The sequence below is a fragment of the Anas platyrhynchos genome, chromosome Z, assembly GCF_047663525.1.
Source record: "Anas platyrhynchos isolate ZD024472 breed Pekin duck chromosome Z, IASCAAS_PekinDuck_T2T, whole genome shotgun sequence".
Lineage (NCBI taxonomy): Eukaryota > Metazoa > Chordata > Aves > Anseriformes > Anatidae > Anas > Anas platyrhynchos.
The window spans coordinates 44644466-44788644 of record NC_092621.1 but is presented as its reverse complement, the minus strand read 5'-3'; the positions used below and the strand labels follow the sequence as shown (position 1 = coordinate 44788644).

At 41.3% G+C, this 144179-nt stretch overlaps 1 protein-coding gene and 1 long non-coding RNA gene across 3 annotated transcripts in view; one reads left to right on the top strand and one right to left on the bottom strand.

Annotated features, from left to right (window-relative positions):
- LOC119714566 (uncharacterized) overlaps positions 1 to 7841 on the top strand; it is a 9312-nt gene extending 1471 nt beyond the window's left edge. The window contains exons 1-2 of the long non-coding RNA XR_005261897.2: positions 1 to 4560; positions 4999 to 7841. The exon at positions 1 to 4560 is cut by the window's left edge and continues 1471 nt beyond it. This is a non-coding gene — a long non-coding RNA (uncharacterized lncRNA). The remainder of the gene's footprint in view (positions 4561 to 4998) is intronic.
- A 16306-nt stretch (positions 7842 to 24147) lies between these two features.
- On the bottom strand, positions 24148 to 113336 carry DAPK1 (death associated protein kinase 1). Of its 2 annotated transcripts, XM_038170257.2 has the most exons (26): positions 113214 to 113336; positions 112898 to 113052; positions 75442 to 75663; positions 62678 to 62816; positions 60134 to 60263; positions 59812 to 59860; positions 59655 to 59681; positions 59086 to 59238; positions 58889 to 58934; positions 57210 to 57299; positions 55893 to 55985; positions 52668 to 52787; positions 51396 to 51494; positions 50454 to 50552; positions 49198 to 49296; positions 47410 to 47607; positions 46142 to 46339; positions 43197 to 43295; positions 39133 to 39210; positions 36482 to 36704; positions 33979 to 34167; positions 32008 to 32205; positions 29624 to 29759; positions 28383 to 28503; positions 26907 to 27095; positions 24148 to 26555 (listed from the first exon to the last, which is right to left on the bottom strand). In XM_038170257.2, exons 2-26 carry the CDS (start codon positions 112957 to 112959, stop codon positions 25323 to 25325), a joined length of 4290 nt encoding a protein of 1429 aa, XP_038026185.1. In that variant the 5' UTR covers positions 112960 to 113052; positions 113214 to 113336; the 3' UTR covers positions 24148 to 25322. The 2 variants fall into 2 exon arrangements, with proteins under 2 accessions (XP_038026185.1, XP_071886946.1); XM_072030845.1 differs by lacking the exons at positions 112898 to 113052; positions 113214 to 113336 and adding an exon at positions 103601 to 103647.
- Positions 113337 to 144179: the final 30843 nt, after the last annotated feature.

The following is a 144179-nucleotide window of genomic DNA, read 5'->3' as shown; positions in this document are numbered from 1 at the left end:
TACCATGCCATCAGCTAGCATGAGATCCCACAGCGTACGTGCTGTACTCTGCTGCCTGTCCTTGTGAATACTCTCTGTGCATGTACACACACACACACACACACACACAGACACACACACAAATGCCTGATACCATTTTCTCTTTGGAGATAAGTTCACACACTGAGCTTATTTAGCTACCTTATAGAGGGAAATATCAACAGAGAATTTCTTGAAATTCTTGAAGGTAACAGGAATACTTTCACCTTCAGTGCGTGAAATTTCAGCTTGCTCTGAGTCGTTACTATTGTGTGGACATATCAGTTCCCCAGGTATTTTCATAGGACTTCCAGCTACTTTCCCTATGTTTTTCTTTGCCATTTCCTCAACAGACAAACTCTTTATCTGTGTGTATGATTTCTGCTCCTCCCCAATCTATTCTTACTTTAATTATTGTACATTGGTGAAGATTCTGCCTCTGTACCATCAGTACTCCCCAGGCCATCTTACCTAAACTATTTATTCAACCCAGCAGCACACTTACTCATCGTGGCTACTCATTAGATGAATCTTGAGGTACCAAATCTCTCTGACCCCTGCTGCGTAGCAAAGATCCAGGAAGCCTGGGAGCCCAGGTACAGAAGCATAAGCATTTGTAGGGGAAATCAGCATGGCAACAATTGTGATCACCCACAACCGGGCCATCACAAGAGTGACATTCAGAAACTTGTGATGGGAAGCTGGCCTTGGACCGTCTCCAACTCCTGTGCAAACAACTGCTGTCTGAGAGTTGTCCTCAATGTGAGGACCGACTGCTGCACTAGCCACACTGCGGAGACTGCTGACAACCTAAATGAAAGTAAAAATGCCGTATTATACAGTTAATACATGGTCTTACTGCCAGCACTGCTTGCTACTAGGCAGTAGAAGGTGCTGTCCCAATGCTGTACCTCTGCTCTTTTCTGTACACCACGATCTGTTCACATACCAAATGGCATCATTGTGGTGTTCTGGTGAAGTGACCAGAGGTCCACTGGCAGCGTTCAGAGGCAGAAATCATTTCCATCAAACTCTGCTACTTCCTGACACCCTGCTGCAGTCACACCAGCCACAGCAGTCTTTGCTCTATTGAAAACACCTCTGTGGGGACTACTAACCATGTGAGGGTCTTGTGTGCAAAGCACTCCTCTCAGGTTGGCAGAGAGAAGGGCCGAATGTGGGACTTCCTTCAGTTCATCTCTGTAAAGCCTGCAGGAAAGCCGTGCCATTCTGGTCTATAAATATCCGTGCTAATTGCAGTAGTCACACTGCTTTCCACAATAACCTAACTATCAAAACTTTAAAGGAAGAAGACCCTTGTCCATTAATTTAAACCTCTCCTTTCTGGAAGGTAACTTTCCAAATTACTCTGAAAATAACAGCTTTTGAGGAACTCTGTATATGCAAAACTTCAAAGACCTGCCACTCTTCTGAGAGGCAAGAATAACACTTTTTGATAACTGGTCATGCTTGCATTGTGACAGCCTCAGAATTGCCACCCACCCTGTAGCTATCTGGCTCCATCAGTTATCAGGTGACAGAGGCTATGTATATCTTAATGGACACGAGAACTTGCATAGTGGGCTGTTACCTCTGCAGTTGGAAGGGTGGACGGAGCACTGATCTCTGGGGAAACATCAACGTGAAACTCAGCTGCCCCTGCACATCCCTGGTGTGCAGCACCACCCTCTCCCTCTAGAGAGACTCAGGTTATTTGAACTCAGAATTTCTGAAAATTGTTCTGCGCTTTTAAGCCCCTTCTCATCTTCATTTTCTTGGTCCAAATGTGAAGAGGTGTGGGCCAACCTGTATCTGCCAGGAAAAAAAAGATCCAGACATCCAAAAAGAAAAAACTCCTTGGTAATGGTAGCTGGTTTGCACAGCTGCAGCAGGTTGACAATGTGTCAAAAACATTTGTGCGATGCAAATATAATAAGCTATGTTGTGCTTAAATGTGGCAAGCGTGTGCACTCAAGCAACTCCGTGGAGCAGCTATCTCAAAGTGCACCATGATCCTTCCTGAAGTAAGAAAATGAGTGGGTTGTTTGGATGTCATTTATCCAAACTGCAAAGAAAGGACATTTAATTTAGACAAACATTGATTTTTTAAGTTTTTTTTTTTTTGCGTGTGTGTTAATATGAAGACTAGATTTGGATCTTTATTCCTGGAATACATAAAGCTGAATTGGCTTACTTAAAAAGCTATGACCGTGAACATGTTTATTTATACCAGGTTAAGTCCCTCTGGCAAATGCAAATTATTGCGTTTCACTGCTAGCATTCACTGTCCAACTTCTGTTAGATCATACCAAGAATGGGGTACCTAACCATTTTCTAGTCACATATATACTTCTGCTCAACAAAATATTGATCCAGTTTAAAGAAACACAAGAACATTTCAAAGAACACTGCACTGATTTTAAATGCCAGTGGCTGGTTTATGTGTAAGAAATGCCAGAGATGCATTTGTGTGAAACAAAACAAAACATCAAACATCAAAAAAAAAAAAAAAAGTTCAAATTTCTTTTCAGCAACATAATCAAGTTTTGCTTGCATTTTACAGTAAAGACTCTTCTTGCAGAAAACGAGTACAGTAAATTTCCAACACCAAAGCGATTGTTTCAGAAAGTTAGGAGGCTGTCAAAAGACTATTGTGGAACAGATATTTCTGTGCCATCTAAAGAATTGCTTCAGACTTCAGCATGCATTTTTAATGCTAGGTTTAGAAATTGCAGGTTGGTGGTGTTTTGTTTGTTTGTTTTTACCTCATTTGATTTGGACGTGACTGGACTGCTAAAAAGACTACCAAAAAAGCCTGGATAGTTTCTCTTCTTCCTTGCAGCTCCATGAAGATTAGCCAACCTTTCTCCCTCGCAAGGGCATTCCTCAACAAAGATCTGAGGTCGCTTTGGAGCTTATAATGACCCTTTGGCATTAAATGCGCTAGTAAGCACTCACTTAATCTTTGTTTTGGGTTACTTACTCCCAGGTAAGAAATCAGAATCAAGCTGTGCTTCAGCCGGAGCACCCATAATGAAGTTAGTTGCATCATTATTAGGTTAGACAAGGAAGCAGCGCCTACTTCCAGGCAACACAGACAGGGTTCTGCCAGCTTTCTGACGACCTCGGCGATGGCTGGGGAGCAGCGACACAGTCCTCCTAAAACACCTTTTTGTTTTCAGCGGTCTTGTGATCTCGCAAGAGCCATCATTTCCTCACCCCAGCGGCAGATAAGAAACTGCATTCCAGCTTCCCCGCTGGCCCACAAGGCAAAGGCGGCTTCATTTACATCTCAATATCTCACCTGGTCACAGGAACTGGGGGCTGATGCAAGGGATTGCTTGCCTTGCAAGAAGGACGGGAGACGAGGGGGAAGGGGAAAAGGGGGGTGTCTATTTTGGCCAGTTCTTCAGGGCTGGGGTTTCTCAAAAGTAGTATTATTTTCCTGCGAGGTTTTCTGCTGAAATTTTCTGTTATATTTGTATGAGTGGAAAAGAAAAAAAAAAAAGGTTTTGGTTTCTTTTTTTTTTTTTTTTCTACCTTAACTTGTATTTTTTTTAGAGAGCCTAAATTCTGAATCATACGTGAAGGCAGCTCTGAGTCTTTGACCATGGTGTAACTCATGCACTTTAAAGTGCAAACGTCAGTGAGACTGATTCCTCAGCCTGCACTCAACATCTTCTCTCAATTTCTGGCAGATAGTCATTTCTGAGCTTTGGGAGGTTTATGATTCTAAAAGCTAGCTGGGGGAAATAGTAGGAGGATGTGAGGAAGTATCGTATTAAATTGCTGATGTTGAACTTCACAGACAGAAAATAATTTCCATGTTGTATTGACGTTTCTCTAAAATGTAAAGGACTTTGGTGTTCTTTCTGTCTTGTACTATAAAGAATATCTTTTCAAATTTCACACAAGTGCAAGACTTTCTTATTTTTTTTATTATTACTATTATTATTATTTTTTATTATTATTGTAACAGTCTGGAAGTTTCAAATCCAGTCTGTGTTGTTAATTTCCTTTGACCAAGGCCAATTTTTTACTCCCATCTCTACTCTGGAGATCACAGTGAGGGGCATTTTAACAGAATTGCAGGAGGGCTTTGGGGAGTATTTCATATACTGCTTGCTATCTGAAATCACATTTGAATTTAAACAAAAAGAGAGCCAATGTTTCTGTTTTGAAACGGAAGCAGCGATAAAGTTCAGAGAAGTATAAATCTTTAAGTGCTTGAGTGCAAAGTTTGTGCTTCAGCAAGCTGTTGCAAACAGTTGCAGGGCATGAAAGAAAATCTGTTTGTCTGTCTCCTGTTGTTCTTGGAGCAGTGGTGTCTAAAGGGCAAGCTGACATGCTGGAAAGCATTTCCCATGATAAGGATAGAGACTGTGAGTGATGTGAGGAATTATTTTTAAACTTAGAAGTTACAGGCTGGATTTCATTAACAGATCATGTGAGGGAAGGTTAAACAAAACCTGCTTACAGAAGAGGAGAGAGGCAACTGAAACAATCAAATGCTGGCTTAAAGTTTGTTTTCCTCACAATCAGGTAAGAGGAAAAAGAAATGCATGCATGTGCTTTTTGGGTAAGAACAGAGGTGACTCACAAATGTTGTTATTTCCCCGTTACAAATGGGAGGACTGAGGCAAAACCAAGCGGTGCCTCTCTGTTGCAGCCAGAGTAATCAAATGAATGACCCATGGATAGTTCACCGTAGGCTTTTCAGTACGGGGTTTTGCCAAGGTGATCAATAATATTTTCCCTCTTCTGGTAATAAAAATAGATGCACAGACTAGCTCATTTAGGGATTGCAAACATGCAGTATAAATCAGTGCAACATGCATTGCCTTGCCTGACACTGAGGTTCAGTTGAAGCAAGCTCAGCCCATTGAACACCAGGATGCTGATAATTGCTGTCAAATTTACACAGTCATTTCAAATATTTTAATCACTGCTTTTGTAATCACTCTTTAATCACTGTGCCAGATGTCTTTTGTAGGACTATACGAGGTCTTTTGTAGGACCTTTCTGGTCACCAAGTACCTGCTGGATTAGAATCTCCTCACTATCAGTTCAGCAGAATCTCTTCTGACCTCTCCCTCTTTGATCATTCTCAACCAGCGGCGCATCCTAAATGTACACCCTGAAGCTTCAGCACAGCACTGCCGAAGGAGAAGGACTTCTGCACTGGTTCCTCATGGAGCTCTGGAAGTGAGCGAGCTCAGGGGGACACTCACCTGGATGCGAGATGAAGCTGAAAGGGTTTTACAATAGTTTAGTTAGTGGCCAGCATGAAACAAGATTTTTTACAAAGCTATTCCACATTACAGTAATATCTTGATGACTCCGTGCAAGGCCGTAGCATGGCCTCTGCAGAGCTGCGAGCTGAATGCTGCTCCTCTGACTCGTCTCATAAGCAGCTATTAGTTTGTGCAATTTCCTCTTGCTCCATATGGGAACATCCACGGGGATTTTACTAGACATTACCCTCAGGCTTGCAGAAAAGCACAGTGAATGGCTGACATAGTATTCATACAATCACATCTCGTCCCTGTCACCATTGTCTTCCTCTTCTCTCAAAGGAGGTGGTTCCCTGGTTTGTGGTCACGCAATGCTAGAAAAGTGGGCTGCCACGGGGTGTTTGCTGTGATGCCTTTGGCCACATACATCTGTGCTGTACTGTTACCCAGCTGCCTAAAACCTGATCTTGCTCAAATCTGCATTTCACCATTCGCGTGCCGGTGTCTTTTACTAGCGGGTCTCTCCCTCCACAGGCGGTATAGCTGGAAGTCAGGGACTTGGGTATCAGCCAAGTAGGCTGTTTTACACACTGGCTTGCAGCAAACTCATTACCCACAATACCCATGATTTGATGCAAAAACCTGACCTTTGCCCATGGCTGGTAAGAGGGTTTGTCCCGATGCCACGTGCCCAGGGTGGGTCCTGCCCCCTGCCCCTGACAGCAGTCCCCCATTAGCATGCCGTGCAGACAGCTGAGCACACACTGCAATCCAAACACAGCGCCGGCCCTTTCCTCTCCCCTGGTTAATTTTGTTAAGGATTTTGTGTTTGACTAAATAATTGACTGTTCAAAACACAGGCTGTGTGTAAGGAACACCGGTCGGGGCTCCTCCCTTTGGCCAGCCTCGCTGCGGGGGCACCAGAGCCACCGTGTGACACATGTCCCCTCCATGCTGAGGGAATTAGTTCTCCTGGCTGCTCCACCACCACCTCTCTGCTCACAGGCTTCCTCTGCCACAGATTGTCGTGGAATTGTCCACAGGCCCTTAGCCCTGGCACTCACGTCCTGATCCCAGTGCTCTCACAGCCTGGCTGAAAAACATTAACCCCAAACGCCTGCATGGAGACAGACAGCAAGGATGGAATGAAAGAACAAAAGGACAGTTCAAAATATTCAGCACACTGTACAACATATTCAGTCCAGAATTTACCTATAAAGTCTTATTTTGTGACTACTTTTATTATATGTACTGTGGTAAATATTAATGCTAAACTAGATTATTATTATTATTATTATTATTATTATTATTATTATTATTATTATTATTATTATTATTATTATTATCATTATTATTATTATTATTATTATTATTCCCTAGCAAGAAGAGTGTTTCTGTAATTATTTTTTTTGTGTGTTTTTGGCACAAAAATGTATCCTTATACATAGCAAAGAACATGTTTTGCATATTGTTCAATGCACTGAATTTGTAACATCCTAAAACCATTCACAGAATATACATGAAAATTATGAAAAACAAAGGTAAACGATTAATGTAAGAGCGCACTTTAGTAACATTCTGCATTTAGTTTACTAATGATAATTTAAACTAAAATGGTCCTCCGCAACAGCATTGAAATTTTCTCCCCTCAAAACAGTCATTGAAACTAAACCTACTGGGTGCTCTGATCAAGTACCAGGGTTAGAATTGTTTGATCTGACTAGAAAGATTTCTCATTCCACACTTTTTTTTTCCTTCCCCTCCTTTACTGCTCAAGCAGGGGTGGCAAAATCGGGCTGAGCCTGGCCCATTCTTCCTCCTGGGTCTGGCTACATTCGACAGCTGCAGGTGAAGCACTGCCTGGCACCCAACAGTCACACCTTCAACACCACACCAGCTTATAAAAACCTACCAGACAAAGCCTGGCCAGCACAGACTGTTGTTACAGAGCAGCTGAGGCAGCTCATCCCAGGCGAATGGCTAGCTGTCTGCGCCTGTTTGCCAGTTTGCGGGAGAGGGCAGGCCCGTGTGCCCAGGCTGCAGCCGGCCCTTATGTCCTTCTGCCCCACGAGAAGCCGGCGTCCTTGGCTTCTTCTGCCAAGTGGCTTCACCTCCTCTGTCCGTGACTTCACCTCGAGTGGCAGAGGTGGTGTACTGACTGCTCCTTGGGCTGCGGTGGGTACATGAAGACGAGCAAAGGCAGCGTTGCCAAAATCGGGTGATAGCTGGCAGAAGCAGTGTATGAGGGGTTTCTTAACATGGCCCTGGCTTTTTGTCTTCCACCCATCAGGCCGATGCAGATTCTTTATGTTACTCCCTTATGCCTCAACATCTACAAAGCAAAAATGAGCAGGAATAAGCTTTTCCTCCCTCCTGCCCCCAGCCCTTATCAGCATGGCCACTCACTGTGAAGCTGGGTTTCACAGAGCACGGGCCCAGCCTTATCACCATCCTTTGAGAGAAGCAGAGGGTAACAGCCACCCTAGATACTGTGTTAACGCACACATTGTATGTTTGCAGCTCAGCCTTGATTGAAGACAATCAGAACAAAATAAGAAAGAGACAATAAAATACCTCACTGTGATGATATCATGCCTAAATATTTTGCGTTGATTGAATGCTTTCATTTCCTGTGAGTGTTAACTTATGATTCTTTGTTAATTAAGTAGGGAGAAGGGGATCAATCCTGAAAATAATTTGGTACTGCTCTCTCTGTAAGATCTCCACACAACTATTAAGATGCCTTCCTACAAATTTTCCTACCTAAAGCCTCACTGCAGAGTCAGAGACAAATTGCTGGGGCTGATGAACCAGCATACATGACACTGCAGGGCTGCCTAAACTTTGGGGATGAAAATGAAAGCCAAATATTAAGCTGATTTTTATTTTTTTTAAGGTAAAATGTTAATACTGTCTTTGAAGAAAGTCTGGAACCATTTGTTTCATGCAAAACACTGGAAAGATAAGAAGAATTCCTTAGCTCAGTTCAGAATTCGTCAACCCAGACGTAATTCTGCATCCTGAATTGAGTAAGAATTGGAGGAGGAAACAGCAGAAAGGAAATATCCAGGTCTGCTGAGACCTTTGCTGAGCTGCTGCTGTTCTCCTCCTCAAGCAGAGAAGCTGTGGAGGATGCTGGCTGCGTGTTCTCCCATACTATCCCAGCAAAGGGATGTTCATATCAACCCATGCGCAGGATGCAGTGCTCTTTTTTCTGGTAAGACTCTACAGATAGAGGGACGTGGGTGACTCTTTATAAATACTTAACAGGTAGGATATATAATAAAAGCACAGTTTTGTCCTCAAGTCCCTGGACAACCTTCTCGTCACCTTCAGTTGTGCACTTGCAGTCACATACCTGCATAACTAGCTTGCTTTCCTGCTGCTTTCCCCGTTTCAGTTGTTCCTCCCTCCCACCTGGTCTGGGAACAACCAGGGTTACCTCACCTTACTCAAACAGTCTTGAAGTTACTAACCCAACTGTTTTTCTCACTAAGTTGAGAAAGGGCATACCACAATGCAGGGGCTTCTTATAAATAGAGGGTGTGAGCAGAAATTCAGCATAACCAGCTTTTTCCATTTTCCTGTTTTGGAAGGACAAAAGAATACTCAGTTTCATGTGAATCATAGTGAAGTGCACAACACCTTAATCCTGCATCTTTACGTAGGCTGAGCTCAAAGAACGTCAGAAAGAGTTTCATAGGTAGTCAACGCAAAATAAACCAAATAAACCACGAGACTCACACTTGTCCTGCTTGTGCTCGATCATCAGTATATTCTGTTGTTTTTAACCCTGTTCTCCTAAGAACATGAGAGACCTAGGGGATCTCGTCAGCCGTGTGTTGGTTTCCCTCCTCCTGCATCTGCTGAGCACATTGGCTGCTGTGAATCAGCTGTGAAAGGGAGCAGAAATCTCCAACTTGTCCCAAGGGTGAGAAGAAAACCAAAAGAGCGCCTTTGCTGAGGGAACGCCAGGCACTGTGCAGCTGTCACTAGACAGTGCTCGGCAGCTGCCAGTGCTCACTGACACGGCACATACGGCTCCTGCAACACAGCTTCTCCTCGCCCAGTGCAACTGGAAAGGGCTACAGAGAGGAAAGGATTGCAGTGTCATTGGGATGAACAGGAGACAGAAGAGAGAACCAAAGATACGGAATCACTTTTTTTCTTCCATCCATGTTGCTCAGCGGTCTCCGCAGCGGGTTTTCCCATTTACTTGCACAAGGTCTTATAGCTGCCTCTTTACCACTACTGCAGACAGACAGACTCCTGAAAAAAATGAGTCATAACTATGAAGAGCAAGAGGGAGCATATGACTACCTGAACTCCTTCTGTAAAGAAACTGGAGTCCATCGGAGCAAAAGAGCAATGCCGTATCGATGGCTCGGAACACCAAGCCTTTGCAGTGCAAGCAGGTAGTCTGCAGACAAAGGAGGAGGGGAAAGCAGTCTGAGTTTTGCTTTTGTGTTTGGCTGATTTTGATTATGTGAAGTCTGCTGGGGTATGTGAAATCACTGTACAGATTGAGCTCTCTGTGACTGCCAAGTATGATGTGTCAATGTACTTATCAGTAGCAGAAACCAATAATGATAATGATATCAATGATTTTTTTTTTTTTTTTTTAACCAAACATCTTAGAAAAGCAGTTAGACTGAAGTAGTCAGCACTAAAGACCATCATATTGGATGAAGAATCCATTACTTAATAAAAGTTTTAAAAATAGGGCACTTTCCTGTTTCTATAGATGGCACTTCTAAAACACTTGGCAGGAACCTCCAGCCATCCCAGCTCTGAAGGCAGTGAAAACCGTGCCCTGTAAGGTTATCCACAGAGGTGATTTCCTATAATTCTGCAAACTCATTCACATGAATAAACTATATTCAAGCCTTTAAATGTTTGCAAGGTCAAGCACTAAACACCTAAGCTATCTGCTTCAGTGGGATGGAGGAATTAGTCCTTTCTAGTCAGGAAATAGCTGATAACACTAAGTCTTTTATCCACTTATAATGCAGCGTCTCAATATTTTTCAGCACTGCTGCACTAAATTTTGTGAAAACTATAAAATAAAAAAATGATTACAGCCAGGTTAAGGGTACACATATGCAGTCCTACTGAAGAAAATGTGTTTTCTTCACAGTATATAAAGTAAGACAGTATTTATCAGAGGTCTAAAGGGAGAGTAACCTGACATTTCTGTTGTGGAAACAGCTAGCAAGATAAATTAACAACTTTCTAAGAGTTGTGTAAGTACATTGTATGCTATGGAGGCCCAGTGGGATTGCTGAGAAGAAATTTTTGCCCTAACACAAAGCTGCCATTAAGCTCATGCAGCCATTTTTGCAGGTGCTATGCTCCTTGCAGAGTATGAGGATCATTACATTTTGTATGAGCCTGCACAGGTGTTGCAGCAATATTTCATAGTTATATACAACCTCTGTCCAAGGAGCGCAAGCTGAAGGCTTGAATAAAGTGAATTGGTGGTGGTGGTGCTGCTGCTCTTTCTGCACGACTTGTTTCATGCTGGGGGCGTGCTTTTCATACTTTTCCAGACCCTTTTTTTTTTTTTTTTTTTTTTTTCTCAGAGGTTATTAACACACACATGGGGAAGAGAAGGCTCTGAGGATCATTAGCTGAGCATTTTCTTTAGGCAGAGGTGATGAGGTAATGCCAGCCACAGATGAGTTAAGTGGTTGCTCACTTGTACATGGAAACTAGAAGGCTGAGGGCAGGGGATCAATACTTCTGTTTTACATAGCCCTTGTTATGGCCTTTTTTTACTTGTCTTTAAGCCTTGCCTTACATGCTTTCTTCTCTTACAGCCTCTGTAAAGTTTTCTGTGGTCACTTGAAGAACTTAATTTCTTCTGAGCTTCCTCAGGCTGGAATAATTTTATTTATTTATTTATTTATTTATTTATTTATTTATTTATTTATTTATTTATTCCTCTTTGACTAAGTAAGTCATCCCCAGTGCTGTAAACGTTCCTTCCATCTTTTGCTATCCTCTTCCTCAGGTTGTTTCTCCTGTTAGAAAAGCTCAGCTCTCTATCTGTGTGGAGAAGGTAACAGGAAGGACAGCGTAAGCCAGGAGATGGTGGGCAGGACAGCTTCAGCCAGAGAGCTGGACAAAGAAAGACAGCGTGTTTTCTCTTTGAAAGACAAAACAGCTTCGAGGCTCTGCTTGCAGAAATGGCAGGTGCTTAGAGACACTCTTGTCCAGCCAAGCATTTACAGAGATGTGTGAGCACGTTGAGTAGGGCCCTGCTAGTGTGGTGACTTCAGATGGTCGTGTCCACACATGACATGTTCAGCTTGCAGCTATAGCAGTCAAATGTTTTGCCAGTAGCTTGGGTCGGCATAGTCCTATTTTCCCATTAAATAGGTCACAACATAGTTTTTTGGTTTGTGCTCCTGTTTACCACATTCTTACCCTGGCTGACAGATAGCCTGAAGGCACGATGTTGCAAACGGGCAGTGGGGTGGACACAGGCCCTCTGATGACAGATATTTCCCTCTTGCTCTGGGGTGGCCACAGTGAAGTTTTAAGAAATATTTCCCTCTTGCTCTGGCACAGAGGTGCTGCAACAATGCCCTCTGTCCTTCCACGGTGGACAGAAGGTGGGAGGAGAGGGGCCAGGGCACGCTGTGCCCTGCGGTGTGGTGACTGCAGTGCTGTGCCCCAAGGAAGAGGCTGCAGCCCCTGCAGGGGTGCGCTCCACACCTCTGGAGGCCTCCCCTTGTTTTGCCAGGAAGCATACCGGCCGCACAGGAAATCGGGTGTAATAGATATGTGGTTGTGTTGCGAAAAAACAAGACCACATGAAATCACCACGTTTGTTTATCCTCCAAAATGGTCAGGAGAGAGGCCCCTCGACCTTTTCCAGAGGTGAATTGAACAGACTGTGCGTCCACGGGTGACAGGGGCCAAAGGAGAGACTGTCCCTCTCACCTCCCAAAGGCAGGTGTGCTGATCGGAGCTGAGGAAGGGCCGTAAAGCAGCCAAACAAAGGAGGAGTGTTGCAACACCCATTTTGAAATGAACCTGTTTGTGACGAGCGGTGACTCTGGCAATATGTATGCAATGATTCATACCAAAGTGCAGCACCTGCAGTTTTAGTCCGGATGACTTTTAGGACAGAAGCAGCAGCAAATGCACTTCTAATGTTTCGGGAACAAGAAGATGAGCATCGGGGTGGCCCCGGGTCTGCTGTTAACTTACTGCGGGGCACGTGAGTGGCGGCAGGGCCATCCCTCCATGGCAAGGTGCAGCTGCCTCGTGACCGGTGACAAAGAGGGGTCCACGAGGCTGTCTCTCTCTCAGTATCTCCTCTCTCTTTCATGTGGTAATTGCAATTGCAAGGGACTCCTACCTGGCATGCATTAGACCACGTGAGGGCTCTTGGATATTGCCCTCAGAGAGTCCCTTGCACCACCTCCTGCTTCCCCAGGGTGACAAGGCATTTCTTATCTCTGTCTGTGCTGGGACAGCGTCTGCTGCTGTCTGAGGGCCCTGGGCACTCGTCGGCAGCCTCCTGACAGCAGTCTGTGCTGGCAGACGCACACATTATTCCCTCAGTGCAGCTGATAAGCAAACTGCCAGAGCCAGGAGGTCAGCGGTGGTCGCTGCTGTGCCTGGGGACAGCTTGGGTGTCTGCTCCCAGAAACCAACCCAGTTCCAGTGGGCTGCCAGGCCAGCAGCAGGCGGTAACACGGGGGGGACACTCACCACTCCTCTGGGGCAGGCTGACGGCAGACACTTGACAGAAAGGTGTGGAGGCTTCAGGCTATGGGATCTGCAGAGTCCAGGAGGCCTTCTCTCCCTGTCCCGTGCTAAGTACCTGGGTGGTGACAATGCCTGCTTTACCACCTGTCTTACCCAGTGAAACTGAGGTCAGGAAAGGAAGCGTCTGCAGGCTGCTTCCTCCAGGAAGATCTTCGCTCCCAACAAAATCTGTAATATAGATACTTCTGCACTCAGTCTTCAAGGGTGTTTAGTGCAAATTTATTTATTTATTTATTTTCCGACAAGTGCTTAAAATACTTTAAAGTACAATCACAATCTTTTTTTTTTTTTTTTTTTTTTTTCTGTACTTAGCTTCTGGAGCTGATTTTGAATAGTCTAAACAAAACACCCTTAAACTCTCAAGGAAAAAAATACAAAAGAGAAAAATAAACAAACAACCAAACAAAAAAACCCTACCAGTTTGTTCAGAAAAAAATGCCATTCCAAATGCCTGGGATAACTGCTTGCTGTGGGGAGATGCCTTGCTGAGATTTTGCACTTCTCACCTGACTAAGTTTTGTTGTGAAAGAATTTCTGTTTCTTTTCGTTTCCATGTCAGATAAGGAAGATAAACTTCTATCATCTAAGCCAATGCAGAATGTATCTCAGACCCTTTTTTTTTTTTTTTTTTAACCACTGGCAATGTGAAGGCTGTACCTTTGCACTTTGGAAATGGCTGTGAAAATGGGTGTTACCTGCACCTGAAGCAATGCAAGTTCCCATGTCTGTCTCAAGCTTAACAGCTTTACCCCACAGCCCAGCCCAATGCTTCCTCCTTATTTATTTTGATGCTACATTTGCCTTATAAGTGAAGAGGAAAATAATTTGCAAGTACAGACTCCCAAAGCTATACTAATTTTTTGTGCGTTTATTTCTTTCCCCCCCATACAGCAGTGTAAATAAAAGACTGAACCTAAAGGTGAATAAAAATCACAACCATATTTGTGTACTCCCTATTACTACAAGTACCTAAGGACACGGTGACTCTGGAAGTTGTGCATCGCTTCCCATTCATGTGCAGTGTGACCAACCCAATCTTCGGGGCCAGTGCCCATGCAGAGAGCATCGTGGGGTGAGGGGAGTCCACTGCATCAGCAGCACGTCTGCAGCAGGTGCTGTTACACAAGAAACATCTTCTTCCCTGCAAGCAAGACCAGGGGCAAAAGGAGAGGTACTGCATCCTTTAGAGTCAACATCGCCCAGTCAGAGAATAGCTCACCCTCACCTGCAGTTACAGGTTAGCTCTGATACTGGGAGTCTGGTACCTAGCTGCAATACTTGGGGAACCTACTGTCCAAAACCCACCCTGACCCATGGTCACAGAAGACCTGGTGCTGGATGCCAAGTTGTTTTCTGCTCCATCTCTTGGGGTGGTATCTTCTTGAGAAGGCAAATCCTGGAGCACAACCCCTGGACATAGCTCATGCTGTGTATCTGCCTCCTCTTGGCATCCCCAGACACTATGAGGGTAAACGATGGAGGCATTATATGAACACTTATCTTCTGAAGCAGGGTCCTAGAGCATCCTTAAAATACCAGACAAAGAGCTTTCCAATTCACTTGCAAAACCAGTAAGTTTTTATTTTAAATTAATGCTTTCCTAGGCTGAGTGATCTAGACTTGGGTCACGAGCACAGTGGTGCCATTTGGTATGCAAGAAATGGAAGATTGATACTTGCTTTGTAGCAGTTCTTTGATCTTTCAAATTCAATTTGCTCATTATGTTGGCTTAAGAAGAATCATTTGTAAATCTGCTGCATAGCTGTAAAATCATTTTTCCTCCTTCTTATCTGACTAAATAGAAAGCAACAAATCCAAATGCCAACAGACTAAATATGGCTGCTGGGGATGATAAAAGAGATGAAGGGAGTCAGATGGCCAGACAGGTTTTACTCAAAAAGGTTTAATGGGACGGTAGCAACATACTTCTCTGTGTTCTGCATCTCCATCCACACTTCCAGGTAGCCTCCCTCACCCTGGCATTTGCTTTGTTGCAGCATTTAAAGCCCAGGTGCTGTTGAGCTGGGATGGGTTGCCCAGGGAAGTGGTGGAGTCACCATCCCTGGGGGTGTTTAAGGAAAGGTTGGACGTGATGCTTAGGGACACGGTTTAGTGGGTGATATTGGTGGTAGGGGGGTGGTTGGACCAGATGATCTTGGAGGTCTTTTCCAGCCTTACTGATTACATGATTCTATGACAGTTTGGCCCACATCTCCGTGTCTTTGATGGTGCTTTGTGATTGTGCTGTGAGCAGAAGCAATGATCCTCCTCAGGCATACAGCTCCTTCTGTCCCGAGACTTCATGTGGCTGTAGGAAGGCGGCAGGGTGGTGCTGCCACCACCTTGACCACCAGGGTGGGCTGGGTTGGGGGTGTGCTCTGCCAGGTTAGAGATCCCGTGTGTTCAGAGAGCTGCGTTACGTGTCCTTCTCTGCCAGGGGACTCTGACATCTGGCCAGGGTTTTATCAGAGCCTGCGGAAACGCTGCTAGGTTAAACAACACTGACGTCCAGCCCTCACGGGGCTGTTCCAGTTTGGGCAGTGAGGTGGGTAAAATTGTCTTTCGAGGCAGAACAGAAACTCCTTCTGGGTGTGGTTTCCCAAGGAGCTGGGCTTGATCCGAACCAGCACTGCTGCTGAGAGCAGGCAGCCTGGCCCTTCCCCTCACCTGCAGCTCCTTCCTGCTCCGTCAGGCCAAAGCCTGCGGGGCCAGCTGTCTGGGCACTAGTGCACGCCCCACAGACGGCACCGTGGCAGAGAGGACAGGGCTTTGCCCTCAGCAACACGGCTTTGGGTTATCTCAAGGTACCTGGGGGAACATGCCCTCAAATCTTACAGCGTCCAGACCCGAGCGCTGACCTGAGGTATGGAGGAGTTCAGAGCAGCTGGCACCAAATTCGCCACCCTGCATGTACAAATCCTCTGTTTCTCTCTCTGCATTGCTTTGGAAATATTCTGGATCAGAATAAAGATAGAAACAAGAAGAAAACAAAAGTCAGAAGCACAGGCGTTGCTGCAGTAGGGCAGCTGACCCTCTGAGCGTGGTTGCAACACCTGCATGCACGAACTGCCCTGCAAACAACAGGCGCCAGCCCTGGGCAGATTTGCTGGTCGGTTGCCAGCAGTCTCCTGACCAAAAAGCAAGAACTGAGGCTTCACATGGTGGCTGTTGGCCAGCAGAGCACCTGCTCCTTTCTCTCTGCCCCACACACGTAGCCGGGCCAGCTGCCGAATGCTTGGCGTTGTGTACTGTTTTCCCCCTGCCCTGCACAGTGCTTCTTTTCCTGGAGCGCCTGGGTGCAGCACAGCAGGACACTGGCCGGGGTGGTGCAATAGGGCTCCCTCTTGCAGCCCTCATGGCCAGGACTGGGTGTACGGGGCTCTCCAGGAACCCATATGAGAGCACAGGTTGTGCTTAGACTGCCCTGTTTTGCTTCTCTGGTGCAAACACCTTCTGCTTGCCAATGCTGCCTTTCCAAGCCCCTGGCTGCGTTATAGCCTCTCGGTGGGTAATGCAGAGGGTTTGCTCCTGCTGCCATCCGAATCTCCCTCTGCTCCCTGCAGAAAGCGGTGTAGACATTTCACAAAGGTGAGTGCCTCCAATGTGCTTGCTAATCTGGCTATTTCAACACTTAATTATAACTGTATCCCTGCTCCCCACAGTGTTTTATTTACGCAGCTTCTCAGAGCTGGTCATCACAGAGAGGCTTCAGGCAGCAGAGGTTAGGAGGAGCATTAGTTGGCTTCCCGGATTTGAAACAGTCCCTGAAGGTGGTGCCCCAATGGACTAACAGTTGGAAGGAAGGACTGCAGCTATTTGTGATACAGCTGAAACCAGACAGCTTGTGAAATCTGTTCCACTTGCAAGAACACCAACCTTTTTGTGACCCTAGGCTCTAATTTCAGTCCTCAGTGTCTGAACACTGCACCTTTGATCAGCAGCTACTAGTACTTAACATCTCCAATCATTTGGCAAGGCAGAGAAGCCACTGTTTCCCTTATTTTTCCTGTTCCCTTTCTAATTCCATCATCAGCCCCCTTTGATATCATCAACAGAAGTGACCTGAGATGACAGAGAGTGCTCATTATGGTCCCTCTCCCTCACAGGAGGCTTACACCACAGCTCTCGCCTCTCCACTGGGGTGCTCAGGACAGCCCCGTGGCCAGGCCAGCTCCTGTGCCTCTCCCCAGCAGGGATGATAGTGCTGCTTCCACCATGGTGCTGGGGAGCAGAAGGAAAGGACATGGCAAGAATCTGAGCCTGGCTCCATCGTTGCACCACGGCTGTAATGTGATTTGGACAACACTCCTCATCAACAGTTTGATTCAAACACCAACAAGAGGAAGGACATCCTCACAATTAAGCATGTGTCAGATGAAAACTAAGCGGCAGAGGCAGTTTAATAATCGAGCACCACACCCTGCCTGATGGAGACAGAGAGAGTCAAGAAATCACGGTTGTTGGCAGTGCTAATGGAGGCTTTGTCTGAAATACAGGAACGTGGGCCTACACTGCATGTCTCTTGCTGGGACTTGTCAAGCACTGATAGTGCCCCAGAGCCACAAATGATAACCATGCCTGTGGGGAGACACAAGTGCCTTCTGGTTACTCTGTCAACCTAGCAGTGGTCCAACATAGAGAAGCTTTTGCTGGGTAAATGCAATTGCTACCAAGCAGGCGAGAGAGAAGTCAGGCTTGTGCTTGGAGAGGCAGTGCTCTTGGATAATGTTTCCAATGAGCAGTTCCAGCCCAGTTTTTTAATAGTCACGTTTCATTGTACACCACTGACCACTTCTACTACAAACTTTCTAGACTTTGTCACATTTCCTAGGATCAAAAAAGACAATTGACTTTACTTGTCAGATTTTTTTTCTGAAACTGGAATTTGCAGAAAGAGAATGAAAACAGCTTGTTGTTGAAACTGAAAGGCCTTGCTTGCACCTGATCTTTCAGCTTCTCAAAATTGTCATTAGTACTGTTTGCACACTTTACTTTTTGAGGCCCAGCTCAGCTGGATAAACACGCGGAGCTGCAGACAGATAACAGGAGTAAAAAATAGCCAGAGAAATGTAAGCCCTTGGATAAGACTAATGCTGGATCTGCAGATCAGTTCTCCTAAGCTAGAAATTGAAATCTTGGCTTCAGCCTAAGCAAAGTGCAGGTCTGGGCCTGGATGCTAGCAGCAGGGGTGAAGTGGGATGAGCAGCCTTTGCAGGTGTGCTGAGGTGTAGGAGGAACCCCAGGCTTTACTCATGCTGAGTACACGTGGATCCACGGGTCTTCCAATACCAGTCAGGGCAGGTGGCCCTCATCCATGTCTGCCCCTAATGCACAGGCACGTGGAAGCTGTGACTATACAGAGATAGCAAGGACTACAGGCTTCAGGTTGATGGGAGGTTAAAGGAGGTTCTTATATCGGGTTTTGACACTGATTCTGGTAGTGACAGAATCAGTTTGCATATTACTTCTCTTACTAGTCAGAGTAATGTTTGGAGGTAGTCTCTATTAGCAGCTTCCACAAGCAGAAAATTGCTGCCAAAGTTTATGGTTCTCCTCTGGGGAAAACTTTTATTTCAGAGATTTCATTGAAACCACATCCTAGAAACAATAACTGGAGACGGAGATGATAAAAGCCTGCCGAAAACTTTCTCGTGCAGACGTCTGCTGCCACCCTGCCACAGACCACGTCTTGCAGCAGGCAGGCAGCGCCCTTTGCAGCAGCAGAGCTTCAAGCAGAAAGATGGGCCTGGGAGGGGAGCGGTGGAACCAGTGCTCTAGCATGAGGACCAGACACTAAGAAACTGAACATCCTTAGTGGAGCTCAACGTGTAAAACAAGCCAGAATTTCTCCTCATCACTTAAGCCTTTCTTTAGTGGCTTAGACTTTCAGCAGAGCTGTCTTAGCCACAGTGGTAATAAACAAGATAATCTGGACTACGTATTGCTGAATCACTGATGGGGAAATGATTCCTCTGCTAACACTGCTTGACTTTTCCCCACGCTTGGAAAAACGCTGTCCCTGTTCTGCTATGCACAAATGAGCATAGGTCCCTGGGGAGCGAATGGCAAACAGGCAGGTAGCGTGGTGGCTTTGCATTTGTTGTTACGCCTGCTCCGTATGCCCAAACCCAAGCCATCAGGTGAGGTTCATTTTCCTTAGAAGGCAGCAACCACCACTTTGCAGAACACCCCTGAGCCAGGTTATAAGGCTGGGATAAGAAGGTCATACGCCAGACCTGGGAATCCTCCTCCTGACAGCAACAATTCTAAGCTGTGGGCCTTAATTCAGTTCCTGAAGCATACATTAAGACTGTGTTAATCCATGAGTTTAAACATTGCACAGCTCCTTTCTGAGCCTCTGTTAGCAGACTGCTGCTGCAGGTCACTGCCTCAAGCTTCTTCTGCAATCCTTATTGCTACTTGACTGCCAGACCTAACAGCTGCAAGCAGTATTTCCTTCTGACTGTGAGCAACCAAGGAAATTTAGCCTATCCTATCTGGTACTAATTTGGCTACGGTGACTCATCGTCTTCCATGATCTCCAGGCTAATTGCTACAACGTCCTCCAGCCACCAACGTGATCCCTGGGGTTCTCTGGAAAACTTTGATCCAAAGTGCTCTGGTTGTAGGGAGTGGTGTTTTGACTCCTTATTTATAAACAAATCAAATAATCTAATCCTAGCTGTCAAATAGGTGGGATTACCTCCAAAGTAATCTCTTTCCTACCCCAGGAATGATGAAATCATCCACACAATGGGTTTGGGAATGAAGGAGCTAATTCTGTCCTGGAGCTCACCTGGGCTTGGCACTGGCTTTCGTGTGCACTGACTACATTGCCTTCAGCACAACATTCAAGACCTGTGCCCTCAGTTTTCCACAGTGATGAAAGCTTTGGCCTCAGTGGTAGCCGACTGCACTCAGCACTTTGCAGAGTAAATTTTTTTTTTTCCTCATTTGCAACCAATAAAAAGTCAGAATCTGAAAAAACAAACAAACAAAATATATGCCAGTGCTGCCAAGTTGTAGGGCTTTGAAGGCAAATTTAGGGATAGCAGGACTTGTCAATATTCCAAAGGTCCCAGCAGGTGACCTCTCTCCCTGCACTCACTTTGCTTATCTGACCCACTCTGCTAGGTGCATTTCGGCTGGTAAACTGTCCTGCAGGGGGGATGCCCTTCTGAGACTTACTCACCCCTAGGAAGCCACAGACTGCAATGATGAAAGTATCCTTCCTCGTGGCCAGGCTAAACCAGCAGATTTTGCAATGGAAGGGGCAGCCGAAGAAAGGAAGCACACGGTGAGTCAGAGGGTCACACACGCAGCCCTCTGACAGCCTCAGCACGGGCTGACACGACAGCCTGCCCTGCTTTCCTGGGCTCTGCTGAGAAAAGTGCAGCCCCGTGCACCACACGCCAGTCAGTGCCTCATGCCAGCCCTTACTCACGCATGCAAACGCTGCAGAAACGCAGCAGAAGCCTCTCCCAGCCTTCCTTTCTGCTTGGAGATGCGAGTGCCTGTTAGCTGCATGGATGTCCTATGTTCATGCCAACAGGTCCCAGGTCCCGCAGCTCAGTCCCGATGTGCCCCGTCTCAGCACAGGGCGGTGATTTTGCAGGCACATCCAGCCAGCACAGCAGCACGGCTGCGTTTTCAAGAATGATCTCTAAATATGCATGGTTTGGGTCTGGACCTCACCCAGGGCAGTCTGCTGGTGCAGAAGTGCTAAGCCATTTTGGTTAATGCAGGATTGAACCAGGTCCAGCTGAGGCACTCTTCCAGCCTTGAGTCAGCGTTTGCTATTTGTCCACTGTTCCAGTAAAGCTGGTTATGGTAAACGGTGCCACCGTACAGTCTTCTGTCTGTAGCTCAGCTGACTTCTGCAGACCTGAATTCATACATGCAAAGTCTGAGTGTCTTTGCTATAAACATTTAAACACTTTGGAAACCAGAAGTACCTGAGAATTGCTAAAATCTTATTTTCTTCCTTTTTATTTATTTATTTATTTATTAATTATTATTATTATTATTATTATTATTATTATTATTAATAATAATTATTATTATTAATTATTTAATTAATTTAATTATTTAATTAATTTAATTATTAATTATTAATTATTATTATTAATTATTATTATTATTTATAATTATTATTATTATTATTATTATTAATAATAATAATAATAATAATAATAATAATTTATTTTTTTATTACCTTGCTTTCCAAGACAGGAAAACTGAGACATAAGTGAATCTGTGGTCCTGTTTATTTATTTCTATATTTATTTATTTTTTAACAAGCATAGTTCAAAGCCAAATAGAAATAGATTTTAGTACTGTACGTAGTGCATTCAACCAACCTTCAAAGAGGACCATGCACTGCTCTGACTGCTCCGACCTGAAGAGAGGTTTCAGCACACAGCATGCTTTATTTAATTCTTTTGAAGGTTCAGCTTGGGCATTGCTCTTCCATTTCATTTGCAAAGCTGAATCAAAGAATGGCTTGGATTAGAAAGGACTTTAAAGATCATCTGATTCTCTCTGCCATGGGCAGGGACACCTCCCACCAGCCCAGGCTGCCCAAAGCCCCATCCAGCCTGGCCTTGAGCACCTCCAGGGATGGGGCATCCACAGCTTCTCTGGGCAGCCTGTGCCAGGGCCTCACCACCCTCTGAGTGAAGAATTTCCTCCTCACATCTAAACTAAAGCTCCCCTCTTCTAGTTTAAAACCATTCCCCCTTGTCCTGTCATTGTCTGCCCATTCTGCCCGTGTAAAAAGTCATTCTCCATCTTTTTTATATCCGCTTTAAGTATTGAAAGGCTGCAGTGAGGTCATCCTGGAGCCATCTTTTCTGCAGACTGAACAACCCCAGCTCTCAGCCGTTCTTCAAAGGAGAGGTGCTCCAGCCCTCTCTCTGATCAACTTTGTAGCCCTGCTCTGGACTTGCTCTAACAGCCCCACAACATTCTTGTGCTGGGGACCCCAGAGCTGAATGCAGGACTCCAGGTGGGGCCTCCCAAGGGCAGAGCAGAGGGGCACAATCCCCTCCCTCCACCTGCTGCCCACCCCTCTGTTGGTGCAGCCAATGATGCAGTTCGTCTTCTGGGCTGCAGGCACGCACTGCTGGCTCATGTGGAGCCTTTCATCCACCAGAACCCCCAAGTCCTTCTCTGCAGGGCTGCTCTCAGTGAGTTCTTCTCCCAGTCTGTACTCATGTCTGGGATTGCCCCCCCCCTCAGTCCATCTCTCTCCGATGTGGAGATCAGAACATCATGTGGGACTCTGACACGGAAACAGTGACATGGTTCGTATCGAGGAATCTGTTTTCAGCAATGGTACAACACAGCTTCTTTGGTGCAGAAAGGCTGCAGGGCACCAGCAAGGAACTTCTGCCAAGGCTGGGAAACACAGCCAGCACAGGATTTGGGCCTGGCATTGGCTCCAGCACGGGGAGCTGTAACAGCTTCACAGCTGCTCTGGGGAAGACCTGGCCATGTAGGGAGCAGGGTTCTGGCTCCTTGCTGAGCCTCCTGGCTCTGTCAGTCTCTGACATGAAGAGTTGCTAAATCCCCATAGTTTCATAACTCTTTCTCAATCATTTGAATCACAAGGATCCTGAAACCTGTGGCTGTCTGTGGTTTACATCCTCTTAAGGCGAGAAGAATAATTTATACCCACCTCCACCCAAGGATGCCCTTCTTGTCCCATCCTCAGGGATTTGCTTGCAGCCATTGATCTCTCCTGGCTTTCCAAATGCACCAGTTCGGTCAGCAGCAGAACTCCACAGGGTCTAAAACTATTTCCTAGCATGACCAGCAGCAATATGAAACACTTCCCTACCCTATGTGTGCATGGTGCTGCACACCTGGGAAAAGAGACTCTACTTGGAAAAAATGATCTGCACCAAAATGCTCACTTCCTGCACACCCTGCTTTGAAAATTTCTTCCGAATTTGAGTTCAGACGTCAGTAATAAACATTTCTGAACTGCAAGATCAGCTGTGTCTTGGCCTTGAGCAATTGTGTTGCAAGCTTGAGTTTGTCTCGTTATTGATTTTGTTGACAAAATGAACATTGGCACTAACCTCTGCATCATCAGCTTGCGTCTCAGCAGCTCTGCTCTGAAGCTACGAAGCACAAGGAACAGCGTTTTGATGGTTAGTGTCCAACCCCACCCGTTTTCCTGGCAGAAGCTGTGTTTGTGGTTGGCACAGTCAAACAATTTATATTTACAGATAAACTTTTTAATCATCGAAGACTGCCACTGCCCCCGTTTCTAGAGTGAGTCAGGGCCAGTGCGTTTAAAATGCAGCTCTAAAAATTGTGGTGTGAAGCTCTGTAGCACTGACCAAACAGGGAATCAATAAAACTGAAACAACTGAAGAGCACGTGGGATTCCCTTTGGTATCACTTTGCTAACGTTCTTCTGTCAAAATCATCATTTAGGATGAATATGATTTTTTTTTTTAAATGAATTTCGGTAATACAACACATGATTTATAGGAACACAAGCCGAGTTATCCTATGACTGTGATTCACTTTCCTGAACCTATTACCATAAGAACTGTAAATGATGCAATAGGCATTTACTGCCAACTAAAGATCCATGGCGCAGCATCCACTAAGTAATTTATACTCCCCGGGCTGCATTTTACTGTAAATGGAAGCAGAGGATTGTCAAGAACATACTGCTAGGGAGGGGAAAAAACAAACAAACAAACAAAAAAAACCACTACTGCACCAAAATTCCCAAGTCAGTCATTGATCTTCCATGTGCTTAAAGCAACCGGAGAGGTAGGCAGGGTAAGAGCTACCTGGTACCTTGGTAAGACTCACTTCTGCTGTTTTGGTTTTCATTCTCAAAAAACACAAAGGAAAAAGTGACGTAGCAACCCATTTTGGCTTGCTGTTTGTCAAATGAGCATAAACCTACTCACAGCAGAGGGGCCACCTAATAAAATATAAACAAATACTCTCACTGAACATTGAGAAAAGCCCTGAAGCAAAACAGGTGGTGCCCAGAACTTCAGAAGCCAGGCAATGCCTCTGCGGGACTGCGACTGTGAAGAAAAGAGAATTTTTGGTTCCTTTCAGGTACAGAATACAAATGAAAGAGATGAAACAAGCAACAGTTTATTGGTAAAAAAATCCTTTAAAATTTTACTACATTGTAAGTTTAAGGAAAAAATAGTATTAATATATATACATACAATATATATACACAAACACACATTGCACCATTACATGCTTTTTAGAACAGAGAATGTATCATATCCCCTCATATCAATTTTAAAGTTCTCACTGCAGGAAATCTTGCATCCTTTTTGTTTTTATCCCCATTAAAGTTTTCAAGTACAGGAAGTAAGTAACTTGGGATCTAACAGTAGAAAACCATTTGTTATACACAAATTACAACTGACAGCTATACAATATTATTCTGCGGCATCTAACACATGTAGTATGTTCTTTTTGAACTCGATATGAAGTTTTACCTGAGGTGCATGGAAATAATGAAGCATGATAATTGGCAAGTTTTAGAGATTTTCACATTATGATCTGACTGTAATTGAAGTTGATTAGGCATCACACATCTGTACCCACAGGATTGGCACAAGAAAGCTCTGCATGAGTCATCACCAAAGTCTTAAAAATGCAGGGAAAATTAAAAGGCAAGCACCACTTGCAATGATAAGCATGCAGACAATTTAAGTGAAACAGAGGTAGCATGTTCTTGTAACTCCAGCAGGGTCATTCAAATCAACGGCACCCCCCTTCTGCAAAAGGCACTCACTTTTTCAGCTATAAACAATGTGGTGTTATATTCAGGCAGAAAGATAAGAAGTGTAGGTGGATTTCTCTCCTTACAAATATTAAAAAGTATTAAGCAGAGGACAACATGAGAAGAAAAAAATGGGTATAAGAAATACACATTTCTGGTAATATGTGCTATTCCTCTCCCCTTTCCTTTTACAGGGAGAATAGAAGTATTTTATAAAACAGTTGCAGCACTAAGAAGTTGAAAGACTTTCCAGTTAAAATGGCAGTATTAAGCAGCACATTATTTATCTGTAATAATCTTACAACACCAGAAGTACGCCAGCCTTTTCAACAGATCAAATAAAAAGCAACAATTCACAGTTAGAAGTAGAAAGTTTAAGCACAAAAAGGTGGTGCTGAAGAAGGATAAAGATCCTTTGATGTAAAACCTCATAACTGACAGTATACAGAAGCTCTTGCACTTTTATCTTTCCTGGAGTTTGAAAAGATGTCTATGCAAAACACTTGTTCTTACCGTGACACCACAGAGCTAATCGAATTATAAGACGTGCCACTGTTGCAACTTGAAGCATAAGCCTCTTGACCATTAGCATCTAAATTTATTTTGAATACAGAAGACGCCTTCAGTAAAAAATCTGCTGCATCCCTGCGACCTAATTCCCTCAGCTTAGACATTAGGATACCTACAGTGCTCTCGGGAGCATTACTCCACTCCTGCAGCAGGGCATGGACTGGGCTTGACATGAAGTCATTTTGTGTTCCATTATTGGTATTGTATTTTGCAACAAGATCAGGGAGGCCCAGGTTCATGGCCAGAAGGCACCAATCTTTGCCCATGGGATCAGGTGGATCCAAAAGCCGACTTAGTTTTCTCCTGGTAAGCAGATTCAGATCTGAAACATGAATGTCCATTCCTAGGCTTCCCTGGGAGTAGACATCAAGACATCCAAAACACAGTATACTGCTAAAGCTCTCTTTATATCCCCCCATGGTGTTAGTGAGAGACGTCTCCTTTTGACTCTGTGCACGGAAGAAGTCTCTAGGCTGGTAGACCATTACTGGCTCATGATGTTCCCTCAGCTGCTGAGGACTAAGGTAGTATTTTACAGTCAGAAGGCCTGGTAAGGTTGTGGCCATTAAGTTATCAATGGTGCTGCAAACGGAATCCAGAAGTAAACAGCATTTGATCTTCTCTGTTTCCAGTCCTCTAACTTGAACCTCTATGCCCTGACCATGGTTGACTAGCAGCACTAAAAGCTCAGCTCCACGATTCATAATCTTCGACCCATTTACCCACAGACGTATATCGGCATCTCCCTCTGTGCTTTGTTGATGAATCCACCTGCAGAGATTTACCTGAACTTTATGAAAAATTCCACAAGGAAATGGGGTAAGATGTTCCACAGGAACGATTCTGACACCACCATAGATCAGTACTTCCTCCTCCTCATCTGTCCAAGACCTGTGGAGATTGTCAGTCTTGATGAGAGCAGGAATATCAACCATTGTTCCACTGCTAAGGTCCCTTGCACAGATATCCATGGCATCCAAGATTTGTATCAGTTCTTCCACATCACTATCTGTTACCAGACGCTGGATGTCTTCTATAGTGTATCGACCTCTATAGTGATGGAGAGCTTTTGGGTTCTCCACTGACAGGATTTTTCCAAGGACATTTGAACAGAGCCAGCGAGGATCCAGAAGCACAACATCTTGGACTGTTTCACTCTGCATGATGTTAATCTGTTTATAAATAGGAAAGCTATTGTTTATATCTTACGAAGTATAAGACAATACCACCCCACCTACTGTTTTTCATAACCTTTAACTAACACTTCTAACAGAAGAAAAACAACCAACATTTGATTTTTTTGCAAGTATTCAACGCAAAGAATGGATTTTGCTCTATTGCCACAAGACAATAATGATAACAAAAAGCATTAGTAACCAGTCTCTACTTCTTTTGATGTCTTAAAAGGAAGAGTAGAAACAAGTTACTATAGACATTTGCTTAAATCCCATTAAGCAATATTCTACCAGAGCAGTACCTTGATAGTATGGATACACAATTTAGATAAAAAAAAAAACACTCACTTCTCCTATGCTATGCAACTGCTGTGCAATATGCCGTAGGTCATCTTCACTTGCTAGGGGATTAAGCTGCTCCTGTACGTCGTATACAAATTGCTGCAAGGACATCAGCTGGTTGGGTCCATTCATTTTTCTCCATGAAGGCAGTGTAGAGATTATTTTTTCACACAGGTGAGTCATTGGTGGACAAGTCTTAAAAAAAGCAGAGAAAACACCCACTTGTAACTACTGTGCTGAGAACAGTCTTTTTTTTTCTTCTCTAAATAGAGGCTGTGGTGTGTGTGTTCTAATACATAAATGACACACATGCACATCTGAGGAGTCCCCTTGTGATGGATTGTTACTCTTCCATCTGGTATGTACATGTGAGAAGATCAACCTTGTCTTAAAGTACAATTCCAGAAACAGATGGGCATTTATTTAAAATCTGTACTCACCACTATTTGTTCTGGACTAATTCGTTCAACAGGTGAGAAGCAGAGTATCAGTACTAGATTAGAAGTACAGATGACACATTTATCTATTGACTGTTTTGGACATTACTAATGCTTTCATCCCTGCAATCTCAAGCCACAGCACCCAATGCATATGCAAAGCTCCCCAAATTTCATCTAGTGGAAACTGCTACAGAAAAGTTTTGTCAAAGAAGAAAATCTTATTGAGAACCAAGAGATCACTGGGAACATAAAATAATCCAAATTTCACATAAAAAAAACCCTCAATCTGCAGAGTGAACTCAGGAATACAGTAACTGTTGCTTCACTTTTTTTAAACACCTATCAGAAGCCGCTAGAAAATGTCTTGTTGGCATTACACAATTAAGAGAGACTTTAGAATGAAGAATTTAAATGCTAAAGGCTACCTAATAATTTGGCTTGGTCACCCTTGGTATTGAAGGCTATGTAGATTCATGTTGATTACAACAAACCATGGCTATTTTACCCTTGGTTTCATGAAGTTATATATACACATATAAAAATCCAAGCACATATTTTTCTGTAAAAGACCCTAGCAAGAAGATTAAACATCTACATACATAAACACATATATACACACATATAAAAATATATCCACTTCACCCATCTATGTTGAGAATTACTTTCTAACAACTGAGGAAAGTGTTCTATTCCAGTGTTTTTTAATGAGAAACTTATTTCCATCAAATACATTCTGCTTCTCTGTAATGCTACTCTGACACACAAAACAATAAAAAAAAGTCAGCACTAGAATCTAATCACTGTCAACTCAAACTACAAAAATTTAGCTTTAAACTCATAATCTCAATTGTTTCAATAGAGGCCATTTTGGTGACCCAAACAAAATACTGCCGATTTTGAAAATGCTGACAGAATCCTCGATGTCATCAGTCTGTTGTTCCTTAAGTTCTGAAATTAAGTACCGAGTTTTCAGTAAATTATTTCTTTCCCAAGATTTTCACATCTTGGCTGACACAATCAAAGACAATTAGACATTACTTACAGATATTATCTGACTTCTAATTTCTTGTAAGTGATTTCGGAGGAGTTTCATATCTTTAGATCCAGATGCTCCAGCATCCAATACAAATAACTTGTCTGAAATGTGAAGATCATTTCCAAATCTAGAAGAAAAAGAGAGCCACTAATCGTCTATTCAGTTCCAAATCCAGTTTTCCTAATTCAGCAGCGCTTCAACCTTAAATTGCACAGCACTTAATTTTCTTCAAAGAATAATGATGAAATGTAGTACTGATAATCCTAAAATACTTTATACACAAAGATAGTAGAGTTGCTCTCTAATTTTCCTGAATATAAACAGATACATTAGCAGAAAATTATCATCTTTCCTAAGAAAGAAGGCTTAAAACTCTGAAGGAGATAACAACTGCACCCTAGGACTTGTAATTGCAAAAACATTTTACAAGAGAGGGGATAGCAGGAATGCAAGATTACACCCAGGTATTTTCTGTTGGTTTATTTCAAGTGATTGAGACACTGCTCTGCCTCTGTTGTGGTGGATTTCCTACATCCGTTTCTTGTATAGTACAGACAAGTATAAATGCTCACAGGTATGGATGGTTCCCCAAATCACATTAGCCACTTACATGGATTACCGTGCTCACTGTGAGTATAAATTACTGTTACCTTACACAATACCATTAGTTTGTGAAAATTAGCATGATTAGCATACTCTCCAAATACTTGCTCAAGAAGGTTAATGGTTTTCTCAACTTCTAGGCTGATTTTTTCATGTATGTGACTCCACAACATCTAGCTCTTCCAAAAATATACATATGTGTGGTTTAGTTTTTCTCCTGCCCATCCTAAATCAGTTCAGAGAAAATGGTGGCAGTAGAGGACAGCTTCCTCTACTGCACCTGTAGGCCACAGCTCAGAATTGCCCACTTTTCCGAGACTGGCACAAAACCTACACACCAGGATGTTTGACAGATGGTTGACAACGGCCTTTAGATCTATTTCAGTATTTACAGGCTGAGACTTCTGAGCCTCAATCATTTTATGCACCACTTGCTCATTTAGCTCACTTAAGGCAGCTTGTTTCATTTTTTGCACACAATAAGCTTCCTGAATATTTCAATAAATAAAATCCTCAAAATATTGCACTTTCTTTCATGTAAATGTCACATAACTTCAGCCAAACAAAAAACCCTTTTACATATTATGCATTTTAGTATTTTTCTTTGAAACCAACATGTGCACTACATTATAACCCCCTCTTACCTGTTCCTGATTTCTTTCAGCAACGACATGTCCTTGTCATACCAAAACTCGCCAACAGGCCGAGGAAGATTCACTATGTCAGCATGTGTGGCGACCAAAACAACACGTAGTGGAGTCTTCAGCTTTCCACCAAATGCTAGAAGGGAAACAAGATTATTTCCTCACTGTGAGACATGCCCAGGGAGCTGTCTGCTTTACCAAGCCAGTTAAGTAGCAATGCTATTGTATTCTTGATACCAGTGGATATTCTGCAGCAGATTTACCAACTTTAAGCACAACAACACCTATTTCTACACAACCAAACCACTGGTGTTATGGCTGTTATCTATTATAAAATTATCTACATAATGTATAATTTGAATAGCTAGAATCTTGGTATCATAAATATTTTATGCCCTTACTGTTTTATTATTAATAAATTTTATTAATAATGCTAATTAGACATCTATTAACTACAATCTATATCAATGTGACTGAAAATAAAAAATAAAAGCTTCTTTAAAAGGTTTCTCATAATGTTTGGATGGTCCTTAATGCTACAGGTACAGCTTAGAGAATTTTAAGTAGAACACAATGTCCACAACATTCATATGCTGGTATGAATGCTATTTACAGTACTTACACAAACAGTGACCTCTCACTTAGGTGAGAGTTAAGTAGGAAAGCCTGGCAGATACCATGAAAAAGAATGAAAAAGAAAGAAAGAAAGATACAAATGGCATGAATGAGGTGACAGCATGGAACACACATTTTCTATCTTTTTTTTCAAACTGATCTTGCAGAAAAGAGGAGACATCATTAGGCAATTATTTAAAAAAACAAAGTACATCCAATTCTGCTGTTTTTGTCTGTCAAAAACTTCATATCGGAGAAATATGCTTACCTCAGTTTTCATCAACTAAGCTACCGAATTTTGATTCATTCACAAAAGGGCCACATTTCCCTTCACTTGTGTAGCACTCCCTAATAACTATGCTCTAGTTGTAAACCTTTTTGTTTTTCAGCTGACAATATAACAACAGACAATATAACTGGAAAGTAATTCCTAAAGTTTAAGTATTCTGCAAATGCCAATTAATACATGTTATTTAAGAGTTGTAACAATAAGTTACACATGAGTATCCAAATTGAGCTGAGCAGTATAAACGCTGATTTAGGCAAAGTACCTAAATTATGTTACTAGTTAAATCAAGAACTAAGTTTCCTTGCTTGAGTAAGACGACAAGGAAGGCTTTCAACAATTGCAAGTTAACTGCATTTTCAGCTTTAATGTTTTTTTGCACACTTCTGAGCTTTTACTTCCAGAATTAATTGCAAGTCAGTTAGATCGCAATGGTTATATTTATAACCTCATCACTTGACCTAAGATGGAAGATGAAAGGACATACATATGTCCAAGCTAAAAACTGAAGGTCTGCCCTTTGGCTCATCATTGTCACTTGTCAGGCTGAGATCATGCGTACAGAATTGAGCAGAAAACAGAAAGAGGGGAAATATTCTGCACTACATAAGCATTAGATATACTTTTCTAGGGGGTCCATAGCAATATTATGAACGTCCATCAGTGTTGAGTTAGATCCACTGGTTGGGATAACATTTTGCTTCATAGAACCAAGACACATGTCAGAGCATGGTTCTTCCATAAAACTGTCAGTCTGCAGACCAACACTCTGCTGCAAACACAATCAAGCTATCAGGTATGTATACCTACAGAGATTTTAAGGAAACAAATGAGTTAAGTTAATTTGTTTGTCTGTCAAGTAACTTTCAACTTGTTAGAAAGCTTGAATAGTCATTTCATTTAAAATCTGGGCAAAGTCTTAAAAAATATGAAATGAAATTTACTAGAAATACTGGTTTCTGTACACCCTGATGTGCCAAAGGTTAGCATATTTGTATTCCAAATACAACTCTAGTTAAACAGGTTGGAGTGGCATGTACTGAGAGTGTAACGTCACTCTACGATGTCATTCTGTACCGTTCTCATTGGCAAAACCAATTTATGCTGCAAAGAGCTAATTGGTGTTTAGATTTAATATAGGATTAGGTTTTTAAACTTAAGTGAGTTTTAATTAGTGTGTCTAGAACTGGTCTTAAATGGTTCCGATACGCTGAAACACTTTTTCACACAGCTTTTCTGACATAAAACTTCATTTGCCACAAAAGCCTCCACCTTATCTCATGACCCATTTCAGTTGGAGTAACTGGTGCATGGAACCTTCAGGCTTGTTCCACAAATGAAATCATTTATTGCTGAGAAAATGTTTAAAGTTTTTTAAATAAAAGAAGATGTACAACAACACTCAGCAAAGAGGATTTAGAAGTTGCAGTGAAACACAATCTTATTTTCCCATAATATTTCATTAACAGGCAGAAGAGCATACCTATTGGCTCCTCAACTGGGACTAATGATTTCAGGAAACTAAGCCAAAAGGTCACTTGATTTAACTGGATTTCATAAGGCTCCTCAAGACTAAAAAGCACTATGTGAATCGCGGTGGGATCATTCGCTGCAAAATAGTCGTAACAGCAGAAATACACAGGATTCCCAGAGAATTCCCAGATGCTGAAGTCACCAACTCCTGAAAAACAGACAAACAGACAAAGAGATCACACTGTCAGTAAGCATGAAGCCTTGTTCAATGGAACAGTTCATCTCATTTAAACTTTCTCAAAGATAAACTGTATGCAGGTGAGAAAGCAAAACTGCAAATGCAATCATGAACAAATGGAACAGGTTTCAGATAGTCTCAGAGACTGAGAAGTTGGGTCCTTACAATCTGTTCCTCTCTCACATTCACTTCCCTAGAACATTCAGCTGGATGCCACATGGATGCACCTGTGTATTCAAGTCATGCAGCCTTACACACTAAATTGGCTTTTGTCCTGCACAGAAGCAAATAACTGCTCCTGTTTTTCCTTTGTACTCCTCCCTAAAGCTCAACATTTTTTATGATTTTTTTTTATTTCTAACATCTCACTGCTGGTATTAAAAACAACTCAAAATTCTCAAAGAACCTACTCTGCTTCATGGAATTGTATTACTCAAATCACATGAGTAAGTCAGGACTGGAGAACCACCATGCTAAAGATCCCAACAGCACAGTGATTCTTTCTGTCATCTCCTTTACTTCAGGTAAGAAAAGCATTAGCATGCTGCACTGTATTGCACTTCTCAGACTCACTACCTGATAAAGTACACTTGTACTCCACCTATTTAAATAAATGCTGATTCAGAGGCACCTTGAACTAGGAGAAAAAAATCCAGAAACCTCAAATCTGCCGTTATGCATTCAGCTATCGAGAGTTCATCCATGTGCACACCTTCCTTCTATATCAAGATAGTAAAAAGACAGAAAAGAAAATCCTTCTGACAGCCTGTTGCACAACTCTGTTTTACTGCAGAATTTGACCTGGTTTCAAATTATATCAAAAGGAGAAATTAACCCAGATAAAGAACAAGCTTTAGCTACATGCCAAACTCTTCAGCATCTAGGACAAATGTTTTGTCAGTATGTGTTAGCGTGCATATAATGAATTTGTAAGTAGGCTTCTCTCTCCAAAATAAAAACTTGATTAATCTGAGCTCTGCCTCAAGGCTGCAAATGCTGAGGAGAGATCTTTACAGAGAGATCTTACCACCTCTCTGATGACTAGCAGGGGTGGTGGTATGTACCTGTTGTATGGTTCTCACACTCAAAAGCATTACTAGCATCTATGTGTACTTATGAAAAAAGACAGCTACTGGATAAACAGAAAGCTCTGCATTAGTGTTTTGCTTTGGCACAGTAGAGAGGTTTTCAAGTAACTTCTCTGACTGACCCCTCTCACTGTTAACTGGTTCCAACTGTGGAGCAGCTGGCTTGCCTTCCAAATTAATGAAACTAGAAGCTCCACTCACCACAGTGCTCACCAAATTTGCTGAAGACCCCTTGGGAAGTGCGAATGGTAGGCTCTTCATACACCTGGGTACCACATGCAAGGTGAGGTCACTTGGGCCAGTGAGACTGGATTATGTCTGCCAAAATCCCCAATCTACATGCAGTGTAGGTGAAGGGGCCTTTAGCCTAGAACCCACTCCTATTATGCCAAATCCGTTCCTTCTGCCCCACTTATTAATCTCAAAAGCTCTTCTAGGTAGTGCTGGTATATCTGCCACAGATGGTTATTACTATGTGTATTACAAGCAGAAAATTTCATGCAGATTTACCTTCTGCTTAAACAAACCAATCCCCAACAGTGTTGAATTCTTAACCACAGTCAGTCCTATACCAAGTCAGACACTTGTTTTTGTTTCTAAAACCACGCACCATGGCATTGCCTTTCCCACAGAACTAAGGCATTCCTCCGCTTACCATTCAAGTAGGCATTCTGAACATCAATGGCCTTGGTGGACTGGTCATCAGCAGAGAAGTGGGAGTGATGAGCAGGTGAAACAAAAGCTTCTAATACACCTTTGGTCAGGCCTGGCTCAAACATCATACTACGGCTTCTCACGCTGACGTTCTCACAACCAGGATAAAGATTCGTAATACTTACTGAAACTGGGTCAGGGAAAGGAAAATGAGATTACAAATTGTGGGAAAACTGCAGTCAGATCACTTCACAATAGGTATGCTAGGCATAAAACCTGATTAATAAAACCAAACTATTTTTCAGAAAAAGGAGTTGGCTACCAAGCTTTGAGTGCACACAAATACATCGTTATTCTGAATGCTGAAAAGGAAAATATTACAATGTTCCCATATAGCTCTTACTGCACCTAAACAGATATACTACTGGGTGGGAAGCATAGAAAAAAACAGCAGATTGGAAACAAAAGACTTCAATGGATAAAGCTCTTCCATATTGCAAAGATATACTACTTTTTATATCTAAGGGCTGCAATTTCATAGAACGGGTTGTTTTTATTGGTATAGAAATGCTACATATTTGTATAGTTGAATCTGTTAAGTAAGGATAAATATATCACCACGTAATAACTATTTATGAGGAGGTGGCTAAGAAAAGCAGGCCCTTAACTGAAGTTATTTTATTTGTAGGCAATTTGCTCAGTTCACCTCGCTATAGATTCTATAAATGAGAAATGAAAGGGCTTCTAATTAACTTGCACCATCTAGTGGTGGAAGTAAAGACTTCTTCCCCCCAGTAGATGCTGAATTCTAATATTCAGATTTTAATATAGAAAGAAACTACCTGCCAGCAGTACAACTGTACTTTCATGTTTGATGGAGTGTTTAAATCTTTAGGCTCACATGATTTAAATACAGTGAATTCATGTACTTGTTTTTACAGAACTTTTGAAAACATAATCACATTATCAAGTATCCACCAAACTGTACTGTTTTAATTGTCTGCCACTCAACCCAGAACATTATTCACATGATATATAATGAACTGAAACAAGCAAAACCCCCAAATCCAAGCATCAGAACAATGTCATAGTAGCTTCATTTGGATAGCACTGCACAACTTTAAAGATTTATTTTTAGATAAGCTATTTTCAAGTGTATGCTTCAAATTCACAATTACTTCTAAGGTGATTTGCCAAAGAATGTGACTGGCTGTCTTTGAATTTATGATGGTATGAGAGCATTAGACCTATCCTCTGGTCTTGGTACCAATTGACATAATAAATCTGTCTTCAGTCAAAACATTCCTGCAGTGCCTCCAGGAACTGACAATTCCTCAAGCGATTAGTCTCCCTTTACACGACACAGTAAATTACATTAAATAAACCGAGAACTTCTGATTTACTTATTTAATCCATTTGTGTATTCTGTCATCACAGATGCGAATGCCTTGTGATAAATGAACAATAAACTGTAATAACAATCTCTGTGCCAGGTATCTTGTCAAGTCACCCTACCTACCTTATGGCTTCCTCGGCTGACTGGAGAGAATGTGGAGATGAAATCCGTTACTAACCCTAATCTAAAATTATTTAGAAATAATGACAAAACCCCGAACTGCAAGCATTATCCAATGCTTTTTTTTTGGTTTTGTTTTAAAAAAAGCAACTCTGACCCCATCTGACATTAACTTACGTAATAAGATTATTTCTGAACAGCAACTTCAACTTGAGCTCTTCAAAGTGCCTGCTTAGCTTGCACACATTGCACAGACTGTGTTAGTAAAGGAACCTGGACAAACCGTTCACTCTTCCTGATGTCCTACCATAAATGTGGGATTCTTCCAAAACCAGGTGCACACTGATGTGTAAATCTAACTACCCATCCTGCAGCTCTCTCCACATTACACAGTCCAACTGGTGCTTCATGAGCAGTTCCTTACCATTTGCATACATTTATTTCAGTCTAGAAAGGCTCCATCTTCTTCTTGTTTGGAGGCAATTTTAGACACCTTTAACTTGTCAGATGAATTCCTGTGCCTTACAGAAAAGCATTCCAATGCACCACAGTTTTGAATCCTTAGTTATACTTTAATAAAAATATCATCTAAAGATGAAGCAACTGTTTTAATTCTGCACAGACTTTGCATTCAAAAATGCTGACAAATCATAATCCCAAAACCATGATGGTAGCATGCAGTCTAGGACTTCTTGGTAAAAATAAACAGTTTTCACAAGTCCTGTCCTCCACTTTCTTAAACTCACTTATGCACCACATCAGTGAACACAAGCTGAACCATTTTTCATTGTCCACACCCACTGCTCCTCTTAGCTCTTACTTTAGGTATGAATCTGCATGCAGAGAAGTCAACTCCCTCTTTGCTTTGATTTCTTACACATACAGGCTATTATGTCTTATACAGCACAGCCACCAGCTGTCTGTTTGGAGTTCTACAGATGAAGAGAAGAATGATTTATTGTTCAAATGTACAATGTCAAAGTCATACCTGAAGGTTTGGAAGACAATGGAGATGGGGGGAATTTGGTTGTGTTTGTGGAAGATATCTTAGGCCTACGTCTTCGGAAAAAGCTTCTTATCAGGCCACACTTAAGAGACTCCACAAGGGTCGTTTTTCCAGATCCAGAGTGTCCAAACAGCTTCAGTTTGATCCGGGGCTGCGGGTTCTGAGTGTGTCGCAGCTGCTGGATAAAAAGCACCCTGTGCGTATCCTAAAATTCAACATAAAGAAGAAATCTGAGTGTGTGGCAAGAAGTTCCTTCCAGCAAACTCAAAACGTAGGGTTTAAATAATGCTTTCTTGCTAGGTTACATCTGGATCAGTTCCTCCATCTGCTCCATCATGCAAGTGGCATGAGGGAGAGGGATAGGTAGCCAAAATACAGCTGAATGCTAGCTCCTAAAACACCTTGTCTCTTCATGAAAATCACACAGTTTCATGGTCAACATCAGTGAATGGGATCATTTTGACCTCCAATGGACTAGGCAAAAGAGGAAAAACTAGTTTCTTTCAGCTCCCTTTCTCCTTACTCATGATTCTCAGTAGCATAACTAGTATCTCCAACCTTATATATGTGCAGGACTGAAGAATTTTGCAGTGAGAGCTACCACCTGAGCAATGTGAAAACTCAATATGCACCCCCCTTCTTTCTGTCAACTTTTTCTACACTTCTCATATTTGAGAGAATTTTCCTCAAAAATTCTGCAATCTCTGCAAACAGCTGCAATCTCATCCTCACACTCAGGCCTTCTTCAAACCCAATCACCTCTCCTGCAGAAGAGCTTTCCACTTTATGCTCACCCATAACCAACAAGGATTGCGTCTTGCAGCAAGAGTAGCAGGGACTGGAACTGACAAATCAGATGTCTTGTTCTCTTCCTCCAGCGAGAAGCAATCAGACTCAGATACCTTGCAACTGAGCACATGAGCTGAGCTTGGAAATCAACTCAGCAAGAGGAAGCAGTGGAGGACAGAACTCTCCTCTCACCCCAGAAAGACTTATTTTAAGGTAACTGTGAGACAGCCAAGAGGTAGAGGAGCAAAAGAACTAGCTTCAGCCTCTCTTCCTTCATTCTCCCATTTGGAGCTGTGTTTCATATGTACACTGAGTCATTAAAAGAGCACCCACAGCAGCCTCCCTAAAATAAGAGCCTGCAGCAACTCCACTGAGAAATTGGACAGAAATGGTAGCATATTTAGTTCCTTCCTCCCTAACAGGTACATATGAAATATGCTCATCACAGTGGGAATGTTGCACACCCTGACTGCTAATAGTGGCTCTTGCAGAGAATGCAATACGACAGTAGGTTCTTCGTATGTGTGCTATTAGGAACAAAATCCTCCACAGGCACTGAAGATGAAACAAGTGTCAGGCACACTCTACTAGATTACATTGCCCATTTTGAGTAATACTAGAATAGTTCAGTGGTTTGTAGTTTCTTAATTTCAGTTTATCAGATTCTGTTTTGGAAAGTGTACTCTGATCAACTATATAATTATCATACATTTTCCCCACAGATATAGTCAGCATTCAGTAATTAAATATACTTCACTATAAAGGAGAGTGTGAAAGTTACTACAAATCTCTTTCAGAAGAGATTTATCTGATCTTCTCCCTTTTGTTCTATACATCTGGAACTCAATTTTCTTCACCTGCATACAAAAACAGGCTTTTTTTTTTTTTTTTTTGGGTGGGGGAGGGGAGGTCAGGGAAAGGGAGGAACACTGGATGACAACTATATAAAATGGATCCTGTTGTGACAAATATATAAAAAAGATATCCCTGAAAAGGAAGCCTGACCTATGGCACTTTATGACATCTTCACTGATATATTTTACAATTCTAGCAAATGTAGACTTACTGTCAGGATGTGATTTTAATTCTACCTTGGCAACGCCTACTACACAAATATTCTTACTCCAAAATTATATAAAAGGACGATTTCAGATTACTACAGAATCACCAGCATAATTAAAGCAGCACAGCACTCTAACAGCTCTGGCTGTTGCCTGGAATCTCCAGGCAAGTGGTCTCTGCACCTTCATAGCACAAATGATGCTGCTTATCTTGAACAATCAGTGTCTGTCAGATGTGTCAGACTTACTGCCTTATGACAAGTGCAGATCAGCTTTGCATTCTAGTGGTAAGGAGATTTTGAGATAGTGAAACTGTAGAATTTAAAAAAGAGTGTGAGAACTTACTCTACTATTCCAGGAGATGCTAAACGTTCCAGAAGGCCACAAACTCTTCTTATTTCATAACCAAAATCTAACTAAAATGGCGACGATGGGGAAATATAAATGCTCCTTCAGGATGTGCTGATTTTTAACAGTATGTTTTTCAGTTTCTTCTAAACTCATTAGAACCTTTGGTGGGCACTGTGAGAGTGGGTAAGATGGAATGCTGGTGCAGTCTATCTTGGCCATTTTTGCTAATATGTACATAGTAGATTTAAATAAGGGGGTCATTTAAAATTAAAAAAAAAAGTATTTTTTAAAAAAGGATGCCATTTCAGTAAGGATATTTACAACAGTTTTTCAGAATGGCTATGATGGACGATCTTGTGATTTCCCATGGTCAAATGTTTCCTGCAATCTCAGAAACATGAAAAACCCAGTTAAAATTCATGCATTCCCAACCTTTTTAAGTCTTGCAAGCAGACTGGCTACATGTTCATGCCGTTCTGCTCTGGCGAGATCCTCTGCCGTTTTCCCATCCTGTTGAAAAACAAATGATTAGCTGCAGTTTCTTCCTTCTGACCACAATAAAAAGTCATGTGCAACATAGCTCAGCTCTGCGAATGGCAGTAATTGCTGTCAGACACAAATTAATCAGGGAGAAGGGAAAAAAAAAACCACAAATGAACCAGTAATGATTACACCCACAGGAATCTCTTTTCTTAAATGGTCCAAAGACACACACAGTAAAACGGAGAACAGTATTTCTTTTACAAATTGGCATCTGGATGCCACTGTAACAAGACAACTTGAATTCAGAGCCTTAGCATGATGCCAGTATTCCCTCTTTGAACTCCTCTTTTTTCCTCACCAATTACTAGATAACAGTGATTTCTAGATACTACATCCTAAACGGATCTATAAGCTTAAACAGTTCACAAAGAGGACACACATCAGCATATTCACTTAGATGAACAGCAAGTGATTTTTATTTACTCATGGATAAAGAATGATGATGACATACCAGTCACTGGAGGTTTTCAGAAAGCAAGAACATTGTAAACCATGTTGTTAAAACTACATCAGCAAATTCAAAAGGAGAAGCAAATCTGCCTGCGGCATTCTGCTCTTGACATTTAATTATCCATGTTTCATACATCAGCAGTTTAATATGAAGTAAACTGAAAGAAAAATTGCTTACTACTTTTGCTGTTATGTCTATGTTAACACTATTGTTTTATATTCCGGTAACAGGTAACTAATTTATGAGGACTCTGCTTCTTTCATGCTCTTATATAAAGGAGGTTTTAAGCGTTAAGGCAATGTAGTGTAAAACTAAAACCTCTTTCTTGGACTTCTCTTTTTGATATCTAGTTTTTCATGTGAAACCTGTACTGTCTTAAGTAGTTCATGAGGATACTGTAACTATTACCCTACATATGAAATAAATACCTTTGATATTTGAGCATCTACCTACAGAAGTCATTTTCAGTTTTCCATACACATTATTATGGTCTTCATTATTTCAGGTAATTCAAACAGAACAGGAACAGAACACGAGCAAGAAATAGTCAAAACTGTAGTTGATTAAATTTGAGTGTCAGATACCCTCCCTGTACAGGCACTTTCCCTTAGAATGAGGGCAGGTCCTACACCCCTCTCTCCACAACTGTATCAGCATGGCTTGAGTTGACTTGACATCCTCGTTTGCAATGTCTCTCTGCTCCATGGGGCTTTGTTCTGGCTTCAACTCCGGCTTTGGTTTAATAACTGTACTCTGATTTATCATTTCCTTGACACAGCTGCTTGGGTGCAAACACAAAGGAAATAACCATCTGATGAGAATTTGGCAATGAACGTGGATGGCAGTGGCTCAGGCAGAGCCTGATCAGCAATCATGGCTACAAATGGTTGGAGGTGACTGCTCCCCAAACCAGAAAAATGGCAACAGAAATGATTTGAATTGCTAGAGGCCTGGCCAAGTGTCATTGTAGGGCAAGATAACATGAAGCAGTGGGATGGTGGTGTCATGACTCAGGGCTCACTCCATACTTCCATACTGAGTTTTGTGTGCTCAAGGCTAGCTCTCTGACATAGCATAGTTGTTTAATCTTGGATCAGATAGAACTCTAGGCTGAATTTGCCCCCTCCAAAAAACATTTTGAGATGTTGAAATTGATGGATACCAGCAATTCAATTTACATTTCTATTGATAATTTTGACTCAGATCTGTAAGCTCAATGTATTGATTGAGATGATACGTGAAGAAAGCAGTTGCTTCCTTGATAAAGAAATTAACAGAAAATAAAATTTCCATTTTTATCCGTAACAGTGAGCAAGATAATGCTGTTTAGTTCTCTGGAAGGCCACTACAAGATGAACTGCAGAGCACAAGAATTAGAAAATAAATACACAAACAAAAGAGCAGATGGGTTTCAGTAAGTTATTTTTCCTGTTTGACCTTTCTTGAGCAGTACAGTTTATGTAGAGGCTGAAAAAGCAAAACTGGCATCTGAAAATGTCTTGGTTACAGGATTCATGAAAGCTGCTGACTGACTCCTTTGTTGCAAACAAGACACCTATGACTGCAAGAGATGGTCTTGAATTTAACTGACCATTTGCAAGCATCAATTTAAGCTTGGTACAGGTTTAGAAACTTCCATGATCAGGAATCAAGAACATGGTGACCAATAAATAGCACAGCACGTAACAGATAGAAGGGTTTTGGTGATTTTTGAACATTGGAAAAGGTTACATATACGCTCCAGCAGCATGAGATTTCCTAAGGTCATTTAACATTGATGCAATCAAATTCAAAGGTGAACTAGTAGTAAAACAGACTTCAACCTGGGGAGGAGGCAGAGACAACATACTCCAGCACACAGTTACCTAACAGTGCTAAAAAAGTTAATTTCTCAGAAATGGCATTCTGACAGAAGAAAAAGGCAATTAATTCTACTACACTGGCTCTGAAAGAGCTGCTAATAAGACTTTTCAGAATAGTTCAGCATTCATCTAGCAAACTACTGCAAAACTGAGACACTATTAAAAACACCACATATTCTTCCTCCCTCTTGTCTTCCCTTCTCTCTGCTATGACACTGCTGGAATAATGGATATTGATGTATATTCAGTGTGTTCCTCCTGCCAGATTTAGTATCAGCACAATTTATATCAATGTGAAGGTGATAAAGGAAACTGAAGAGATAAAATATACTTTCATCTATGAAGGACAGGGGCAACGAGGGCAATTATACCAACACAGCCATCATGGCATAAATGAACAAAAAACAGTTCACGAATCCTCCTCTGCTTCCTTTTGTTATAACTTACCCCTACAGTGAAAACACTCATAGGGAATGAGATATACCAAAAGGAAAATACGAAAGGAAAGAAAACAGGTCATGAAGATGTAAAAATCCCACAATGTCCACCGCATGCACATTTCATTATTCATGGACACAGCAATCTACAATCTAGTTTTCCAAATGTCATTTTTAGATGCTAAACTTCTTCAAACCACAATTCAAGTTTGTTTGTTTCAATGACTGCTTTTTAAAGGTTTCCCGTTGTCACACAAGATACATGTTTAGAGAAGCAAGCAGCGCTCAATGTGTAGGAAAACAAAAATGTTTGCAATTTTCATCAATAGGTAAAGCAAACGAGACAGACAGTTTCTCCTTTTTCTCTCCATTTCAGTCATCTCAAGGATACTTTGCATGGAGAAGAACTTTGTAAAACACAGATTCAATTAAAACCAAATTCACAGCATGATTTTCATGTACAGAACAACAGTTATTCTGAGTACAACAAAACGGTTAGAGCAAGTAACAGCATAAACTGATGCAACTCTCCTAAAAATAAAACGTGCTTAGTAGGTTCAAAACACACGTCATGGTGTATATGATGCCTAGTAAACAGAGTGTGTATGAGTTATGTATGATGAAGGATTCCTTCATTCCTTCCATGGATACAAGAGTCAGGATGATGTTCCTCAATGCAGTGTGAAAGAAAAATATCTTGAGTGGTTCTAACTGAAAGCAGTGTTGCTGACTGATCTGACATAAATGATTTGTTTTTACAAGGTTACTTGCATGCTATTTTACTCATCTATGCACCTACACACTTACGACATGAAAATGAAACTTTTTAACAACCCTGAAAGCAAAAAAAATAAATCCAAGATATATACTCTACATTTGTTCAGAAACTGTACATGATGTGAAATGACAATTATCTTGGTGATGGTGGCCTACTTTGCATATAGAAAACATAATGCTACAAGTAATTCTTAGGGGTAGAAACTCTGCAGATGAAGTGGTAGCTATACTGAACATTAACTAGTTTCAAATTTAGCTGTAAGAGAGGAACAAGTGGACAACAGGTAACACTTTTCAAGCTGTGTATGTTCTACAGCCTAACATTTTTAAATTTCATTATATATTTATATTTGACCTTTGCTTCCGCCCTGAGATTAACTGATTTTCCAATATTATACACAAAACAGACAAGAAACAAATACTTACAGAGGTTAAAGCTTCCACATTGGCACCAGTAAGACACAGGAACCGGACAACATCAAGGATGCCATTGTTTGCTGCAAGATGTAAAGGTGTTCTTCCATACTAATGGTTGGAAAAGAAAGTGTTATGTTAGTAAAAGAACACCCTTCCAATTTTCATGACTAATAATCAAACATATTGTACAATTATAGGTACTGAAACACAGCAAAGTTCTTGCAAAAATGGTAAGAAAAAGTACTTTTGACTACTGCTTGAGCATAACTGCTTGAAGCTCAGTTGAAAACAGAGTCTAGATTGACTACTTTAGAAATGGAAAATGATTGTACAGTTTAATTCCCCACAGCTGCGGAGGAATCCTTTGCATTTTTGGGCTGTATTTGAGAATGTCTTGCTGAGTGTTGATAAATCTGATTGTGTTTTGCTTAACAAAATATGAACTAGTTAAGCAACAGAGTCCTTAACCTTTAAAGCTCTGGATTCTATTCAAATCAAAGAATTACTGAAAAGTACATGTTCTCAGTTTCCTCCTCTACCCACAAGGAGTTAGAAATGAATTTAAGTACTCAGCATGAAGGAATTTGTGCTTCCAGTGACAGAAGAAAAGTGCTGCAAGTATTCCTTTACCCATTTTTGCTTTTTCCCCCAAGTCTCTTCATTGACAACAGGTTTTCATGCCAGCCACTTCTTGTCTTTCATATTCATAGCTACTGTTAAAAATAACACTATCATACATTTTCTGCTTGTAAACCCCCTTACAACTTCTTCACACATTTTCTTACTTTCATACTGTTCTCCCTGTTTTAACCCTCCATTCAGAACCAAACTCACGTACTTATTTCACAAAAGAGTATTTGAAAGCAAAGCTAACTTCCAACCAACTGGAAACTGAAGAGATGCTTGCTCCTCAAAAATCGACACCTCAATTCAAATAAATGCATATGATGTTCTGCTGCACGTAGTTTGTGGAAGAAACCAACAGTGCCCTCAATTGGTATTACACACACGTCCGACAATGCCAGACTTGAGGACCAAGGATAGATGGTCATTATGTTAATTTACTCACATTACAGGGCTCACTGCTGAAGAGGACAAGTAGAAATAAATATCCTCTATTTCGCAAGACCTGAACTCACCCTTTCAAATAAAGTGCACTCTAAAAATCACTCCAGTATACTTGACTCCTAAAAGAATAATAGGACACAAAATCTAATCGCAGCTCCTATACCATGATCCCCTATCCACCGAACACTTAAAGGCTGACAGATTTTTCTGTGGTGTGCTTGAGGCCAGGCCACTGATGCCAGCTGAGCAATCTCACTTATGAAAAGAGGTGTTAATCCAGCCTTTTGCTGCATTAACTCACCTTCCCAAAATGTGTTCTCAGCAGTGGATCTGGATTTAATTGCATAGTCAATCATATTTAAGCTCAGAGGCAGGACTGGGGAGCTCATTATTGTATGTTTTTTGGCTTGGCAGCTGACAATTTTAATTATTAAAGCAAAAACTGATTTCACTGGACAACCCTCAAGCCAAAAGCCCTACAACTTTAATCATCTAGCTAATGTAGAGAAGATCAGAGCTTTTGTAAAAAATGGTAGTGTTAATTAGTAACATGTTATTGATAGAAAAATCAGAAAGAAAAAAACAACAACAACAACAACAGAACTACAACACTGGAACTAAACAAATCACAGGTTCCTACAAAAGATTCCTACAAAAAGCTTTTAAACTTTGCAGCATATAAAAATTAAATAGGCCAGAGAAAGACATTTGGAAACAAATACTAAGCCCCAAGCTCCACTTTTTGTTTTAACTATAATGGCTGACCTTAAGCTTACTCAACTTAGCTACATGAAAATTTCCTGAAACACTTACTTTCACCTAAACATGCATAGGAGGAAAGCCAGAAATGTTAAACCTGTACAGTATCAAATCTACTCATCACAACAATTTGCAACAACTACACAAGAAAAGAAGCAAAATGCAACAATTACACAAGAAAAGAAGCCAAGAAAGCACTAGTATCTCAAAGTTTATGGACAGGCTATTAAACTTTCTCTTTGGAACGTGCTTACTACAGTTGTTGACATTCCACATTTTCACCAGGCAGCAGACCAGCAATATGCATTGGGATCAACATTTTAAGAAGTTTATCATTTGACAAGTATTTCTGCAATTGTCACATGTATGCAAAAGAATGAGCAGCAGGACACTTCCCAAAAAGAACCTTACTTAGTCTGCTGACTTCAACTTTTGAACATAATTTTACATTTAACATTTTAATATTGAGAATTCATGTGTTCTGCTTGTGACAACTTCTTTTACATATAAATTAAGGCTATTATATTCTAAAATAAATATCAGGATTTATTTTAATTAATCAACTTAAGACAAAAAAAAACATAAACTAGCCAACATAACATGCATTTTTATTACTGGCAACAGAATCTGCACTTTATTTAAATCACTTGTTAGGTGACAGTGCAGATCTGTTCACAAATTTGGAAGAATTCAAAGCAGCTTTTTCATTAAAAATGCACCAGTCTCCAATTCTACAAGCAATTTAGCATCATTAAATCACATCAAATCAACAGCTGTTTGGGCTACCAGAGCATTTCATCTGTTCTTCAGCACCTAAGATGTAATCTGCATAAAAAAAAAGCTATGTGGCTAGGGAAGCAGGTTGGTATATACTTCAACATTAGTAGCAAAGTACATTGTAATAACTAATTCATTTGGGCTCTTTCTTCATGGACCTTTAATCATCTATTTAATGAAACAGCTAAGTTTGCAACATGAATAATTTAATGCTTTGCAGTTGGCTTTTTTAAGAGAAAAAAAATGGAAGAAAAAATATTCTGATAGGGGAGGTAGAAAAGGTCATCTAATGCAGTAGGCGAGCTCTTAAATATAGTAGTTCAGTACCAATATTCCAATATTCCACCTACCTTATTAGCAACATCCAAATTACAACCTGCTTCACAAAGTGTCATCACAATAGGAACATTCCCATCTTTGCAGGCTACATGCAGAGGAGCGTTACCATGTCTGTCCTGGAAATCTACAAAGCATCCTTGACTGATGAGGGTTTTAACTACTTCTATTTGACATCTTCTCACAGCAAGGTGTAGGGCTATATGGCCATCCTGAAATCGCAAGACAACTTGTATGTGAGATTTCAATATTGCTGAAAATCAAAGTATCAAAGTGGTTTTTGATAAAGAGTCAAAATCATTTGTTTGTTTTTTGACAAAGAGTCAAAATCATTTCATGGTAATCGTGTGCATGTCCTTGCCTCAAGAATCAAAATGTTTTTGTTTTTTTGGGGGGGAGGGGAGTGTGGGGGCAGACTAGCTGTGGAGGTGAAGAGCAGGGGTAGAAGCAGGGAGATGCACAATATTTGGCAGAACAAATCAATGACAGGATGAAAGCAAATTTATATTAAGCCACCAGACTTTGCAGTGGAATGGATGAAACATAAATACACATTCTCTACCAAAGACTTCCGTGAGGAGTGGAAGAGTGACCAATTCTAACAACCAGCTGAGCGTTGTAGACCACTCGAGTGCTTACTAACAGAAGCTTGTGATGTGGAAGTCAAGCAATCTGCTTACAGCTTCCTCTCTGTGGAACAATGTATACGCAATATAACTAGAACATTTACTTCTTTTAGAAGCAAAAACATTTTACTGAATATGTTTTAGTTACTAGCTAATAACTATCAGCAATAAGCTAGCTATAAGGACTAGCATAGCAAAAGTATAAGCAATGAAATGCAAAGCTAATTTTCACATAGTGAAAAACAAAAAATTATTCAAATGGAGTCATATTTTTAAATAACTGGAATTTTCTTATTGGAAATGGATGTGAATCAGCTGACCCATAGGAATCAAAGGCAAACAATTTCATCCTTTTTTCGCTTAGTAGCTTGCTGCCAATTACAGAACCCAATGTTCCTTCCTTTTTCCATAGAGAATGTTATTCATAAGGTGATAATTGATAAGGTGATAATGAATCAGAAAAAAACAATGATGGAAAAATAATCAGCTGGCAACTTTACAGACTATAGCAGTCATCCATATTCTCTGTATGAATTACTTAGAAAACTCACGTCATAAAAACAACGCAGCATTGCAACATTTACGTGAAGCAATTCTCAGGTACAGATCTGTGGCACCTATGAGCTCTGGAGGCAGCTCATTCATCCCTAACTAACCTTGTCCGTTGCATCAAGGTCAGCTCCATGTTCTGCCAAGCATTCCACAATATCATGGTATCCCCTAGCAGATGCTGTCAGGAGTGGAGTCTCTCCTTCCTTGTTTTTAATGTTTACATTACAACCGGCTTCACAAAGTGCTTTGGCAACAGAGTAGTAGCCATGCCAGGCAGCACAATGCAATGGGGTTTCTTCTTCCTAGCAACATGGGAAAAAACATATAAAAAAACAGAGCTGAAACAAATGCTAGGAAAAGCAATTCCCCACCTTAACTTAGAGAGACAGGAAGATGACAGGTAAGAAAAAAGTCAGTCTATCAAATAAGCCCTGTAGAAAGATGTGGTAAATTCAAATGCTGACATTCTCAAAGCAAGAATAATTCCTGCTGACACTCCTAAGTGATTACAATGACGCAGTAGATTTTCATCATTACCTGGATTCTGGGAGCCTGTATTTCTCACCGTAAGGCTATCTATTGACAACATCCTGAACGTCTGCAATATTAGTCTAGATATTTCCATGCTGGTAAAGCTAACTATCTTGTCTCTCCTACTTGAAAATAGATCCTCATTCATAAGCAACTTCTACATCCTGTGTGCTAAGGGACTAAACCGGTGTTTAAAACAGATCACTCGCCAAGGAGACACAAAATCCCACTAGACTTGCAGCTTGAGGCAGATCACTCTGCTTACTGTCTTCAAAGCACATCTGAATGATTTAGGAGTGTAGGCAGTGACTTGGGTACTTAGAAACCTGACTCTTCTAAATGCACATCACAACAAGCTTTTGAAACTGTATGCATTTTGAGCTGTTTGAGTTCAGCTGTGACTGCGTCTAATTTACTTTTTTGTTTGAACCAAGGAAGCTTCGAAACTTTCATCTCCAAAGCTCTGTACTTCATGACAGTTACATGGAACACCATTAAGAAACTACTGAAAGTATTGATTTTGTAGCCCAGTACAAAGCAAGGAGGCTTAAAAAGCAGAAAAAGTAATTCTATCAAATTCTAAGAAATGAGATATCCTTTCAGTACTTGGCAAATAACAATGAAGAGACAGACAGTGCATATAATATTGGAGGATTTGGACTGTATTCAAGATTTCTGTAAAAATCCAAGGAAAAAGTTGAACAGTATATCCCGTGGTCCTTTGGCTTGCTGCTGCTTCAACAATAAAAAGGTAGTCCTAGAGGATGCAGGTCCTTGGAAGGCTCATGGAATTCCCACCTACAGTAGACTATCAATGAAATTTGGGTCAAATGCATGGTTTGTTTGTTTGTTTTTCCCCTCTATGAAGCCCTTTCTCTCTTGTTTTCTCACAAGAGTTTCTAGTTCAGAGCTCACAGGAAGAAAAACAACACAAAAAGAAAACATATGTTATTTAAAGGAGCTCTCCTGAGCTCTCCTCTCATTTTCAATATTGGCCACTTGTCACTTCCAAAATCTCTCATGCCCCGTAAAAAGAATACAAAATCAAGGCAACAACTAACAAAAAGTGTTAGCTGAACTCACAGGGCACACAGTGCCACCCACACCTTCATTATGCGGGATTTCTCAATCTTTGAGATTTCAAGAAAATCTGTTTTAGGAATACAGCAGTGGTTGGTTCATGCACTCTGTTTTTGAATAGTCTTCATTTATTAAGAGGTATCAAAACCTCCATAATTCTTTTATTTCTTTTTTTTTTTTTTTTTTTCAAATTCAAACATGCCAAGGCAAGACTAAGAGTTTTCACCACTCATAGTAAAGCTGTGTTTGTGTAAGTAAAACAGAAAGCGCCTGTGACTCACCTTGTCTTGAAAGTTTGGATTGGACCCAATACTACAGAGAAACTGAACAACATCCACGTGCCCATATCGAGCTGCAACATGAAGAGCTGTCTCCCCAGACTGCAATTAGAAAAGAACATACCAGTGTAATTTCCTATGTTGCCCCCAGAGATAAACCACCATGTACAGCTTGGAATGCCTGCATGCTGCATCGGCTGCTCCACTCTTCCTGTATCCTAATGCCACAGCTGCAGTCAGCAGAGACCTCCAGCTCACAAACTGTAGTTATATCTGACAGTTATTACACCATCTGACAAGGTATTTCTTCAAAGGCCTTCCTCTTCCAGAACTCATTTTCCTACTTAATTTGCTCAAGATTGCAGCCATAATGGGAATTCTGAGCACTATGAGTAGGCAGATGCATGCACAATTGGCACTGGAACATGCATTCAATTTCTATTCAGACTACCATCCAACTCTGTACACATGTGTAAGGATGGGTCTAACACTTTGGTGCATTCTGGCATATTTTGGTCATTACATGTAATTATTTGCAAACTTTTGCTGCTATTATATTAAAAGGAAACAGTATTTATGTTATGAGAGTAGCCTATCTTCTAGTAGTCCTATCAGGAGTGGAGCACTAACACTGCTAATATGCCTTGCCTTGCGCTAGTTCTATGAACAAAGTAAGCCAACTACATTTCACAAGTGTAGCTGCTTCTATACTGGAGCTTTGGCTAACAAAAACATTGATATGGTATAAGATTTTAACAGCAACTATCTTTTAGGGCCTATGTTGCTCAAGTAATACTGCCAGAGACAAGGTAACTGCTCATCAGCTATAAATTATTAAGCTTCATTATACTCAACTTAATAACAGCCAAATTTACTTGTCAGACAAAAGTGATTTTCAATCAAGAGGAATGAAAAACAGAATCACGATCTTACCCTGAGATCCAATATGAAACCAAGTGTTCATATGAAAATTAATTTAGGTTTGTACTTCCCCACCTACCCACCATGTACTCACCACATTTATATTCATGTTTGGTTAACATCCGTCAGAAGAATGATCAGTACATCCAGCTACTTAAAAGCTGTGTTATCACAGCCCTACATGTCAGCTTATAAAACCCAACTAAATAATCCAGTCACATTCTTAAGATTGTGGCACGTCTGAAAATCATTCCAATTGAAAGACCTCTCTCCCTGCTAAGATAAAGCTATTAAAAAAAGGCTCTCTGCATAAAAGACGAAAATAATTTTGTTCTTACCTTATCCTTGACATCCAAAGGACATTTATTCTCACTGAGAAATTTCAGTGTTTCTACATGACCATGTCGAGAAGCCCAATAGATTGCATTAGATCCAGCCTGTCCAAAATGATTCATTATAGATATCAGTGATCAATTTAGAATCCTAATTCTAGACCTTCATTGAGATACGCACACATATACATGGCACAAATACACTGAACAGCTCAGATTCATAACAGTACATATGAACTAATCAAACATAAAATATTCAGTTTTTTTTTCCTTCAAGTTGGTTCAACAACTGCAAATATCAACATCACCGCTCCTCCCACCCCCACAAGGATAATTAGCAGGATAACTAACTCTATGCAAGGAAAATCCTCTTCATCCTTGTAAGGGAGATTTTGAGGAAGTCATAGGATAAATACCTTTGTGCTGTTTACTTTACCATCAGTTTGGTTGAGAAGCAGACAGTGTTCTAAGTTCATTTTAAATGAGCTGTAGATCATTAAAAGACGTTTTTAAAGAGCACTTGTTGCAAAGTGTACGCCCTTGTCACATACGAATTTTAGTTGTGCCATTCCCCATCACTAAAATGTGCTCTTATCATTCCATACTAAACAAGTTCACCAATTTGTTTTAGGGCAGTCACTAATTTGAAGTAATTGAGTCAATTTCATATGTAAGAACTACATTTTAAGCTTAGAGATTAATTAAGATTATTCAAATTACAGTGGCTAATAAAGTGATCAAAATCAGAGGATATGCACTAGAAACAACTGAAGTTATTGAAGATTTGCTTTTATCTTTTTGCTACAGAGACTAGTGAATAACTTACAGAACAGGCTCTACAACCCAGAATTTTTATTTCCAATAAAAACTAGTCCAAATGCTTGCTCTACTTTAACTGTACTGGAAAACAAAAACTTATACAGAACAGTAACAAAGCAGAACACTTACCTTATCTTGGACATCAATACGGGATCCACGTTTTAGAAGCAACTGAAGCATCTGAATGTTTCCACAGCCAGCAGCAATGAGTAGCGGAGGTGTTCCATGCTAACAATGAAATACAAGCAAGAACAATGTTTTTTAATTTTTGAAGCATTAAAAAAAGCAAATGGAATCAAAGAAAGGCAGTGAATGGCATATCTCTGGATCTCCAGTTTCAAAGAAGTCCTCAGGGAATACTGTATAGTAAATAATTAATCCCTTTGTCCAAATAAATTTATCACATACCAATTTTCCACATTTTGGGGGTGAAGCCACATTTACTAAATGATACACCACATACTAAAAGCATGCTTTGCAAAGTAGAGATACTAACATTAAGCTCTCAGTTAGCTAAATTTGGCAAGAACATTCCCCTTTGCAATTTCTTTCTAACTACATTTTAAATAGCTTGAAAGAGAAAGTAGAAAAGAGTACAGGAAGAATATCTAAGTTTTGGCCACCATATCTCAAAAACACAACCCATCAGCAACATATTAGAAAGTTAAATGGGCTGCAGCATTAAAACAAAAAATGTAACTCTTATTTGAAAGGTTTGGGACCTCTTCACAGGAAAATAGTAAATGTTTCACTTTTACAGTACTCTTCATGAATACTTCTTAAAGCATTTTATAATGAACATCGGTATAATCATTCAAAAAAGTAAAAACGAGAGAAGATTTAACAGTTAAACAACAGAACCAGCAACAGAACCCTGGTGTCAGTTCCATTAGTACTTCCATTAGTATAGCAGGATAATGAAATACTTCTGTAGGCAAGTCATTATGTTTCTAAAAATGAACGGCACGATCTAACACTATGTTCACGTATCTAACTTCTGCTGTATTGGACCTTTGCTCCTAACAGTGCTTCGCAAATTAAGTTTTGTCAGTCTGTTTCTTCATAGATGTTCACCCATCTTCATATGCTGTAAGAAACAATTGCAAACAAAAGCAAAGGCTGATATCTAAAATACCAGAGCTTTTTTCAGTAGATTAGATTAATACTTTTTCAAGGGCTTAGAATTTCAAAAACACATTTTGTGCTCCTTTTTTGAGGTAGTTTGAGAAGACTGTAAGCAGAACATATTAAAATTTCCCCTAAAGAAAGGCAGAGTAATTTAACATCCACTTGACATTTCTTTTTTATTTCAGGTGTTACACTTCTATTACAGCCACATTACTCTATTCAACAGGGTGAGAGCTAGTCCCCCACCCACCTCAGCACAGACCCACACTCTACCTTGTTTGGTTGATTGACATCATAATTTGTCAGCGATCCCAGAAGGTGCTGTAATCCAGGAACATTGTCATCATTGATGGCATGAATAATAGCTTTCATCACAAAAGAATCTTCCTCATCCTTGTAATTAAAGAGAAAGAAGAAAAACTTAGCTTCAAGAAAAACAACCCCTCTCCATCTCTACAGTTGTCAAGACACTGAAAAAATTTTAAAAGTAAAATTTTAAAAGTCTTCAGCTGCAAGTTGCAATCCTTCATAAAGCGTCTAGCTGAAAGGCACCCATGCTGCTTGAAAAAACACTCCAAAAACGCCCGTACCTCTTCTAACACAGTATTTCATCAATAGACCCAGTATTCACTGAGATTCAAAGCAGGGTTTCTTTTACTAGATGTACTTTTTTCTTCCTCCTTGGACTTTCACGAGATGCAACACTTGCATTAAGCAAAAGCAATCACAAGCATGTCTCCAAAGGGGAACGGTTAAAAACCTACTACAACACTTGAACACACAGCCCTGTGGTGCCTGATGGGATCCGCCCAAGGGTGCTGAAGGAGCTGGCAGAAGTGCCCACCAAGGCACTTACAATAATTTACCAGCTAGTCCTGGATAACCAGTCCAGGTACCAGTTGATTGGGGGCTGGTGAATGTGATGCCTAGCTACAAGAAGGGAGGAAAGGAAGATATAAGGAATTATAGGCCTGTCAGTCTGACCTGGGTGCCAGGGAAGGTGATGGAGCAGATCATCATGAATGTCATCATACGACACATACAGGACAATCAAGGTGACCAGACCCAGTAAGCATGGGTTTATGAACCCATGCTTGACTACCCGTATCTCCTATGACAAGATGACCCACATAGTAGATGAGAAGGCTGTAAATTTTGTTCACTTGTACCTCAGCAAGGCATTCGATACATTTTTCCATAGCCTTATCCTGGAGAAACTGGCTGCTCTTGGCTTGTACAGATGTACACTAGCTAAAAAACTGGCTGCATGGCTGGGCCCAAATGGTCTTTGTGAATGGATTTAAATCCTTTTAGTGGCCAGTCACAAGTGGTGTTCCCTAGAGCTCAATACTGGTGCCAGTTTTGTTTAATATCTTTATCAATGATATTGATGAGGGGATTGAGCGCACCCTAAGTAAGTCTGTATATGTCGCTAAGTTGGGTGGGAGTGCTGTTCTCCTTGGGTGTAGCAAGGCCCATCAGAGTGATCAGGATAGGCTGGATTGATGTGCCAAGGCCAACTGCATGACATTCAGCAAGGCTAAGTGTCAGGTCTTGCACTTGGGTCACAACAACCCCATGCAATGCTACAGGCTTGCGGAAGAGTGGCTGGGAAGCTGCCTAGCACAAAAGGACCTTGGGGTTCTGGCTGACAGCCAGCTGAACATGAGCCAGCAGCGTGCCCAGCTGGCCAAGAAGGCCAACAGCATCCTGGCTTGTATCAGGAGTAGCGCAGCCAGCAGGAGCAGGGAGGTGACCGTCCCCCTGCACTCTGCTCTGGTGAGTCCGCACCTTGAGTGCTGTGCTCAGCTTTGGGCCCCTCAGTACAAGAAGGGCATCAAGGCCCTGGAGCGTGTCCAGAGAAGGGCTACGAAGCTGCTGAAGGGCCTGGAACGCAAGTCCTGTGAGGAGCAGCTGAGGAAACCAGGGCTGTTCAGTCTGGAGAAAGCTGAGGGGGAACCTTACTGCTGTCTGTAACCACCTGAAAGGCGGCTACAGTGAAGAGGGTGGTGGTCTCTTTTCTCAGGTGACAAGTGATTGGACGCAAGGCAACAGACTGAAGTTGTATCAGGGGAAGTTTAGATTGCATATTGGGAAGAATTTCTTCACAGAAGAGGTGGTGAGGCATTGGAGCAAGCTGCCCAGGAAAGTGGTGGAGTCACCATCCCTGGAGGTATTTAAGAGATGTGTGGATGTAGGGCTTAGGGACATAGTTTATTGGTGAACTGGTAGTGTTAGGTGGCTCTTATGATCTTAAAGGTCTTTTCCAACATAAATGGTTCTATGTGATAGAAACATTAAAAAAAAAAGAGGTACACAAATAAGAAAATGCAGAATCAAGCTTTCTGCTATCCAGGGATATGCTGCAGGAGATGTACTTTTGACCTAGTTTTCATCTATTCAAATGGACCGGGTAAGAATCTGGAACATAAATAATGAGCCTAGATTCCTTTGCAGACATAACTATTTTTCATCCATGCACTAAAATGTCAGAGAAATGAAATTCACTGAGACCAGTATTTGAACCACTTATCTTCTCTCTCCTGAGGTTTCTGATTTTTAGAACACTAACGTTACACTACAATTCCTTCTGCTCCAACACAGGTGTGAAATGATGATGTAGTGTTAAAAGGCATAGTGACAGCTGACAAGCTAGGATGGGGGAGGCAGGGAAAGTGGGGGAAGAGAATAGAATGTAGAAGCAGAAAGACAGGAGGAGTAAAATAGAAAGAAGTGTGGGGTTACACAGGAGGGACACAGAAAAGATAACAGGAATAAAAAATGCGTTGCAGCATTTCTGAAGTTTGATCCTCGTAATGCAGAGAACAGATGAAGTTACCCAGCTCTAAACATATTAACATACATACATCGCTGATCACAGGGAATTTGTGAAGCATGTATTGAAATCTGGAGAGTAAGCTAAATAAGAATGCTTTTGGATTTACAAGCATTTGTAATTTCAAAGCATACAACAATTGCTCCTGACTACTTAAATCCAGTAGACATATACAACCCCAGACACTGAATACTGGCCAACTCTAAAATTTCATTCTTAAATAACTGCTTACTCTGATACTGCTGTCTAGCATTCATTGCATCTACGCGGGCTCAATAATTCTGAATACTCTGTTAAAAGAAACGGAGTACTGTCTAATGCTGCAAAGTGCCATGAAAAAATCAGATGCAACCTTTTCACATTGTAATTGCTACAGTACTAAAATTCCTCCTGAACAAAATGTAAAAAACAAGATAAGCGAATTTCAGGCTCTAGCTATCAGCTTCAATATGGTAATTAATAAATGAAATTTCAAGGCTTTTGTTATGCAGAACGTGTTATACAGATAACTGACCTTTGTAGCTTTAAAATCTCGGTTTTCCAACATACGAGTTTAATTAATCCTTCACATTTACTATTGTCCAATATTCTTGTTAGAATAATTTCAGAAAATGTTGTTTCAGATGTATTAAGACTTTCTAATAATGTAAATGTTCACTTACCAAAGTATCATCACTCCTAGCGACACTCATATTACTTCTGGACAAGAAGGATCTTGATAATCTTTGGCACAAGGATATTAAGCGCACTGATTGCTTTTTAAAAATAAGAAGAGAAAATCTTCATTAAAAAAAAAATCAGAACAGAATACTTATGATAGAATGCTATTGCAGAGATTTTAAAGGAAGACTGTCATATTAGCATCACAGACAGGAATTTGACTTGACCTCTCCCCCATCTACTTTTTATGTTGCATTTGAATCTTCAATTTCATTTAGAATTTATAATACAAATAGGCTAGTCATATGCGTGAGCAAAACTACATATTTTTGGATTGCTACTATTTCACAAAGCTGTTCAAATTCACAGCAAAACAGTATTATATCCTTTTATTTACACTGAAAATATTTAAATGAATGGATTTTAAAGCATGTAAACACAGAAAACCTAAAATGAGCACAAAACAGCTGACACCATTCCTTTTTTATTGTAATATGTTTTTTAAGATACTCCTAGACCTACCATTTTATTCTAGGGAAGCAAATTAATTTTCCAATTTCACAAAACTCTGTTCACCTAACAGAGGCATTAAAACTAGCAAAAGAAAAAAAAAAGTACATAATTAACTGGATATTTTGTGCTGTTGCTCAATGGCTTAGCATAATCATCCTGTTTCCTGGCCTCTCTGGCAATCAATACAACTCCTTTTCTAATAATAAGGACCTCTGTTGTCTCATGTTTCACTCTACTCATGATAAACAATAGTCCTGTCCTTACTTAGTATCAGTGTGAACTCCCCAGTGTATGTGTTGAAGAAGGAGCACTTTCAGCTAATATCTTGCCCCATTTCTGGAAAGATGAAATGATGCTTTCTTGTAAACATGTTGGCAGTGTCAGAGCAAAAATCCTTTGCAAAAGAGACCAGTTTTCCCTTCCTACTCTGTTTGGGTGTTGGCATACCTGGTAGGAATAATTAATTCTGCGAGGGCTGCTTAAACGATCCTTGATTTACTGGAATTACTGCCACAGTAACATACATCTACACACAGGAGTGTCTTTTTTCTGTAAACATTAGCAAGACAGATGATGACAGAACACAACTAGATGCATAAAACAAACACTCCACACTAACATTTCTATGCAGATCGTTAACAAAGAAGCCTTCTCCCACATCAACATGCCCAAGCACCTAATTTATTCCAAATGACATAGGAATGGGTTCTTTCTTCCTTCTCCAATCTCAAAGGCACTGATGGAGCAGATAGGCACTACAGTGTTTGTATGTCACCAATACTCTGAAGATTTATGGAATGACTTACTTTCCATTTTCGTCGTGCTGCAAACCTTTTGAATTTCTCCATATTCACTGCAGATGCTTTTCTGCTAAGTGCTTGCTGGGTATCTTTAGGCTATGAGCAAAAGTAAAATAAAGCTGTGAAATACCCCATAATTACAACAACCAGAACTTTCATAAAGCATCTTCCTATTGTCTTTCAATGACAGCTTCCACTTACAATTACTTTATTATTACACTGTGATGGTATTTCTATAATGTAAGTGCATATTTTAACATCCGCAGCCTTGTAAGGCATGCAGATGCCCTAAAGAAAATCTAGACGTAAGAACATTTCAAGCAATGCTGATTTTTGTTGCTGTTGTTTTAAACACCAACAAAAAGCCAACACCTGTAGAACATTTAGCTTTATCCTTAAACTCCCTCTGTGATAGAGGAATTGTATATAATTTCCAAGATACGTCTTGTCTTCTAGGAAAATTTCCTGGCTGATTTTAAGTACAGGCTAACTTTGTTCCAGTCCCAATTTCATCAGCTGGACGCTGCTGGTTCCAAAGAAAAATGATATCCCACCTGTCCGTGAAGCAAACTCTAAGGCTGCACCCTTTGAACTCTTTCATAGGCTAGTATGATGCACCAGTAACCCATAAAATATACCTAACAGTGTTGCATGACAGGAAACTTGAAGTCATTTTTATCAAGACATACAGGTAAAAGTAAGGAGGGGAAGATGGAAAAGAGGCTATGAACAGTGGAGGGGGCAGGAGGGGAACATCTGGAAAATGAAGATTAAAAAGGTACATAATGTGGTACAAAACAACAGATCCTGTTGCAGGACTGGAAACCCTGGTTTCCACAAACTTAGTGCTCACTCTACTGGTTTAAAAATCACTTCAGCATGTCTCCATTTTCTTTACAACTGTACTCTTTAAGATTAACCCATTAAAAAGTCAGCAAAGCAGAAGGTATCAGTACTTCTTCCAGTAAAATCCGTAGTTTGGCATATTGCTATAGAAGCATCTGCTCTAGGATGCTGAACCATGAACTGGCGTGGCAGTGGCATGGAAATTCTGCCTCTGGTTCTTTGGAAAGTGAGAAGGGGTCTTAGTGCATCCCCAAGACTTGACAAATCATTACCACTGTAGACATTTACTATTCACAACCAGAATTGGAATTGAAAAATAAAGTGACGTATTACTGCACACTTCAAGAAGGTCGATAGGTCCCATTTTCTCCCCACTCAGCCTAGAAACACCACAACAGCTTGACCCAAACCAGGAACACTCAAAGTGGACCACTGCCCCACATCAACTGTTGTCTTCAGACTAAAGGGGGAGGAAGGACAGAAGAAAGATGTCCCTTTTACACCTAATCTAAATAAGGAGATTAGAAGATGACAAATGGACTGGATTCAGAGAATGTATTTTTGTCAGTATAATGCTCTCTGAACATTAGCTTCTCTGGTTGAGGATGATTTTTATCTTAATAATAGACTGCCATGCTTGCCTATTGAGAACTTAAATAGAGTGTATGTTAATGAAGTCCACATACTAGTTTTCACACAGACAGCCTTCCAAAGCAGTAGGATATATTTAACAATTACGCCAATTTTCCTTTTGAAGACTTTGTTAACTTAAAAAGTGAAAGTGGAATATGAAATGAAGAATGATTAAAAACAGAACAGAGAGTGAATCACGTGCTAACCTTGATCCAAGGATGCAGCAAACTATCTTGAATAGTCATTCTCTTCCTTTAATAGGAAAAAAGATAGAAGTGTTTCAGGTAGTTTAAAATATATAATGGTATATATTTATTAAACTAACATTGTGAAATATAATGTAATTTGAAATACTGGAGCTGTTTAAGGCTGCAACAGCACATACACAAGAGGAACGACTCACTTTGGATCCTTAACTAGAAGTCTTCGTATAAAATCTTTAGCTAGGGCACTGGTATTACTGAAGAATTCTTCTTCAAACTCGTAATTCACAGCAGACACATTTGCTAATGTTTCCTGCTTGGTTTCTCCAAGAAACGGTGATGCACCACTTAGACTGCAGAAACACAGAACATTCCTCACATTACATGTTGAAAAACTGCTGTTTCAACACTCTCAGATCAAAAAACAGCAGAAAGTAAACATGTTTTTTTTTTCTTGATTTAGGACTGCAAATGTATTTTCAGAAGATTTGATCTAACAGGGCAAAAAGGTTTTCTGCAATTTCAGAGCATATTGATTAAGATAAAGCCCCCCTGTGGAATGAGACCGACAGATCTGATGGCAGCTTCCCATGCTATCTCAATGCTGACTAATGGCCATTCTGATCAATAACTATACTACTGCTTTTACGATCATTCAACTTGAAGCATCCCGTGCTACCAAAATGGCTTGAGTTGTACAGACACCACCAATAACCCCAAAATAAAAAACTAGCATTTCTAAGAACCAACCATAGACTTTGGTACTTACAGAATGTAAGTTATTACACCAATGCTCCTGGAGTGAAAAGAAAAAAAAAGGGGGGGAGGGGGAGAGAAACAGATGGAGGGAGAGAGAAAGGAAAAAAATAAGGTTAGAACATAAGAATAATAATGAGATTTATTTCAAATAAGATCCAGTAACTCACCACATATCAGCTTCAAGACCAAGAGGTTCATAATTTACTATTTCAGGAGCTAAAGGAGAAAATAGGTAGATCAGCATATAGTCAATGAACAGATCCATTTCACTCTGAGCCTATATATGTTAGAGATAATAAGCTAAGATGCTGATAGATAAAAATACCTTTAATGAAAATCAAAATCAGGACTGAATGCTACCAATTCCTTAGTTAAATGTCACAAAGTACACACAAATTACACAATCTGTAACTTGGCCAAACCAAGCTAAGCCAACATTTACTGTTTCATAGCTTGAGAAAGAATAGTTTGAAGAAACAATTTTCTCACCAACAAACTCCGGCGTTCCAAAGATATTCTTGAATTCATTTCCAAAGTCAATTTTGTGTGCTAAACCAAAGTCAATAATCTTGATTCGAGGCTTCGGTACATTCCTGTCCAACAACATTATGTTTTCAGGCTTTAAGAAGGAGGAAAGGAGAGAAAAAAAAGATTATACATAGGTACAACAGATCTGATACATACTAGCACTTTTCAGCACTGAACACTTCTCATTTCCGCTTTCAGTCTCTTGAAATGTGTCATCAGCAGAAAATTCCTGCCTTCTCCTATCAACATCTAACATATCCTAAAAATTAACTACAGTAAATCAGGATTCCGTGTTGATGACAGACTGGTGTGATTTCTAAGATTTTACCTCTTTTGGATACAACAGTTGCAGTTTTCATTTGTACAGACCCAAGTGAAACACGCTGTCTACAGTAAAGATCACAACTCCTGTGCTAGGTCCATCGCAGTAGTGCTGGGAGTTTGGAAGAAGCAAAGTTGTAAAACGTTAACATTACTCCCTGGAAGAGATTTCTTTCACAGAGATCTCCTACACAGTATTCTTTGTAGAGATTTATATCGTGGTGTGCTCTGGATTTTGGTGAAAATAATGCTGATAAAACAGCCATGCTTCAGTTGTTGAAGAGGAGTGCTTGCACTGAGTCAGGGATTTTTCAAGCCCTGCCAGGGAGGAGGCTGTGGGTGCAGAAGGAGCTGGGAGGGGACACAGCCACAACACCTGGCCCAGGCTGACCAGATGGATGTTCAATACCCCATGGCGTCAAGCTGAACAATGAAACTGTGGGAATGAAGGAGGGAGGGGGCAACATGTTCAGATGGCACTTGTCTTCCTGAGAAACCATTATGCACATTGAGCACTGCTTTGCTGGAAGTGGCTGAACACCTGCCTGCCAGTGGGAAGCAGCAAATGAATTCCTTGTCTGGCTTTGCTTGTGTACTCGGCTTTTAATAAAGACAGTAAACTGTCTTTATCTCAACCCATGAGTTCTTGCTTTTTCACCTTTCCAGTTCTCTCCCCCATCACAGCAGGTGACAGGCAGTAGGATGCTAGGAAACGGTCTCAAGTTGCGCCAAGGGAAGTTTAGCTTGGATATGAGGAAGAATGTCTTAAAGGAGAGAGTGGTCAGGCATTGGAACAGGCTGCACAGGGAAGTGGTGGATTCACCTCCCTGGAAGCAAATTAAATAAAGCAATGTGTGGACATGGCACTAAGGGACATGGCTCAGTGATGAGGATTGGTCAGGTTGATGGTTGGACCCGGTGATCTTGAAGGTCTTTTCCAAACTAAATGATTCCATGATTCTGTAAGCTGGCATGCTCTTCAGAGCTCTATCCATTCAGAGCTATATCCATACTGCTCACACTGTAAAAAAGTACTTCTGGAGCCACGAATAACAGCTCTTTCTCATTACCCTTCTTTTACCTCTCTTCCTCAATCACAGGGGCTGGTATGTAGGTGAATGTAATGGTAAACCACATGCAAAACGGATTTCCTTCTTTTTTCCTTATTACATATCAATTGCATACTTTTACTGCTCTTGCTCGTTCCTTGATCCACATATTCTTAGGATCAGGTGAAATGTTGTTTTGCTTCATTGCAAACATACTGGCAAAATTTTTAAATATCAGGTTTTAAGACATTGAAGGAATATTCTTAGTAGATTCATAACTCTCTTACCGTTATACAGAGATGAAAAATATATTGCTGTGGGTTATGAGACTGGAAAAGATATGCCTACATTGAACAAAATCCCTTTCCTTCTCATCACCAGAATACAGCAATCCCTTTCAGAAATGCACTGCAATATAATAATTATGCCTCCTTTTCCTATTACAGACATAGCAGCTAACTTCAGCAGACCTCAGGAAACATTCAGCTACCTATCAAAAAATCTTATATAGGAAAACATACAGAAACCAAAACATTAAAAAAGCAATAGCTGAGTTTAGACATAAAAGATCTCTTTTCACTACCAACAGGATGCAATTGACAGTATTTCTTAAAAACAAAAACAACAACAACAACAAAACCCTAACAATTACAATCAGCTGCCCTTCCACCCATCCAGAAGAAAATAATCTATCTGCTCTACAAGAATCTTTGTACTCTATCCTATACTGTTTTCATTTAGTACCTGTATGTAACATTCACATAAACATACAATGTATATTACAGCAAAGAGAAGAAATTTGATGAAAGGCATCCTGGTCAGGACGTTTTAACCGGATTCCATTCACATTCCACAAAATCATAATCATAATCTTTATTTCAAAATTGCTTCCTCAGAATGGTTTCATTTTTACAGAAGTTGGCATTTTCCAAGAAGAACCTTATATTAAAAACAGATGGGATCTTTTTACGGTTCAGTAATTTCTTTTCAATGGCTGAGCTTTTCCCTGTCTACATAAGTTAGCAAAACAAAACTACAGCCAAGATCTGCATGATGGCAGTTTTCTGGCTCGTGTTACAAAAGACTTTAATGGATGTTGCTTGCAGTTGTGTGCATTCTTATCTGCTTAACATACCTTTAGATCAAAGTGGGCAATTTGCAGAGAATGTAGATACTGAACTCCGTTAAGTATTTGTTTGAGAAATTCTGTGGCTTCCTCCTCTGTGAGAGACTCTTTTTCAGCTAAGAAGTCGAAGAGCTCTCCACCTGCAACACTTGGAGAGCAGAAACAGAATTACTGACAAGCACGTTTTAACCTATGGGGTCCATTTACCTTAACAATTCTCAGACAACCTTGGAAAAGAGTCAGAAGCTTTACAAGTTGTCAATATGAAAGCAGAAGGTGGAAAACAATTCAATACTTGAAACAGCAATTACCCCTCCTCCCCACAAAGAAGAAAGACTACAATAAAACCGGCTATTTTCAAACACAGAAAAGTTGAAGCAAACATACATATATACATGGTTATCTGTATCTAAATTTAAATGAAGTAAAACCCACGTACTCTATGTACATTTAAAAGAATAAAACTGAATTTGAAGTTAAATATACTCAAAACATGCTAATATAACTGAACAGAAAATAAAATATGACTTGGCTCATAAAGAAGTATAACAGGCTTTGTTTTTTGGAAGATATAAATTCAAAGTTTACTTTCAGATAGTCACTAGCAACTAGCCTACTCTCATTTTTCTTAAATTATTTTTTACATTTAAAGAGAAAACAAAAACAAAACGTCCCCAAACCGTTTGACTCTTTGAAAATACACTGTCTTGTCTTAAACAGTGCATTACATTAAGCACATCGTTATATATGGAGTGGTAATTCGTGTCGAGAAAATGGTAGATACTAATAAAGAGGGAGATTTGGGAGCGTGGCCATGGGGGTCGGCAAGCCCCGTGGTTGTTGATAACATCAGACTCTTTACGATGAGGCCATCAGGAATGTAAAAGAGTTTAGAGGGAACAAAAAAGGGTGATTCAGGAGACTCCGTGCGGTCTCGGGTTGCTTGCTCTACAGCCATTAAGGCATGGAAGTTACTGGGTGTTTGCTGTTGCTGTTATATGCAAAGTTGTTTGACCAATGAAAAGTTGTTTTGAAAAGAACCGCTGTGGGGTGAAGGGTATTATAAGAGGGGAGCCTGCCCTCAATTAAAAATAAAGGCAACAAGATATGATGAAGTTACGTCATCAATAAAGAAGCAGGAAAAAGGAGTGAAGAGGAACAGGCTGGCAGAACAGAGACCAGGACAGGAACAGGCACTTTGATTGCCTCATGAAAATAGGCTCGGCCAGACTCAGCAAACAGCTCAGAGAAGCTCGTACAGAAAGTCGCTGGAAATGGGCGCAGTGGAGCTGGAGAGAAGCTCGAGCTGAGAGAAGTGGAGCCGTGCACACAACTGCCCCTCGCTGGTAAGCAGCTGCGCATTATGGGGAATCATACGTCCTTAGCAACAAAAACTGTCCTGGTAACCTTACAGCTTATTCTCCTTATGAACAATCGGACAGTTTATGAGCCTGAAATATGGGACCAAACTGAGGTCAAGGTGTGGGACTCTGCAACTAAACCCGACAAGGTTGCAGTGGGATTGCTCGGCACCTGGCGAGCAGTCTCTGAGGCCTTGAAGAGCACTGTGGGGCCACAACCACAAACGTGTGGTTTGCCAGACAGTGAGGGAGCTGCGGGCTCCTTTCCTGATCCGACTGCTACACCATGGGCCCCTCTGCTGCTACAGCCATCGCAGGCCTTTGCTGTTCCGCCCCCTGCTGACCTGGACGTGCCTTGTGACCCAGCCTATCGGCCATGAAAAGGAGATGGATACGCTTTGCTTCGATCCAGGAAGAACCGGATACATAAGGCCTGAAGACTGAGTTGCTTGGCAACTTAAAGCGACACATATTGTTCAAAAGGAATGGAAAATGGAACTTAAAGGATTGTTTGTTGCCTTTTCTGATTGTATAGGCATACTTGCGTTTAGTATGTAAAGCAATGTTCTGTATATTTAGAAAGTTTGATGCTTGTGTGTGTGTGTTGGTGGAGCGTAGACTCCCTGCACACCCAGTGCTGTTTACTTGCCTTTTATAAATATTCCTTTTATAAATATTACTGAATTCAGATTGAGTTGAGACTTCATTTATAACAGCATTAATTTGTGCTCAAACATTACCACACCTTCGCTAACAAGGAAAAGCCACTACTGCTCTTAAGATCATTTCCTGCAACCCGTTTAGCTGTGCAGGCAGAAAGAAGAGAGGTAAGAACTGAGGAAGGTTGTGCGATGATAAGCACGTCAATACTTTTTGCATCCGAGAGAGAAAGAAATCAACTGATGACGACCCTTTTCTCAGCTCACTTAGCAGTCTGGCAGGAGTGATGATAATTGTCGGCAGGAAAACAGATACAGAATTAAGTGAATGGGAAACAGGATCCACAACTTCTCTAGAAAAAACAAAGCTCCTTTCAGTTTAAGGCCACCTACTGGGATGACTGGCCACATTGGCAACTAGTTTTTCCAGGTTACAAAACAGCACTATTACACAGGAAGGTGTTAAGAGACTGCAAAGATGGTCATACTATTCCCCCTATTTTGCACGATATTGGTATTAAAAAAAATAAAATCAGAAAGTACAACCTAGCTTATGCTGCCTTTCAGCAGGGAAAAAACAATCTGTTCACAATTTAAAGATCTGCTTATGAAAAATAATGGGATTAACATATAACAATAGCTAAACAGTCTGGGCAGGTTTCTGGAAATACATTTGACTTGCTTTATCATGTCTACTTTTCAAGAGACTTAATCTGCATTATTGTAATGCAAATTGCATGAAAAGTGCATTTTAATGAGTTCTTGGAGCCTTCACTGAGCTGCCTAGAAGATAATAAGAGTATTGTTTTGGGTATTGTTTATGGTGTTGTAATATTTTCTTCATGAAAGTAATTATTAAAACGAAGTGTCATTAAATGCAAGAATTACAGACTGGAAAGGAGAGAGGTCATTTTAATAATCTTTTTTGTTTTAGAAACATGAAAATGGAATTCCTGCAGACTAAATACAGTTCATTATCTTACACAGGCTGGTCAGAAAGATATTACAAATGGCTGTGCAGGCATATTCCCTCGATCTTTGCTTCTCTCTGAGAAAGGCAAAAAGGCTCTTTCCACTGTGCTTCCTGATGACAAACAGAGGCCTGGATGGTGACACAGGGCTGGCATTTCTCTTCATTTCCAGTTATTGAGCCAAAGGACCTAAACATCACACAAAACTCATTTAAGTTAATGCCTGCTGCACCTGCCCTAAGGATGTTAGCTGGAACGTCATGCAGTGAAGGCAGACTCTAAGGGGCTACTTTTCAAGCTGGTGAGCAGCTATGTCAGTAGCCACAGCAAAGCAGCACCTTAACACACACTGGCTGGGTGCAGAAGTGACTGTCACGCAGTAAGCTGGCAGAGCCAAACCCTCAGATGAGGAAGAAAACAAGGCTGAAAAGAGTGCAACAAGCACACTGTTATTTGCTATACTGTTCATGTAGATCAGCCTCCTTGTGAAACAGTGTAAGTGGCTGCTTAAGCAGCTATCACAGCTGCTGTGCACATACTCAGATCAGGCATTTTCAGCAGTGTTTACTTGCCAGATCGTGCTTCCCACTTGAGAGTCTGAAGCAGGCTGTTCAAGTGCCACACAGGTATGTATCTGTTCTAAGGCTGTTACCTCTTGCATTTATTTCTGTTGGCATTTCAAAGATACTTGGTGTCTGCGAAACTTGCTAGTCATCCACATGATCACTAGCACTCAAAACAAATTTCTTTCATCTCTGAAAGACAAGATTTAATTTAACACTCAGAGTTTAGTCATTTTTGAGACACAGTTGTGTTTGTTACGTATTACTGAAAAATGGAAAAAGCCTTCCCATCCTCAGCTTCTTCTTAACTGCAATTGTTCTGTTTTGGGGATTTTCACATCCTGAAAGTTTAGACCACATGAAATTACAAGTTTAATGTACACTGTTTTTTTGTGTGTCTCCAAGATGGTGCATTTACAAATAGCTAACTGCATGAGATCACATACATGTGCTGCGGAGTACGATCATCCTGTCTTTGCCAAAGGTCTGCGAATAATGTGAAACAAAACACTACCCGTATTTTGCAGGTAATATACCTAGTGCTTGCAAATCTAGAAAATAAGATTTAAAGAAGATGTGTTAAAATATTTTCTTTAATTTGGGAGCTAAATAGCAAGCAGGACTGGTAGATTTTTCCAAAGCTTTGTGTGCTTTTTTGTGCTTAACTGACATGGCAATGCTTCCTCAACAGCCAAACCAGGAGGCACTAGATCTAACACACTCAAAGCACTCCTCCTGAGCCAGCTGTAGCTCTGATCTGAGGGACTGCAGCGCACCCCTGCACATGACACACCTTATCTGAAAACGCCTGGAGTGACACCAGTCCCATGTGGTTTCAACGCACAGACTAGGCCATTATAACTTTCTGTTGGTCATTTCTCAGCTGCTGGGAGTGAGCACAGCACCTCAGGTTCTTCCCTTTGAGAGCTGTGATGGTAGGTAAGCACGGTGCCCAGACAGCTTTCCAGAACAAGTAAAGCTAAATTATACTGGTAGGGACATAAAGCACAAGAGAAACAGAGTTATACAACAATGATGGCTGAAATGCTACAATCTAGAAACTCAGAAAAGGCCAGCTTCCCAGGAAGCCTCCACTCTGTGCTTGCTTGTTCCCTTAAATAAACTCACATCCCTATGAGAGCTTAATAAGGCAGGTATTGTTTCTTAGCTTCCTTTTAATGCTTATCAGAAAACTGCTTATTCTACTACCTTCCTGCTGACTCTCGTTAGGTCTAATATTAAACTACATCACCACAGGAATACAGGAAAACACTGTATTGGTATAAGGTAATTGCTTTAGAACAAGTCATAGAGTGTTAGTGCAGGTCCACACTCAACATCCCTTACAAGCTAAATTTCCATTCTGCAATTTATTCACTGGATCACAGTTCCTTTAATCAGCAGAGTCTGTTTTCACAGATTTTATAGCTAGATTATATACCTGGGCTCACTGAATAATCTTGAGTGGTCTTCCAAAAACTATAGACTAAGAAACTGCTTATTGTATATAATACACTTCAGTTTTCATGAATTTTATGCCATTAGTTTTTAAAGTCTAGTACTTCAGCCAGGATAATGTAGCCCCATACTAAATAAACACAGTATATTTTATTATCCTGTGCTCAACTTCAGATGTGAGACTGCAAGCCAGAATTTTAACAACCAAAACGCCTTCCTGCACAAAATACCTGCCTGTAGCTTTATCCTACGCACAGCAGCACTCTCGGGCTGAAGGAGAAGGGGGAGACTTTTCTGTATCTCAACGCCTAGACCAATCCTTATAAATTTCAGCTTCTCCCAAGAAGTACACTGAATTCACCTCTGTTACAATTCATTGTTTCTAACATTACCAGAAACAGGTTAGGTTTGAGGTCGCCGGTGCATGAAAACCCTGTTTAAAGCTGGCTGAAACTAGATGACTGCACAGGTTTCCCTGCAGCCAGAGAATAGCAAAGCCCAGCTTCCAGCTTGCCTGTAAGTCCCTGCTCAAGGATCCACACAGCAGCACCTACATGGCTGCTGCCAGCCACGGACTGGCTGAGACCTCCTTCCCTCAGGGAGCAGAGGCAAGGGGCTCGCTAAGTGGAAGGGTTTCCTCCGGCGGAGCACTTCAGAGGAATTGTACGTGTCTCCTCGGGAAGGGCACAGCTTTCTCTGTGCACTTGCTCTGTTAGCTGATAGGAGTTACAGACAGCTTTCTGAGCAATTCATCTGTGCATTGGCACAGCTCTGGTCTGCAAGCTGCTAACAGGTAATGGATGAGCAACAAGCCATACCCCTTCATATTAAAAGAGGAACCTAAAAGAGGCGCATCATGGTCTCCCTTGAAGCATTAACTCCTCAGTGTTCCTGTATAAAACTTTTCCGTTTACTTTTAAACTGGAAACACTCTACAGTTTAAAAAAAAAAAGAAAAAGGTTGTTCATGTCCTTGGCTCAATATGATAAACATTGGTGATTGACGGAGGTCACATCTCAATCCTAAGGGGCAGGTTTTATTATTTGGTATGCTGTAACACAAAGCCCTAAGAGCAGAGTAAACCTAGTTTCACTGCTGTATTGTGACTCCAGTTGACACTGTTTCTGAACAGCAGAGCACGCTTTTAGAAAAAGGAACAGCCCTGCACAGAAAAATATTTTGTACTATCATTTCCATTAGGAGCAAAGCTGTTACGTTCTGCTTCCCTGATATTACTAGGTAGAGGTGCTAGCTTTCCTGAGCTGGTGCAAGTGAAACAACACCTTGGGTCAACCACATTCCCATAAAATACAGCAGTGGTAGGTGCAATTCCTAGCCTTCTCAAAGGAAGGCTGGCAGATGCCTTTTCCTCCCACATATTTCCCTCTGGAAAAGAAAATACAAGGCACCTGTGGAAAAAGGATTTCTCAATGGCGCTTTTGCAACTCATCGGGTCTCCTCAAGTATGAAATATAACTAAGCAGAAGATCTTGGAGGTAGTCATTACGGGAACCTACACAATACCAGTTAACCTTCATAGTCAGCGTGGCCACCTCATAACGACCCAGTCACATGCTGTGTTGATCACACTGCTCACAGTGTAATATTGCCTAAACGACAATTAATGATTATCTAAGGATTTCTCATAAAGCTGAAAAAAAAAAAGCAAAACCCCAAATCCTAAGCCAAAACTGCTTCTGTCAAGCAACCTAATCTAGTTAACTTCATGATTACAAGGTTTAATCAACCTTGCTTTTATTTCTGAACAACATAAAGTAAGAAAGTTAAAATTCAGAACCAGTTTGTTCCAATTTTTAAAGCAGAATCAATTTAATAAGTTATCTGAATTATTTTCCACTATAGGGAGTAAGAGCTCTTCTCTAATCCAAAAATTCTGTCGATTTGCAGAAGAAATGTTTTCTGCTATGGATTCTGTGGTCAGATGTCCCTTGTATGAATCTTTGTGTATTTAAAAATTTCAGCCCAAGATGAGAGTGAAATATTTCTACACCCGTGAGAAACTAAGTTGTGTTTTTGCAGTAGAGAACTAATTTTCTGTATTCCAAGGTTGTGTATTCATAACAAGGAGAAATCCTAAGTAGGTAAATGGACAGGAGAAGGCCTCACTCTTCCAAAATAAGGTAGAAGCTTGAGAAAAACAGGGATGAGCAGTGTGGGAATGGTAAAACAAAGATCACAGGTTCTCAAAACATAAGAAAGGAGTAAAGAAGAGGGGAAAAGGGAGAAATTAAAGGGTTGAAGAAAAAAAAAGTAATGTATGTATATAATATAGTGGAGCATCGAGTAGCTTGTGAACCTGTAGTACTCAGGCCACAAGGACAGGGGAGGTGATCAGGTGTCGGGTAATAGGGAATAAAAGGTTATAATTTGTTTACTAAAACGCGCTCCTTATTGGCTGGATGCCCGCCATTGCAATCGTGAATAACATAGCTTCACAGAAGATCCTGTCTGAATAAAATTATTTGAGATTTTTCTCACACTCCCATTTTACTTAAGGTTTTATCCACTTCGTTTAACAGCTTATAGGAACCATGCAGTTGCCAAGACACTCCTCTGAAGTTAAAAGTATATCAAATATTTTGAAAGAGCAATGCAGGGCTGCCTTTTTTCTTTTTTAATCCCACACACTTGACATCATACTTAGTTTTTCTATACCTAACTAACAGAAAAAAGAAGGCATGTTACTGCATCACTCCTCCTCCTCATTTTCATTTGTCCAACCCATACTGGAGAGACTAACAGTTGTGAAATCCTCTCTGGTGTGCCTGAATTATTCCGGTATATTGAACAAGAAGATTTGGCTTCAGAATGACCAGTCAGAAGAACACAAGCACCAAAACGTAGATGAATAGTTAGATGGTTAACTTCTACCAACAGGGAAACCCAAAAACTCCTGCGTGTCTTACTGCACCCAAACAGAGCTGGAACTTTGGTTTTAGTCACCTGAACTCTGTATGTGCCAGTCTGGTGACCATGCATGGTTACCAACATCCTGGCCCCGCTGAGTGTGTTAGTATTCATCCTGCCCATGACACCTACATTTCATACACAAAGCATTAATGTAGTGGGCAAGACTACCATGTGCTCGGGTCATTGGATGCAGAGCCCAGGAGCCAACTGCACTCCTTATGAGATGTGTTCAATGTGTTAAGAGTCATATTTGCTTCAGCTTGTTTCCTTTTAGCTCCATGAAGCCTTTACTCCTGGGTTTCTAAACAAACATTGTGGATCTATTTGAGGGCCTGTAATTCAGGATTTTGAAGTCAAAAGGTGGCACGATTATCTAGAAACCAGTGCTCTGGAGCTTGCCTACCTGCTGCTATTCCCAGTAAATACCAAAGACTCCTCCTCTGAAAAGCCAGTACAAAGCCAGTCCAGTCAAGAACAACTTTGTGACAAGTTACAGGTAAAATTAACAAAAATTTCAGAGCTATTTTGGTCAAAACACGAAGAAGGTCCATGCTGCCATCAAGCCTCATAAGAAGTCAAGCTATTGACTTCTAAGTGCAGTTAACTTACCAATAAGATAGGAGAGGAGTTTACAGAGCTTGTTGTTACTTCTTCTTATTTATTCTTCAATGAGCAACTCAAGACATCATTAGAATTCTGTATATGGATCTATCACCCTCTCCTTGCTCTCTTATGCTTTGGTTAATATTATAGAGGTGCCAAGAAGGTGGCAGCTCTCTCTGAGACCTGGGATGTGGAGGACTAAATTCTAAAGTAAGTATACAGGAACTAATTTTACAAAACCATGAGCCTGAATACTTAATGTTCAGTCACTTTCAAGTTAATATAATTATCCTCTTTCTGAGACAAGACTTCCACAGCATTATTCTCTTTTTCCAAATTTTATAAACAGAAATTCATCATTCCGAAATATGCTGCAAGAGCTCATGCTGCCTTAAATTAAGATTTCTAATTCAGATATGAAGACACTTCTTTGGCAGATAAAAGCATTAACAGACAATTCTACCCACAGCTTTCCAGTGAAAAGAATCAGCTATTGCTATCAAGCTGCTTTGAAGGGTGAGGCCATCTGCATTATTTTTCAGCATTATTTTTCAGCAACTGCTATACAGGATTTAGGATAAAGGTACTTATTCCTTGCAGCTGCAGCCAGAAACCTCTATGAAGTACCACATAGTGAGTGTATTTTGTAGGTCTGTTGTCTAAATGAAATCATAGCAAAGTGGAAGTAAAAACAAAATAAAAGACGGAGATTATGCATTCAAGGTTACCAGCAGGCCAGTGAAAAGGGAACCACGTAGGTGCAATACGATTGAGGAAAGAAAATAATTATTACTGTGCAACAGAGGTCTGTGTTTTCTACAGTCTGTGAAGTTTGCTAAAAGATGGCTTCAGTGGAGCTGACTGGAAAATAGCATAGTACTTCTAAAATACAAAAATACAAAAGAGACTAGTTGGTCGAGTGATGTAGATGGATAGAAATAAGTATCATTAAAGTTTGACAATTTTTTTTTTCAGTAGAAGAAAAACCAGATAGCTAACAATTTTAAGTTAGATGAGGAAGAGAGAGTATTTTCCTGTTCATGTGTAACATGTACAGTATTCCTTGCAAGATGTCAGAAGAGCCCAGAGAGCATGAATTGGAGTCCAGAGAGCATGAATTTTGAAGGTTACTTCCAAATCAAGAACACACTTGCCAGTGTATCAGTCTAGAAATGTGAAAACATACCTGCTTTCTCGAAATTTACCAAGAGACAGAAATATAGTAATGGTCTTCAAGCACCTTTCATATTTGTGTGTGATTGCTGACTCCTTTAAGGAAGGAGTTGATTTAAAGTTTCAGAAATTAAACATTCCGTAAATTTTTACAGGTCAGTTTCCTGACACAAGGTACTTAAGAGAAAAAGCTCCAAACACCAACATGGATTGAGCTTCTGATATTTTGTTTTGCACTCAGTGTTGCAAGGACGTTCCCACTGCAATAATTAATGATGGTCCACATATTTCTGCACACAAATTGCTAATAAATACTTTATTGGCTGATGTAATATTTGTAGTGAGGGAATGAAGTGAGAACTTCTACAGCCAGTTACTCCCTAGAAACAGCTGATGAATAATGCTGGAAAATGCTTAAAAGGCTATGTACAACCCTGCAAACCTTTTGCTGAACTGGGAGACAAAAATCAATAGCAAACAGGCAGCATACACACCATCCTGAGACTTGTGTGTTAACATCAATTGACAGCCAGTAAAAGGACAGCTGCGGCAGCATGCCTTTTGTGGACTGCAGGTTCTACGTTGCAGAGAAACCAGAGATTTTTTTCCTCATCACTGCTTGTGTTATTACACTTGCTTATTAATAACAAACCAGTGCTTCTTCTAGACTTTCATTTTGTTATGAGCTTTTGTAGCTGGAACACAATTTCAGTTTCATTCCTTATCTAAAAAACTAAGTCATGTGAAGTCCTGTTTATTTGTGGTATGCTTTCTCTTCTTAGAGTCATACACTAGAAAAAAAATAATATGCTTTTTTCAACTGAACTTAGTTATAGAAGAAGATACTTACTCAAACTACATTCTAATCAGTAGGGAAAATTTTCACTTGGGAGGGATTCTGAGGGAAGCAAAATGGGTTATTTAATGAGATTTCAGTTTCATTTTTGCTTTGTTTAAAAATGTTCTGTAAGAACTACGAATGTCAGGAGAATAGGTCCCTGGGCAAAATGTGAATATTAGAACATTAGAAAAAAATGATTACATACTTAAGTATCTGAACATATGATTAAAATGACAATCCTTTGCCTTTTAAATAGCTTTATATAATAGCATAGTGATTTTGAGAATAATTAAAAATGGTCTCTACAGCAATTAGTATATTCAGTTTATAAAGGGATTGCTAACATGTCATCTTTTCCTCTCTGACCCTTTAATTAAATGTTACCTTTGTGATACCAAAGTAGCACTTCAACTTAAAAGATTCATGTGGCAGTTCTGAAAAGTGGAAAAAAAACATCTTTGACACTATATCAGGATTATTAACTTGGCAAAATGATTAGCTAAACTGCTATACAAATAGTTTGCTGTGCTTCACACTATCAATTTTATGAAGTATTAACACACGTTGGATGCAAAATCTGCTTCCACTCAAGAAAAGTCAATGGGTGTACACAGACACACACACAGCCACCTTGCTGCCAATGGAGCTCCAATTCCATGAAAAGAAAAGGGAGAGAGAAACATTTCCATTCATCCTACCACTGTCTGCAGCTACTGAATTTTCTTCAGAGCTTTTAAGTCCAGTCACTCTCCTGATTTCATGTGAACAGATTAGATTACAGAGCAGAAAGAAAGCAGTGCCGTAGCAGCACTGTAGTAACAGGTTATGAATAGGAAGAATATGAGAGCAAGTATAAATGGGGAGCAGAAGAAGAATCAAACTAATTTTGTTGTAAATTCAATGACACACTCAAAGAGTTTTGAGCAAAAATCAAGAGTAGTAGATCTGACAGGAATTACGAGGAGGTTTTACTTTATACTATTCATCTTTTTAAGGAATACTTATCCACACAAAATCAAACTAATGCAGATGTGTATTTCTGAAACTAAAAAACAAAAACAAAACAAAACAAAAACAAAAAACAAACAAACAAAAAAAACACACACAAAAAAAACAACAACACACCCAGACTTCTAAAGCATTACAGTAAGCAATCATATGTGGGACCAAAGAAGTGTAAAATGTGTTTTAATGTATTATGCGTGTATACATTGTAGCAAAGACGAAACTCCTTAAGGAAATAACCAGTTTCTTTCTTATATTTATACTGTAAATCTACATGTTACTTAATACTTACCCTAAAGTATCTTTACAAAGTAAGTGGAAATACCATTTATGAAAGTTAGTAAACAGGAAGGTATAACCAACAAGAACATGAACAGCCAAGGAAAAGAGAAGTGCTGCGCAAGATCCTTGTACCAAATCAGATGCATTTGCTTGCATGAAATACATACTCTGAAACACGTTTAGCTGATACCAAACAAATGTGGCCATAATATGGACTGTGTCAGGCATCAAAACAATGTAAAAACCTCCATGTGCTACTACTGGACGCTGTCAAGCTGAAAAAGGTGAGTAACACTTAACGACTAAATTAGCAATCTTTGAGGAACTTGAAGCCAGACTTGAAGCAATGCAGAACTGTTCTCTGCTGACATATTTATCTCAATACATTAGCAATAACTTTGGAGAAAAGAAAGGAACTAAAATACGGATATGAGAGTTCAGTTTACATTGCAACAGGAGAGAACTGGGAAAACACTGTTCTCTGTTATGTGGGCAAAAAAGAGAAAAAAGCATTCAGTGATGCTGCTTTACACCACCACAAAACACTACTAAATTTGCTACAGTAACCTCTATCCAGAATCTGTATTTCCCTCTGCTCTTATTTTCAAGTCTGTTCAGCTCTAGGCTATTCTTCTGGATTCAGAAGATCAATGACAATTAAAATAACAAGCAGAAAAAAATCTGAGTATACTGTATTGTTATTCAACCTTTGTAGTATCATTTAGACTGAAAAATAGCATCTATAAATCAAGAAGCTACAAATCTGGCCCCTCCCAACCCCAAATAATAACAATTCTCATGCTCCTATCAGCGATCTTTGGGGTAGTAAGAGATACCCATTAAAAAATGGCAATTCTTACAGAAAGGATCAATTTCCTTAATACAACAACAACGTTATTCTTTCCCAGGTCTCTAGAGCTACTTACAGTTCCAGAATAAGAATCACATCTGTTTTGTTCTCATAAACATCATGCAGCGTGATCACATTAGGATGCCGAATTTCTTTTAGTATGCTGACTTCTCGCTCAATATCTTCCCGGCTCACTCCACGCCGGCTGGATTTTGTCCTCCGTTTCTTGATGAATTTTGCTGCGAACTGCTGACCAGTGTTTTTCTCACGGCATTTTTTCACTACAGCAAACTGCCCACTAAAAGAGAGGGAAAGAAAGAATAGTATGTGGTTCAAGGAGATTTAGAATTAGGAGTAGCTTGTATTTACTACTATGGGGAGAAACAGCTGTACCTCGAAATTACCAGCTCCACCGAAATACATAACTGCTTTTTGTGCAATCTAATCTAACACCTGGAAAAAAGCTAGATGTGGTTTAAAAAAAATTAAGCTGAAATTCTGCACACATACACTCATACATTTCAGCATATCTAAGTAAAAGATGAAACCTGTGTAGACCATTAGATTTCTGTCAAATATGTGCATCGGGGATTATGGGGGAAGGTAATTGCTTCTGGATTTCTCCTGCCCCATTCACATTGAAGATAATTTTTTTTGTTCTCCAAGACAGACAGTCTTTAGTTTCTTCTAATCTATCAATTATCAATATCCACTTTACAGTCAAGGTATTACCTTTATTTTATTTATTTTTTAAAAGGATACTGTGTTTTCAAGATATTACTTTATATTTTATTTACTGTAGTATCAAGAATTACATTCATTGTATGATCATCTCAAGCAGGAAGCATTTGAAGGTGAAAACAGTACCAAGGTACTCAAGAATAAAAATCACTGATTGTGTTACAAACCAGAAAGTGCTCCAGGAAGCAGCTGACTACAGAGTGTTATTGTTGACATATAAATTTCCTGCTGCTAAGCGTACATACTGATTCGGACCAGTTATCTCCAGGAATCTAGTGCTGTGTTAGAGTAGGATTTCTAATAGTGCGGAGTTTTTCTCTTAAGTTTTCTTAATCTCTTGCTCAGGGTTCTCTAGTAATTCTGTTCCTAGTTTGTTTAGCTGTACAAAGTACTTGCAAAATCACTGAATAATAACCATGAGAAAATAGGCTAAATTTTGTCTATCTTGTCAACCAAAGAAGCAATAGCCCTTAAAGCACGTTTATAGCAGTGGTTAAATCAAAGACAAGCTCAGTAAGCTTAATATCTACACAGGGATGTAACATGCAGGCATATGTCATTCCACTCAGTACCTGGGAGAGGAGCTAACTCATGTTGGTGGTTAATTGATTACAGCTGACAGATCTGCAGGACAATGCATCACCTGCAGAAAGGACATCACATAATGACGAAATGACAAGTGGGAATCACTCAAAGTTACACAGGTCGTGAATGAACTCAATCCATAACACTACTTCATGACTGAGAAACAGTATATGCCAAATGAAGTGATGAAGTAATTAAACAATTAAGGAAGGCATGTCAGACAGAAAACGGAAGGTAACTGATAAAAGCAGTATTATGCAGTAAACAAAGACAATGAGCCAACCCTCATGGCAGAGGGGTTGGAGTTAGATGATCTTTATGGTCCCTTCTGCCCCAAACCATTCTGTGGTTCTGTGAGACAATCTAAGGGAGAATCAAGCTCCTGATTTTTGAATTTGGATGGCTGGGACCAGATGGAGAATACTCATGCTGTTGGGCCACCACTACTACCATTGCTAAGCTGACCCCACACAGAAACCCGAGCGACAAACTGTCCTGCGCTGGGACACACAGTTGGGCAAGGCTGAATGACTCTCACCTGCAGAAGGCAGGCTGGAGCCATGAACCTCCACCTTCTGGAAAAAGGCTCTGCAGTAGCTAAGATCAGCTTAGCCTTTGAATGTAGCCACGGGCAGTGAGAAGTAAATGCAGAGAGAAGCGGCCGATCTAAGTTCTGAGGTTTGGTTTTACTTCCACATTATGATCAACCCTCAAGTGTTGCTCTTCATTATTTCATGAAATCAATTAATTTGTAAGCTGACTACGTTGCATGAGTAAAAAATATTGAAGGCAATGATTTACTTATTTATTAAGTTCTCTTGCATTGTCCTTCCCCTGCATACCTCTGTTCTAAAGGTAGCACTGCACTGCTCACAGAGCGAAGCTGTCAAGGGCCAGGTTTGCCAACATGTATTATTCTTACAAACTGTTGTAGTGGACTGAGCTGTGCTTAGGTCTGTGCCAGTTGTACCCTCTTTCTTATTGGGTGTAGCCTGGAAGACCTACTTCACTTGGCTAAGCTTAAGCAGCTAGAGACATCTGAAATCTTGGACATTGCAGGTGTTCAAACGGGGCTAGGAGACAAGGTACAGGACCTCTGGAAGATCTGTGCTGTCCTGAACCAACAGCAGAGGGCTAGCAAAAATGCTCTAAGGTAATCTTGACCCTCTCTGCTTGGTTCAATTCAACTCTGCAGCAACAACACAGACTCTGGGCAGATAGGCACGATTTTGTAGGGCAGGACAGCCAGCCGGAGTGGAGAATGCGTTCAGGTATCTGCACTGCTGCAGAGAAGTGCTCGTGCAGCGCTCTGGGACATTGCTTACAGAGAGAAAATGCTGTAATTCTCTGCCTCTCTCCTGTTCAACAAGTACGCCTCCAGAGATACAGAGGCATTCAGTTTTACTGAAAACACGATCTATTTTTCAGAAAGTTCAAAGCTGAGCAAAGTCAGGCAGCAGACACAGGCACCACCACCACTCAGAACAGCTTGCCCAGCTCGTGAGTAAGAAGGAAGTAAAAAGACTTTGCTCATTTGGCTAACTGGCTTTCTGGCTAAAAGGCTATCCTGTTTGGTAGAGGAAGCGAAGTATTGCTGTTTATGATTCATCCATAGGCTCAAATGGTATGTAGCAATCTAGAGAGCTGATCATGGGATTAAAGTACTGCACTCCACAGGATGGGTACACACGTTAAATGACATGGTAAAGAAATGCTGCCAGTAGCCACCAGTACAGATAAGTAATTTTTCGTTTAATCACAACGGGCTCAATATTATTATCCATTACACTTTCTTCTCTACCCTTGATTTCCTTTCCTGGGTTCTACTGCAATACTCAGAGAAGTTACAAGCACGTGGCATAGCAGAAAACCAGAGAGAAATTCTGGGAATTTATCTCCTTGTCTCTTCAGCTACTCCTTTGAAGGAGAGCTTGTTACAAATACCCTCATCTCCCCATACCACAGGCAGAAAAATACTGGGGCTAGATAAAAGCCTTCTCTGCCCAGCAACAATAACTGCAGTTATTTTTCTTTTTTTCCTGTTTGAAAAGAGTGGCAATCTTTGCATAAGTGAGACAGCCCACATCATGATTTTAAGCTATTACCATCTATTTTTTGCACAGATTTGCAGTTGTATATGCACTCAAACAGCACATTAATAATGACTTTACAGATAAGTGATTCACAGCTCCAAGAAGCTTACGATTTACTCTGTGTGTGCACGTGTAACAGCTATTCTCTTCCAACAGCATGCATCCATTGCAAAAGGAAAAAAAACACATTCACCTCAGAACAATTGAATAGTCATTAGCCAGAGAAAGGAAATATATTAGGCCTTTTCAGTGATAAAACTATTAAGTTTAACCACTTTCTTGTCAATGCTTACCTCAGAAATTCTAGAACAGATACGGATTAAAACAAGAACAAAACAAGAACAAAACAAAACAAGAACAAAAACAAAACAAAAACAAACACCACCAAGAAAAAGCAAGAAACAGAATCACTGATAATATAAGACTCTGGAGAGGCTGAAACTGAAAAGTGACTCTGGAGTCACTTTTGTATATAAAATGTATATACAATACATTTTGGTATCCAAGAAGATTTATTATGAAAAATTGACTGGGATTAAGAATTATCTACGTTTCACTGAAAATGAAACATCATTGACTTTGAAGAATTCTTACACTTAAAATATCAGATATTTAGCCCATGACAGAATTCTTCCTTTAGTATTTCTTCAACAAAGAGTAATACATTTTGGGCTCCTCTCTAAATAAAAAGCATTCTGCAAGTGCTTTTAAACACGCACTGTTTGTAGACCTTTAAGCTAAAGAAAGACAGCTTCTCCACAGTGTTAGTGGTACTTGAATTACACCACTCGCCAAAATGACTTCATGTTTCTGATGCCTTTAAGGCTAAGAGCTCTTTCATCTCATGTTGGCAACGGGTCAACTATCGTATTACAGCATGAGGCTGGCCTACTGAAACAAAGGAGTAGAACAGTTAAAACAAGTAGATCTCCTCTCTCCTCCTCTTCCAAGCTATCTCCCTTCTGCAGTCGTTCTTTCCTCCAACTACAACCATCTGTTTCAAGGATAACCCGATTTACCACAACTCAATATAAAAGTGTTATCAGAAGACCAATATACCAAACGACTTTATAGATTGCTGCCATCTATGCTTTTTTTTTTTTTTCTTTAAGGATGTGAGGTTCCACAAACCTTTGACATTGCTCAAGAGTGCAAGAAAGTTATCAACTAACAGGTATCTAGAGTAAGTGCCAATTATGCACCAAATAACCTTCTTGTTGTTCCTGTTGTGGTATTCAGCACATAACACCAGAATTAGCTGTTTGTTACTGAACGCTGTATATGCGGATCGTTTCTGAGCTGCAATCAAAGGAAGTATTTCACGCCAGAGATCTCTAAGCCATGATGATTTACAACTCTCTAAACTCCTGTTTTAAAAGCAGAGGAGAGGTGTAAATCAAAGGGTATTTACTGAACTTTAACCAGTAGAACTGCAGCAACGAGCTGGTGTATGTCTGCTCTGTTACTGGATACAAATGCGTTAGACCATACATCCTCCTGCTGATCCTTTAGTTACAGGTCCAGCACTCATTCATTCGGCTTCTTCAAAGCCAGAAAAAAAAGCACTTTAGTTTTATAGTTTCTCACGCTTTTGTAGGTTTGATTTACTGTGCCTAGGTCACAAAAAACAGCGTCATTTTAGGAGACACTTACCTTAAAGAAATATAAATCACATAGGCCCACATAAATAAAGCATCTGACATTTTTTTTTTTTTTTGCACATGGCACAATCAGGTTCAACAGTGAAGCAGGATGACAGCTCGATGGCAGAACAAATACTTCTGCTAATAACAGTAATTTGTTTTGTGATCTTGCAATTCTTACTCAACCAGCAGCTAATTACTATCCTGAATCCACTCTTTTCAGGACACTTGGCACGATGTCTCCACATCCAGTGATTTTTCAGACTTGCTTCTGAACAAGTACTTATCCTATTAGCTAACCATTACATTTCTGTCTTTTTTTAAATAACATGAAGATGATCTGCTGCCCTTTATAAAACATATATATTATATATGTGCAAAAGTTATGCAAAGATGTGATAAAATTCCCAGTAAAGAACAAACACTCCAGTCTTTGTTGGTCCTGGCTTAGTGGGATCTCAAAACAACTAATCATTAGCATGAATGATGGAGAGTTTTAACTACAGGCACGGACATTTTAGAATCCATTTTCCTTGTGAGAAGGTTCTGTCTTGTGAATGGTTTCCCTTTCAGAGGGCTGATCATAGTGATTAGGGGTGGCAGGCTCATCACCTACTCCAAGTTCTGTGCTGCTTCTCACCCCCAGCCTGCAGCACCACCAGCTTTTCCAGATGAGCTCTGTCAGTGATGAGAGAAGCTTTTGCTGCAGGAGCCTTCCAGCAGAGCTGTGAGTTGGGCACAGAGGTGCTGAAGTAGCCCCCCAGGCGCCGGTTTCTAATGTTTATTGCCACAGATGTGCAGGTATGGGGGAATTATGCAACTCTCCACAAAGGACTCTATTATTGGAAGCAGGGAATACAAATGAAGGAAATTACACTGATACCAGAGTAACAAGGTGTCTCAGGATGTTTCTGACATCATGGTGTCTTTTTTTTTTAATGTTTTAAAAAAACATTGTATGTTTTAATAATGTTTTAATGTTTTAAATAATGTTTAAAAAAACTTGATATTCACTATGCAGCTCTAGAAATCTGATGTATTAATATTCAGATATTACGCCTTTCACTATGTGACTGCCCTCCTTTTTAAAACCATATTAATCCAGTGGGAAGACACTTAAATTACACTACTAGATAAGCATGCAAAAGAAACCACAAATCAACCATAGGACTGTTTCTCCAACAAAACAGCTGCTAGCAGACTAGGGGTATTTCTGCCTTTCCTCAGACCTCCTCTTCTCTTTTCTGTGCACCTCAGGATCTTCTCACTTTACAAGTGGCAAAGCAAACATCCTCTTCCAACACTCCACGCCCTGCTCATACGTACTATTTGTGCTGATATTTGAGTCTGCAAATTCAAAATGCAGGTAGCAGTTTTCTCTCAGGAAACTGCAGCAGGGAAGGCCAACTGAGCAAGTGATTATTCCCTCCTGTCCTCCCCAGTATCCACAGCAAAGAGCAGGGCATTTTGTGAAAAGATGAGAAATCTCCTTTTGCTGGGATCAGTGGATTTGCTCGTATCACTTCACTGATAGGATGCCAAAGTAGCACTGAACAGGCACCTCAGCAGTGTCTCGGTAATACATACCTTGTAGAAGAAACTGCTTTCTCCTTTTGGCAGCCACTTAAGGGAAACTGCTGTAGCATTTAAAATGTACGGAATCACTTCTACTGGATTTATTTCTAGAGGTACAGCAACTCATATTCTCATGCAGTTACTTCTTCCAAGTTTTATTTTTTTTAATCTTTTTCCAAGAACAGCCACCTCCAGTGTCCCATTGTTAGCTGTCTCCATCAGTCACCGCTGCCACCCACGCACAGCTCCCTGTCACGGCAGAAAACATCTGAGCTTCTACTCGGAAGGCTAATTCTCACAAAACTCTCAGGCAAAGTGTCAGCACCTGCATCTTTTCCAAAGGAAAAGAGGATTTCTCCAGAAACCGTAAAGGGCTATAGATACATTAAGTCCCCCTCCACCTTCTAAATAAATTAAAGATAACCTTTGTGTAGTCTGTCCAGCTACAAGGCCAAATTGGAGGCAAACCGCTCCCTCCTACCACCGCCTCTTCGTGGTCTTGCACAACCCGGTAAATGTTACGAGGCACTTGAGAGCCTCTCTGATGCATAGGACTGCAGTGCCAAGGGTTGAGAGTCACTAGTACCAAGTGTTACACTTACCCCATTGAGGAGATAAGCTATCGTCAGCATTAACAGGGTGGGGTAAGCCAGGGTTAATGGAGCACTCCAGGCAGAGGTGGCTGGCAGCAGTGGTGTTCCATGTGCACCGTGCTCAAAAGACAACCTCTGCTAGCTACCAGCATTATGCCTGCAGGGAACAATCTTCACTGATTTTGACAGATAATGAAACTGGGATACATGTGCACGTTCCTGTCCCCACTTCATACCCAGGAGGCACAACGGGGGGTGGGGAAGGGCACGATTCTCCTGCTCTTCCTCCAAATCGCATTTCTAATTTTGCACTCAACTGAAAAGTACACGCAGGTTGGGAACAACAGTAGGATGGGCTGATGTGCTCATACTGTTATTTATTCAGGCTCTGGAAGGCGGAAACACTTGTGAAGTGCTCAAAATTTCTGTGCTCCCTCCCTTGCCCTGCAATGTTTAATTCACTGGCAAGGACGCAGAGAACGTCAATAGCAATGGTCATCCCAGAGTCCTCTGAGTACCAGCAAGCTCTAAAAAGAGACGGCAAACAAAATGAAGAGCACTGCAGCATGCCTGTATCTGAAGGATGCTGTGTAGATGATGGGGCTATTTTATTTTTTAAAATTATTTTTTATGAAAAAAAAAACCACAACACACCAGCTTTGGCTCAACAGTCTTCAGCATAAGTAACACATTTACACTTCAAGTGCTTATTCAGACACACATCTCTCGGTTGACCATGCAGTTGCCTGCTCTGCATCCATGGCTGGACAAAGTGTTTTCAGTCTGTCCAGAGTGGCAGTGCTCGAAGCACTTGACTACCCTGTAACACGAGGGAATGACACCCACTTACCGAGATGCAGGCAGCTGAAGCCTGTCAGTCACCATAAGCATGTTTCAGACACGCATAAGCTCTTGTTCTGGAAAAGGGCACACTGGGCACAGCACGAAAACAGAAGTAAATTCCAGAGATGCACAGAAAAGCAGTAATAAAGAAAAGAGCTGAAAGAGGAGTTAAACATCACGCAGAATGTAAGCTGAAGAGAAAATAATACTCAAATGCTTTATGAGTTAATAAGCAAGAGAATGAGGCTACTGAAATCTAATGATGCCCTGCACAGATCATTGTTAGGGCTGGCCTTTTCCAGCTACTACTAATATAGAGAAGCAAATACAAGGCTCTAATTAAATTTGACCATGAAACTAAAAATAGAAGAGTTCTGCAAATACAAACAAAGGTAGAATAGAAACACATTATGTGATTGTGCTGTGCAACGTTTCCAGCACACACAGGGTTTAAATCAAGTTGTAATTTTTACTTATGAATAAAATACAAGCTGGTAGGCTTTCCTTAGAAATCTGCTGGAAAAGCAGCAGAGCTGAAAATGGAAAGAACAATAAGGAAGGGGAAGACAAGATCAGATTTATAAAGCAAAACAAACATACTGGCAACTATTTCTTAACTTTCTAGTTCCTTTTTTATACACAGAAGCATTTATGCACTTATTAACTTCAGAGAATTCTCGAAACTCCTTTCCTAATTTCTGAGTTGGAATATCTTTTGGTGTCAAATTATTGAGCTTCAGAAGTGCCCTGATTACAATATAGTGGCCCAGTGTATGTGACAATGAAAGTTTGATTACCTTCCAGCAGGAACACAAATACTTCAGTTAACGTGATTATACTAAAACATTAAAAATACAAGAAGGACTCCCATTTCCTTTATGTAATACTTTACGCAAAACCAACCAAACAAAAAAGAAACCCACTACAAAATTAATCTGTATTATTACTAGATGAAATTCTGCCTGTTGGGGAAAATCTGGCAAAGCCATATATCATTTTCTTTGTGTATAGAAGTCAGCTGAAACCATTTTTTGTCTAAACCATCTGAAATCTCTCCTGTACTACCTGTTCACAGTCTGAACAGTGTATCTTTAAGCCTATTAGCAAAATTAATGGAAAGAGAAACAGCCTGAAAGTAGCTAAAACGAATGGCTAAGACGACGGAACCAGAACCTGATGCTTCAGACACTGTAAAAAGTATAAAAGACAGCAAAAACATAGCCTATTTAAGTGTATCCAGAAGCCGCACTACCTACCACAAATGTACAGAATTCCCCTGAAAACAGGTCGCAGGATACAACAGAAAGTAAAGAATCACAGAAATACGAAATTTCGCCTATTTGTCACTTCCCTCAGCATTTTATAAGCATGTGCTTTTTTTCTTGGTGGCTTGGTTCTTTTAAAAGCAATTTTCATCTATTTCAACATTTACCTCCAGCAGAAACCCTTGTCAGCCTCTACCCATCACACTGATGAAGCTGGGGGCCTCTGTTGATCTCCTGCTTTCTGCAGCTTTGCTAGGCTGCTAACAGACTGTTTCTTATGCTTAAAAAAAAAAAAAAAAAAAATCAGTCTTTACCACATTTTCTGAGGAATCCAGAAGAGCCTCTAGTCCCAAGGGAACACATAAAACAGCATGATAAAGCACTTCAGTATCTACAATGGAGCCCAAGAAGTATACCAAATTTTTCACTGTTTCCCACATCACTTCTTACACCCTTTATATTGCTCAACTAGTGTATGGAAAATTTTAGAGGAACAACCAGAAGGGATGATGGGCTAAAATAGAGAGAGAAAGAAATGGAGCGCAGAAGATGACTTTTTGATCTGCGTATATGTATGCATGAGCATCCAGCCTTGAATGAAAGACTACTGCGTGCCTTCATGATGCCAGTTTATCATGGTAATATAGCAATTTCTGGGCCTCAAATTTAAAAAGTCAAGTGATTAGAGGTGTGACTGGCGCTGCCAGGGCTCACTGCAATCTATGCACAAATCCAGTCAATAGCACTTCTCACCGAACACAGCTCCTCAGAATAATAACTATCATTAAGCACAAGAAGATGGGACTGGCTGGCTCAGCGGTGAGGGAGGTGAAGAAAATGCCAAACGTGGAAAATTTTCAGTATCTTTTACCCACATCCTGACATTTAAAACAAGCACACTAACACACCTTCCCCTGGCCCAGCAGCCACGCTTACAAGGCAGAGGCTGATCGGCTGGAGATTTTATCCTATGCACAGAACAATGGTACAGTTTTTCCAACATAGTTAACGCAAAACAAGTTTAAACCTGTCGAAGCATGCACGCACACACCTGTGCATACATTTACTGAGCCAAACAGCACTTATTAACTAGGACAGGCCATCATGCAGCAATGGAGCAGCAGATTCTAAGTATCAGCTCTTTGACAGTAAACTTCGACTGCAGATGAACAGTGATTTGTTCACACTTAAAGATAAGAAGTCTAAGAAGGAGAGGTAGTCTTCTGATGACCAGGCCTAATTTTGTGGAGTGGAACAAAGGAAGAGGTAAACACAAAAAATCCAGTTTATTCCCTCCTGTTTACATGCAGTTCATGTAAACACTTCCATCAACTCTTTGTGTACTTGTAAATATGCCCAAATCTCTGTGTGTTAGAAGAACACTGTAGAAACAGGACAAAAAATAAAGTATGACTGCACGACATTTTGTTTATGGTTTATGTCATACACAGCACAATGTGGAGAAGCAAGATATTTGGCATACTCCACCTCTGTATGCAGTAACTGGGTTACTGTCCTTCGAAGGGGTTTTAATTAGTAGCACAACATCTAGGGAAAAAAAATCAAAAAGTCAAAAAACTTGCAAGATGTGCATCCTGCTGATGTTCTTTGCCTGAAGGCTGATGCACAGCCCTTGCCAAGACTGGCTGCTACACAACCCAACGAGAGTGCAGACCTCTCTCTTATCTGAGGATAAGGTCTCCACCACTTTTGCCTTTAAGGAAGGCTTCATTTCCCATCAGAGCTCCGAAATGAACAGGACAGCAGTGTGTAAAACGTGCTCTGAGTGGGATAACAGGAGGTCTCCCTGTGAAGTCAGAAATACTTTTGCTCTGAGCTATTCCTGAGCATTGACATGTCACTTGGTAGGGGGGAAAAGAGTGGAGGAAATTATGAAACACAAAGTTATAGATGCTTTACTGTGTGATTCAATGTGAAAACAGTTACGAAAACACCTGAAAAAACAGCAGCACAAGTTCTGCTTGAAACAGGGGCTGTTTGTATTTTCTTTATGTAGCCCACCTCCCTGACATTTAATTAGATGTTACTGGACTGTGATTTGCTTCTTTACTTTAAAGGGATGTTTGCATATTTGAGCAACTCGCCATAATGTGTCATATACTACACAACAGTCAAATGTACAGTGTTCAAGGACATCATCCGAAATGTAAGCAGGGACACCTTGAAACAGAAATACATATGGCGAATTTAATATAAATAATCACATGAAGAACATCATGTCTGAAGACGATCTGTATTGAACACATATTTGACTACTGAAAGATATCATTGGTTTAGGTCAAATAACGAAGAAGGAGAATACAGGAGTTATAGTAAAGAACAGAAAGCTCTGAGAAACCAAACACTGCATAAACGAAAGATTCATACTTCAACAAATACTTTATTATCCAAACTGAACCGCCATACAAGGCACATCATTGTAAGTCACAGCCAAGACATACCAAGGCATTTCATCATTGTTTAAAAACATTAAATAATGAAGTTTACCTAGGACTTCAAGTAAGAGTTAGCATTTGTAAACTCTAATTGGCAGATGACAACTCAATAGTGTAAGAGATATTTCGGCAAGTCCTTCAAAACCACCTGCTCAGGAAAAAATGTTTTGCAAGAAAGATGCATCTTGAAGTCCCTGCAGGGCCTCTCGAAGTTTAACCCCAGGTCCTGTCTTTCGACTGACTACACTACTTAGTCTTAAACTCAGCTTAACACTTTGACTGTCTTTATCTTTTTTATTTATTTTTTTAAATGGGAAATGCAGCTTCCCTATGAGCTGATTTCCTTCAGCATAGACACCATAAAAATTAAATTTTGTTTTCCCAGACTGACTTATAATGCCATATGAAATTTTAAGTAAATTTAAAAATAATAATATATATACAATACGCAAATTTAGTGGAAAACAGACTTTACTATGACACAAAATAACCTCGCACAAAGTAATTATGTAATTGTGCAAGATTTAGTATTGATGGAATTACTTTATACGGTTCAAGTATTTGCACAGAAATCTTCAAACTATTCCTCTGGGCAGCATCTCTCTTTTTCTCAGCACCAACACGACAGATTCATTTGGGGAAACACTTGAAGGCTCCTGGAAACAGCTCCTGTCTCTCAAATGTAATATTGCTATTTGTGTGCCCCCTTTCCACAGCAGACCTTTGAAGAAAATGTTTCATTGCTGCTGACAGATCAAGCTTCAATTGTCTCACGATTTCACTCCACCCCTGGAATAAAAGAAGCAGCGGGGGCAATGCAGCTGGGAACTGAAAGGTTTAGGAGAGGCGGGAGCATTACAGCTCGCCCTCCTTCCCCATCATGCATGCCATGCACGAACTGCCTGGCTGGCACAGCACACCCCACATGCAAGGCTTGCTGCCACCACAGCCATGGGGTGAGACCCGGGGTGACACGCACCCCTTGCTGTGCTTTATTGCTGCTGTGGGCTTGGCTGAAGATTTGCAATGTGTATGAAATGTTACTTGCTTGCCCCTCACCTTCGTTGCAGCAACAATTTTCTGAGTAAGCTGCACAGCTCCGTAGGCTTTCTGTTCATCTCCAGGGTTCACCACCTCCAGCTTCTGCTCCGTCCCATCACTGTGCTTTTCTAAATAAAATTGAAAGGTCTCCTCCTCATTCTTTCCACAACTGTCAGCTCACTGTGGCTGTCTTCCTTGCTAAGCACTCTTAATACAAGACTCTTATGATTTCCATCTACCAGCCCAGCATCAGGGCCCTTAAAATGCCCCCTCTAGCCCTTCGTTGGATGTAGGGATGCAGTAAGCCATGGTGTCCCAAGAGTGGAGGTGCTCTACGTTCCGCCCCATGCCTTCCAATCCTGCTCTCCTCACTGTTTCCCCTTCTAGTGATCACACAAACACACGTCCATCTCCAGTGGGGTGGCCAGGTGCTCAAATCTCTTCCTGCATAGCAGTTAAAGTCATGAATCCGTACTCCCTCCAAAGTCTCTCGTAGGAGAGATGTCCTTCCCGAAATCACCCTCCTCCTGCATGTGCTGTGTCCTCACTGCCAATACTTGGTTTCCTCCCAAATTGCTAGCTTGCCTTCTCTATAAAACTGCAAATCACATCATCAAAGAAGCGTACTTGAGATAATAAAAAACACAAAACCTGACAACTAATGCTTCATTCCTGGATTAAACAGAGTGCTTGTTCCTAGTGCTTCCTGCTTCCCTCGCTCTGTGTACATACAGTACTGCATCCCAAATGCTGCATTCACACTTTCCCAGCATATCTAACACTCAATGCTCGTTACACAGAGAGAAACAATAAGTCAGGACTTTCTCAGCTATGGGCGAATGAAGCAGGTGGATTCGTAGAGTGTAAAATTAAACCACAGAGTTTAAAACAAATTATTGACTGTAATTTAAAAGAAGGAATAAACAGTGAACTAAAAATAAAGCATTTAAAAGTTTCTACACACCTCATTAAAAATACAAATGCTCCTTTCAAAAGTTATTACCTCTCTTTCATTCAGAAAGTTGAATAACACTTGTAACAACTGCTATAAGGGATAAACAAGAAAATAAAAATGTATATCCGCAAAGTCTAAATTTAACTTAGCAGTTAGGTGGCAGATGGCACATCATGTGGTTACCCATCACTCTGCAACACTGGCAAAAGGATTAATCTACAAATCCTGCTGTATAACCACCATCAGTAGAGAAACTATCTGCTTCTGTTCCCTCCCCCTAACCTCCATTTCCCCTCCACTCCCCACCTCACATAGCCACACAATTTTGTTCTTTCAGCAATGGTATTTCAGCAGGAATTTCTTGGACATTTACTCTATCCATCTGCTTTTGGGCCCAGGCCAGCCCATTTTTAAGTGCAGCCTCATTTAACGTACAGCCATCCTTATGGTATGAAGCTCCTGCATTTGCCAAGATGATTTCACTTCCAGGAATTCTGTTATGTATCAAGTTTCACATCGCTTCTAATTCCAACCAACTATTCTTCTAAGAATGTAAACATTATTCCTCTTTGTTGGCTTATCTTCTTTCTTTCTTTCTTTCTCTTTTTTTAGACCTCCTCCCTTTCTTTCCCATTCCCAGTTAAAAGAATTGATATCAACAGTCTCCCCGTAACAGCGCTAAAAGGAACAATATATCCCCAAACTCAGCAAATGAATTTTGTCTTGGGCTTACTGCATATAAGCTCTACCTTACAGCACCTAAATCAGTCTGTAGAAGTTCCTCCAAAGACAGAAAGGGCTCAGTTGTTCATATCCTCTCCAACCTATGTACATGGAAGAGATTCAATAGCTGGGGTACCTGGGGAGGGGAACAATGGGAGAAGTGACAAACTTTTTTTATAAACCAAAATACCCATAGCTCTCTAACATAACACATTACTCTCCAGCCTCCTTCCTTCCAATGAAAACAGAACCTGCAACCTAATAATTCAGTCTATGTATTTTTAGGTTCAAACATAAAACCTTGACATATGCTGAAGTAAAGATCGCTGCTCCTTATTACTTAGGCACTGGTTCTGTTTAGCATTCAGATGATGTCATTTCAGGATTTTGTAACAACAACAACCATAGTGTACTTGCGAAGTAATGGATTTAAAAAAAAACAAAACAACAAACACTGGTGCCAAAATCATCCTCTTCATTAAAAATACAGTGTTCTCCTCCTTTGGTAGGATTTGAAAGTGCTCTTGTGCAGCGCTACAGAGACAGCAAATTTGGAGCACGACTGCTGAATAATTACACGGCTTCAGGTTAAGCATGCGTTTTGTTTGCATGAGTGCTCCTTGTTGAGCAAGAATGAGGCTTCCAGTTAGAACTCCAGCTGGAATTTGAGAAGAGGGGAGAACGCCAAGTCTCTGGAGGGCCGGCTGGCTAACTGTTTCAGAATCAAAAAAAGTGATAAATAACAGCAGATCACTGAAAATTTAAGAGCTTGTAACTGATTAAAGAGAGAAATAGGTGCATTATTATTTTGTTCATCTATTGGTTCTCTTTAATTGTCTGAAATAACATAATAACCCTCCCACCATCCTCTGGGGCTCAATCCATTTGTGTTCCAGACTCTTGATGGTATCCACTTCCTCTGAACACTCATCTGATTTTCCCTGTATGGTTTTTAACATGCCTTTTGCCTATAAGCACTTGCTTTGATCCATCATGAAAAAGCCAGCAATATCCAGTTAGATAATAAAAGCACGTTAAAAGCTTTAATTCTCAGCGTCAGTGCTGCTACCCAGAGAACGACAAACATTTTTTCTGTACTTAGGCATTCGAGTTGATCTTGTTCTGAGGCAGAGAAACAGCGTAAGTGACTTCTAGAGAGGTTATCATGTTCTAAATTCATACTGCATATAAACCAGCTTATTGTTAAAAAGGTCTACATTTCAAAAGGCTCTAAACCTGTATTTTACTTAAAGTACACATAAAAATTGCCATGCCTCAAGACAGATGAGCTACGATGGAGTAGTCCAGATTTGAGGTCATGTGAAGAAAAGGATCTCCAGAGATCCTAGCACTCTACAGCTCTCAGATCCTGCATGAATCCCAGAGCTGGAACTGGGATCCAGATTTCCAATACTTATACAACCCACTTAAACGCTAAGTTCCACGAGCAGCAAGTTGTTGCTTATTTTTCAGAGAAAAAAAAAAAAAAGTACCGTAAACTGTGCTTGGGATGAAATATGAATATACTGTGTGTCTCCTAATGAAGCCTGAGTGAGCCAGAGGCAGTCACTTGGTTATGCAGGGCAGGAGGGGGGCTGTGCAGTGAGGCAGCCTGTGTGCGGGCAGCTGGCTGGCTGCAGCAGCAGCTGCCTGGCAGTGATTGTCTGTAGGCGCTGAGTGCATCCTCTGAATCTCAGCTCTTCTCTGGAAGTGGATGTTGTGCCCAGAAACTCTCTTCTGCAAGCTTTGACCCAACAACACTTTGTTTTCTGGCTTGAGTAGTCAGTGTTTTGAAGCGATGTGAAATCCACATGAATACTTTGATGACTTTTTTGAAAACTATTTAATTAAAGGAAAGACTGGGGATTGCTGTAAGCAATATATATACACCATCATAACAAAAGCACATTTTACACAATGCATATCAACAGTGAGAATAAATACAACCAAGAGAGTCTCAAATCCACATCAGCGTTACTGAAAAGAGTATTTTCCTAAAATTCAGCTTCTGTGCCAGAACAGCCTTTTTCTAAGTTAGGTTCTGAGTAGCAGTATGACATGAGATTTGCCATTCAAAACAGTTGGGTATTTATAATCACTAACGTTGCACCGAAAAAGTTTCGCTTCCTACAGTAATCCAGCCAGTCTACAAAAGACTTGCATGCATTGACTCCAGCTGTCAGCAGAATTGCAGGCACAGGGACATCAGCATAACAACCACGCCAAGCTGCAGATGAAATCCTTGGCTTCCTCCATGACAAAGGCTGAGCAAAGTAGTGCACAAACAACGGGAATCATTTTAGATATGACGGTCTTCATCGCAGGACATTTTTGTATTTTTTTCCATTGCAGAAATGGTGGCCTTGTTCCACCCTATCCTGTCCCTTCCCCCAGCTTTATATATTATGGATATGAGGTAAAAACAAGTGGGATAACCTGGGGACACTTTGTTAGCTGTCTCAACACAGCTCCAAAATAAAGTACTCCTCTTGACATTTTTGGAAGGGAACAAAGGATTTATTTTCAACTATGTGTCAGAGCTCTCTTTGAAAGTTTTATTCAGACATTTGTGTACATGGTACTCTAATTAAAAAAAAAAAGTTGGCTGATTACAAGTGCTCATTTGCCTTATCAGAAGTACTTGTTCTGGTTACTACTTACTTTTGCATGCTGAAATAGATAACAAGCAACCCTGAAGTATTTCACTTCACAAACCACAGCTGGCATTGATCTTTGATTTTCTAGATGCAGACTTTTCAAGAAAACACCTGAAATATTAAACAGCACTAATTCCTGAAATGCTCTTGTGCTTATTGCCTTCTTAACTGATGTGATACTCTCTGGGGAGACAAACAGAAATGACTCAAGCTCTAGCAGCGCAAGCAAAAGTTAAAACTGTTTTTCCCTGCATTTTTGTTACAAATCTGGTTCCCCGATGCGTTTCCTTTAGCCTCAAGAACATAAATTCCTTTTATGCATTTGCTTCCCTTTTATTCTGTCATAAGGAAGCATTCACCTGCATGAGTTGCATCTACTTGACATGTAACCTGAAGCAAAGCTCCTCTTACCCAGGTCTGCCACAGTTTCTTTCAGAGAAGCAAGAACCTCAAATAAAAAATGTTATGTGAAATTACCACGTGCTTCTCAGCAGCTTTCTGCATGTAACTCCTGTAAAAACGCTAGCCTGCTTTTTTTTTTCCCCTCTTTCTCCCCCTAAACCACCAGCCACTGGCTTTTCAGTTCAATACAAATTGTCTCAGGGAGGCCAGCACAAAGCACTCTCCCCACAGCGTCATGCTTCATTTTGTTCTTTTTCACGTTGAAGTGTCAGATAAAGGAGAATCGTGCTGACTGGCAGCTCCTCACAGCTTGCTTTGCACGGAGAGAAGACAGAGGGGAAGCACAAGGGCGCGAGAGCCCAGTATGCCCGCACACTGCCACACCATGCCTTACAGGAGAGTGGGACGAAGAACAACTCGTAATCATCTTTTTACATTTTGGGGAAAGGGGGATGATCTCTAGAGCAACATATTCTGATGGCGTGGTGAGATAACGAGCTTGCATTTCCAACCCACCTCATTTCCTAGCATTCCTCACCCCCCTGGCTGTAAGCCTCCGCCACGGCCTGCACAGCCACCGGCCACCTTCCCCTCCGGCTCAGGGTACAGGGGTACCGCTGGTGCTCAGCAGCTCAGCACAGGTGTTTGGCCATATCTGCTGCTCTACTGAGCACACGCCAGCCTCTGCTCTCGAGCTGCCTGGGGACTCGGCTGCAAGCAGCTCGGAGGAGAAGTGCCTCACACAGCTTCGGAAAGGCCAGCGGTCGCACACCAGCAACATTTTGGATGTGCCGTCCTCTCACTCCAGGAATTGAATTTTCTTACGAAAACCTGCACCATGCATCCAGTGTGACCATAGGGGGCAAAGAGCTCTGTTGCTTCATTGTTGCTGCTGAAGCTGCCTGTGGTCTCCGCAGCATGTCCGGAAAAGGTGGCGGCACTCAAGTTTGCATCTGCAGAGCAGCAGCCCTGTGCCAGTTTCCCTTTCCTCCCAAGCTCTGTATTTCTCTCATACTCACAATGACGACTGCTGTGGCCTCACACTTTCATCGCGGCTGAATGCTGGGTACTTGCTAGAAGGAAAGGGAGTTTTTAAACAGCTAAAAAAAGGATCGCCAGAAGTGGAAAAAATGTGAGGTCACCAAATAAAGACAGCTCCCTTCATATTCCCCAGAGTGACACCACTGAAATTTCCCTAGCAATTAGTGAGTTTGCACAGGTGTTACTCCAAGTGTAACCTTAAGACAGCCTAGCTGGCAGAAACACAGCTGAAGTGATAGCTCGCTGCTGATGACAGACAAAAAGACCACAGCTCAGCTGCCATAACGCACAACAGCTTCTGCAGGGTTGGCAGCCAAAAACCAGCTTGAAAATTTGACACAGAAATCTGTGAAAGAGAATGTGGAATCCCCAAATATCTTCTGGTTTTAAATGATATAGATGCACCTTAGAAGTTAAAAAGCTTTTGGATTACTTTTCATTATCTTGGCAACTACAATAACCGAAACAAGCACACCAGCAAGCCCGAGCTGCTTTGGAGCATCTGTTAGACTTGCATTCACTGTCAGTCATTCTCAACACACTCACCAGATACGACCTAAGATATTTATCTCTCTTTTTTGAAAAAGCTTTTTCAAAAAATGGAAATAAAAATACCTTCAGACAAAGTTTACCACAAGCTCTGTCTTGCAGAATGTTTTGAGTAAACAAGCTGAAACCCTGATAGGTGTGTGGGTTTAGGCTTCCACTAGACGGTGAAGAGGTACAGGCATTGCTGTAAGCAGCCAGGCACAGCTCTGCCAGGGATGCAGAAACAATCTCCGCACTGAGCAAAATCTCCTTCCATTGAGGGGTCCTCCAAAAAAAAAATCCATGTCCTGTTGGCAGATGTAACAGGTGTGACACACAGAGGTATGGAGCAGCAGAGAGAAGTGAGCATAAAAATCATACACTGTGATTTCCCCCCAAAAAAGTCACTTCTAAACTTCCGCTATCTCGTTATAGGATTAACTCCGGAATACCACAGAACCAAGCCCAGAAACAAATATCCTATTAAAACAGCTTATATTTAAGTTGCAAAGGGAGGAATGAAGTTACTCTGCAGCTGCCAACAGCCCTGCACACAACCATGGCGCAGCGATGCTGAAAGCAGGCGGTTTGTCGGAGATGGGAACGTGATGATAAGAGGAAACTAAATAACAGAACGGCGTGAAATAGCACCCGCATGAGAGATGACGAGATCTCTGCTGAGCAGGCTGTGACTTACACGGCCTGAGCACCTCACCACAGCTTTTCCTGCAACCACAAGTGCAGGGGGTACTGGAGTTCAACTGAACATACAGGGCACTGCCCTCCTCCAAAGATGCTGTAAAAAAGAAAATAAAAACAACAAACCACTACCGTGCCCAACATCTAGAAATAATTGTGGTTTTTTTGGCCTTAACTCACGTGATTTTTCATGCTGTAATGCTGAAAGTCTTTTCCCCATCTGCCACGCAACTAGCAGATGCAACAGACTTCATCAGGACAACACAAAAAAGGCCAACAGGACCTCAAGAAGTGAGAACAGGGAAGATAGCAGCTTTGTGATCCGAAAGACCTGCTCCAAAGTTAATGCGGCTTATGCAGGCTGTAAGCATCTGAAGCAAACTGGGAGAAATATTTTAAAAATCAGCACTACGAATTAAACAGAAGACATCTATGCAATTTACTATCCATATGTAATTTTTCTCCTCAGTTTTCCCCAAATAGTATTTTTCTGAAATTAATTTAAACCGATTCACATTAATATCACACAGATTACACAGAGGCTTGCTGAGCTAAGCTGGATTGCCAGCACAGCTGCAGCGTAAGGCACTGCAGGACAGCCCTCCCCTGAAACACCTCCTGTCTCAAAGTGCAACCGGGTTGACAAAGCCTGTGCACACCCTCAGCTACCCGCCTGTACTATCAGCCACTTTTCCTGTTCTCACACCTCTTCTCCAACCGATCTCACAGTCAGAATTTACTTCTAGCTGTGAGTGCTGAATGACTCAGTTTAAGAACAAACAAAAAAAAAAATGTTCACATAAGTCATGGAGGAAAAGTGTTACTGCATGTCCCAGGACCAAATGGCAATGGGGTGAGATTTTTCAAGCCCATGGTGCCCTGTATCCTGCACCCTGGCTTGGAAGACTAGGCAGACTAGAGCACAAATAGGTGAGATTGTTTTAAACTTTATTTATTTTTACTTTCCTTTAAGCAAGAACAGGTTGTTTGGCAACACTTAGGGCATTCTCGTTTTCTGCTCCCTCAGATTTCATTTGTGATAGCTTAAGCTCTGTCTTGGCCAGCCATATACCCATCCCCAGCACTAGCCAAAGAAATCACAGAGGAAATACATTTTTGGGGATGTCACATGAGAACCTGTTTTTTTGTTGTTGTTTGCTTGCTCATTTTTGGCTTCTCAGCTACAAGTAGCTATTCACCACAACTTTCTGAGGTTTCAATTCCTGTAAGTTGCTCTACTGAGAGCCAAGATGTCATGCAACGTGGTGTAACCAAGGAGAGATTTAGTGCCACTTACGTGGGGCTCAGTCAAAAATCCCAGTCTTTTCCATGGTGTCGTTCTCCCAGCTACAGAGAGCCAATTACCACCAAGTAAAGAAACAAAACTGAGTAAAATTCTTGCTACTTCACTATACTTGGGATACTATTCTCAAAGCATCAGATTTGATTTTAAATAGGACAGTTAGGGAGAAAAGGTCAGAAATTTTTCCCTGTAGGTTATTCCCACCCTGAATTATGAAGTAGAGAGGACAGAGTTGAAAAGATTAACACTACCAGTATGCCAGCAGTATCACCAAATCACCTGTTTAAAAGTGCAAAGCCATGACTAAATGTTTCACTGCTGGCAATCTACACTGAAAATCCACTAAAAACAAACAGGAGGTCTACATGTATACTGCGATTGCTGCAGAGGCTCTTTCAAGTGAGCAGAATGGTCAAAAAAACAAAAACCTGTCCTTGTAATCTAAAATGCAGTAGAAAAAATTAACTATTTGCCATATACTCCTTTACCACTCGGTCTTTCCACTCTGGACAGGTACTGGAGTGCAGTTCGGTTGCTTGAGAATTTAGGCTAGGAGGTTTGTATGGATGACACTGAGCCTGTACACAGGACTGACTTTGGTGTCTCCAAAGAAAAAAGAAGAGATTAATTGAACTGTTTCTTTATTTCTTTATAATAAGTTTCATTATGAGCAGAACAAATGGTCATGTCATAGACCTATCACTAAAAGAGTTCTTCATGCAGGTTTAGAATAACCTCCTCTAAACTAAAATGCAGAAAACAGCACATCATAAACACCTAAAAGAGAGCTTAAAAACAACACAGCCACTGCAGATGGGAGGGAACACCCAGTAAGGCATCTTAAAAGCACTTGAAAGTGAGAAGATTTGCAGCACTACTGTTTTCAACATCTTCCTACCCTATCTAACCAGATGTAAAATGACAGCAATCACACCGTCTCCAGAATAGAAATTAAGTCTAGTTAATAACTACATGAAGTTAATAAAGCTTCATTAACTTAAGTTAGAGAAATTAAACTGTCCTTCACAGTTAATTTGCATAAGCAAGATAAATATTAAAGATTAGCTATGTTAATTAAGACCAATGTAATAATTGACTGGAAGACATCTTCTGATAGCAGTGATCCCACCTTCACTGTTGTTCTGTGACCTCGCTTCAGAGAGCGGTCACCGTGTTCCTGTAACTTCCAGTGAAAGCAGGTCTGACTGCACAAATAAAAACAAAATTTCTGCCGATTCACAAAGTATCAAGCTGAGCTTGTTATCACAGAATGCATCTTTGAGGCAGATGGCACAGTCAGGGTGTTGGGCAAAGGTTAAGAGCACATCATATAAAGAAAGAAGATGCCTTTAGACCAAGGCTTACACTATTTTCAGCCTCTCTTAACTGTGAACATCCTGAAAATTTTCAGCTGCTGGCCAGTTCTTCAGTTATTAAGACCAGCATGGTGCATTTTGACACAGAGATAAATTCGAGGAAAAAAAGAAATACAACAGGCAGCAGGAAGCGAGTACCCTGTTGACGCTGAAGAGCTGGTAAAGTGGAAAGGACAAAAAGCAGATGTAAACAGACACAACAAACACCCAAAGCCAGGCCATATGGCAGTGGTGTGCTGTTTTTGAAGGCATATAGAAACAACCGAGCCTCGATGCAAGGAAGAAGGAAGAGACGGGTGAAGACTGGGTAGATAAGTGAGCTGAATGAAGCTACAGATAACTCTCTGTGCAACCAAGGGACATGGGAACTCTGCTTTGCTCTGCCGGATCTCCCCACGAGGCAAAGGCATGGCCGTGGGCACTTTGCCGACCTGCCCTCACCCCAGCGTAAGGCCGGCTGGTGCTTCTGACAGGCGCCCACCCAAGGGACAGGCTCCATTCTCACCTCAAGAAGCATCACGTTGCAAACCTTGCATTTTTCCAGAGTGGTTCAGCTCTGACTGTAGCCAGGGAACTGTTTCAATGAGATGCCACTTCTCTAGATCAGTGCAGCTTGTCATCCTTGAGAATGTATTAAAACACACTGTCGCATGAATACTGTTAAAAACAACATTGCTTGGTGGGATTAAAAACGGCGTGTTTTAATGAGACAGCTTAAAATGCTTTTAAAACTTCTTAACTCCAGAAAATGAACACAAGAATTGGGTGAAGGAAAAGGACTTCATTATTAGATCTTTTTACGCAGCTTACTAAACACAGGACCTCTCAAAACATGCCGATTACAGTCTGTGTGCAGTGTAAAAATGGAAGAAAACACGTGCACAGAAAACCAAATACCGTACATCCTGTACATCCACACAACAGGCACACAAAGTCTCATTCCTCTCCCACTCCACCCTTGTTTTTAAGATAAAAGCAACCAAGTTCCCTCACATATAAATCCTCATTTACCTCCACCTGGCGTTATTAGCTGGGTAAGCCTGTTATATCACATAAGACAGGACTTTATGGAAATATAAAGACTTCAGTGTATTTAGGCACATTTTATTTCAAATGAACAACATACTTTACATTTTTGGTTCTTTATTAATGTTGGCTTAAGCTAGCAAATGGAAGGTGCAGACTCAAGTTTCAAGAACAGATTTTGGATTCTACTAGGAGAGCATCCACACCAAAAAAAACCACAACAACAAACAAAAGAAACAATTACTCCAATAACAAAGCTGAGCAACACCTTTGGTCACATTTCTCCTCTCAGATAGTTGCTTCACACTCTCACCAGTGCTCCGGCAAGATACGCACTGTACGGCCAAATGCCTTGGCTACAAATAACTCTGATTTGTGATACTGCAGCCCCTTTGTTTTTGGCCATGCCTCTCAAAGATGTTGAGCCCCCACAGCTTCCACTGACATTATGTAGTAGAGAAAGTGTAGTTTTCCCACCTTTCCCCCAAAGGTGGGAAAAGGAGGACTGATGGGTGTGTGGTGGAAAACCTTGGGCCGTAAATCTGCCCTGTATCAATCACAGATCAACTGAACTGCACAGAAGGAATTATGTTTATTTCATGAGTTGCCCTTTATATCACACAGCATGCAGTGCAAGTGGCATGAAAGGGTAAGCAGTGACATTATTTTCTTAATATATATATTTAAGTTACAAAAAAAAAATTAAAGAGGGACAGCTAATGCTAGAAATAACACAAAAAATAGCAAGTAACAGCAACTTATTTTGCGTTCCTATTTTCAGCTGAAAGTGACAGCTTTCCTTCTCCACTCAGACATGGGGGCACGATGACAGCACCAAGATGCTACCCAGTGCTACCACAGAAGAGCCTAAATGTCAGCAGAAGGTGCACAAAGACACAGAAGTCTCCTGCAGCTGCACAACCGGTCCTCCAGGAAAAGATAAAAATGAATACCTCACAATGAATTCAGCTAATGAATCTGAGCACAGCTAGGAAACGCAGATGATTATTCCTTGTACGGTACTTTTCAGGCCACTAGCAGTCCTCAAAAATTTTGCGCCTGACACAAAATGTTGCTTATTAACGTGGATTTTAACGTCGCTCAGCTGCTCTCCAGACCAGAAAAACACCTGTTTCCAAATTCACACAACGCTCACACCTAAATCTAAGGAAGATCACGCAGGAACTCACGCCCAGGTATTTTTCATTTGGGTGGGAAAGGAAAGCAGAGATTCACGATACAATCGGGTGCCAATTCAAGGGTTTCTGTCTCTTTTTGAAGTGCCTTGCAGCATGAAGGATAAGGGTTTTCAAGCAGAAAAGGTGGCACTGTCAATGGCGTTTCAGACAATGAGGGAAAAAGAAAAGCGAGATCTTGCAGCTGCTAAATCCTCCGCAGACAGCTCCAGCACACAGCCCTCCCATCAATGTGGTCTTATTCTTTCAAAAGAGCACATGACTTTAAAGAAATTATGACCACGGGGTTGGTGGACAATATATGGGATTTCTCCATGATCATACTCTACTAAGCAATTAGGTCAAGCCATGCTCTTTAAAATTAGTTTAATGCAGCTGAAAGTCAAGGAAAGAAAGCGCGTTAGGGAGGAAATTAGGTAGAAAAGGAGCAGAAAGATTTATTTTAACTCTCAAGCACTCACAAAGCCCTTGCCAGAAAGAGGAGTTGCACTGTTGCTAGAACTTTTTAGTGCATAAAAGGAACATTCTTGGCACTGAAAAACTGGCATCTGTGTACAAATAGAGAAAGTGTTTTCCAAGGTCCGAGCTACACAAAGAAACAAAAAGAAACTCCTTTACATCAATCTGTTCACAAGGACTGCCTTGATCATTCTAAATTATACTTTTGTCAATGGATTAAAGTAGCTTAATAGGCAGGTAAATAAGTACATTTTTGTTGTTGTTATTCATCAGAACAAAGAGATATTGCATGGTGTTGCGGAGTTCTGTGATGTTGGTATTTAAAACAGATTCCCTTCCATGAGCAGAAATTCTGATGTCAGATTTTTTTTTTTTTCTATTCACATTTGGGTTTTGGAATGCAAATGTGAATGAATAAAGTACTCTGGGTCTGCACTGGCAGCAGATGTTTGGAAGGGAAGGTGCACTGAAAGAGCTAGAAGCATTACTGAAGGTCTGATGCTTCTGTCCCGTTGGAAACTCATAAATTACTGCAGATACAAAACAAAGGGGTACTGAAAAGTTTACTGATTGCTAAGAAGCTCACTGAACTACTGAAATCTGAAAGCAGCCAGTTGAAGACTGAACTCTTTCCTGCTTTTTACAGTTAGGTGTGTGTGAGGCATACACCACACAGGCGCAGACAAAACCTTCTGTACTTCCTGTGTGCACATAAACAATTCAACTCCGTCGTCTTTTTCATGTTATCTATCCAGCCTTCACTCATACAATCTGGGTTACACCAGACATGCGTGCTTGCCACTGTGCCTGCAGACTAGACAAGTAATGCAACTTATCGATATCACTGAAACTTCATATAAGAGGCTGAGAAAATGACCTGCTGCAGTTTTTCTGCTCTCTGATTCAATTGTTGCACAGGCAGGAAGAGCAGTTGCAACATTATCATGAAAAAAAAAAAAAAACAAGTTGATGGATATGCCTTTGTAAGCACAAGCACATTTATCACACTGTCTTTATCATTCTTTTAAAGCTTGAAGGTGGTAAAAACAAAAAGGTGCCATACGTGAAGTCCCTTAACATAAGCACTTCACTTAGTGATTATCACACTCCAGAATGGGAAGAGCTAGGTATTATCTTAGATGCTCAAGTAAGGACTTGAGAAAATGCTTCAGCTATAAGTCTACTCATAGATACAGTGGTTTAAAGCACTGACCTAAGTCCACGCCTAGATGCACCAGTATCTACTGTATAAGCTGAGGGAATATGTATGGCTGCACAACTTCCAAGCCAGCTGGATGCCAGCCATTTCATAATAATTATGCTTGTGCTGGAGCTAGCTGGAATCCATTTGGTCTGAATATATGTACATCTGCTAAAGCCTTTTCAGAAACCATCTTATCATATGAAAAAACAGAGTACTCACACTTGTAAACAGTTCAAGTAATAGCTACATCTCTGATGGAAATGAAAAAGCCAGAAAAAAGGTGGGAAGAAGCAAAGAAATGCAGAGATTTAAAAATAATAATAATAAAAATGTTATGCTTACTGTCATTTACAGTAATAAAAAGGAGCTTGCAAGTACGAGTGCTTACAGGATCAATGCCTAAGTACACAGCCATATAAATAAAGAACACAATATGATGTGCCAGTACTTAATGCCAGAGTTTAATGCTTCTATTGTTCTTTAGGACTGGTCTTTTCATGAAATTTTAAACCAGCTCAGAAATTAACATTAGGTCCCATTAGCCTTGCTAAATGCGAAAGGATGCATCTGAAATACACCTGGCTACGAATTAAACACAGGAGCTGAGTCACAAGTTGCTCAAGAATTCTTAAACCAGGGTCCTGTGGTGCACATTAACGCAGAAGTACGATTTTGGTGATGCTAAGCAAAGAATATTGTTGATGCAATTTTTTAAACAGAAAAGTTTGTTTTCTGGTTTGCTTCTCTTCTATAGCAAAGGCTTCTGAGGCTTGTCTGAAGTGTGGGCTTGTCTGGCCGCTCAGGTAAGAAAGGTCTAACAATAATGCCTATCAGACCTCAGTTATACCACCCACTCCTTCATGGCAATGAGCAGCTTCCCTTTATTTCACCATTTCTGAACCTCCCTGTTTTATGGCATATTACTTATGACCTTAATGCACAGTAATAAGGTGTCCCTAGAAAGTGTATCTATGCAGATTTTGACTCCGGAGGGTATCTACACTGAATGGCCACAAACACAAAAACATGACCACAAGGCGACACTTGCAGCATAGCAGCACCTGTTAGATAATGGTGCTAACTTAAGAAAATATTTTTTCATTATCTTTGTAAAAAAGATTTACTACAAGGACATGGTGTTGTTGATCACTCAACGAACACTGGCTAGAAATAAAGTAACCACTGCAAGTAGAAGCGAAGATGGACTGCAAAGCTCCAAACTGCATACCAATATATTTTCCCCCAAAGTGATACAGTTTACAGATATGGTATGGATTTCACATTTTAATACTTACTATTGAACATGAAGAACTGCTTTAAGACCCAACATTTTACTAACCTTTCATTACCAGAGAACAACAAAAAGCATAGAACCACAAGCTTATATACCCCACAGAAGATGTCACAATTATTTTTGCTTGAAAAAAAAACAACAACAGACAAACTGTCCTGGAAGGGATGCAAGACACAGACTCCTGATGGCTGTTGAGCAGAAGGCCTTTATTGCCCTTTTTTCTCTACTACATACACTTTCCCTGTAACCCCACACGCTGTCCACTTGCTCGAATTGGTCATACAATTTGTTAGAGACCCTCAGACATGCACCTCGAGCCAGCCAGCAATTGGCCACTGCCCAAAGCTCATCTTTAACACTGCAGCCAAGTTAATTTAACTCGACCTTTCCCAAGTTTTTGTTTCTAACGCTTATTTCTTCATTATCTCTAATTCAGGGATGTGTGAAACAGCACAAAGCCACCTGCGAATTCCTTTCCCACTTGTCCTCCCACTGCAGTTATTAATTTTATGTTCGCTAGATATACAAGAAACTCACCAAGCAGCACAATCGATGAACACATCGTTCATTGATGTGTTTCAAGAGGATCCACAGTGGTGAACATATTGCTTATCCTTGACTGAAGCGAGCTTTTAGGAAGACACCAAACCCTGGCACTGCTGAAACTGCAAACAAAGCATGGTCTGTGCTGCATACCCAAGCCTCATACCAAGTGCCTTAGTAACTGTCCGTATACATTACAGTTTTACGAGCTGCTATTTACAGCCCAGTAATTGTCTGCTTCCCCAGCTCTTTAGTCTTTATTTACATCTGCTCACTCTCACAGACGAGCTGCAGCACTTAGGAATTTAGAGCATTCGGAAAAAAATATATACTGCAAATTGCCCCCTCTGACCCCGGCGCTAAGGCAGGCCTGTCTGGCGGCCCTACAGCTGCCACAACGGGAAACCACGCTCGGGCGTGCAGCCGGTGCCCTCGTTAGCAGGGCTAATCAGCAGCCAGGCCTTGCACAGCGCTTCCACAGGGCCGCTCGATGCACCTGGATGGGGACAGGGATGCTCATCCTCCGTGGCCTGCCGCCAGCACTGACTGACCACGAGCCACCTGTAACATAAAGGTTTCTTTCTGCAGGGACAAAAGGGGCCAGAAATGGACCGGCTCTGTAAGACGCGGTCTGGAAGTGGTTGTTCCCCAGTTCCTGTTGTAACCAGCAACAACAGCGGGAAAAGCGACCCTTCTTCCAGGCAGGAGTGCTTAGTAAATAGCATCAGAAGGCTCTTTCAAACAGAAAGCGATGAGAAAAAACGGAGACATAAGGGACTAAGCTGTTCCCTGACGTGCCTTCCTTTCCCAGGGAATCAACAGCAATTCTGCGCAGATGGCCCAGCTCACGCAGTTAGGGAAATAGTGCCAGGAAGATAATATACCAAAAACATCCTAGCTCCCATACCAAAGTGCTTAAAGCCTATGCCTGCAGAATAGAAAACAACCAAGGTGGGAGACAAGGTGCAGATGTGGTCCAAGAGATGCCCAGTTATTGTCTTTGTTAAATGAAATAGGAGCCAAATGTCCCAATAAAGGAACCAGCACGATGAAAGAAAGGTGTCAAAAGAAAGGTAAAATTTACTTCCAACCAAGACTCCCACGTACTTGGTTTTGTTAGGGAGTAATAAGCTGCCAGCTTTGTTGATGGCGCTACTGGAAGTGCTGGCTTCTTGGCCAAGAACTTGCTAGGCCCAAATGAAATACCCACCACGCTACTCCCCTCTGTGGATAAAGGGAAAAAACCCACACCTCCAAGTCTCCATTAAATTCGGCAAAATAATTAAGCTGTAAACCGTGCCAGAACAAAATACAATGTGATCAAGTAACGTACACGTTAGCTGCACCGAGTGGCACCTACATAGCCAAGCAAAGCAAGTGCTGTGTGAGGGCGTGTGCCCTGCTGAGCGCAGCATCTCACAATCTCAAGTTTTAAGCGCTGGCTTTCTTCTTCTCATTTAGAAACACCGGACTGCAAGGGACCACCTCAGCAATCAAGTCCAATCCTCTTAAGCTGCAGACAGCCCTGCAAAAGTCAGCGAGACTAAAAATTTCAGCAGACAAAGAATAGAAGAAAGGCACTATCACACTTCCCTGTAATCACAGGTCTGTTAATGTCACCACGGACTCCAGAAAATGAACACCCTTTATTCTCTCTCCTCTAAAAGCAGCACCTTCAAAATACCACAGTTTCATCAGACTGTGTGACCTGCAGTAAAAAGGCTCTCCCGACCCCCAGCCCCACAGGCGTGTTCAGGAGCAGGGCACCCTCACTGAGCACCTCCAGGGATGCACACTACCCCGCACCCCAAACCCTACCAAGGGGCTACTTACATTTAAGATAAAACTGAGGAAAGGGACAATTCACACACCAGACAGAACGAAGGGCTTCCTTGGGTAACTGGCAAAAACTTATTAACAACACTAATTGCTCTCTAATAAAGATACTGTGGAAATCAAGTATTTATACTACACCACTCCAGTTAAAGGCAGACCAAGCATTTGGTTGAAGCAAGAAATGTGCAGACTGCACGACTCTACCCACAGCAGAGTTTTTTTCTCCCCTTTCCAATAGCTCATTCCCTCAAATAGTTCAGCAATGAATTCAGTAAAACTATACCTGTCAATCAGGTTGTAAGCACAGTTATAATTTACACTGACTGCAAACTCTTCCAAGCTGTGGATATACCCACCCACGTCTGCGATCACCCAGTAAGAGCTAGCTTTCTTTCACTTAAGTACAGGCAACGTGCTCCAAGCATCCCACCAAACAAACAGCCTCGCATCTGCGGGCAGACAATTCTGGCAGAGAATTGCTCTCCTCGAAAGCAGCATACCACTGCCCTGCAAGGCCCGTGCTCGTGGTAGAAAATGGGTGCACGTGGTCTGGGCAACTGCACAGCAATGCTTCCTCCTCAGCATACGTGCATCCTCAAGCAGCAGTTGTCATCTATCACATCTGGTTATGTAATCAGGAAGGAATAAGGGAAAAGGGATTAAAACATCAAAAAACAGCATAATGCTGCAGACCATTGCGTGGATTGCAAAACACACCATAAAGCAGCGTGGCACTTTACAGCAATCCTAAACTGTGTGAACCGTTCTGGGTGAAAAGCAACTGTCACAAGTCATTCTCCCTGACACCAATGTGTGCTATGACAAAAGTAAAATGCCTACACACTTTAAATACAGTAGGTCAACACCCTCAATGTCAACTATAATATGCCTAGAAACTTTGAAACAGAGATTTAAAACTCACTTAAGATACGCACAATGACCAAATTTTTATCAGCCACCTCCTTCCCCAGGACAGTGCCATGCTACACCCTCCATTAATTTAACAAAGTTCAATCTTCAAACAATTCAGGTTCCCTCTTCTTTTAGCTTTGTTTCAAAGAAAAAACCCGAAGATCACTCTCCTGGGGGCCAGCAGCCCTTGAATTTCCAGCCTTCTTCATTTGTGAATATTGTGAATATTTTAAATGTAAATATAACTGAATACTTAAATGTAAATATAACCAAAAACTTTCAGAAGTTTCGTCACTTCTCATTCTTCCAGCATACTGAAAGAATAAATAAAAATCATACCCTTCCAAGCCTCGTGGTGCAAGGCTAAACATACCAAACTCTTCAGTCTGCTCTCAAAAAAGTCTTCTTCCCACAGCTTCACCATCCTAGCATTTCTTCTTCACTTTAAAATAGAACAATCTCTTTGAAGCACAGCGATCAGAACAGCAGAGCACTGTGTGAAGGAGGACACAGCCACATACTGCACAATTAAATGGATCGATACGGGCTCCTACAGTCCATCTGATAGGAGATTTTTTTCCTAACTGCGCTAAAAATGACAGGAATGTCACCCAGCAGCTGATTGACACATTCCGGCTCCACTCTTGCTGTAGCAGCCCCATGTGCTGCAATCGCAGAGCACAGTTTATTATTAGACTCCTTGGCACAGGCTTTTGTGCCCTGTTCCACTAAGTTTCACGCTATTTATGTTACTCCAATATGTATTTTATTATGAAGATACGCAATGAAATATTTGGGGCTTCAGGATCTTTAGACCTGTGCTTTCTTTGTCCAGCCTTCTTTCAGCTTCCACCTATCTCTGCCATAAGCCAGTGGTGGTTAAGTAAAATCTACTACGCTGCTATGAACGCTTTTCAGGTTTTTTGGACACCTATTTTCCTGCAGCAGGGTCAAAACACAGCTCGAGACAGCAGTCTCAGTTGAGAAAGGACTCCTGTGCAAGCCACTCTCACCCAGGAAATAGAAACTAGTAAACCACTGACTTTAACTGGCATTTTTTCCTGCTTAATATAAAGCTGTGCCAACAAGTCGCGTGGGTTCACTGCAGAACTAATGAAGCCAGTCAAAAACAGAAGGACACCTGGTCATTAGGACCAGCTGTGGTTCTAACAGGAAATATGTAATTTCCTCTTAAAACTGATATGCCTTTGAATGTGTTACCAATTTTAACAACTGTTTGGCACGGTTACTCCACGACTCCAGTAGTCCCCATCACTCTCCTTATTTACAGCTCCGCTTCCTGGTCACCAGCTTATGTTCTTCTGCCTTTGCACCATGGTTCTTTATCTCTGTCCTTCCTATGTATTTAACTCGAGGAAGGATTTATAGAGGCAATCGCATGGCCTTGTAGGCTGAGATTTCACAGGGCTTTCACCTGATCTGAGCATGAACTGCTGCCATAAATTAGATAAGGTGTTTTTTTTTCCCCATTTTTTACAGCATCGCCGCATCAAAGGAACATGCAGGAACACGCGACGGAGAAAGTGATACTGCTCCTTTCAGCCACCGCCAGCACAGCCCGAGCCTGGCGCACTGCTCTGGTGAAAACGCAGCCTCAGCCTCTCTTCCTCAGCCAAACGCGCCCAGCTCTGCACAGCACACACAGTTCTAGCAGAGGAAGCGACACGCCTGAACATCTGTAAAGGCAGATAATGGGGAAGGAAGAAAAAAATCCATCAAAAGGGACAAACCAGCAAAGCCCCGAAAGAAGCGATGAAAGTTTAAGCACACGCCTAGCACAGCAGTGCTGGGGCCAAGTGCACCTCACTGAGCCTAGCTAGAGGAGAAATCAAAGACCAAGGTTCTTCATCTACTTCCTGATGGGTTTAAATTTACAAGGGTTTATGCATTTATAATGAAGGCATAATAATCAGCAAGCCAGCTTCTTACTACACACAGTGTTAAAAGTCCTACAAACCAGACATTTTTCTCCTCCACACATAGAAATAAACTAAGAAGAACCAAGCAGTTATACCAAAAAATAACTGCACCTTGTGCTTTTCACACAGAAACACTTCTGCACACGTTAAAAGACAATAGCTGTCACCGGTGGTACTGTGTGGTGGCAGTCTAATGCAGCCTATGCCAGCAGATTTCAGTTTATTATACATTCCAAAAAAAAAAAAAAGAAAAAAAGAAAAAAGATTGCCCCCCAGAACCCAAACAAGTAGCAGGGTTGGGACTGGCTTCGCTTGGTGTCTTCAAGGCAAGCACAGAATTACCAGGTGCTCCTCTGAGAGCTGACCAGGCTGGTGCAGCATCGCTGTGATTCACAGACAGCGCTGAAAAGGGCTCTTTGCTGTAACCCAAACACCACCTTCGGCTCTCCAGAGGAGCAGCACAGCCAGCCAACCACCCCAGGTTTCCCACACTCGAGCAGTGGCTCTGTGGCCAACGCGTTCAGGGTTCCTTCCCAGGTCCTTGCCCCTGAAAGCCTCCTACCGCCCACTCGGTTCACAGCAATTAGTCACCACGTACTGCTGCAAATTGCATGCGTGTAGTTACAGAAGCTGTGAATTCCACGCTTGCATTATTTCTTGCAGAGCCTATGTGAGGGACTCAGGAAACAGCACTACTGTGGTTTTCACCATCCATGTCTTCAGTATTTGGCCATTTTGCCTCTGTACGAAAATGAAGGTTAATAAATGCCTTTTTAATGAGCACGCTGAGTTGAGGTTACAGTAAGACTATGCAACAAAAGAGAAATTGGGAATTTCCACGTGGCGCAGTTAAATTTTTGACCCAAGGTATAGCACTTTCAGCCACACCAGGCCATCCTCTCCATCGCTGCTTTCCCCTCCCCCCCCCCCCCCAGCCCTTTGTAGGACTTTGTAATCTGATAAATAAATGGAAAAAATGTTACACCACCACATTATTGAAAAGACAGTTGCCAAGGGTTTTTAACTTAGCCATTCTGAAGGGAAATATCACCTCAAAGGAACTACACATGCTGTACATCTTGTAATGGAACTTGACAATACGCGCACCATTTTTGCACATCAGCTTCTTAGTACGACTACTTTGGGCTCTCAAGCCTGAAAAGCACCACGAAGGTCAAATTCTAGCTGTCATCCAAGCATTTCTTTGTCCCATGTTTTTCCTTTCCTCCCAACACAGTGCGACGCAGTTACACTTATGGTGTATGATAGATGAGAGACTGCCTTTGCAGTTCTAAGGAGCAGCATTTCTGAAAACTGATGGATGAATAACCAAAAATACATACATACATATATATATATATATATTCAGCCTACGTATTCACTGCTTACTACAGAAATCAGATCTCACACAACCCAGAAAAAAATATTTCTCTCCTAACCAAAGATTCAGAGGTAAAGGAACATTTTTCAGACTGTAAGTATGCATTTGCACAACTGCCTGTTTTCTCGTCAGCACCTTCAGCATCTTACCCTGTGCATTTTCCATTGCAACTGATAAAGAGATTAGACAGACACCTTAGATAAGAGTAAAAAGCCATAAGCTAACCCTGGTAACTTTTCTGCTCAGTGAGCTACCAAACAGAAACAGATTGACTTCCAGAACTGCTAACACCCATCACAGTTTTTAATTCAACAACAGTGGAAAGTGTATCCCTAGTGAGTACAACAGGTCCAAACAAACTCAGAGTTCAAAATTGCTAGATACCTCTTCCTGTTTTTAGCATCATTTAATAGGAGGGATCTCCTATTAACAAACAGCAAGCCACAGTGCAATGCAAATACCATTCTTCAATTGCAAAATATTACTTCAGCTATCTGCAGCTCTTTTAGAAATTACTTGAAAGTTTAAAGAAAAAAAAAAAAGAGGTCTGGTGGTGGTGTTTAAGACCATGAACTAAATCTGGGTACCTCTTCCTATAATTTAGCAATGCATCTTTTCTCATGGTACTGTAACAACTCCCAGGTAAGGCCAATCACAGAAGGGTTAAAAAAAATCATTTTCATTAGTTTGATCTGGTTTCAAGGTTTTTTGTGCTCACCATGGTGAGGTTTTTAAATGCTGATGAACTTTAATTCCTGTCTTTTGGGCAAACTGAAGTAAAGGCACTGCAGCAGGGTATTTAAAATGCACAGTCACACAGCTCGCAACTGCAGAAAGAATTAAAATGAATGAAACAGCTTTTGTAAATTTGTTGCTGTTTCATGATAATCTCTACCCCAGCAGGAACAGAATCTCCATCACCCTTTGAAATGCCATGGTTAGATGGTTAGTTCACACATCTGTAATTAAAGTACACACCTGAACAATGCAGTGATATGTTTCACTAAATTTGTCAGACGCAAAACAAAAAGTACATAATGCAACATGCACAACAATTAAGAGCACAGTCTCCATGTATGTTTCATCCTAAAGATGACATTTGATCCCTAAGTGATGAGACTTTTGGTACAAAAAGCTTAAGATGACACAAGAGGTAAACCTACCCCAACAGCAGAAGTGTGTTGGAACAAATCACGTACAGGTAAGACCAAAAAGAGTGATCCTACAAGTATTCGTAATACCTTTTTTCTTATCTTCCACAGGAATACATCAAAACAAACCAAAGAATGGAACAAATCTCAAAACACTTTGGCAAAAGATTTTTACAGTTTGTAACTTCTTCTGCAACAGTGCTGTGAAATATCATAAAACCAGAAAATGCATTTTTTTTCAGCTCATTGTCCATTCTCCTGGTTTCAAATAATCTCCACGTTTTGTGTAAGCAATTTTTAAACCTCCTTTACTAGTTTCACTGAGAAATTTAATTTACACAATCCATTTATTTTCTTCAATCCATTTATTTTCTTTCTTTTGCTAGAATAGGAAAGCTACTTTTTATTCTAGTTACTGCCAGAGGTATCATAAGGTAATACAGATATATAAATATTTTACAAAGGAAAACAGTGAAGATTAAAATTTCAAAGTAATTGCATCTTCCCTGAGCTTTCTCAAAAGGCAGGTTGTCCTAGGAACTTCAGGATCCATTCATGCAAATACACTTTGGTGAAAAAAAACTCTTATCTGTTCATTTATTCACCTTGTTTGTTCTATGACTGATGCTAAGTACAAGGAAACAAAGGAATTCATCCATTATAAGGGTAGAAAATAGGTTGATTTAGCAAAATGGAACCTTTCATCACAGCTTAGCTGAAGCCTTAAATCAAGATTCAGGTTCCCAAATAAACCTAAGAAATTTTAAAGTCAAAGGTGTTTTTAATATTCACTTGCTTCCTGAGTTCTAAGCCTCAGGCTCGACATTTGCAAGTACATTTATATGCAAATGTAAAGGTGAGAAACCTAAGGGGGAAAGAAGGAATGGAAAGCAATGGGATTTACAAGAGTATTTCAAGCAGCCAGAGAAACCTAAGTTCAAAAATAAGTTAAAAGCACCACTGAACTAAGCCACTCAATGACTATGCTGAGATTTGCTTATTCTTTTGATTTCATGGCAACAACTTGCAGTGAAATAATCTGTCCTTCTCAAAATGATGCTGAAGTGTATTCTTTGGCCCTTTTATTTTAAAGCAAAACCTCGTCACCTTGTTGTGTTTTATTGTCCATAGGTATTTTCTCACAGCAGCCAACAGGAATGGGTCAAGTTCTTAGTTATGCTTACTTTTTTCAAGGAAAAAAAAAAAACAACACAAGACTGGCATGTAACTAATTAATTTAAGTTCTTTAAATGCATATATAGGTTTGGACTGCATGCCAAGGTTATATAGTTAAAATGAATAAGGCAAACAACCTCAGTGTTTTGTTTTTTTGTTTGTTCGTTTGTTTTTTTTGAACCATGTACCATCATTCTGTGCTTGCACTTCCCTGTGTGTCAGAAATGAAATTCCTCATCTTCAGAGCTATGTTCTGGAGCCAGCGTGCTATTTCCCTGGTGTGGCTGTGTGGAAGATCCTTTAAACGCTGCCTATGCGATTGTCCTTAGGGAAATGGTTCGGCTTCACACACGGGTCCTGGGGACCCAGCACGGTGCTGGCACTCGCTCTTTAAAATAAATAGAGGAGAGGTTACATAAACCTTGGCACTTTCCTGACTAGCAGGCTGACATTGTCTTCCCTGTGAGGAGCCTTAAGGAAATAAATGGCAATTTGTAATTCTGCCTTTATGTCATGGTAAATCACGTATCAGTGCCTGTAACCACAGAGCGGCAGCTGTATTACTACAGAAAGCTCAAACCAGATTCTGGAACACTTTACACGATATTACAAAAAAAAAAAAGGGTGGGGAACGATGAATTTTGAGAGCCTAAATAGCACATTCAGCCTACACACCTGCAGTTTGGGGTTCAGCACGGGTCCATACCCGGCTCCATACCCGCTGAATGAACGCAAGGTGCCCAGCACAGCCTCTCGCTCCGGATGCACACACAGCACACCCAGCAGACAGCAGCACCGCACAGTTTACCCATTATTATTATTATTATTTATTATTAATTTTGGGGGGTGGCCCCGCCGCGAGCCCCCGGCGAACTTGCCCCCGGCCCGCACCCACCTGCCCAGGTCCTCGCCGGTCTCGTAGTGCTCCTCCAGGTTCTCCTGCCTGAACACCGTCATGGTGCCCGGCCGCACGGCCACGCAGCCGCCCGCCCGCACGCCGCCAGCCTCAGCCTCTGCTCCGCGTCCTCATCCCCGGAGCCCCGGAGCGCCCTGCGGACGACCGCGGAGGTGAACGGCTGAACGCCCGCCCGCCCCCCGCCGCCCCCCGCCGCCCCGCGCCGCCCCCGCGACCCCCGCCCCTTCCCCCCGCACGCAGCCGCGGGACCCCCGTTCCCCTCCCTTCCCCTCCCCGGCGGCAGCGCCCTCCTCACCTCGCTCCCCCGGACCCGCTGCCGCTGCCGGTGCCGGTCCCGGTGCCGCCCGGCGCAGGCACCGCACAAGGGCGCCGCCGCCCGGCCAATGGCGAGGCGCCGCCGCCCCGCCCCGCGCCGCTCCCCCGCGCGGCCCGGCCCGGCCCGGCGCGGAGCGCAGCGCGGCGGAGCCGACCCGAGGGGGCGCCGCCATTTTACGAGGCCGCAGCCCCTCGGGTCTGCTGCTGGCCGTGGGGCTGCCTCGGTCCTGGGCCGAGCGGGAGCTTGGCTGTGCTCCTTCGTGTACACACACACACACACACACACACGTATATGAAATATACACGCTCACATGTACACACGCACATGTATATATAGTATACACACATGTACACACGCACACATATATATAATATCCACACTTGCATGAATATGCACACACGTATATGTAATATACACTTGCATGTACACACGTACACATATATATAATATACACACATACACACATATATACACACTTGCATGTGCACACGTACACATACATGTAATATACACACTCGCATGTACACACGCACACATATGTATAATATACACACTCGTATGTACACACACACATATACACACTTGCATGTACACGCACACTATATATAATATACACTTGCATGTACACACGTACATGTATATGTAATGTACACACTCATGTACACACACACGTATATATAATATACACTTGCATGTACACACAAAAACATATAATATACACACATGTACACATGTAAATGTACATATAATATACACACTTGCACGTACACACGCACTCGTATATATAATATACACACTCGCATGTACGCGCACACACACATACATAATAATATATACACTTGCTCATTTTTCCCCTCAGTTCACACTCAGCATGTGATGCCGGGATGCTGAGCAGCTTTTAATTCCCATCTGAACTCCGAGCTCACTCCTGCAGAGCATTGCTCATCGAAGGTGAAGAAAAGTTCATACTTTTTTTTTTTTTTTTTTTTTTTTTTTACACTTTCTCGATTTAGCACTTGAGAGAGCCCGGCCTTCTCCAAGTACAGGACAAGAGGTCCAGGAGTTCTGAAATTTTCAGAGTAAATCACAGCCTGACCTTGGCCAAGCGTTAAAACTTCCTGTGGCTCCACTGATGCCAGCTGTAAAATGAAGGGAGCGCGGTTCAGCACATCGCTGGGTGCAAAGTTACATAAAGCTGTCCTCAGAGTCGGCAGCGTGGTGACTTCTCCAGCGGAGGAACAGCCAGAACTGTGTGCCCCCGCTACTTCATTTACTGCCAGACGTGCAGGAGTAGGATGCTCTGCCTCGCCTTCAACCCATCTTCCATGTATTTATCTCTAATAGGTTTTCAAAGTCATGACTCACACACTTGAGGCTGTTGCGTTTTTAACACAGCTCAAGGTTTTTAACAAATAATTGGTGATGGTTCAGGAGTTCACTTTGGCTTCAGAGATTCTTCCTCTGATCAAAATGAGGAGAATCACTGGAACCAGCCCCTGAATTTTTTGGCAATTGACCTTCATGTTTTTCCCTTCTGGGAGTTTTTTGTGATGGTTGTGGGCTTGTACAAGAGTAATACAAGAGTAACATCCGTGGTAGCTTGTATGTATTCTTCAGTACAAGCACTACTCAAATACACAGTTCAATTGCTTCAGCTGAAGCAATTGAGATTTCAGTATTGATTCAAGCAAGCATGCATTGGGATCAATACACTCTTCCTGAGATAACTACCAAGATGCACAGAATCAACAGAAAAAAAAATATGAATTACTTGCAATGTTTATCTTCCTCCTTTCATTTAACAACTATATCTTACTCCTGTTGCCTGCCCTTCTAGGTCTGTGATCCCTGAATTTTGTTTCTCTGTTCAGGTCTCTCAACTATGGAAAGAGAGTTGAGTTTGAGTCCAGCTGTGGCAGGAACAGCACAAGTCATCATGTCATGTGTGTCAGGAGTAGGCACACAAGTAAGGACGGCCATGGCAGCAGGCTAGTGCTGTGGTAGGCATAGGCACAAAAGGGTATGTTTTCATGTAATGCAAAGCACCACATTCCTGTTTCTTTAGAGAAATACTCAACAGGTTGTGCTTGGTGCAGACCACTTTGAAAGAGCATGAGTGCTCCTGGTGGGACTCGTCTTGCAGTCTTGGAACCCTTCATCCAGGTGGAAAGCCAGCCCAATTGCTGTATGTTCAAAATGCTGATGAACTTCCTTGAGGCAGGTATTGGACTGCATATGTACTAAACGGGAAAAAAATAATTTTAAATTGCTGACAAAAGTAATTAAGCGGTTGTGAAAGCAGTTTATGCTTTCAGGTTAAATAGCACGCTGGATGAAATCCAACCCCAATAAACTTAATAGCAAAACCTCCTTGATTTCATGGTTCTGTGATTTCAAGCTAATGTATATTTTTTGTTTATTGTAACATAACAGAAGTAACAAAGTAACTCCTTGCACACTGTGTTGTAAATCAGGAGTAATACTGATTTCAGTACGGTTACTTCAGTGTGAACGAGGATCGGGTGCAAGACTAATAACCATAAATGTGTTTTTGAAGGACTTGATTGTGTCTGCCAACTTAATATGTCAATGGTTCACATATATTTTGTGGTGTAGAAGAACAAGTGTTCTTTCTCTCAATAAATATTACAAAGAATTCAAACTTGTAGAAAGCATTCCTATCTCCAAGCAGTGTTTGGTGAAGTGAAAGCTGTAATATTTCTGCAGGTCAAGTGATTTACAGCACCTTTCAGCCACTTTTGAACTGAATCTACGCACCCATTTCAACATTTCTACAGATAAGGGAGCACATTAAGTGTATTGCTGTATGATAAATGTTTTCAAGATTAGAGCCTGGTCTGTTTCTGTCATCCAGGTAAGATGTCTTTCTTAATAATGTAAGACACTAATTACAGTAAAAAAATACAAATTACTTAGGTGGGCTATTGTTTCTTTTGCATATTGTTTTCTTTCTAAGAGATCATCATTTATTTCTGACATAACTATAAAAGCAATTTCCTGGGTGGTAAGTGATGTTCTTTGCAGATTCATAGGTTTTCCAAGGCTAATTTCATTTCTCACAAAGCACACTACCTACAGCCCCTGCAAGCTGCTATTCTGCATCCATCTGTAACAACAGGGATGACACGGGAATGGAAGGTTGAACATTAGCATTAAAGAGCCTCTCAGCTCTGTTAAACCCGAAACATTTTTGCTACAAAAGGATTTCCAGCTATGCCAGTGACTTCTGTAATTGCGCTTCATGTCCCTCAGAAAGTAGACTGAGTCCATCAATTCATTTTTATGTCACAGCATAAAGGAAAATTTCTCAGGTTATAAATTAGAAGAATTTTTTTTTTCTCAGAAAGTTAGGCATTGGAACAGGTTGCCCAGGGAGGTGGTGGACTCACCTTCCCTGGAGGTGTTCAAGGAAAGGTTGAATGTGGTAGTTGGTGACATGGTTTAGTGGGAGACATTGATGGTAGGGGAATGGTTGGACCAGATGATTTTGGAGGTCTTTTCCAACATTAATGATTCTATGATTCTATTAAAAATAATAATAACTAAATAAATAAACAAACCAGGCTGCTGACATCAAAGGCAAGATCTGTAGTTTCACGAGGCAATACCTTTAGCACTGTAACTAACCTCATGTAAGTGGTACAGTGTAAATTTGGCAGGCTGGAATAATCATTCCTTAATGTTTCAGTCAATAAAATACAATTTTGTTAAAAACTGTTAACATCCATTTAATTGCTGTGTTTTGAAAGCCACGAAGAAGATGAGATGATAGAAAATGATCAGCATCACTCCTCTAAAAGCACTGCAGAAAGGTAAGTGCCTCCTATATTTTCTAGGTGTTTGTCAGTTCCTCATACAAAGAAATTTGGTCCATCTCCCAGGAGAGTCGCAGCTAATCTAGGATCTGCTAATTCATATGTTTATTCATAAGGGGCCCATATCACGTACATCCCCCAACGAAGCTGCTACTTGGCAAGGCAATTAATTGAATACCTGACTTGGAGCAGTGAGTAGCAGATTAGCTGATGAGGGTTTAAATTCATGTGTTTCAGCATCTCCCTGAGTTGAAGTCCTGGGCTGGAGTTCATTTTGTCCAAAAGCTGTGTGCCGATCCTGCTGTGATGATGCTCTCATCAACAGCTCTTTTCCACTGGAAAAATCAGGCTGTTGATGAAAAAAACAGGGACTCGCATCTATGGTAGATAGGTCTTTCCACAGAGCTGAATTAAGATTATGAAAGCCTCTGACAAATGACAAAAGAATAACTACTAACTGCAATCAGAACTAACTAGAAATTGCACCTCTTTGACTTAGCTTTTCTACAATTATCCTTCCATGTAGATTTGGTCTTTGTGTTATTGTGTGTTTATTTAATAGAAAACAATCTGCAAATGATTAAATTTATTTATTTATTTATTGCCAGAACTGTATCTTTCTGAAAAGAAGGTTTACTCCAAATCAAAACATTTTGACAAAGATTTCTTAACGTGCAATTTCAGCAAGGTAAAATGTATAATTTGTGGTTGCATTTCATTAAAATATTACTTTTAATAGTATAATATAGCTTCATATTGTGTATAAGATTACATATTCCATCAGACTAAATATTTGTTCTCAAGTAGCACGAGAATGTCCTTTGGACTTTTGGCTTTCTAATTTGGGGCTCAAAGATATTGATTCCCTATGAAAACAAAACCAATCAAATAAGTAGTAACAGTTGGTAAATTTTACTTGGTCAATAAAAAATACTCAAAACCTACATTTGAAAGAAGAAACGAAGAAAGCCTTTTCTGCAAGTCCCTGGCAATCCACAAACTACTTCATGAATTCTACAGGGAAACCAAAGGTCCAATTTGTACAGTACATTGTACAGAAAACCTTGGACTTGGCTGACATCTTGGTGTTGTGATACACATTTAAAATTAAAAATGTTTGATAACACTATCATAAAGTGATGGGCTTTACATTAGCTTCTTGCACAATATGCATGATGTAGCATGTGTTGTCCTGCCTTTATGCCTGTTTCTTCTTTTCCTTTTCTAAGGAAGGCTCTACCGTCTCAGTCACAAGCCAAAAATAAATAAATAAATAAATAAACAAGCTCATGGTACTTATACATAAAAGAAAAAAAGTTAATAAGGATAAGGATAAATAATAAATTTACAGGAATTTAAATAAAACATAAAATAAAGTAATAGCAATTTCTAATTAAAATTTAAAATAATAAAATTAACACATTATACATTTACTTAAATTTATGTAACAGCTTTCAGTTGGTGGTAGCCTAATGCTTTGCATCCATCACTTGCTTTAATTATCCTTTGCTGCATGCACCTCTGTGGTAGTGATAGCTATTAAGTAATTATGCTCGTAGGTGCTGCATGACACTAGCATGCACTTGCCAGGGATTGGAACCGGTTTTAAAGCAAGCCACGCAGAGGTTGGAGGGAGTCAGTGGGACAGCCTCTGGTGGTGCCTCTCGGTGCTGTACTCCAGCAAACTCCAGCAAACTGCTTTCCTGCCGACATCAGCCTTTAGCAGGGAAATGTGCATGCTGACACTTGGCTCGCTGCCTGGCAAAGCCACTTGTGAGTCCAAATTCCTTTGGCATAGTGTGATAATACGGCGGTCGTTGCTTTATACTTAGAAATAAATGCTGAGTAGCATCTAATGTAATCTTTTTGCAGATGAGGCATTGGAAGCACAGGCTGGATGTGGGGCTTAACCTCAAACGCATGCACGTGTATTTAATTGCTGGGTTCTTGTTTGTTTGAGCCAAATGCAATTAAACTGTACATGCAGAATGTCTGTAGCAGCAGTCTGACTTGTGCAATATAGGTGAGTGATGATCGCTGTATAAAGATACTACCCTAACGCTTAACTCCTTATTACAGTTAGTCACTGAGGCTGCCTCCGCCAGCTCCCGTGAGCTGACACTTACGTGGCAGTGCTCCCTTTGAGGATGCACTGTGAAAAGCTGGCTGCGAAGTCATTAATGCTTCTAACTGCTGCTCCAGATTTCTCATGTCTCTGTAGGTCTGATATGACAGCTAGCTATACTGCTGGGGTGTCCACATTAAATACTCAGCTACTGCAGCATTGTTGTCTTCTCTTGTGAAAGAACATGTACCAAGGGAGTTTCAAAATCTATACACTGTCTTGATCAGGAGCAGTGTCTTCACACTGGAGCTTGTATATGCCTACCACAATTTTTGTAGTGGAGTAACTCACAAAGCAAGACTTGACCAGTGCTAAACCACAAAAACACCTGCTGCAGATGGGTGCAGCAAGTATTTAACAGTAAAGAGACTTCTGTTGCTGTATCAGTGCACGACACGGGGGCGCACAGAAAACCATGTCTTTTTCAAGATGCTGAGGAACCAAGGGCAGCAGTCTGAAGCTCATGGGTTGAGATGAACTTACCAGCTAGCTGCCCGGCACACTGACTGGCGATGGGGGGTGTTAAGAGAGGAGCACTCCCCAGCTGTTGGTGAAATGCTCATGTGTGAAATCATTAGCATATAAATAAATGCTTGTTTGGCTGTTTTGTAGCATTTGCTCAGTGTATTTAGGGATTTCCTAAAGCAAAACATCCCTAAACATGAATCTGAAACAAATATGTCTGCATGGAGTTGTCATCTAGATGTTTGGGAGGTAAAGTAATTGTGTTTGTCATGTTTCATGCCCATGCATTCCATCTGCCTATCTTGCCTACATGTACAGCAGGGAACGAACCATTTGTACTGCAATTTCTGCAGAGGGAAGCTTGAAGTTTGTGCTCAGTTTTCTTTGTGTCTAATTCCTTCTCTCAAATGCTGCCCATGACGCACTTGGATCCTGCAGCATGTTTTGTGTGCATGCCGTGAGGATAGCTAGGTCGGAGCATAACTAAGCATTTGGGAACTGCTGGATTCGCTAAACAAAGGGGACTGGAAAAAAAGCACAAGAGGCTTCTGTTGTGTAAGTGACACTTAATCTTGGCTGGCCGATTAAGAGATAATGTATATTGTTCAAGTACTCTAATCAGGTCAGCTGAAGTTCCCTGTGGTATAGAAAAAAATCTGGTGCCAGTTTCTGAGGTTGATCTCTAAGCACACCTGGGGGCATGAGCAATGGAAAATGGTGATGCCTGGCTTCTGCCTGCTCAGCTTGGTTCCCCAGCCCTCCCCAAAACCTTATTTTCCCTCATTGCATTGTTAGCTCAAGGAAACACAACCTATATTCCACCTTCCTGTGGATGGCAAAGATACTCTGCCTTCGACCAGGCATTCATGACAATTTCCCTGATAGCACCTCTCTGCTGGGAGCAAATAGTGGAGGAAGGGCACTGGGCCAAAATAATAATTTCCAAAGCATGGTAGGATGCAGTTGTGGTGCGGAGTGCTAGCAGCAAGCACCTCCCTTGCTGTACAGGATTGCTGGATGTGTTAAAAGGGGGCTAGAACCTCTTCCTCCCAGCTGAACTAATCCCTCCCAGCATACCTTTAATCGATTTATTATCGTATCCCTTTAACTGATTTATTATTGTATCACAGGAAAGGTGAACAACTTCACGAGTTCAGTTTCTAGGATGGATCAAATACTTGTTCCGATGTTTTGGTGATTGTTTTCTCTCCATGCAGTTTTCAAAGGAAAGGCAGCTGCTGTACACCTACATGCTCAGTTGGCCCAGTAGGATTTTATATCCTGAGTCTTTCAAGGACCTTCCCTCTCCAGATACCCTGGAGGCTTGTAGGCCATGAATAGAACAGGTGTGACAAGTGGTATTCCTGCTGTCACTGCCAAAAACAATACTTTTTTTTTTTTTTTATCCTCTGTGATCATCACAGTTGCCCTTGAGATTGAAAGTTCTTACAGGAATCTGTAGATCAGATTCTACAAAGCAGATCAGGAGGTCTGGATGTTAGGCAGAGCACTGTGAGCACCAAACGTGGTGGAGTAACCCACAGCTCACACAGGTGCTGGCCACAGAGTTTGTAACCACTTTGCTGGCTGAGCAACGGAGCATGAAGTACCTTGGAGGATAAAGCCCTTGAGTTCTTCTTTGTGTGCTTAAATAAAGGAATTGCTTTTCAAATCCAGAGTCATCTCCTTACTTTGACACATAAGGAAGAGCATGACTCTGTCCACCATTAAAATACAGAATGTTATTTAAATATTCTCAGCATGAAAGTAGCATCATGGTTCATTTATAATTACAACAATGATACATTATTTATAAGCACATTGCTTAAATAGATCCTATAGTATCCATAAAAATTACTAAATGGGCAGTGAGCTTGCAAAATACGTTGTTCCTGAATTAACAAAGGCATACATTAACAATGATGTGTCTTGTACCTGCAACTGTATTTGGTAGCTACTTTAACTGACAGGCAAAGAGAAAAAGTTCTGCCAGACAGCTCTTTTCCCCTTTTGACTTTCAGCTCTCATGCTCTTGCAAAGACACAACTCATAGTACTGTGCACAGCACATTTTGACAGCATATTCTGTTTAACCAAATAGAAACTTTTATTTTTTATTAGAAAAAAAAATATTCTGCAAAAAAATGCCAATATATGGAAAGAGAAATATTTGGCAAGCAGGCCAATCAGAGAAAAACCCAGTCAGGCTGTTTGAAGGAACAACACAGACATGCCAAGAAATTCAGATTAAAACTAGAAATGACCATGGAAAGCCTGGTGAATGTTGCTCACAGGGAGAGGAGGCCTTGAGTCTGAGCCAGGGATGTGGCTGGACTTAGGCTTATCCCTAAGACTGGGACTTCTGACTTCTGACTGGAGTGAAAGCAGTACTAATAGAGGAGGACTGGGGCTGAAGATGCAGACAGCTCTTTCCACCCTCTTGGTAAATATGCAGTTGTGTGTTTTTTTTTGTTTGTTTTGTTTTTTGTTTTTTTGTTTTTTGTTTTTTGTTTTTTTTTTTTTTTCTAAGTAGTGAGAATGTGAAGATGCACTAGAATACCACCTTCTGTTTCAGATAAAGTGGAAGATGTTTCCTAATGTTGAACATCATAAAATTGGGCTAGCTCTTGAGCTAGTGTAAATCAATACAAAAAATTGGCATGCTCCCCTGAAGTAATGGGACCTGGATCATTTAAACAAGTCAGTGTTCAACATGAATTAACTGTATAATTTAGCCACTTGCTTTGATTTGTGGGATTTAATGTTAGAAAAGCATGAAAGAATTCAACCTTTCAAAAATACCCATACAGCTAAGTGCAGAACTGGATGCTCAGTGGTAACTCTACATTGTTTCAAAATAATTGCATGGGGGCCAGGATTTCATTTTTTCCCTGCTGGTTCAAGTCTCTTAAATTATACAACATTCTGCCCTAATCTTTAGGCTGAGGTAAATGCTCTGCAAACTCTGCTTGGCCTGTTGGTCAGCTGTAGAGGTGTTAATTTGAAGCTGCTGTGGTTTGAGGGTGAGGTGGTGCGCTGAGTTAATGCAGAAATGCTTTACCTTGTGAAATCAAGCTTCTGCTTCAAATCTGAAAATGCTCTGGCAGTGCCAGTCCAGTGTTGGAGCTTGCTGCCACCCCTCCCAGCAGCTTGCAGTGTGGGTTTGCTGGCAGGGAGCACAGGTGCAGGAGAGGTTTGGGGCTGCGGCTTGAGGAGCATCCTCAGGCGCTGTTTGAGGGACCGGCTGGGGACACTGCAGACAGCGTGCGGTGAGCTTCCTCAGCATGCCGAGAATTTGCTTGGCTTCTCTACACCTGTCAAAACAATAACTGCTATGTCCTCCACCCCAAAACATGCGGATGCACAGAGGCTGGGGGTGGGGAGGATTTGCTGATTATTGATGGTAATGAAGGAGAGTGGGTGGTGATTGCACATTGCAGAAACCTAGAAGAAAGGCAGTATGATATAATTTCACCCTGGGAATCTATTGCTATGGCAACAAAGAACAGATTTTTTTTTTTTTTTGAAAAATAGGGTTCAATACAAAGTATCACAAAGCCAGAGAGATGATTTTTAACAAACCTTCTCCCCTCTTTGCTTATATTTTATTAGTTTGTATTATTGCTGAGGTGGTTGCAAGTGTAAAAAATGTTTGTGACCCATGAACACTTCCCCTAAATGAAATGAAGTATTGTTATTTCAGTTTTATCTGCTTGTTGTGCAGTCACAGTAGAAATCTTTGCGGTGTGCTTGATTTTCAGCCTACAGACCTTTTACAGTTGGAACGTACACTTCTAGCATTTAAACCGCTCCTCCAGGTCTAAGGAGATGTGGCTGAGGTCAGGATTCAGCCTGCACCATTTTCTATTTCATATATATGTATAAAGAATTCATGGAAACAATTACTTTTCCTTACAGCCAGATCAGCAGGTGTTGGCGGCCACAGCAAGCATGCAGCCAGCAGCATTTCCTTCCCATCAGGGACTGTAGGGGTGTGGGCCCAGGGGGAGATGGCCAAAGGGTTTGATCTTCCACCTTCTCTGCGTGAGAAGGGAGCAAGCTCCACAGCAACATGAAATGTGGGAGCAGTGCTAATCACCCCTCTACATGAGGCAGCAGGGCGTTTTGTCAGAGGGCCAAAAAAGAAATCCGGGAGCCAGATGAGTACTGTGTGGCTCTGTGCCAGCATAGCCTGCCAGGCCCCTGGGATCACAACTTTGAGCCTGCTGGAGGCAAGCTGTTGACAAGAGGAATGGTGACCAGTGCAGTTTCTTTCCCTCTTCAGGGTTCCAGTGAGAATTACAAGTTGCTTGCTCGATGAGCCAAGGATCAGCCCCAACCCTAGCTCTGCTACTCTGATTCCCTTTGAGACATCTTCATCTCATTCTTTCAGGCTTTGTCCCCCACCATTTTCCTGAAGCTTTCACTATTTGCTGTTCGCTATTTGCTGTTTCGTTGCTCAAACATGATGTTCATTTGAATTACACACTCATGTTTACACTTAGTGCTACAACAGGCATAACAACATTTTTTCTTTATATTGTTCATGTAGTTTACAATATTTTCAGACTATTCCTATGATTTTTAATACATTTTTTTCACACCTTGTTTCTGAAATAGAACTTGCCAAAAAGAATTCTGCTGCTATGAAATACCCTGAGCTCTCTGCACAAAAACCTCTGGGAATGTCAATAACATTGACAGTCAAATTTAGAATTTTAGCAAAGAAAGGCAGCATGCCCTCAGCAAGAGGCATCAAATTAAACAAAACACTTCCTCTCTGTATGACCATTTTGCACTACAAAAACATAAACAAACCAAACTCAAAACTAAAATAAGAAGCAGAGAAGAAACTGAAGAGAACGACAGACTCATTTTGACAGAATTCAAGAGTAAACAGAGGTAGGATGCGAAGGGCTCTTCTCTCCAACATGCAGACAGGCTGAGACAAGGATGCTGTTCTGTTTAAAACTCAGTTTAGAAGCTAGGTAAGTTTTTAGCTGTTGGTTGTTTAAATGCTGATCTCCCACACTTTCACTGTATTTAGCACACATGTATAGAAAATAATATAGCCAGGTTCTCATTCACCTATGGATCACTTTGTGCAGCCGGCTGGTGACCTCTGTTCCATATGGAAATCTGTGGTTGGCACTGACCTTACAACAACAGCAGTCTGACTAGCAGAATGGTCTGTGAGGAGCTGTGGTGCTGAGAAACCTTCCGAGACCAGTTTTTCCTTTTCTCCTCAAACATCTTGCCTACAGATTACAAATTTTCAGTCAAAAGACTGTCCAGCAGTGGAAAGATCTGCCATATAATTACTGCTCACATAAACTGCTACACTTGGATGGTGAGTGCCTGAATCATATTTTCATGTTGCTGAAGAAGTGTAAATTGGTCTCATAAAGAACAGGGTCAATCTCATTTGCCTGTGTCATTTCAGTCTGGCATGTGCTTTCAATATTTACTTAGTCTTCTTGTTTCATGACAACATACCCGGTTTTCCTGATAACAGGCCTTCTGGCAGGAGCCCTGGCCCCTCTGAAGTGAGATGGAGCCTTGGCAGGGTACTAGATTCTTCTTTACTTTCTGTTGCACTAACTATAGTGTACAGTATAGTGTACGGTTGTATGTGTCCAGGCCTGTCACACAGGGGTCTGGGTTTTTATTCCCCACTGGGGAGGTATGTAACTTTTGAGTGGCTGAGGTCCCTTGGGTTGTTCAGCCCAGAGCAGGGCAGGCTGAGGGGAGGCCTCATGGCGGCCTGCAGCTCCCTCACGAGGGGAGCGGAGGGGCAGGTGCTGAGCTCTGCTCTCGGGACAGCGACAGGACCCGAGGGAACGGCATGGAGCTGGGACAGGGGAGGGTCAGGCTGGGGGTTAGGGAAAGGGTCTGCACCCAGAGGGGGGTTGGGCACTGGGACAGGCTGCCCAGGGCAGTGGTCACTGCACCAAGCCTGCCAGAGTTCACGAAGCATTTGGCCACCACACTTTTAGACAGACATCTCAGTTCTGATTTGTGGGTGGTCCTGTGCAGAACAAGGATTTGGACTCAGTGATCCTTGTGGGTCCCTTCCAGCTCAGGATATTTGATGATTCTAATTTTTTGGTACTAATCGCTAGGAGATAAACTTATCCATGCTGTTACCCTACTGTAAGCAATAATCTTATGGCAGGCATAAATCTACCCTTTTCTTCTAACACTGATATTTATTGGAGAGTCCTCTGTGAATACTGTGGACTACTTTTATTTCACTGTTAGTTCAGTCTAACTTATAGTACTTTTTGGAAAAAGCTGTGTTTATTATGAACTGATTTTTGTTGCATATCACAAGCTTGGAAGTTATGAAGCAGTGACTTCCCACCTGTATGTAACAGAACAGAAGAGTAGCAATTTTACATTTTACCTCTTGTTAAACAATACAGATTTACTTTGTCTTGTATCTGTGTAGGCTGCAATAAAGGTGCATTTTTCTATGGAAAAGCCTTATTGAATTGAATAGGGAAGAAATCATTAAGATTCTATAGAAATTTAGCAGGTACTAAGTTTGCGTGGAGAATTATATCCCTGCAATATTGCTCTCTGTGTTGTTCTCAGCATTCTACAGAAAGCTGGTCATTCCCAATTAATATCCGTAGGAATTTCCCATAAATGCTGCTTTTTATATCAGAAATGGAAGATGTAGACCCTAAGGTTAGGACGCACAATCCATTTGTTGGATACTAGAAGTTATCATTTATTCTTCCTTCTGTCATTCTTCTGGGACCACAGTGTAATCCAACACCTGAGTGTCATTATTGTGGTGCAGTTACCCAGCATAGCCATTGTAATGTGGGGCACTCACTGCAGTTTTTCCCTGGTAGAAAGAAGCAAAATGGGATCCTCTTTCTTTCCTTTTCCTCCAAATCAGGGTATGTAGCAATATAATCCACACTATATGGCATAGCTACACTATGGCAGTGCTGGCTACAATATAGGGGTGAGCAAAAGAATGTATTATATTGGTGGATTTTTATACATACTGTAGTGTAAAAGCTGGAATTGCTCCTGCCTGAGGGCTGCAGAAGGAAATCCTATTGTACATTCAGGGATTGCACTCCTGTGAATGACACCGAGTCAACGTGATTCAGGTATCATAGCAACCTCCATGAATCACTATCTTTGTTTCTTTGTGACTTGTTTATATAAAAAACACAGCTAGCTTGGAGCCTGGCCTTACACTCTTCACAGAAGTGAACAGAAGGACTGCAGGAGTGGTCCCACCAGCTTCAGTGTGAATCAGAGTGGAAGAATCAGCTCCTTTTGTAGCAGGAACTGTTTTGTGCTAGATGCCTGTACAGGGATTAGCACCCACTGGGTTGCTGACAGTTACTCATTTTTAATAATGAAAAAACTTAGTATCGCAATAGCACAGAAAATAAGGAAATATCCTTCCTAAATATGTTCTTCTTAAAAAAAAAAAAAAAAAAAAAAAAAGGAACTTCAGGAGTTACTCTGATTACACAGATTAATGCTACAGTGTGGTTGACCTTCCTCTCTGTGTTCATCAGGTCATGGTGTACTCAGAGCAGAGAGCAGAGAAGGAGGTGGCTCAGGAGAAAGTAAACTTCAGTGTCTGACAGTAGGTGATTTTCTTTGCTTATGCTCACTGCCACCTTCTTCTGGGGGTGAAGGGAACCTCTGAACTAATGCACACTTCTCACTGGGTTCCACTTCTTCCCTCCCTGCCATTTGCTATAGGATTAGGGAACAAAGACTTGGCTCCATATCAGGTCCACCAAACAAGCAGAAGGGTGGGAATGATGTCCTAAGGCCTCTTTGCCCTCTGCTTTGACTGATAAAAACAAAGAAGTTGGTGCTGGCGTTTGCTTTTATGTAGGAACACAGGAAGACAATGCTGTGTAGAAAAATAACTGCAGTGCAAGTCCTCAGGCTTATAACTTTTCCTGGAACTATTGTTTCCATTTGACCTTGAAATTCCTGTGCAAGATAAAATGTTTTCATTAACAATTTCCCTAAGAAAAGATGCTCTGCCTCAGTGTCAAGCATTAAACAGAAAAGGGGACAAAGAGAAAAAGATTGAATCATCGCTATGACCAAGCAGAATAAGACTGGCTAGTCATAAATTTCTACTTATTTCATTTCCTCTGCTGTCATTGGTATTCGTTCATGCATTTATTGAAAATGGAGAATAACCAGTTCTTAAAGCCATTGCAGTTAGACAGTATTGCTGAAAAGTACATAACAGCCCTTAAACTCTTGAAGTCCTGTATAGGGCAATAAAACCATGCTGACTTCTGTAAAATAAAATGGGTTGAATGACTATCTTGAGTATTAAATTAAATATCTTATAAAATTTCATAAGCCAGTAGAGCATTTTAAAAAGTTACTGATTCTGATATACGGTAACATAGACACTACTGCAAAGATAAAGCCAGTCATAACTTGAAAGCTTTCAATCTTACCAGGCCAAAACTACAGTAGATTCTGTGAGAAACTGAGTTGTGTTTTTGCAGTAGAGAACTAATTTTCTGTATTCAAAGGTAGTTGTGTAGTCATAACAAGGAGAAATGCTAAGTAGATAAGTGAACAGTAGAAGGGCTTACTCTTCCAAAATAAGATAGAGGCTTGAGAAAAACAGGATGAGCAGTGTCAGAACAGTAAAACAAAGATCACGGATTCTCAAAACATAAGAAAGGAGAAAAAAAGGAAAAAGGAGAAATTAAAGGGTTAATAAAAAAAATAATATTGAACATATATGGTATAGAGGAGCATCGAGTAGCTTGTGAACCTGTAGTACTCAGGCAATGAAGAAACAGGGGAGGTGATCAGGCATCGGGTAATAGGGAATAAGAGGTTATGACTTGTTTACTATAATATGCTCCTGATTGGCAAGACGCTCATCCTTGCAATTGCAAATAACATAGCTTCACAGAAGATCCTGTCTGAAGAAAATTATCTGAGACTTTTCTCACAATACCAAAAAGCCTCAGAGATATTTGTATTTCCACCTCCTGATGCAGACTATTTTGTGGTTGCTGAGAATGTCAACATTTGCAATCCTGTGTCAAAATGCAGCCTTTTGACAACAACCTACATTTAATACTGCAGACAGTAGAATTAAAATACAAGAGTTCAAAAGTAAGGGTTAAGATCAGAGAGAACATAAAAACAAATGTAAATATTCATGTCAGTGCTGTAAGAATGATTCTCCTGTGCATAGGTGGTGTCTCCACATATGCATGCATTAACCTTAGTTCCAGGATTTCAGCCTGGTTGGCCTCTGGGAAGACAAACATTAATCCTGGCATTACGCAGAATGCCAGTCACCGCCACAGTTCACACTTCTATTTGTGGTGTTCACAGAGAGTCCAAAGATGTGAGTAACATGGTGATTGCGTCTGAACTGAAAGTGTTTTGCTTCTAGGGAAATATGAATGTACTTCATTGGCTGAGCAGCTCTTGCTTCCCTTGCTTCCTTTTATTTCTTCCTCACTCCAATATAAAAGTAGTAAAAGAACCATTTTGCTCACACAATTTTTTTCTAAACTGGGATGTCTGATATATATGCTGCATAAGCTGCATTTATTAAATATTGTAGATTGCTTTAGCTATGGCTGGTGAGTTGTAGTTGCTTACAGTCTAAATTACCTCTCTTGCTTCTCAACAAGGTAGGGACATACTGAGGTATAAGAAGTCTTCCATGGAGAATCATCTCTCTGACTCCACTAGGACTGTTTCACTCCAGAACTACAGATATGTAACTAATGCTGTGCAACTCTCTTTCATTTTAAACTTTGTTCTTTTATTTCTGTAGAACAGAATTACATAAACACAGAATGCTTTGGGCTGGAAGGGACCTTAAAGATCACCCAGTTCCACCTCCCTGCCATGGGCAGGGACACCTCCCACCAGACCAGGTTGCCCAAAGCCCCATCCAGCCTGGCCTTGAGCACCTCCAGGGATGGGGCATCCACAGCTTCTCTGGGGAGCCTGTGCCAGGGTCTCAACAACCTCTGAGTGAAAAATTTCTTCTGAATATCTAATTTAAGTCTATTCTTTTTTAGTTTAAAACTATTATTCCTTCTCCTATCACTCCATTCCCTGATAAAGAGTCCCTCCTGCTTTCTTGAAGGCCCCCTTTAGGTACAGGAAGGCTGCAGGGAGGTCTCACTGGAGCCTTCTCTTCTCCAGGCTAAACAACCCCAACTGCCTCAGCCTGTCTTTGTAGGAGAGGTGCTCCAGCCCTTTGACAATCCTCATGGCCTTCCTCTGGACTCTTTCTTATATGTCCATGTCCTTCTTGTGCTGGGGGACACAGAATATTTTGGCTCTGCAAAATATAATGTATTTTGGCTCAGTTTCCTATTCCCTCCTACTTTTGGTTGTTAAAGACTCTTTCTGTCCTAGACCCTCCCAGACAGCTCAGGCTCAGTGAGCAGCCAGGTCCCACAGGGCAGAGGCAGAGCTGCACTGTGGTAGAGCCCTCTGCTTCTTTCCGCTGGGCTAAGACCCTCAGCTACAAACTGCCCCTGTTCCACCAAAGCTGGGATCAAGCATCTCACACTCTTGGCCTGTGTTCCTTTTCTTCTTTCCAGTGATCCTAGAAATTAGAAGGAATACTGAGGACACTGGATCTGAAATCCTGATGAAAAGCATGTTGTGCCCTTTCCTATTTTAATTCTGCTGTTCCAGTCATTATTTCCAGAAGACAATGATGAATTCCTGACCTCTGATTTCCTCTGTTAGCAGGGCTCATTAGAGTGACCTTGCAGTGCTTGGCAGTACCAGATACCTGACCTTTCTTTTTCCTGACATTTGACAGTCACTCTGAAGGTATAATCTGTTTAGAGCTCTTGAAAACCTATTTGCCTCTTAGAAGCTGGCGTCCTTGACCACAAATTGAGGACACATTGTGGCAGCTGGTTCTTTATGAATCCAAAGGGAAACAAAGGAAAAACACCACTAACAGATAAATGGAAATCAGACAAACAGGTGCTTATAATGGTGATGCTCAATAAGGTGGGACCACGGAAAATGTTGCCTCTTGAAAAAAGTAGATGGTATCCAGGAAGCTGGTAAGAACAACAAATCCATAAATGAGGCAGATTTCCATAGTTGTTATATATGTTTTGAAAGCAAAAGAATTTTTGAGGAGTCTCCTGCCTCAGATGTAGTCGTAAAAGATGGAAAGAGCTACCTCAGTCCAGGATTCACAGATCAGTCAGAACATGGAGCCTCATGTCTTCATGGGACCATTCATATCAAAATAAAGTTGTAGCCTCTAACAGAAGGAAATAAAAGATCAAGAGCTCACACAGCATTCATGCAATCATAGAGTACTTCTGGTGTATCCACAACACGGCCCCAGCTTGCATCACACCATTCTGTGTATGTTCATGCATGAGTTGCTGTAGGAACAGAGGCACGTCTGTGTTCCCTGGAGACATATATGTACAAACATAAAAGAGAGAGTGGCTTCCCATATGGATTCTGGATAAAAGGATGTGAGATCTGAAGTAGCATAACTGTGGTACTGATGGAGACTGTTCAGCTCTGGGCTCCTTTAGACATCATGCTCCTCAGAAGAGCCTCCTACTGTGGGCATATGTCTTAGAAGCCCCATTGGACCTTATGTAAGGAAACCAATTCAGTATTCTCCATCTCCAGTTCTTTCTAATTCAGACATTTGCCCTTCCTGATCATTGTAAGCAGCTACTGGTGGAGATTGTAGCTCATAGCTGCAATAACAGAAATAATTGATTTTGTCTCAACATCTATAAAAAGAGAAGACAAAATTTGCCTCACCAAAACAGGTATCTACTTTCACCTACTATGTAGGGTGAGGAAGGGGAACAGAAGGAGCTGGAAAGGTCTTTTTTTTTTTTTTTTTTTTTTTTTTTTTCCCATTGGATGAGGTCATGGTTTTTGCTCATCTCCAGACCTGAAGCTCCATCAGAGCCTTTTAGGTTGTAGAAGAAGTCTTGCTGGTCACAGACTCCCGCTGTCTGCTCACAGGGGTGTTGGGCAGAGTGCCTCCCCATGCAGTTAAGCTTTGTCAGAAAAGCCTTTTCATTTTTTGAAGCAGAGTACTTAGAAGTCAGGAGGAACTGCCACTGTGAACAGCTGAGTTACAGAGCTCAACGTCGTCAGTACATCGCATACCTTCTGTTTCCTTCTTTTTTCAGCTACACTGCATTTTTTACATTGTATTTTCTTCTACTCTCTGTACAGTTCAGACTGAGGCACAGTTTTACATCCAAATGAAGTAAACTATGTTAGGTTATATCCTTCTTCGCTCCCAGCAGGAGAGAACTTTGCTTGCTGAGGAAGCTACATTTCAGGGCTGCGAAAGTTGCCTTTGATTAGTACCTTTGCCTTTCATTGGTGAGTCACCCTGTTCTTTCCTCCTGTGAAAGCTAATCTTAGTTGTTGTTTTGGGACAAATACTTTACAACTGCAGAGTTATTCACTAGCAATGAACTCCATGCATTTCTATTTACAGCGAACTTCCCACATTCTGTTGTCTTGTGATAGATCTGAACTTCACAGAATCACAGGGGATGGCACTGTACCCTTCTGTGCTGAAAAGAGCTTGAGGAGAAAACTGCATGATCCAACAAGCAGAGAAGTGGGAAAGAGTAACGGAACAATCTTCCATGGAAGTGCTCAGAGACAAGTATTTGCTTCTGAGGAGTTAGAAAGGAAGCTGAAGCACTAAGAACTGTGAGACATTTGTTAGCCTTTTGTTATCCAAGCTCAAGAAGCCCTATGTCCACAGCTGGCAGAAGACCTCTTAACACACAGCATAACAGCACCCTGCTGAAGAAGGGGGATCCATGTAAGAAAGGCAATCGCTTGAAAAAAATGCTGTCACGGTCAATAATTAAGCTGTGTAACTGTGCAAATACAGATAACTTTGTACGCCACAAACTCTATTTCCTGCTGGGAAAATTAGCAGTGACTGAGGGGTGCCTCTGTGTCAGCAACAGGAAAGCATGAGGCTTATTTAAATATATGCAATGGGAAATAATATGGGGACATAAAACACAATTGGCTGCTGAGGTTCTAGATGACAGCGGGATATATCAACTTCATTAAGAGGTTTGTTGAAACCCCCGATTGTGTCTTTGTGAGACACTACCTTGCTGTATGTCTGTTATTTATTTTATTTTTCCAGCTTAAGTGCAGCAAGACAGCAATACAGTCCAAAGGACTTGTAGCGGGGGGAAGGGGAGATCAGTGGATAAGAGAGATCCCCAGTGAAAATTCCCACCTAACATCAGCTTCCAGGCTAACAAAGGTTTGTAAGTGCTAGTTCGAGGCACATGGCTCCTACCCTGCCCATGGGACTATCGTGAGCAGTAGCTGGTTTGAATTCCAAGAAACCATACTCCAGATGTTAACTCCAGATAAGATTGTGCAATGTGAAAAGGGTGACAGTTTCTCTAAAAACTAGATTGTCCTGCTCCCATCTGTTGCTTCCAAGTCAACCGTAGCATTGCACCATCAGATTTGTTTACTCAGTTCAGGATAACAGTCTATTAAAGAAAATATTTGGCATATTCTGTCACTGTTAGCTATTGACACAAGATGCAGTCCTGCAATTGCTTTACCTTTTTACCAAAAAGAGAGACAAGTGGTAGCTATATGGAAAGGCCACACATAGTTTTCAAACTTGCTCATGCTGTTACTAAGAGATTTCACTTTTTGAACCTGAAGACCTCTATTACCCTCATTCACTATTGTATGCCATCCCTGTGGCTACAAGTCATTACTTACATGGAAACATAATGTTAGGAAAGAATGAAACATTTCTAGCAGCTTTGAGTCCAGTTTGGTGGGTTGAGAAAAAGGTGAACCATCCCCATGAAATAAGTTTGTTCTCCAATGACCGGTTTAATATAGGTATATTGTGAGAGGGAATGTTCTGCTGGTGGGCAAATGGATAAAATTTGCCCATTGTATCAAAAAAAAATTTTTTTTCTCCCCCCCCCCCCCCAGCTTTCTATCCAGTAACACTTACTCCTTACCAAACTACTATGTTCTTCGGGGTTTCAGGTTCATATTCTAATGAGTTTCAGATGCATAACTGAAATCAGCAGGGAGACGGAAACCTAAACAGTTTTGAGTATTGGGCCTAATAGTTACATGTATCTCTTCAAGTCTCGATCTTTCCAGAATAGGAAAAAAAAAAAAAAGTCAAATAAAATTTAAGATTCAGAACCTAACGTGTTTGTATATTCATTTATTTATTACTTATTTATTTAGTAAATGCTACAGTCATTTATGCAGTAGTGCACATGCAATTTGATGTACATGTACCTTCTGGATGGCCAGACACGAATCCTAATTCTACAGTTTGCCCAGCACATAAGGAGTCAAGTCAAAGCACTGATGCTCTCAGGCAAATTGCTAATGAGATTATATTAGTGTCCAGATGCAGAAAGATCACACGATATCATGTTTACAACAGTTAACCGCTACCAGGCAGAATTTGAAAGGAAATTCTCTATAATTTCTGTAATTCAAAATGGTTTGCAGTATTAGTTGCCAGGACAGATTGTTCGGGCTTGGATGTTGACTGAAGGATTAAAAAATGCAGATGATGTGAAGCTGGTTATTCACTAGTGAAAAGGACTAAACACTTACTACAGAAGGCACAGAACAAGTAATTACTTTATGCATCCCTCCCACTGTACCTCCACCCTCCTTGCCAGCCTACTCTCCTCCCTTCCCCAGGGCATTTCAGTACAGCTGCATCCTGCCCTTTACAAAATCCCCTTATTTTCTGGTGTTTGGTCCCTTTAATAGAAGTTGCAAGTCATGCTGGTTTGCAACAGCTATGTGATGTATGCAAAAGAGGAAAAACAAGATCAGAGCCCCATGCTCATGTTTGCTTGTAGCCTAGGGAAAGGTTTGAACTCAGGTTTGCAAGGAGGAAAAGGCCTTATCCCTTTGTTGTTACAATTCACAGTATGTTTCAAAAATTGCCATGGCCTAAAGCCCACAGCTTAAAACCTGGTGTTGAATCTGTACTTCCTTTGATAAGAAAAAAAAAACCTAACCACTGTGCTCGTACGGGTCTGAAAGGATGTAAAGTGTAGCAACGAATCCTGCTCTTTTATGTAGGCAGGCAGAAATAAACTGCTCACTTACTCTTTTCTAAGATCCTCTGATGTTTTGAGGCATGTCTTTCATGAAAACCTGTTACATGTTTCTGAAAACCACTGTGTGGGTTCTTACTTGGGAGCTCAGAATACAGGTGAAGGAGGAACAAGACATGCCCTTTGTAAATTCCTACACATTTGATCATCTAGGGTTAAACCTGGCCACCAGAGCTGTGCTGCTAGGTGAAAGTGAAGCCACCTGTGAAAAAGTTTGCCCTGCGTGTTTCCCTGACATTTGCAAACAGGCACTCCTGAGTCTCCCTGGAGGGAAGGGATGGGAGGGACTGCCTCCAACAGAAACTGGCTGCCCTGCCCATCTGGATGGTTATGTGCTAGAAGGCATTTGTGACCCCCAAAGTGCCCTAGAAGCAAGGCACAGCAGCGTTACAAACACTCCCCTTCCTTACAGCTCCTGTCACAGAAAAGAGAGAAAATCTTTCACCTGTCAAAATCTGGCAGTTAGTTTACATCTGGCCGTCTCAACAGGTCTTGGAAAATATTTCCTTTCTCAGCAAAGGAAATGAGGAATCACAAAAAAAATGTGGATCCCACTCTAGACTTAACAGGCCAAGAAATACTAGGTGGACTGTGAAACACATGGACAACTTGTCCGGGACAAGCCACAGATGTTCTTGAATTTAGCTTGAAAATTCAGACCTGTTATTTTCTTTTCTGACTCTCTGCACAGGGGGTGTATGTTAATGGTACTGCATTGTTCTCAAAGTGTAAGAAATCCATCAGAAATAAATGTGAGTCCAAAACCTTTCCTATAGTACTGTCGACACTGAGGTTAGAAAACTGTGGTTGGGCTAGCATGAAGTGGCAACTTTTTTGTGATTATTTCATGCTGTAATTTCAGGCTGAATATTTATTTGCAAAATTTGCCCTATTATTGTTAAGTTTGGTGAAAAGAGTATTTCATTAATACGTCTCCTGTAAAACTAGAAAATCCTGTATTAGTATAGATTTTTTTTCTTTTTGTTTAAATTCACAAAATGCTTTCTATAGTCAGATTCTCAGATTTTGCCAGAAACACATTTTACTGTAAACAGATTTGTTTTTAATAAAACTGTGTTCTGACCTCCATGGATTAAGAAGTGAGAAGGATGCACAAGACTAGGGGTCTGCAACACCCATGCTCTGAAGTACTGCTCTTTGGCACTACTGAAGAGCTATTTCTGTCTGGGGTTACTGTATTTTCTACTCAGTCTGCTTCCAATAACCAGTTCTTGCTACTTCCTTCTTGTACGGTGAAGAAGAATGAACCCTTTGGTCCCTTGGCTGTGGACAGGGTTGTGGACGCTGCCCACTGGTTGGAGGGAAGGAAATGATGTGGAGCATCAACCCTCCACATGTCTCCTTTGTGGTCCACAGAGTCTGTAGAGCCATCAGCCTTCAGACTTCCCTTTGAAAGCATACAGACTAGAAAGATATCAGGTAGCTTTTTATTTTTCATCACTTGTGGGCCCTGCTCCTGCAGATGGAGGTTATCTGATCCCCTGTGATTCAGTTTGTCTGTTATTACAAAGTACCAGCTGTGCGATCCTGTCTCTGTGTATAGCTGTGGTAGGATTATCAGTTTCTATCAGAGAAAATGCTTTGAATTCCATTAATGTTCATTGACATTCATTCCTTCAACTCTCTTCACAAGTCCTTGCTTTGGAGCGTGAATATTGAATTAATTGTGTCAAACTTGTTTCTGAAACCAAAGAGACTGAGACTGAGCTGATTTACATTTAAACAATTGATCTTCTCTTCTGAGTTATTGATTAATCCTTTTTTAGAAAGATAATTGGTAAAAATGAATTTTACAGTCAAATGTTTCTTCTATTTTCTATGGTGTGTACTCCGCATTGACAGTCAATACTCCAATAAATTGAAGCAAATGCTTTGGTTCTGTCACTCCAATGGCCACACTAGCAGCAGCGTGGTACTGTAGCTAGCATCTAGGCATACTTACTTATTTATGTCATTTGACAATACTACTGGCCCCTAAATTCTCTATGGGGAAGCACAACCTACAGTTTTTCAAAACATTGTTGGTAGGGGCATTTTACATAGATTCAGATATTATCCACTGAGATGTTTTACAGCACAATTTGATAGCAAAAAGTGAAATATTTGAGAGAAAATATTATGTACTGAGGAAAGATAACTTTACATGAAAAATTAAGCTAGCTTGATCTCTTAACACTAAAAATGAGCAATTTCTGTTCTGGAAGTGGGTATAATGCAGCTGTTGTTAGGAAGAATATTCTCCGTCAATCGAATTGATGCTGAATTTCCTATATGTATATATATATTTAAATGCAGTAGTGCATTAGGTTTCATCCAGAGCTTAGTTTTTCCTTATTATCACAGGACTTCTGTTTTAAAATATGCATGACATTTCAATTTCTTCCTCCTGGAAACAATATTCTGTACAATAATCAAAGGCATCAGCTTGTTTTGAGATACATTATTAACGCCGGCAGAGACATTTTCTGTACTCTCCTGGAAGCTCAAGAGCCAAGCTGTTCCCTGTGCAAACTCACAGGAGCAGCATGCCAGCAGCTGCGGCAGGCACCACCGGTGCAGCAGTGCATCCTGACATATGCACGTGCAATCACATACAGCAGGACCCACGCTCCAGCTGCTTGCTGCCTGCCCTCCTGAGAACCCTTCCTGCACTCAGCCACCCTCCTGCAGCCTGCACACCTACTGGGGGATGTGCAGTAACACACTCTCATGCTTGTTTTCCTCGTCTTTAAGGGAGGAGAGGGTGGCTGTTGTAACCACCCTATTGTGGATGGCATTTGTGACAAATAAAATTCAGGGAGATACTTCCTTATCACCTTGCTTATTTTCCATTTATCGTAAGGGTATCTGCCCTGTCACCCAAGATGCTGGGGGAAATAATTTTGTCTCCAGAGTGCTGTTTGCATATACTGAGCAAAATGAGACTGAAAAATTTTAGGTGAGCAACATGTGATTTGCTATGAGGGTGGTGAGGCCCTAGCACAGGCTGCCCAGAGAAGCTGTGGATGCCCTATCACTGGAGGTGTTCAAGGCCAGGTTGGATGGGGCTTTGGGCAGCCTGGTTCAGTGGGAAGTGTCCCTGCTCATGACAGGGGTTTGGAGATGGATGGTTCTCAATGTCTCCTGCAACCCAATCAGTCCTGTGATTCTATGATTAAATAAATAAATAAATAAATAAATAAATAAAAATTTTGCTTTGCAATGAACCTGTTCAACTTTGCATGTTGATACTAGAAGCGAATAGGATCCCTTTTTTCCTGACTTGCTTTAGAAATAGCTCGCAGTTCCTGCCCATCCATTTCTAGAGATGCAAAGGTATTAAAGGTTTGACTGGGCAAATTCTCTCTGCCTACCCACCCAAATTCACCTCACAACCTTCTCAGCCTTTCCTTTACATCCAAAGAAGCATCTGTATGTGGCTTGCTAATGAGCTTTTTCATTGAAGTATATGATTAAATAAAAGGTGCTGTGCTATAAAATAATTCTGTTATGTGGTGCCAGCTCTACACAGGATCCAGGAAGTAATTCCACATGAAATGAAGTCTGGGAACCCTGGCTCTCAACGCTCATCTGGTTCCCATTGCTGTAACTTCTACTTGCTAAGCAACTTGCATTCCCGGAGTCATCTGCCCATAGTGAGGACGTGTTTCAAAGTCAGACCTTAGTGAGACGTGGGAAGAGAAGACTAAATTCATTTTATCAGTATTTCCAGAGACTGCTGACTCCTGAAAACAAACAAGAAAGCCTTCTCTTAAAAGCTCAGAGGGACTGAATATCTTAGCAACACCTCAGACCTTCCAACTAGTCTCTGGAAGGTCAAAAAGCCCAAAATTACAGACTGGTTCAAATCTAGGTCTCATTCCAGCACAACTGCTTGTGCATGTACTGGGGAGCCATGATGTGAAATGCAGCTAGAGCAACGCAGAGGGGGTGGAGTGAGTGCCCATGAGACCACCTGGGATGTCTCACCCGCAGGCCAGTGTTTGCAATGTGCTCCTCAAACTTGCCACCAGTGCTAGCTCATATGGACATCCCTGCTCGAGGAATGCTGACTCTCCTGGTTCAGACAGCAGAGCTAATTTCTACATGAGTAATCACACCCTGCGATTAGTAGTCTGTATCCTGAAAGTTTAGTTGAGGTCTGCTCAGGCTTTAATCCTCTCACTGCCTTAGAGGCTGTTGTACACTGCTGTGGGTCATTGCTGGTGGCTGTAGGGACCATTCTGCACTTCCTCATACGACACAGAAGGTGCTTGCAGAGCAAGCCATGCTGTGAAGCCCTGTGAAGCCCCTTCCTGCCCTGATGGTATCAATGCCAGCAGCAGGCCTTATGGAAGCACGTCACTGCACCAGAAAGGAGACACAGGGCAGAAACCATTGTGTCAGAGGCCGCCAGCTGGCGGTGCCCCACGAGTTGTGGCAGAGCTCTGACTGTATGGAAACAGCCTGCCAGTGGGTGTGAAAAACTGGTGAGCGCCTGCCATGAGAGCTGGGCAGAAGGCACAGCAGCAGTAACCATGGCTCTGCCTTGTCACTGTTGAGCTTTCTGTGCTGGCCCAGATTTAACTTTTCTGCTCTTAGAGTGGCCACCCGCCTTAGGAACATGTTTGTCTGTCCCTCAGCAAGGTATTTTGGCCTGCTTGCTTTTTAAAATCACATATGGAGTAGCAGGCTCCTATACATTACCTGTATGATTCTGTATGTTTACCGTGTTTTGACATGCCAGAAGGCTGTGCTGCCGTTCAGCGAGACCTGGACAGACTGGAGAAATGGGCAGGAAGAAACCAAATGAGGTTTAACAAGAGCAAATGTAGAGTCCTGCACCTGGGAAGGAACAACCACATGTAACAGTACAGGCTGGGGTTGACCTGCTGGAGAGGAGCTGCAAGGAGAAGGACCTGGGGGTCCTGGTGGACAACAGGCTGACCATGAGCCAGCACTGTGCACTGGTGGCCAAGAGGGCTAATAGGATCCTGGCGTGCATTAAAAGGAGCGTGGCCAGCAGGTCAAGGGAGGCGATCCTCCCCCTCTACTCTGCCCTGGTCAGGCCTCACCTGGAGTACTGTGTCCAGTTCTGGACTCCCTGGTACAAAAAAGACAGGGATCTCCTGGAAAGAGTCCAGCAGAGGGCCACAAAGATGATACGGGGCCTGGAGCATCTTCCCTATGAGGAAAGGCTGAGAGGCCTGGGTCTGTTCAGCCTGGAGAAAAGAAGACTGAGGTGGAATCTTAATAATGTTTACAAATACCTGAGGTGTGGGAGATGGAGGGATTTGGCCAACTTCTTTTCAATGGTTTGTGGGGACAGGACAAGGGATAATGGCCACAAGATGGAGCACAGGAAGTTCCGCACCAAGATGAGAAAGAACTTCACAGTGAGGGTGATGGAGCACTGGAACAGGCTGCCCAGGGAGGTTGTGGAGTCTCCTTCTCTGGAGATATTTCAGGCCCGCCTGGATGCCTACCTGGGCAGCCTGCTCTAGGGAACCTGCTTTGGCAGGGGGGTTGGACCCGATGATCTCTTGAGGTCCCTTCCAACCCCTACAATTCTGTGATGCTGAGTAATCTGCAAAAGGTTTTCTCCTGCATGTAATCACAGCCACAAGCTGCTCCTCATGTTGTAATTCATTCTTTACTTGATACACACAAGGAGTAAAGTGTTCACTGGGTTAGGGGATTCTCCTTTAAAGATCTACTAGTCTGATTCTTCCCTCCAGCATTACAATCACTGCTAAAAAACTACAGGCAAATGGAAAGAATAAGTGTTCTGTGTGCTTTGTCTTGAACAGATAGTATCACAATAACTAATTTCTTTGTACACGTCAATACAAAATATCACCATGGCAGATCTGCTCTGGAAAAACCCTGCTGGACAGAAAGTAATTCAAAAGAGTAAGGTGATATAAGTGCAATAAAAAGTCTGTTGTCACAGACACATGAAAGCCATATAAATAACTTGCTTTCTTCACAACTACTTCTGCTTTATGTTCTACAAATTGCTTTTTCTGCTGAACATGTAGTTTGAGCATGAAGTCATATCCCGACAGGGATAAGGACGCAACATTACTTTCTACATGTACTGTCAGTACCTTTGTTTTTACAGGGCTTCACGCTGCAGTGGTCATCACCTCTTCTGCTGATTTGGGTCATTGTCCATGACAGTAGGAATAAGGTTAGACAAAACCTTGTGGCAGCAAAATGTTTTCAAGGCCTACTTCCAGGCTACAAACAAACCTTGCTGCTAAGCCATATAAAGTGCCCAAACATTTCTTAAAAAAAAAAAAAAAAAAAGTATACATTATCATCCATGACTACGTAGGCTTTATCTTAAACTAAGACTTTGGTCTCAGACTTTATAACCTTATCCACACTCTCTTTCTTTGCCCTGTAAACCGTAACACCAATACTATGGATGTTCCTGTTTTTCCATTTCCTCTATTTCCTGTTTCATATTCTGTACTTCTGAAGCTGAACCCATCATACATGCTATGTCCATTTCCAGAACCTTGATCTACGAGGTTGGTTCCCTGTACATAACACAAATACCAGCTTATTTTCAGAAAGTAGCAGATAGTTAGAAAGGCTCTGTTGCCTTGTCCAGGGTTATCCTGGTGCTTGTAGGCTTACATCCTCTTTCCTGCTCTCTACTGCTGCTGAATGCAGCATACCCTCACCAAGACAGCCTGGCTACCCTGGGCAATAGAGGACTGCAACATACTCTGGCCAGGTGCTCTGCTCACTCTGCTCGCAGTAGAAAATGCAGGCTGCTGTAGAAAACTTTTCCTCTCCAGCCATGGGGTGAGGCCCACGGCAGAAGAACCAGGGATCAGAAGAACTTGGGTTAAAAAGAGAAAGCTGGGGAGAAACTCAGGAAAAAGCAGTACCTCAAACATTCATGAGCTTTTGTTAGGCCAGTCCTAGCAAAGAGGGAAAACAGAGCACCAGCAGACCAACATTGGGGAATGCCTTGATGCAACCACATGCATAGTTTCGTGGTTCACTGATGCTGCCTTGCTTTTATATACTTTATCAACACTGAGCTTGATCTCGGACTCTTTCTCAGGATTTTACTGGGGCCAGGTAGCATAACCCTTGCAGTGGGACTCTGGAACAGATCCCAAAGGCACTGAAAAATACCTTGACCTTTTTTACTGAAACAAATTTTCATCTGTTCCTTCACTGTGGAGGATGACGGCTCTTTTAAACAAAGTGGAATATGCTGGGTGTTATGGTATGTTATTAAAATTTGTATTGCCAGAAAGTTCTACTCTGTGGGTCAAAGTGACATAACAGAAGCTGCTGTTTATGCTTTTAAGCCCTTCTTTCAACAGCAGCTTAATTGTCTCCTACTTTCAATAAAGGAATTTGTTTTGCAGATGAGGACTGTGGGGGAGAACAGGCATTTTACTCTGCAGGGAAAATAAGAAAAGAACCTGCCCTTTTCTGACAGCTTGGTCAGAAAAGTAAAGGAAGCAGGGAGAACAGTGCTGGTAAAGCAAGCCCACCAACAATGCTGGAAAGCCATTTCTATTAGTTCATGGGTTAAGATTTTTTTTTTTTTTTCTTGGAAGATGTATTCTGGAGCCCCAAGTTTCAGAAGTTCTCACAGGTGCCTCCATTTATGCCTGAGATGAAAGCAACTGCTGTCCATTCTTGAATCATACAGAAATACATTATATCCCCTTTCTGTATCAACATCAACAAAAAAATCTTCTTCTGACTGTTTAGGTTGGCTGGGAGCATCTATTTAGTCAGTAATACAGATGAAAAGCTAGAAAGGACAGTCAGATACTAAACACCTTCTTAGGAAGAAAGCAAATACAGTGTGACTCAAGAAAAATACTGCTGGACCTTCTCCCAGCACAACTTCATCAAAAACAAACAAACAAACAAACAAAACCCACCACATGGTATGTGATAAATTAATGAGTGTTTATTTGTTTTTATGAATTTTACTAATTCAGAAAATTTAGTTTGAAAAGTCAGTTCAGTGTAGTCCCATATTCCTAAACAAATGGATGGTTTAAGTGTTTGATCATAGAATTATAAAATATCTCTCTATATATAAACCTTGAATATCTAGGGACTACTCCTAGGGATCTGCTAAAAGGTGAGGAAAACATTTCCACTGTCAGAGGGCTAGGATTCATTATTAAGGAACCCACTCCCCCTTCTGAATGCTTGTATATGTCCACAAGATTCTGGTCTAACACATCAAAACTGTGCAAGATTGCCCTGGGGTCTTTCAACAGGGAAAGTTATCCACTTTTGCTCTTTAGAGCCAAATAGTTCCTACCCTGAGGAAACATTTTGAAAAGCTCTTGTTGCCAGTTTTATGACATTCACTCCGACTGTAAAGGTTACAGATGGAAGGATTAGTAGGTGTTGCACCCTTTTAGGCTTATTTTTTTAGCTTGCACTTTCAAAAAATAAATAAATTAGGAAACATAAGGATAAAAAAAAAAAAAGAACTAAATATTATATTCACCGTACATACACATCATCCTTCTGTGTGTTATATTCACTGAGCACTGGAATCCAGCAGTTGCAGAGTGGGATCTGGGTCAAAATGTTACCCTCCGTTAGTACAGAGGACAAGGCGGGGGCATATCTGGCTGGACATCGGCATGAGATCTGTGGTGTGGTTCTGGCCTACACCAGCTAGGCCTCTCCAAAGCAGGATCCTGGCATGTCTTGGAATAACCACAGGGCATAAGCTGTTCTCAATGGGCTCGTCAGATGAAGATAAACTACTCCTGAGGATTAGAGGCTTTAGCTGTAAGGGTTGGAGCCAAGCCTTGCCTGTTGTCCTCATGGCCAGAGAATGGTGCTTGGCCATAGTATGGTGCTTGGCCATAGTATGGAAGTAAACAAGGCTTGGTTTGACAAAGTAAAACCCAACTTGGCTACCATTTTGTAAGCTGCTCTCCCAGGCTTTTGCCTCCTTTAATGCTCCTGCTTCTGCCCAGCTCCAAGAAAAGACTTTCTGCCAGTCCTCCAACAGGATCTCAGTAGCAGTCTTTAGTCACAGCCTGTTCCACAGCTGACAAAAGCTATTGAATCTGTTCTGTGTGTCACACGGTGGTTTGTTTTTTTAATATCCCAGACTGGCTAGCCAACAGCCTCGGGGAACCTCACTGCAAACTTCCTGAAACATAATATAAAGGCATTTTTGTTTATCCTATTCCCTTCACATGACAGAGCATAGCGAAGGTTAAAAGAAGAGTTGTATGTGCTGATGATAAAGGTTGCAATTGAAGGTGAAGAGCATTTTGGACTATTTGCAGCTGACATTTTTCCTCTTACAGAATCATTGTTTATAACTGCTAACT

Excerpts from the sequence above, each read along its gene's own strand:
- DAPK1 (XM_038170257.2), bottom strand. The coding sequence starts at position 112,959 with ATGACGGTGTTCAGGCAGGAGAACCTGGAGGAGCACTACGAGACCGGC. Across the intron at positions 52,788-55,892 it reads CTAGGAGTGATGATACTTTG|GATGAGGAAGATTCTTTTGT; the intron begins GTAAGTGAACAT and ends TTTAATTACAAG. Across the intron at positions 43,296-46,141 it reads ATTTGGATGTTGCTAATAAG|TATGGAAGAACACCTTTACA; the intron begins GTAGGTGGAATA and ends TCCAACCATTAG.